Here is a 144,179-nt window from a genome sequence, read left to right on the forward strand (position 1 = left end):
GAATTGAGTTCTAAAATTAACTAATTGCAACAGAGTTGTAAAAAGTCATAAAAGTCTCAAGGAACAAAGAACCTGTCATTTACAGCTCCCTTACTAGGGAGGGGGCGAGGGGGAAACATAAAAACTAAAGAAAGAAAAAAAAAGGAGTCTTTTCACTTTTAAACAGAGAAGCAGGAGGTTTCTGGCTACCAGCCTAGCAGAATAAAATTGCTGGACATCAAAGAAAAAGAAGTCCAACTAGTGTTATTATAATTGTCTACTTATAGGCCGTGCTGACACTGGTTATATGCCTTGTTTGGCTTGTTGTTTTCAGTTGTTTATTAGGATCCTCCTAGAACAATGGTCATCGGCAAACTCATTATTCAACAGAGCCAAATATCAACAGTACAATGATTGAAATTTCTTTTGAGAGCCAAATTTTTAAAACTTAAACTATATAGGTAGGTACATTATTATTAACTTAATTTGGGTACTCCTAAGCTGGCCTTTGCTAAAAACTTCCTCAATCTGATTGAGGTACGTTCGCTGAGGTCGACCCCTTCCAACTCTCCCATCCACATTCGTCTTGTATACTTGTTTCATCTATCTCCTTTCGCTCATCCTCTCTATATGTCCAAACCATCTCAACACACCTTTCTCAGTCCTTGACACTACATCTTCTTTCACTCCACAACGTTCCCTAAAATTAACTTAATAAACTTTAGTTAAAGTTTTAAGTCTTAGTTAAACTGTAGGTACGTTGAATAAAACTTGATATCATACTTAATAACGATATTATTTATTGATAAAATTAAATTCCTTACAATTTACCTTACAATACCCATAAAATTAAATCATGACAATGCCTGACAAACACTAATGTGAACAATGGCCTTGCATCTCCTTGGAAAGTTTGGGTAAGTCAGGTTTGTATGTTGTTGTTTTAATTTTAGGCACGATTCCAGGTTCTCATCAATAAGATGACTTCTCAATTTACTCTTGATAAGGTTCATGCTTGAAAATGATTGTTCAAATAAATATGTAGACCCGAATAAGGAAAGAACAGCAAATGCTAGTTTTTTCAGTTGATTATATGAGTCAGGAATACTATTCCAGGTGTTAAAAAATCAACATATCTTCCTTCTCCAGGTCATTCAAAGCAGACCACTTGTGCTGTGAACTAAGTTCACATTTGTTTTTCTCCAATATTTCTATATCAGCACAAAGACGTTCAAATTTCGAGCTCCACAGTTCTTTGTTTTTTAAATCCAGCAGTTTGCATTTCAAAGTTGCCAATGTCAATATTAAAGGGAGAAATACTTAATTCTGTTACAGTAACATTGAGAGGTTTTTTAACAAAGGCTAACGTTGCTTTGCTATTTCTGAATTCCTGAAACCTGTTGAGAAAAGCTGTAGGATTTGCAGCTGGTAGAAAAAATACAGGTAACTTTATGCTTCGAGTAGGTACTTTTGTCACCCAAGCGCAATATATGGACGTGACTAGCACTAACCACTGCACTGAGACTGCTGACTGACTGGCTCACTCAACTCGTGCATGAATCGCGCACGCCTCCCCCCAGCTGCATATCCAGGGCCTGCCTGCTCCGCGTCTCCCATCGCCTGCCCGACCGACCGACACCCCCCACTTCTTCTAACACCACTTCTTCAAAATAGACTCGCCCAGGCCGAAAACCAACTTCTGCTCATGGGCCACAACATTTCAGTCACACTGTACGTGCACGCCCGCACGTGGTATTTTGTGGAAGAGCCACATTCAAGGGGCCAAAGAGCCACATGTGGCTCGCGAGCCACGGTTTGCAGACCACTATCCTAGAAGACGTAACCTGGTTTTTCCCTTCTTTGCTCATCCCTGATGGCATCTGTGACTAGATTGAAGATCTTTCCTATCAAGGGGCCCTCCAGGACTTCAGTCCTCTAGAAATTTCCCTGTATACCTTTCTCCTCCTGTCTTCTTTCTCTGCCTGACTAGAGTCATTTTTCTCCACAGGTCGCTCTCTGGTTTTCTCCGAAGGTCCTGTTTTTTTCTCTTCCTCCTCTCAGTGGGAATCATTTCCTTTTACTTCACAATGGGAGGGAGGCATTTCAGGGAAGGTTTCTCAGATGATGTGTATGGCATAAAATTCTCAAAGGGCAGGCTGAGGACCCTGTGTGAGTCAGAATGGCCTACGTTTGGAATAAGGTGGCCAAACACGGGGTCTCTCGATCCCAGGCTTGTAAAAGCTGTTTGGAATATGGTCACGGGGACCCCGGGAACCCGGATCAATTTCCCTACATAGATAAATGGTTAGACTTAGTTCAGAATCCCCCACCGGGGTTAAAAAATTGTGCTCTGCAGATTGAGGCCCGAATATTAGTACCTGGCCCCAGAGGGAGTGAGAAAGGGGGAGCCAGCCCCAGGGAAATCCTGAAAAGGGAGGCACCGGCCCCAAGGGAAGTGCCGGAGGGGAGACACCATCCAAGCCCCAGCTTCTTCCCCTTCTCCAGAGGAGGCAGATCTTCTTCCACCTTATAATTCCCAGGTTTCACAGCCTCCGCCACAACTTCCCCATCACAGAAGGAGGAAAATCCCCCAGCTCCACCACAGGGGGTGCGGTCTCCTTCATTCTCACCTCCTGCCACTCGGAGCCACACCCAGGCAAGAGAGGGCAGTGCGGGAGCCCCTCCACCCTCAGGGTCTCTCCTACCCTTAAGGGAGGCCCCCCCCCCCCCACAGAGGGGAATTTGGGAGAGCAACCCTTTTTGGTTTATGTCCCCTTCTCCACAAGCGACCTCTATAATTGGAAGACTCAAACCCCCCTTTTCCTGAGAAGCCTCAGGCCCTAATTGGCCTCCTAGAATCTATCTTTCATACCCACCCACCAACTGGGATGATTGCCAGCAACTTTTAGTCACTCTCTTCAATTTGGAAAGAGAGACAGAATTTGGCTTGAGGCTAAGAAAGCAGCCCTAGGGCCAGGGGGAGGTTCGCTAGAGGAGAATGGGGATCGGGTAGAGGAGATTTTCCCATCCCTCTGACCCCATGGGACCCCACCTAGGCGGGAAGGAGGGTTTCCTTGGACACTTTTCACCGTGTTCTCCTAGCAGGCATCAAGGCAGCAGCCTGGAAGCCTACAAAGTTATCAAAAGTTACTGAAGTCCTTCAAGGAGCCCAGGAATTGCCCGCGGCTTTTCTGGAGCACCTCCACGAGGCTTACAGAGCTTACACTCCCATTGACCCAGATGCTCCAGAAAACCAACAGGCTCTCAATTTAGCCTTTGTAAATCAGTCAGTTTAGACATAAGAAAAAAACCTCCAAAAACTAGAGGGATTCCAGGGCATGAATCTGTCTCAATTAATTGAGGTAGCCCAAAAGGTATTTAGCAACAAAGACTTCTCAGGGGGAAGCAGGACAAGAGATGAGCAAGGGCAGTTGTAGCAGCTGCAGCAGCTCTAAAAGAAACAAACCCCCAGAGGAAGAAGGGTTCACAAAAGACCAACAGCAGGGAAGCAGGAAAAAACCAGTGTGCCTATTGTAAAAAAGACGACACTGGAAGAGAGGCTGCCCTGACCAAGACCGATCCCACAGGGACAGGAAAAGACAGTCTCTGGCCCCGAGGGTCCTGAATCTAGAGGAGGATTGACTGGCCGGGGCTCCATCCCGCTCAGCCCCCAGGAGCCCAGGGTAACATTACAGATAGGGGCCAAGCCTGTTAGCTTTCTAGTAGATACTGGTGCTACTTATTCTGTCCTGAGTGAGCCTATGGGACCAATAACCACCAAGAGAACTTCAATACAGGGGGCCACGGGAAAGTCAACTCTCTGCCCATGGACTTCAAAAAGGGCAGTAGATCTTGGGGAAGGCACTGTAACCCATTCATTCCTAGTCATCCCGGAGTGCCCCTACCCCCTATTAGGATGAGACCTCCTACAAAAGCTACAGGCCACCATCTCATTCGAAGGGGACAAGGCCCACCTTACCGTGGGCCTTCCAGCCCAAGGTTCCTTTCCTACCAAAATCCTACTCACCTGCCCTCTGTCCAAAGACTATCTTTTACAGGAAGAGCCATCTCCGGAAGCTTCACCCTCCAGTGAGCCCTCTGGATACCTGAAAAGACTTCAGCAGCTTTTCCCACTGTATGGGCGGAGAACAACTTTCCAGGACTGGCAAGTCACCAAACCCTGATCGTAGTCCAGCTAATGGCCACCACAACACCGGCTCGGGCAAGACAATATTCTATGAGTCTAGAGCAACTGTGGGCAAACTATGGCCCCCCGTGGGCCGGATCCAGCCCATTCGGCTGTTCTATCCTCCGGCCTGGCCCGCGGAGCTGAAAGAGCGGAGGGTTCTCTTGCTCTCCCCTTCGCTCCTTCACCAGCAGCAGTGTTAACATGGCAACGTCGGGAAACACAGCCACAGCTCCTTCTTCTGTCCAGTTTAAGAACCCATTATGGCCCTCGAGTCAAAAAGTTTGCCCACCCCTGGTCTAGAGGCTAAGCAGGGTGTTGCTACACACATCCACAGACTACGAGAAGCAGGTATTCTTATTCCTTGCCAGTCCCCTGGAACACCCCCTTACTCCCAGTCCTGAAACCAGGGACAAAAGACTACCAGCCAGTGCAGGACCTAAGGGAAGTAAATAAGCAGGTTGAGACCATACACCCACAGTCCCTAACCCCTACACTCTCCTAAGCCTCCTCCCAACAGAGTGTAAATGTTACACTCTCTTAGACCTAAAGGAAGCCTTCTTTAGCATTCCTTTAGCCCCCATAGCCAACCCATTTTTGCATTTGAATGGATAGACCCTGAAGCTGGATTTTCAGGACAATTAACCTGGACCTGACTACTGCAGGGGTTCAAGAATTCCCCCACCTTATTTGATGAAGCCTTAAGCTCAGATCTGCTCACTTTTGGGCATACAAACCCCAAGTGTACTTTACCACAGTAAGTAGATGACCTCCTCCTTGCTATGGACTCTGAGGCTGAGTGTCGGAGAGCTACTGAAAGTCTCCTAAACACATTACAGACTCGAGGGTACAGAGTATCAGCCAAGAAAGCTCAACTCTGCACCCCCAAAGTTACACACCTAGGGTACAACATGTGTCAAGGCAAGCGGACTCTTTCCCTCAGTCGGATTGAGGCAATCTTACGAATCCCCACCCCCAAGACCCAGAGATGGTTACAGGAGTTCCTGGGGGCTGTTGGATACTGTTGCCTATGGATCCTGGGGTTTGCAGAGATGGCCAAGCCTTTATACTCCAGAATGGGGGGGGGGGGATCCGCAACCACTAGAGTGGTCCAAGTCAGAGCAGCAAGCCTTTGAAAAATTAAAAACTGCCCTAACATCAGCTCCTGCTTTAACACTGCCAGATGTAACCAAGCCCTTCCATCTCTATGTATGTGAGACAAGGGGCATAGCCAAGGGTCTTGCCCAGTCTTGGGCCTTGGAAAAGACCAGTAGCTTACCTGCCCCATTGCCTCCAGCTGGCCTGCTTGCCTCCGGGTGGTAGCAGCCACAGCTGTACTTGTCAAAGAAGCAGACAAGTTAACCCTAGGGCAAGAACTAATCCTAACTGCCCCACATGCAGTCAAGGCTTTACTCCAGAGCACCCCGGAGTGCTGGATGTCAAACACTCGAATCACCCAGTTTCAAGCTCTTCTACTCGACTAGCCCCACATCAGGTTCCACAAGGCTCTTGCCATCAACCCTGCCAGCCTCCTTCCAGACCATGACCCTGAATGATTGTTTAGAGGTCATTGACTTGGTACAGACAGCCGGCCCGGACCTCGCTGACACCCCACTGGCATCGCCGGAGTATACAGACCAGAGTAGTTTTGTCCAGGAAGGAATCAGGTATGCGGGGGCAGCAGAGTTACTCTAGACCAGCGGTTCTCAACCTGTGGGTCGCGACTCTTTTGGGGGTCGAAAGACCCTTTCACAGGGGTCGCCTAAGACTATTGGAAAACACATATATAATTACATATTGTTTTTGTGATGAATCACTATGCTTTAATTATGTTCAATTTGTAACAATGAAAGTACATTCTGCATATCAGATATTTACATTATGATTCATAACAGTAGCAAAATTACAGTTATGAAGTAGCAATGAAAATAATTTTATGGTTGGGGGTCATCACAACATGAGGAACTGTATTAAAGGGTCGCAGCTTTAGGAAGGTTGAGAACCACTGTTCTAGATGGAACCATCTTGTCTCAGGCACTCACTCACGGAACGTCGACCAGAAGGCCGAATTAATTGCTCTTATTCAGGCTCTCCGGTGAGCAAGAGGGAAATCAGTAATGATTTATACTGATAGCAGGTACGCATTTGCAACGGCTCACATACATAGTGCTATTAACAAGGAAAGGGGACTTTTAACTTCAGCCGGAAGGACATCAAAAATAAAGAGGAGATTCTGGCTCTACTAGAAGCCATCTGGCTAAAAAAGGTAGTGGCATTGGTCCACTGTAAGGGGCACCAGAAAGGGGACTCCTAGAAGCGAGAGGAAACCAGGCCGTGGACAAAGCGGCCCGGGAGGCTGCCCTAAAACCAGTGGGGCCCTTACAGATTCTAGTGACTCTTCCAGACCCTGACCTACCCACCTCACCAGCCTACACGGAGAAGGAGGAGAAACTAGCCACACAGAGGCAGGCCTCCAGGAGCCCGGAAGGATGGTGAACTTTACCAAACGGCCGACTTTTAGTTCCTGAGGCTCTAGGTCAGACAATATTTAACCAGCTACACTAGTCTACCCACTTGGCCATACCAAGCTTACTGAACTCCTGAGGCAGTGGTTCTCAACCTTCTGGCCCTTTAAATACAGTTCCTCATGTTGTGACCCAACCATAAAATTATTTTCATTGCTACTTCATAACTGTAATGTTGCTACTGTTATGAAACGTCATGTAAATATATGATATGCAGGATGGTCTTAGGTGACCCCTGTGAAAGGGTTGTTCGACTGCCAAAGGGGTCGCAACCCACAGGTTGAGAACCACTGTTCTAAGGGATAGAGACTACATACTCAGCCTCAGTAGTATAATAGTCAGCACTGTGTCCTGATGCATCACTTGCGCTCACGTGAATGCCAAACAGAGCAAAAGACCCCCGACAGGAATCCAGACTTGGGGAAATTCCCCGGGGGGGAACACTGGGAAATAGACTTCACGAAGTCAGGCCCATGGCGGCAGGGTATAAATATCTTAGTTTTCATAGACACCTTCTCAGATTGGGTTGAAGCTTACCCGACTAGGACAGAAACAGCCACCATTGTAGCTAAAAAGTTACTCCAGGAAATAGTACCCAGATTTGGCTTACCTGTAACTTTAGGATCAGACAATGGGCCCGCTTTTATAGCCAGAATGTCACAGGATATAGCAAAGGCATTAAATATTGATTGGAAACTACATTGCGTCTACTGGCCTCAAAGCTCTGGGCAGGTAGAACACGTGAATAGGACCTTGAAAGAGGTCCTCACCAAATTTACCTCAGAAACCGGTGAAAATTAGGCCACCTTACTCCCCTTCACCCTACTCAGGGCAAGGTGCACTCCATACCAAGTGGATTCTCCCACATGAAATTATGTTTGGGAGACCCCCTCCACTACTCTCAAAAACTTCAAGAAGAAATAAAAGCTGAAATCCATAACCAATCTTTACTCAAGTCCTTACAGGCTTTATAGTTCACCCAAAAAGCAGTCTAGGAGCATGTCCAAGACGCTCTGCCTGTACCAACTTCTGATCCGGCCCATCCCTTCCAACCTGGCGACTCTGTTTGGGTAAAGAAATTTACCAGCCAAGGACTGACTCCTACCTAGAGGGGACCACACACCGTCATCCTGACCACCCCCACAGCAGTCAAGGTAGATGGCATCCCAACATGGCTTCATCACACCTGGCTTAAGGCAGCACAGGCAGAATGGAGAACCCAGGACTCTTCGGACCCTCTAAAAATAAAACTCTCACATGTATCGCAATTTTAATTCTCTTTATAGGGTTTGGCAGGAGGAAAAAATAATAATTTTCCAGCTGAATGGGTTAACAATCCCGATAGGCCCCCCTAAAATGGACATGGGAACTCAGAAATGGAGTAACGGATGAAACCCTCGCAAATTCAACTGAGGGATGGGGAGGCATACAGTTCACTACAGATCTTTGCTCCCTTTTCCAGGATACCATCCCTGTACCCCATAGTCGCCCTTAAATAGGGGAGGGCAGGTGTCAGGGCATGGGGATGTGGAGTTCTAACACAGGAAAAGGCTTACAGAACATAGGCATCTGTATCTGCCAGGGAAGCGGGAACGTCAGCTATCAATGCCTACACTCAGCAGAGTTTTTGTCCCCATTAGGGCTGCAAAACCCTCTTCACTATAAATGACTTCCATAAGGATGGTGACTTCTAGCTCAAGTTTCAGAGGACCTCCAAGCCTACCTCCTGTACCTTAGGAAATTGCAACCCTGTAGAATTTAAAATAAAAAACTCCCAGGATTCTTCCTGGAAAACTGGAAGAACATGGGGAATAAGATTGTATGTAACAGGCTGGATGCAGGTACTCTATTCACCATCCAAGGATGGGCCCCAGACCTACCCAAAAGGCCCATAGGACCACTAGCTGAACTAGCTTCACCTATACCAGTCCAACCTGCCCCAACGAGACCTCCCATTATACATCACCTCCCTCTCACACCAACTAGCAATCTTCCCCACTCTAAACCACCTCCTCAACCTACCTTCCCTTCCGAACCATCTCTCCTAACCATGCTAGCAACTATGCACTGGTTCATTAATGCTTCCCAAGCCAAATCAGGGGCTGACTGCTGGTTATGTCTTAACTCCAAACCACCTTACTATATGGGAGTAGGAGTTATTGAGCCCCTAATCCCCTCCAAAGATAGTGAGGGCTGTGACTGGGGATGACCAATACTAACCCTAGGGGACCCTCAAGGGAAGGGTACTTGCCTCATATCCTCCACATACAACCTCCAGGCCTCCCCATATCCTGACCTCTGCAATGCCACCATTCTAATAAGTTCTGATGACACTGAAACCTTTTACCGTACCCCAAATCAGGCCTGGTTTGCCTGTACAGATGGCCTCACTCACTATACCTTCTCCTACAGGTTCCAGAACCAATCTGCACCCATCCTCTGTATTCTTGTATATGTCCTTCCCCAGATTTATATATATAACTAGAGGCCCGGTGCACAAAATTCATGCACTGGGAGTGGGGGGGGGGATGGGGAGAGGTGTCCCTCAGTCAAGCCTTCACCCTCTCCAATCTGGGATCCCTTTCCAATCTGGGACCCCCTTGGGGGATGTTTGCCGGTTTAGGCCCAATCCCTGTGGGATCGGACCTAAACCAGCAGTCGGACATCCCTCTCACAATCTGGGACTGCTGGCTCCCAACCACTAGATTGCCTGCCTGCCTGATTGCAGCTAACTGCTTCTGCCTGCCAGCCTGATCACCCCCTAACCCCTCCCCTGCCAACCTGATCAATACCTAACTGCTCCCCTACCAGCCCGATCGCCCCCAACTGCCCTCCCCTGCTGGCCCGGTCCCCCCCCAACTGCAGGACTGGTCCCCCCCAAGTGCCCTACCCTGTCAGCCCAATCACCCCCAACTGCCCTCCCCTGTCAGCCCAGTCTCCCCAACTGCCTTCTCCTGCTGGACCAGTTGCCCCCAACTGCCCTCCCCTGCCTGCCTGGTCACCCCAACTGCCGTCTCCTGCTGGCCTGGTCCCCCCCAATTGCCCTCCCCTGCTGTTCTGGTCACCCCTAACTGCCCTCCCCTGCAGGCCTGGCCCCCCCCAACTGCCCTTTCCTGCTGGCCTGGTCATCCCCAGCTGCCCTCCCCTGCTGGCCCGGTTGCCCCTAATTGCCTTCCCCTGCCAGCCTGGTCCCCCTCAACTGCCCTCCCCTGCAGGCCCAGTTGCCCCTAACTGCCCTCCCCTGCTTGCCTGGTTGCCCACAACTGCCCTCCCCTGCCGGCCATCTTGTGCCCACATAGGGGTGGCCATCTTGTGAAAGGGCATGATGGTCAATTTGCATATTACCTCTTTATTATATAGGAGAGTGATGAAGGAAGAACTCTAATTTACCCACCTCCATCTCTATCATGATGGAAGACAGCTCCAGTTCTCATCTCTATTCTCATAGGATTGGGAATAGTGGGGTCAACAGCAATAGGACCACAGCCTTAATCCAAGGGGATCTCAATATAAGACAACTAGCCAGTCAAATAAACCAGGATCTAAGGCACCTCGAGGACTCCATCTCCTGACTAGACCAACAGGTTGACTCCCTTGCCGAGATGGTTTTACAAGATTAGACCTCCTCCTCCTACAGCAAGGAGGACTTTGTGCTGCATTGGGAGAAACCTGTTTCTACACCAATAACACAGGAATCATACAGGAGAGCTTGGCCCTAGTCAGAAAAAAAATATTAAAAAATGAGAGCAGCAGCTAAGAAGCTCCAAGAATTGTTTCCAGAAACTATTCAATTGGTCCCCCTGGCTAACTACCCTCCTATCAGCTGCTATAGGACCCTTAACCATACCACTCCTTGCCCTCGTTCTAGGCCCCTGTCTTACAAACTAGTTAACTAGCTTTGTTCAACAAAGAATTAATTCTTCAAGCACATGGTCCTCAGGAGCCTGTACAACCCCCTCCCCAACAATGACCCACAAGAGTCAATGATTTTACTCATGTACATAAAACCAGTGGGGAGTAAAACATAGTAATCTCAATTTTGTAAAACTGCTGTTTGAAAATCTCTGCTATTTTAGATGGTCCCGTATTCTGTGAATTAACTCTGCTTATTAGCTTCTGTAAACATACACTTTTTAGCTTACTTGAATAATAGGGAAGATAAACTTAGCTGTCTGATCTTGTAGGCTAGGGACTGATACTCCCATACTCTCATGCCAGGTGTTTTAGTTACCTGAATAAAACTGTGTCGTACTCAAGGTTACAGGCTTCCTGCAAGATATCTACTAAGCATACATGGGGCTCTTTGAAAACTTGAAAAGATCCGGAAACTCCATATTTTGGAGACAAAGGGACTGGGGGTTATAGAGAGAGAACTTCCTCCATGTTGCTTTGCTCAGACTTCGGAAGCAGTCTGGGCCCACTGGTGTAATAAAACACTTCAAGTTAATTGGCTCCCTAAGGCGTCTTCTGTAAACCTCACTGATTTACAATATAAAAATTTATGGATGAGCAAAAAAAAAGTGGTTTCTTAAGATGAAATGTACTCTTGTGAAGGTGCTATGAAGAATGACAACAAAAGAGTTTAGAATGTGACATGAACTTGGTTAATAAAGCAACAGCAGGGTTTGAGAAAATTGACTGCAATTTTGAAATAATTTCTACTTCAAAAGTGGGTAACATGCTATCACACAGCATCAGGTGCTACAGAGAAATTGGTCATGAAAAGAAGAGTCAATCCATGTGGCGAACTTAATTGTCTTATTTTAAGAAATTGCCGCAGCCACCCTAACCTTCAGCAAACCCCATCCTGAGGCAAGAACTTCTGCCAGCAAAAAGATAACAGCTTGCTGAAGGCTCAGACTATGGTTAGCATTTTTTAGCAATAAAGTCTTTTAAAATTAAGGTATGTACATTGTTTCCTTAGGTGTAATGCCATTGCATACCTAACAGACTACAGTACAGTGTAAACATAACTTTTATGTGCACTGAGAAACCGAAGCATCCATGCTTTATTGCTATGGCCTGAAACTGACCCCACAATATCTTCAAGGTCTGCCTGTACCTGAAAACCACTGTCAGATAAGAAGTGACATCAAGCCTTCTTTATGTTGTGTCCATACAGGTGATAGGTTATAGTGTTCCAGAAATTGTGTGAAATTCCTGAAAGTCTGATATGTCCTGGCATAAAATGTTGTCTATCATCAAGACTGAGGCTCACACCAAAAAGCCGAAACCTGGAAAGGCAGCAACAGAATCTATAAAAGACTGTGGTGAAACAGGAATTTGGGGGGTGAAAAAGACAGGTTTTAGGAAATTTTGAAAATTAAGGGGACCATAGAGAAAGCACAGGGCTGCAGAGCAGCAGAAGGTATATTTCTATAGAATAGGGGAGCTGGAAAGCGGCAACAGGTACATTTCCAGAGAATGAGGGAGCTGGGAACAGGGGGTCTATATTTACAAAATAAAAAGAAGCCCTCCATCCAGAAGGAGAAGAAGAAAGCCCAAAGGGAATAGGAAAACAATAAGGAAGGAGGGAGGAGAACCTCACATGTCCCATGTGAGGTTCAACCTTTGAGCCCAGGAGTTACTATAGTAATCAGTCCAAGGGAATAGTGACCAATCAGAGGGGATATCAAGGCACCAGGATCTGCAGCCTTTATAAGCCACAGGGAAAAGGAACTCAGTGGGACCCTTTCCCCCTCCCCATGTGGGAGTCCATTCTGTGGGACTCTTTCCCTCTCCCCATGTGGGAGTCTGTACTTGTTTTTCAATAAGTTTCCACATTTTCTAGACCATCTTCTGTCCATGGATTTATTTTTTGACTCCGGGGGACAAAGAATCCAGGTTCCAGTCCAAAAATTCTGTTTCAGTGGCACATGTAGATGCCAGACTTTGTTGTCCTCATGTCTTTGTAACATGGCAACAGTCTACCCCTGGGTCAGAGAAATGAAGGTGGGTAAACAATGGCTATATATTAGGCAAACAGTCAGGGCTGTGGGACCTGGCAAACCCCATTTTTTGGTTTTGCATTTCTTCACCCACCACAGTGCATTTAAGATGACTCAGATTATGAATAGACATTGTGTTATATTGTAAATCAGAAGATGCCTTAATCAATAAGCCAAATTAATTTGGCATCTTTTATTATACGCTAGCACTAATGGGCTCAGAATAGAATGTTTCTGTCAAATTCTGGGCCCCAACATGGTAGAAGTCTTTCCTATTTATACTTTTTTCAGCTCTTTGTCTTCCAAATTTGGAATGAGACTTCCAGACCTTCTGAGAAAAAGTCCCGTTTGCTGGGACAGGGCCGTGAGACCATATCTCAAGGCCTGGCCTGGCGCCAGCACTGACAACTCTGTCTGGGGCATCGCTTATGGCCTCTCTGGAATGGGAGTAGTCTTATTTTCCTTATTATTTAAGCAAGCAAGTGTTTACAGAAGCCAGAATAGCAGGGTTAAAATTTCAAACAGCAGTTTTTACCCAAGATGGAGGTTACTGTGCTTCAATTGGTGGGGAGACTTGTACAGAAATGTTAAAGCAATGGTCCATCATCCTGGAAAAACGAACTTTGTCCTGAGGGGCCTCGGACATCCTCCCTGCGGACCTTTTGAACATGAGCAGCTTGATTTCATTCAACTGCCACCTCGCATGGGTCATCAGCATGTTGTTGTTGTATGTTTACTGGATGGGTTGAAGCTTCCCCTTCACAAGGCTGATGCCCTCAGGGTGGCAAAGAAACTGTCAGAGAATGTGTTTCCCACGTGGGGTCTGCTTCCAGTCTCCACATTGACGGCACTGAACAAACTATACGAGCCTTAATGAAGGCCTTGCAAACTTCTCAGAATTATCACTGTACCTGCCACCCTCAGGCATCAGGCAAGGTCTAGAGAACTAAAAATAATGAGATCCTCAAACTTAAAATTTATAAACTTGTCCAAACTACGGAAATCTCCTTTATGGCCTTTGGTTTTGCTGACTGTTCGTGGTACCCTCTTTGGGAAACACAAACACACTCCACTTGAGACAGTCACCGGACGACCAATGTCACTAGTGTACAATCTTCTGCTGGTTCCTGTCTCCTGCGAATAGGACCAGCTGCTGTGAGCCTCCAATGCCTTACACTCCAGCCTGCCATCAACCGGCCGAGAGGCCTTCCCAGATGCCAAGTCCTAGAGCCTGGTGCCTGGGTTTTCTGGAAATGTCATCAGAGGAAGACAGCCCCACTGAAAGGGACATAACAAGAACTCCTGGCCAGCGAAACAAGAAGGCACTGAGCCTCGGCTACACATCTCACTGCTAAAGTAGGCTCCGCCTGACATGTGCTTCCGTGCAGATGCTGGGGAACTTGGAATGACATGGACGAGGAAGAGATGTATCTGATGTAGAGGGAGACCCTTTGGCCCAAGATGACAGCTCAAGCTGCTCCTTTTCTTTCTGTTACTCTGGCACTGACTTGGGAAGATAGTGGCCTCTCTTCACCTCTACGTCCCCATGGTTATAGATCCGGTTTGTCCCCTCTCACTGAGAAACCTCTTCAGCCATACTCATCCTTGCCGGCATTTAGGATTACTACTGGGGCTAGGAGACCCTCTGCCCATATGTGCTAAAAGCTGAGTACGCCCTTACTTAAAGAAGTAAGCACAGCAGTCCCTGAAAATGACCTGCCTAACAGGTGATGCCCGCTCAGCACCCTGCTACGATCTCCAGCACCTGACTTTGGATAAGAACGCCTGGGCATTCAGCCTCCTACCCTCCCTTGTTACTCACACGTGGCCTCACGCTGCCTCTGGTCTGTGCAATTTCCCTCTGATGCGGGACATGACCCCCAGGAGAGGTCCTTCCTGGCACCTCGTCCCTTGAAAACCCTGACTCTTGGTCAGTGATGCTTTCAGAGACATATCTGGTCAAAAGGGAAGTTGTAAAACCTCAATAAAGGAAACCTCTTGAAGGCCTGGATAGGGGAGCTCACATCCTGCCGCTCATCAAGATCACCACCAACAGGAAAGCAACACACCTTGGCTCTCCAACCAGAAGGCAGTGCCCATCTTTAAAGATTTTCCTCTTGCCCAACAACAAGCCCAGCCAATGCAAACACCACAACTCAGCCAATGAGAAGCCATCGGCACCCTGAGCTCTTCCTTTATCTTTGACTTTCTTGCCTTCTTTCTATAAACACACACACACACACACACACACACCCTTTCATTTTGTACAACTCCTTAGAGTATCTCTCTGCTTGCCCGGTGAGATGCTGCCTGATTCCTGAATCATTTAATACAGCCAATTAGAGCTTCACATTTATTCAGCAGAATTTTGTTTTTTAACACAAGCAACATTCTGGTGTTTGTTTTTTTTAACACAACAGACTTTAAGGAAGTCTGTTGACAGCAAGGTGGTGAAGGTGCTGACAAGCGTTTAGAAGCCGAGTGGAAGCAGTCAGGATGTGAGAGAAGGTGGCCAAGGGCGACACAGGGCTTTGCCCTGTCCCAGGCTCCTGCCTCCTGAGCCTGGCCACACCCAGGGGAAGGCTGAGTGACCTTGAGCCATTACCCCTCTGCCTTGTGCCTCATATATGTAAACAAATTATAATTGTGACTCCCACGGGAGTGGTTGTGAAGTTGGCGATAGGCGTTAATACATGTCTGTGCTTAGCACAAGTCTTGACACAGACGAAACGCTCAGAAAATGTTACTTATTGTCATCAAACATGAGCTTAGGGGATAGACCGAGTCAGAGAGGGCGCTGCTTTCCTCACCCACACATTGCTCTGTTTAGCGGTAAAATTCTCCATACGTTTTCAATGACACTTCTTCCCGCGAAGTCTCACCAAAAAGGCTGTGAGACTGTGAGACCCGTGAGCCAGGACCGTCTCCGCTCTTTGGCTCGTTTCCGCCCCACCCGGTGACCCAGTCCGTTCTCCACATGAAGGACTTAGCCGTGGGCACACGATGGCTGAGATCACATGCTGTCTACGTTCCCCGGCCAGGACAAGCCCACGCAGACTGCTCACTGGGTCACGTACTGACTACGCTCAGAGGGCCCGTCGCCTCAGGCAGGGCTTGCTGCGGGAGCTCAGCAATGGCCGCAAGGCCTGTTTCTTTCCTGTCTCTGCTCTGCCTTCCCCGATGGTCGCCCTGTGGCTGTCAGCACCATGTGCTTCTTGTCCTCGGCCAGTCCAGTCTGGCCTGCTCTCCTTGGCCATGCTTCTAGGCCCCTGCCTTGCCAGTTGCCTGGCCTGTCTCTCCCACCAGAGGAGGCAATCTGAGGCCAGAACTTGGCTCTTAGGTTGCAAAATCCCCAACCCTTAACACAGAGCAAGGGACGTGGTAGATGCTTCGAGGTTTGTTGAAAAAAATGACCAAATGTGCACAATACTGCACAGTGACGTTCACTCCACCCACAGCCTAGAGAGCTGGCTCGTTGGCAGCACGTGGAGCCCCTGCTTCAGCGCTTGCTGCCTGCGGAAGTTTGCAATGAGAGAAAGCCTACGGTGGGTGGCTTACATGTCCGTGGGCTTTGAAAGATCACAAGAACCAGGGCCTAGATTGTCCCTTTGACTAACTTTCCCTGCAGGGGAGGTGCAGGGCCAGTAAATGCAACCCTGAGAACTTGTAGGCAAAGCACAGAGTCTGAGTGTAAATGTGTACCTGTAATTGTGTGAGACAGTGTGTGTGTGCATCCGAGTGTGTGCATGTGTGAGTGGAGTTTAACCTGGTTCTACCCCCTCCGCCATCCCATCCCAGCTCTCAGGAACACATTCTGGAATCAAAATAAAAATTAACAAGGATAACAGGGTTGAACATACCAATTTTCACCCAACATCAGAAACTAATATAGAAATGTAGAAATCTGGCCCAGCCAGCGTGGTTCAGTGATTGAGCATCGGCCTATGAACCAGAAGGTCATGGTTTGATTCCCGGCCAGGGCACATGCCCAGGTTGTTGGCTCGATCCCCAGCATGAGACTTGCAGGAGGCAATTGATCAATGATTCTCATCATTGATGTTTCTATCTATCTATCTCTCCTCTGAAATCAATAAAAATATATTTTTTAAAAAGAGGTAATGTAGAATCAGGCACACTGCAAAATGTTTGTAAAATAAATATCACACAGTCCCTACATGTGCATGGACATAACTTACCCTTACCCTGGAACCTTACCCTACCCTGCCTGCCACACACTCTCTGATACATTCCATCGGATTTTTGTTGTTGTAATGCTTGTCACAGCCCATGAAGTTGATTTTACTGCTCACCAATGGGTCCCCAGCTTGCTGTTTTATTTTTACTTTTATTTGTTTAGAGAGAGAGTGGTGAGGGGGAGAGAGAGACATTGATTTGTTGTTCTACTTATTTATGCACGCATTGGTTGATATGCTTGAATATATATGCCCTGACTGGGGATCGAACCTACAGCATTGGTGTGTCACAATGACACCCTAACCTACCCAGCAGAGCCTCCCGATGCTGTTTTAAAACCACCACCTTAGAGCCTCTCCCCGCTCTAGGGTTTTGCAGAGGCGATAGGCCTGTGCGCCTGGTGGAGAAATGGGGGCAGAGACAACAGAGCAGCTGCCTTGCAGGATGAGATGACTCGCGAGGCATGGGCTCCAGAGAGGAGACAACTGCTCCTACAAAGCCATCAGCAAAGGAAGGCCTCTGGGCCCTGGGCTCCTCCTAATAGCGTGAGGTCTATCATTTTAATATTCAAAACAAGCTTTCTTTGCATGGGCTGCCTCCAGAACAGGGCGGACTGGCCTTCCTGCCAGCGTGGGGGCTGCGGCTCATGGTCTCAGAAGTGTAGGGAGACCTTCCCCTTCCTCCCCCTTCAGCTCTCTTCCTTCCTCACTGGCTTCTCCTCCCCTCCCTCCGTCCCTCCCTTCGTCCTTCCCTCCCTCAGCTCAGTCACTGCCCGGACCTGGCTGAGCTGGCTGGCTGTCGGGGCCCTTCCCTGGCTCACAGCCTGGCTGAGCCCCGTCCTCCGTCCTCTGAGGCCTGTCCATTGGCAGCCGGGGCGGGGGGGTGGGGGTGCGCTGAGGGAGCTGTGTAGATGTTGGTGTTAGTTTTAATGCTAGAGCACAGCCCATCCCAGGCATATGATTTGCATTATGTGATATCAACATTTAGCTTCAGAAATGGAAATGTCAACTTCAATTATTTTCTCGGAGTCTTGATGGCTCTGGGAATACATCAATACACACAATGCTTCTATAAACTCGGACTCGTGCTCCTAGCAGCTTTAGAACTGCAGTTTCAATATTCAAAACAAGTTTTCTTTGCTTCTTAGCAATTAATTGTGGCCAAGGGCTCACTTTTCTGTTCCTCGTTGCTGTCAGCTCAGAGCAGGGGCGGGGGTGACACATGGAACCAAGGGCCACATCCCTGACTCCAGGACCATTCCTACTTCCATTGCCAAAGCGCCAGGGTTGGTATAACGTGTCTTTCCTCTCAGCCCATTTAGTTTGCTCACGCTTCTGGCCCACAGTCTCCAAGAAGCCGTCCTGGCCTCCAGGCCTGGCGGGGCGCCCCCCCCCCCCCGCCCTTACACTCTCATGCACTCACTGCTCCATCTACCTCTCCCAGGGCAGGCAGTGGGGCAGCTGGGGTGCACTGCCAGCTTGGGACGCGCCCAGGCTGTGCCACCCGCCAGAGGTGTGGTGCCGAGGGTCACGCTCAGGTCACGGAGAATGACACCCGTGGGTCTGAGCAGAAGTGGAATTTATTAAGGGCACCAGGAGGCTCAGCCTCTCAGGGGCCAGGGGATGCGGCCTGGACGCCATGGACCAGAGCAGCGTCTGAAGCTCCACGGGCTCCGCGGTGTCACAGCCGACAGACAGGCGCGGAGCTGGGGGGGGGGGGGCTGCCGGGTGCTCTTGGAAACCCAGCTGACTTTGGAAACTGGACATGGCCAGGCCACCACAGCCGCCAGAACGAGGCTTCTCCATCCCCAGCACCTGCGTGAGGCCAGGGGTGCTGTGAACCACAGCCAAGCAAAAGGGGGGTGGAGGACACCACATCGCTCACACTGGAGTTCGGTGGAGTTGACAGCCAGCCGCCCCTCTCTCTTTGCAGTTGCTGCTGCGGCCACCGCATGGGGAACGCAGCCAGAGCTCCTCAGAGAACTGTGGGCGGAGTAGCAGCCGCCATGCTATGGACTCTCCTTGCTGTCTTCCCTCAACTCTCCGAGGCGACCCTGGTATTCGGGACCTCATCAAACCTGATAGGAGCCTTCCAGGTGCTGAGGGCAAAGTGGCCCCATGGGGTCTTAAGGGGGTTACCTTAACAGACAACATGGGAAAGAGGATTGTCAAGTCTGTCTAATTGCTCATCTACCATCTTGTAAGGAAACCACAGCAAAACCCCCTGGAGCAGATAAAGAAGCGATTCAATGCAATGTTCTTGACCATCCGGCCAGGGGTCACCCCTGCAACTGCTGACATGGACACATCCCTGGGTCCAAGGGAAGCTGGCCCCTGGCTTGCAGGGAAAGGCATGGACGCTGTACACTCCACAGGCCAAGAGCTTGTGCACACGTCCCTGTGGGGCCCGCCGGCCGTGCGTTCATTGCTGAGATGACTCCGTATGTGACGGGAAGGCCTTCATCAAGGAAGGTCTGTCTCGTGTGAGTCTATTCCCTGGAATCGGCCACGAGATAAGCAAGTTGTGGAGATAGCACATAGTCTCCTGGGGAAACACGGTCCACCCATGGTCCCTTTTCTAAAGGCCTCGAGACTGGAGGGGCAGGGACGCCTCGCTCCTGTGAGCTTTCCAAACCCGGGCAAGGTTGCAAACTCAAGGAAAAGGAAAGCAGATCCAGCATTCCCCGACTACAAGTCAACCAAGAAGCAGAGCTCACGCCTCCCGGAGTGTGAAATAGACGCTGCTCTAACCAAACCGCCCATCAAGAGAAGCCACTGGATGCCAGAGATGCTGAAGGACTCAAGCCTGTGTTTAGGGTGACTGAGCAAGACATCAGTCTTGCTATGGCATCTAATGAGGCCCCACCTTCTGCAGATGCGATTAAACAGCTCCTTGCAGCTTAGTCCTAATGGCCGTCGTACTTGATTTAGAAAAAAAGAACAGAAAAGTAACAGGGAGAGGAGAGGAGAGGAGAGGGGAGGGGAGGGGAGGGGAAGGGAGGGGAGGAGAGGAGAGGAGAGGAGAGGAGAGGAGAGGAGAGGAGAGGGGAGGGGAGGGGAGGGGAAGGGAGGGGAGGAGAGGAGAGGAGAGGAGAGGAGAGGAGAGGAGAGGAGAGGAGAGGGGAGGGGAGGAGAGGAGAGGAGAGGAGAGGAGGAGAGGAGGGGGAGAGGGAGGGGAGGGGAGGGGAGGAGAGGAGAGGAGAGGAGACAGGAGGAGAGGGGAGGGGACGGGAGGAGAGAGTGTGGAAAGGTTTTGAGATGCTGTTAACTGTGCTCTTTCTTTGGTGGGTTTGAGGACAAAAGGCTGCATGATAAGGAAAGAATTGGAAATTGGTTGGGTGAAAGAGGAACAAGGGGTAAGCAGGGGAAAATAGGAACTTGGGCCATGGCCTCTAGGCCAAAAGGGGAGAGAGGTTATGGATTTATAAACAGAAGCAGGAGGAGGGTGTATGGCAGAAGTGAGAAGCAGTTTCTAAGATTAACGTGAAAAGAGGAAAATTTGAACAGAGTTGAGAGGGCAGAAGCTGAGTCTTCAGTGGTTCTCAACCTTCCTAATGCCGCGACCCTTTAATACAGTTCCTCATGTTGTGGTGACCCCCAACCATAAAATTATTTTCGTTGCTACTACATAACTGTAATTTTGCTACTGTTATGAATCATAATGTAAATATCAGATATGCAGGATATATTTAGTCGACCCCTGTGAAAGGGTTGTTCGACCCCCAAAGTCGTCGTGACCCACGGCTTGAGAACCGCTGGTCTGGGCTGTCCAGGAGAAATGTAAATGTCTCTTGTGGAGATTGGCCTTGTGTCTCATGACCACTAAATAAGCATTTCAGAAAACAGATTCAGGACACATTTCCTATGGGTTTGGGGTGCTTTATGCATATATGACTGTAGTTGGGGAAAGTGAGAACAAATCAGGGGAATCTACCACAGGAATGGCAAGTGCTTTGAGTTATCCTGGGGCACCTGATAACAGGGGCCTACAGAAGTGAATGTCTGCAGTAGGAGGCCCACCCAGGACAGGACGTGGGAAATAAGTTATCAGTGACTCCACACCTATGCCCAGGCCCACGAATATACAACTTCAGTTACCTTCACAACATGCAAGGCCAGTATCCCTGTGTCACTTTACCTGAGAGGTTCAGTAATGGGCTGAGGTCACACTGCATGCAGTAGAGTGAAGCCTCCATTGGAGGCCTGTCTCCGAAAGCTTCAGTATTTGCAAGTGGCCATAAGTCGCCAACCTGGCTTTCAGAACACAGCATCCAGAAGTTACCAGTGCATGAGATCAAACATCACATGAAGCCTAAACATTAACTTGAACGCCAAGCTAGGGCCCCTGCATGATCCCTGGCTGCACATGCCTCCTTGTCTAAACACCGACATCAACTGAGCAAAGCCCAAGGGAAAAATCCCGGGAAGCATCCATGCCCACTGGCAAGAGCAATAGGCACACTGGGTCGCAGGTGACCAGCCCCCTCACTGCAGTAGCTAGGGATTCCCATGATTCCATGGGGACACAGGAAAAGGAGACTGGTCGGGACAGCAGATATTTAGCTCAGAGGGTTAGTCTCATATCACAGATTAGTATCGGGAATTTGGCAATGCAATGCAGGATTCTGTGAGGAAAAGCCTTGAAAAAATATATAAGTTTAAGCCATACCTCTACACTGCAACACTTCTCACCATGTCTTCTCAGGTAAGAATGCACCATCTTTGGAAAAACTCTTATCTCATAAGAGGAAATGTTGGCCTATAAATGAAATATGTGTCTTTGGAGATTCCATCTATAGGAGCTATCTTCTTGTGGCCTCTTGGCCTCTTGGATCCCACACTTCATACACAATGGAAGTAAAAAGCCCAAGGTGGATTGATCCAGGCACCCTAAAAGCTTACCATAAAGGGAAACTATTATATCCTTAGACTTCCTCTCCCAAGCCAGCTTAATCCATAGACAGCATGGGGCAAAGTAGGGTTACAGTTGCAAGTATGGGAAACACAGACTTTATAGCTGTATGATTATTTATACAATAGAGAACTGTTGCATGAAGAGACTCCTGCAATAGGCTTTCCCTTCCCCTGGCTGCCAGCACCAGTTTTCCTCTGGCACCCGGCATCCAGACCTTCGCTCCAGCCGGAGCCGCCATTAGTTTTCGTGGCTCTGGCCGGAGCTGCCTTCGGTCATCACTCCGCCTCTTCATGCTTATGTATGCAAATAAACCACCATATTTGTTGGGTTAATTTGCATACTGTACTGGTTGGCTGGTTAGCATATCAAAGGTATGGTCAATTTACATGTTAGTCTATTATTAGGTAAGAAGATTGTATTATTTTCCAAACACAAAACTGTAAACCTAATTTGCCCCACATTGTAGAAGACTGGGTTAGCAACTCAGCTCTGTCTTCTAACAGTAAGAAGAGGGTTAGTGAGAAAAGCCTAACCAGGGGAAGAACAACAGAGGCACCCAGGCCACGTCCACATCGGGCTGAATGTGCACATCTGTTCCTTATGCTTGTGTGCACAGCACACCTCATCACAATGTCCTTTCTCACAGACCCCTTTTTAAGTTTATCCACAAAATCCATCAGAACAAGCTACTTCATGATACTTCAAGATAAACTCGCCAAGGGAGAAATATGCAATATGTCTTACCATGGTGGAATCTTGGAAAATAAGACTAGGGTGCTGCTGGGACTGCAGACTGGTGCAGCCACTGTGAAAACGCTAAAGAATTTCCTCAAAAAATAAAAGATAGAACTTTCATTTGACCTAGTGATCACAGTTTTAGGAATATATCTTAGGAATCCAGAAACACCAATCGGAAAGAATATATGCACCCCTATGTTCAAAGCAGCACAAATTAAAATAGCTAAGATTTGGAAAATAGCTCAAGTCCCCATGAGCTGATGAGTGGATAAAACAGCAGTGGTACATTTACACAATGAAATACTAAGCGGCTGTAAAAAACCAAAGAACTCTTACCATTTGCAAAGCATGGATAGACCTGGAGAGTATTATGCTAAGCTAAATAAGCCAGAGAAAGTCAAGTATTACATAATCTCGCTCATATGTGGAATCTATAGAACAAAATAAACTGATGAGCAAAGTAGACCTAGAGATATAGAAGCATGGGACAGATTGACACATTTCAGAGGAAAGGTGGAGTGTGGGTGCGGTGTGATGAACTGGGGAACTTGTATGCATATATGCATAGTCCATGGACACAGAAAATGGAGTGGTGAAGGTAGAAGGGGGAATGATAGGGGTGGGATGGAGGGGTTCAATGGGAAGAGAAAACAAAAACAGAAAATAGAAGGAACATCTCTAATACAAAAATAAAAATGAATAAATGAGTAAAAAGTACGACTAGGAAAGAAACAGCTGAACAAAACCAGAGCATTGACACACAGTATAAAACAATCTGTGTTCTGCAAACACACCAATGATTTATATGACTGAGGTAATATGACATAAAAGAAAGTGAAAATATATGAAAGATTATAATCTTTAGTTAGCAAAATTCCTTGCTTTTGCTGCACTAGATAAGTTGTGTATACATGTAAATTGTCTGTTCTCTTAACACAAAATGAGACCAAAATGGGTCATCGTATTTTCCCGGGAACATAAAATATACACATAAATGTCTTTTGTCCTGTACAATTTCACTTTGCCTGTCACCTAGTCTCCATGAATGTCCTTGTCTTTCTCTAACTAGTCTCCTCGTCACTTTTGCCTGGCCGTGCACCCAAGCATGGCAGACAGAGAATCCTGGAGGACCAAAGTTCTACAGCAGCTGTTTGCAAATGGGGAGGAGACTGCAGTAACTGCCACACTGGATGCACTTAATGAGAGAAGGAAAAGGGAAAACATCGTGAAGGCCTCTCACGTATGACAGAGCAGGAAGGCAGGATGCCTACATGGCCCAAGGAACCAGAGAGAGCAAATTACAGGCAGAAGAAGTGCAACCAAAGGCTGGAAGAGGAAAGGTTTGCCGTCAGCTGACACCTAGCCCTTGGTCGTTGCTTGTAATGGACAGAGCCCATTGGGGGAAGCATCAGACACTACAAAGAAGACCCTGCTGCTGGAAGTGGACAGGGAGTAACATCCAGGAGTGTCAGAATGCAAGATCAAAGCTTGTCTCAAACAGTGCCTACAATAAAGAAAGAGAAACAGTGAGAGTGGTGGAAGATGCAAGTCAACCTAGCCTGGCCCTGCCCAGCTCAGGGAAGGTAGGATTCAAGGAGAATAAACTACAAGAGAAGAGCCTTGGACCACATCATTCTGCACAAAATATACTCAAAAAACTTCATTTTACTGCTCAACCACCTGACAGAAAGAGCTCCTTAATCCTTTCCCTTGCTCCTCAAAAGCCACGGTAAATTCACTAATGACATGGACTGGTATGATTTAAGAACAACTGTAAGTGGGTAAACTAGATGTCCCTTTCCATTCTCACTAAGATAGAGGCAATATATATAATGATAAACATGTTATACAGTATAATATGGAGAATATAAGCAACTAGTAGTTAATTATATTCATGAATGTCTATAACAAACATTGAGATTATTTCCGAAATATAAGAGCCGGGGAAAAGTGAGACTACCACAGCTGTATTGTCATCTAGCCCATGTGTCCTGAGAGCTCAGCCATTCAGGTGTTGGTTTAGCTCCCCTACCACTCCCTCCATCCAATCCTGTCTTCTTGGGAACCTGACCTCCCGATTGGCTCTCTCATCCCTTTAAACTGCCTGCTTTGTGACATCATTCTCCCACCACACCTACCAACACCTGGTAGAATCTTGGGGTGCCCATGGAGTTGCCTGTAAATAAATTTGGATCATCGCAACTGACCAGTGACCAGTAACTGGTGACCAGTGGCCAGTGGCCAGTATGACCAGTGACCTTCGTACTGGATACATGTGCTCTTTGGCTTCAGCCACTGAGACATCCTCATCCCTTGCATCTAGAGTTGATATTTGCTCTTCTCTGACCATGTCAGGTAAGGAATGAACCTTTTTAAAGTTTCTCATTAGATGTTTGTTTGCCCCTAAGTTTAGCAATAGAGTCGAAAGAGCATAGAATAATTTGGGAAATACTGATCTAGAAGTCTGCAGACCTAATTTCAGTTGAGATTTTGGCATCTACTAGCAATGTGACTTTGGACAAGTCCTTGATTCTCTCACAAAATCTGTTTTTGCCTCACCTGCTACATTCGGATGTTAGATTGGCTCTGGACTCTAACCCCTTCCTTTTCTAACATGGAGTTTTACAGAACACTCCAGTTGACAATGAAATCAAGACTTCTGGATAGTGTTTCAACAGCAAGAGAAAGAAAACCTAAGTCATGTAGAAAACTATCAATACATACATATATATATGTATATATATATATCTACAGTATTAAAAGAGAAACATTGTAATTGCCATATGACCACTACCCTTCCCATTGGCTGATCAGGGCAATATGCAAGTTAACTGTCAGCCAGTTTGGTGGCCAGCAGCCAGGCAGCTTGAAACTACCATGAGGCTTGCTTGCTTCAGTGACTGCAGACTCCAACGTTCCCCACCTGCCTTGCAGGCCTCTGAGACTGCACTTATAAACATTATAACAAATACAGACGCTAAACAAAACTCCAGAAACCAGCTTTCAGCTGGCTGGGATCTCAGAGCTGGAGTTGATACAGAGTTGCGAGAACCGAAACAAACCAGATACCTGCTTTCAGGAGCGGAGGCCTAAGAGCTGGAGCCTCAGAGCTAAAGCTGGCCCAGATTAAAAAAGAAAAAAAGGAGCAGTTGGGAGCTTCAGTCCCAGCCTGTAAACAGCCCTCAGCCCCTCAGCCAGACTGGCCAGGCACCCCAGTGGGGATCCCTACCCTGAAGGGTCTGTGACCAGCTGCAAACAGCCATCATCCCCTCATCCAGGCTGGCCAGGAACCCCAGTGGGGACCCCCACCCTGATCCAGGAAACCGTTCGGGGCAATCCAGCCAGCCCCCACCAGTGCACCAGGCCTCTATTCTATATAGTAAAAGGGTAATATGCCTCCCAGCACTGGGATCAGCGTGACAGGGGGCAGCGCCCAAACACTCTGATTGCCCTGCAGCTCTGTGTGTGACAGGAGGTGGGGCCACAACTTCCCTACCTGCCCTGCTCTGTTTGTGACAGGGGAAGGTGCCCCAACCCCATGATCGGCCCTGCTCTGTGGGTGATAGAGGGCTGTGTCCCACCCCCTGAACCACCCTGCTCTGTGTATGACAGGGGGGGTGTTTGCCAACTCCGCTATCGGCCCTAATCTATGAGTGCCGGGGAGCTCCCCAACCCCCTGATGGGCCCTGCTCTGTGCGTGACAGGGGGGAGCTCCCCAACCCCCTGATCAGTCCTGCCCTGTGCGTGACAGGGGGCAGCGCCTCGACCCCCTGATTGGCCCTGCTCTGTGTGTGACAGGGGGTGGCGCCACAACCTCCCCATGGACTCTGCCTTGAGTGTGACAGGGGGCGGTGCCCCAACCCCCCAAACGTCCCTACCCTGAGCATGACTGAGTGTGGCATGGCAACCTCCCATTCCGCCCTGCTCTGTGCATGATAGGGGCGGCGCCCCAACTCCAAAAATTGGCCCTGCTCTGAGCCCAACCAGGAGCTGCACCTAGGGATTGGGCCTGCCCCCCTCTGCCACCTGGGAGCAGGCCTAAACCAGCAGGTGTTATCTCCCAACAGGTCCCAGACTGTGAGAGGGCACAGGCCGTGCTGAGGGAACCGCCCCTCCCCCCCCTCGCCAGAGTGCACAAATTCTTTTGCACAGGCCTCTAGTATATATATATATATAATGATAAACATGTTATACAAGATAGTATGGAGAATAAAAGTAACTAGTAGTTAATTATATTCATGAATGTCTGTAAACAACATTGAGATAATTTCCCTAACATAAGAGCCGGGGGAAAGTGAGACTACCACAGCTGTATTGTCATCTAGCCCATGTGTCCTGAGAGCTCAGCCATTCAGGTGTTGGTTTAGCTCCCCTACCACTCCCTCCATCCAATCCTGTCTTCTTGGGAACCTGACCTCCCGATTGGCTCTCTCATCCCTTTAAACTGCCTGCTTTGTGACATCATTCTCCCACCACACCTACCAACACCTGGTAGAATCTTGGGGTGCCCATGGAGTTGCCTGTAAATAAATTTGGATCATCGCAACTGACCAGTGACCAGTAACTGGTGACCAGTGGCCAGTGGCCAGTATGACCAGTGACCTTCGTACTGGATACATGTGCTCTTTGGCTTCAGCCACTGAGACATCCTCATCCCTTGCATCTAGAGTTGATATTTGCTCTTCTCTGACCATGTCAGGTAAGGAATGAACCTTTTTAAAGTTTCTCATTAGATGTTTGTTTGCCCCTAAGTTTAGCAATAGAGTCGAAAGAGCATAGAATAATTTGGGAAATACTGATCTAGAAGTCTGCAGACCTAATTTCAGTTGAGATTTTGGCATCTACTAGCAATGTGACTTTGGACAAGTCCTTGATTCTCTCACAAAATCTGTTTTTGCCTCACCTGCTACATTCGGATGTTAGATTGGCTCTGGACTCTAACCCCTTCCTTTTCTAACATGGAGTTTTACAGAACACTCCAGTTGACAATGAAATCAAGACTTCTGGATAGTGTTTCAACAGCAAGAGAAAGAAAACCTAAGTCATGTAGAAAACTATCAATACATACATATATATATGTATATATATATATCTACAGTATTAAAAGAGAAACATTGTAATTGCCATATGACCACTACCCTTCCCATTGGCTGATCAGGGCAATATGCAAGTTAACTGTCAGCCAGTTTGGTGGCCAGCAGCCAGGCAGCTTGAAACTACCATGAGGCTTGCTTGCTTCAGTGACTGCAGACTCCAACGTTCCCCACCTGCCTTGCAGGCCTCTGAGACTGCACTTATAAACATTATAACAAATACAGACGCTAAACAAAACTCCAGAAACCAGCTTTCAGCTGGCTGGGATCTCAGAGCTGGAGTTGATACAGAGTTGCGAGAACCGAAACAAACCAGATACCTGCTTTCAGGAGCGGAGGCCTAAGAGCTGGAGCCTCAGAGCTAAAGCTGGCCCAGATTAAAAAAGAAAAAAAGGAGCAGTTGGGAGCTTCAGTCCCAGCCTGTAAACAGCCCTCAGCCCCTCAGCCAGACTGGCCAGGCACCCCAGTGGGGATCCCTACCCTGAAGGGTCTGTGACCAGCTGCAAACAGCCATCATCCCCTCATCCAGGCTGGCCAGGAACCCCAGTGGGGACCCCCACCCTGATCCAGGAAACCGTTCGGGGCAATCCAGCCAGCCCCCACCAGTGCACCAGGCCTCTATTCTATATAGTAAAAGGGTAATATGCCTCCCAGCACTGGGATCAGCGTGACAGGGGGCAGCGCCCAAACACTCTGATTGCCCTGCAGCTCTGTGTGTGACAGGAGGTGGGGCCACAACTTCCCTACCTGCCCTGCTCTGTTTGTGACAGGGGAAGGTGCCCCAACCCCATGATCGGCCCTGCTCTGTGGGTGATAGAGGGCTGTGTCCCACCCCCTGAACCACCCTGCTCTGTGTATGACAGGGGGGGTGTTTGCCAACTCCGCTATCGGCCCTAATCTATGAGTGCCGGGGAGCTCCCCAACCCCCTGATGGGCCCTGCTCTGTGCGTGACAGGGGGGAGCTCCCCAACCCCCTGATCAGTCCTGCCCTGTGCGTGACAGGGGGCAGCGCCTCGACCCCCTGATTGGCCCTGCTCTGTGTGTGACAGGGGGTGGCGCCACAACCTCCCCATGGACTCTGCCTTGAGTGTGACAGGGGGCGGTGCCCCAACCCCCCAAACGTCCCTACCCTGAGCATGACTGAGTGTGGCATGGCAACCTCCCATTCCGCCCTGCTCTGTGCATGATAGGGGCGGCGCCCCAACTCCAAAAATTGGCCCTGCTCTGAGCCCAACCAGGAGCTGCACCTAGGGATTGGGCCTGCCCCCCTCTGCCACCTGGGAGCAGGCCTAAACCAGCAGGTGTTATCTCCCAACAGGTCCCAGACTGTGAGAGGGCACAGGCCGTGCTGAGGGAACCGCCCCTCCCCCCCCTCGCCAGAGTGCACAAATTCTTTTGCACAGGCCTCTAGTATATATATATATATAATGATAAACATGTTATACAAGATAGTATGGAGAATAAAAGTAACTAGTAGTTAATTATATTCATGAATGTCTGTAAACAACATTGAGATAATTTCCCTAACATAAGAGCCGGGGGAAAGTGAGACTACCACAGCTGTATTGTCATCTAGCCCATGTGTCCTGAGAGCTCAGCCATTCAGGTGTTGGTTTAGCTCCCCTACCACTCCCTCCATCCAATCCTGTCTTCTTGGGAACCTGACCTCCCGATTGGCTCTCTCATCCCTTTAAACTGCCTGCTTTGTGACATCATTCTCCCACCACACCTACCAACACCTGGTAGAATCTTGGGGTGCCCATGGAGTTGCCTGTAAATAAATTTGGATCATCGCAACTGACCAGTGACCAGTAACTGGTGACCAGTGGCCAGTGGCCAGTATGACCAGTGACCTTCGTACTGGATACATGTGCTCTTTGGCTTCAGCCACTGAGACATCCTCATCCCTTGCATCTAGAGTTGATATTTGCTCTTCTCTGACCATGTCAGGTAAGGAATGAACCTTTTTAAAGTTTCTCATTAGATGTTTGTTTGCCCCTAAGTTTAGCAATAGAGTCGAAAGAGCATAGAATAATTTGGGAAATACTGATCTAGAAGTCTGCAGACCTAATTTCAGTTGAGATTTTGGCATCTACTAGCAATGTGACTTTGGACAAGTCCTTGATTCTCTCACAAAATCTGTTTTTGCCTCACCTGCTACATTCGGATGTTAGATTGGCTGTGGACTCTAACCCCTTCCTTTTCTAACATGGAGTTTTACAGAACACTCCTGTTGACAATGAAATCAAGACTTCTGGATAGTGTTTCAACAGCAAGAGAAAGAAAACCTAAGTCATGTAGAAAACTATCAATACATACATATATATATGTATATATATATATCTACAGTATTAAAAGAGAAACATTGTAATTGCCATATGACCACTACCCTTCCCATTGGCTGATCAGGGCAATATGCAAGTTAACTGTCAGCCAGTTTGGTGGCCAGCAGCCAGGCAGCTTGAAACTACCATGAGGCTTGCTTGCTTCAGTGACTGCAGACTCCAACGTTCCCCACCTGCCTTGCAGGCCTCTGAGACTGCACTTATAAACATTATAACAAATACAGACGCTAAACAAAACTCCAGAAACCAGCTTTCAGCTGGCTGGGATCTCAGAGCTGGAGTTGATACAGAGTTGCGAGAACCGAAACAAACCAGATACCTGCTTTCAGGAGCGGAGGCCTAAGAGCTGGAGCCTCAGAGCTAAAGCTGGCCCAGATTAAAAAAGAAAAAAAGGAGCAGTTGGGAGCTTCAGTCCCAGCCTGTAAACAGCCCTCAGCCCCTCAGCCAGACTGGCCAGGCACCCCAGTGGGGATCCCTACCCTGAAGGGTCTGTGACCAGCTGCAAACAGCCATCATCCCCTCATCCAGGCTGGCCAGGAACCCCAGTGGGGACCCCCACCCTGATCCAGGAAACCGTTCGGGGCAATCCAGCCAGCCCCCACCAGTGCACCAGGCCTCTATTCTATATAGTAAAAGGGTAATATGCCTCCCAGCACTGGGATCAGCGTGACAGGGGGCAGCGCCCAAACACTCTGATTGCCCTGCAGCTCTGTGTGTGACAGGAGGTGGGGCCACAACTTCCCTACCTGCCCTGCTCTGTTTGTGACAGGGGAAGGTGCCCCAACCCCATGATCGGCCCTGCTCTGTGGGTGATAGAGGGCTGTGTCCCACCCCCTGAACCACCCTGCTCTGTGTATGACAGGGGGGGTGTTTGCCAACTCCGCTATCGGCCCTAATCTATGAGTGCCGGGGAGCTCCCCAACCCCCTGATGGGCCCTGCTCTGTGCGTGACAGGGGGGAGCTCCCCAACCCCCTGATCAGTCCTGCCCTGTGCGTGACAGGGGGCAGCGCCTCGACCCCCTGATTGGCCCTGCTCTGTGTGTGACAGGGGGTGGCGCCACAACCTCCCCATGGACTCTGCCTTGAGTGTGACAGGGGGCGGTGCCCCAACCCCCCAAACGTCCCTACCCTGAGCATGACTGAGTGTGGCATGGCAACCTCCCATTCCGCCCTGCTCTGTGCATGATAGGGGCGGCGCCCCAACTCCAAAAATTGGCCCTGCTCTGAGCCCAACCAGGAGCTGCACCTAGGGATTGGGCCTGCCCCCCTCTGCCACCTGGGAGCAGGCCTAAACCAGCAGGTGTTATCTCCCAACAGGTCCCAGACTGTGAGAGGGCACAGGCCGTGCTGAGGGAACCGCCCCTCCCCCCCCTCGCCAGAGTGCACAAATTCTTTTGCACAGGCCTCTAGTATATATATATATATAATGATAAACATGTTATACAAGATAGTATGGAGAATAAAAGTAACTAGTAGTTAATTATATTCATGAATGTCTGTAAACAACATTGAGATAATTTCCCTAACATAAGAGCCGGGGGAAAGTGAGACTACCACAGCTGTATTGTCATCTAGCCCATGTGTCCTGAGAGCTCAGCCATTCAGGTGTTGGTTTAGCTCCCCTACCACTCCCTCCATCCAATCCTGTCTTCTTGGGAACCTGACCTCCCGATTGGCTCTCTCATCCCTTTAAACTGCCTGCTTTGTGACATCATTCTCCAACCACACCTACCAACACCTGGTCGAATCTTGGGGTGCCCATGGAGTTGCCTGTAAATAAATTTGGATCATCGCAACTGACCAGTGACCAGTAACTGGTGACCAGTGGCCAGTGGCCAGTATGACCAGTGACCTTCGTACTGGATACATGTGCTCTTTGGCTTCAGCCACTGAGACATCCTCATCCCTTGCATCTAGAGTTGATATTTGCTCTTCTCTGACCATGTCAGGTAAGGAATGAACCTTTTTAAAGTTTCTCATTAGATGTTTGTTTGCCCCTAAGTTTAGCAATAGAGTCGAAAGAGCATAGAATAATTTGGGAAATACTGATCTAGAAGTCTGCAGACCTAATTTCAGTTGAGATTTTGGCATCTACTAGCAATGTGACTTTGGACAAGTCCTTGATTCTCTCACAAAATCTGTTTTTGCCTCACCTGCTACATTCGGATGTTAGATTGGCTCTGGACTCTAACCCCTTCCTTTTCTAACATGGAGTTTTACAGAACACTCCAGTTGACAATGAAATCAAGACTTCTGGATAGTGTTTCAACAGCAAGAGAAAGAAAACCTAAGTCATGTAGAAAACTATCAATACATACATATATATATGTATATATATATATCTACAGTATTAAAAGAGAAACATTGTAATTGCCATATGACCACTACCCTTCCCATTGGCTGATCAGGGCAATATGCAAGTTAACTGTCAGCCAGTTTGGTGGCCAGCAGCCAGGCAGCTTGAAACTACCATGAGGCTTGCTTGCTTCAGTGACTGCAGACTCCAACGTTCCCCACCTGCCTTGCAGGCCTCTGAGACTGCACTTATAAACATTATAACAAATACAGACGCTAAACAAAACTCCAGAAACCAGCTTTCAGCTGGCTGGGATCTCAGAGCTGGAGTTGATACAGAGTTGCGAGAACCGAAACAAACCAGATACCTGCTTTCAGGAGCGGAGGCCTAAGAGCTGGAGCCTCAGAGCTAAAGCTGGCCCAGATTAAAAAAGAAAAAAAGGAGCAGTTGGGAGCTTCAGTCCCAGCCTGTAAACAGCCCTCAGCCCCTCAGCCAGACTGGCCAGGCACCCCAGTGGGGATCCCTACCCTGAAGGGTCTGTGACCAGCTGCAAACAGCCATCATCCCCTCATCCAGGCTGGCCAGGAACCCCAGTGGGGACCCCCACCCTGATCCAGGAAACCGTTCGGGGCAATCCAGCCAGCCCCCACCAGTGCACCAGGCCTCTATTCTATATAGTAAAAGGGTAATATGCCTCCCAGCACTGGGATCAGCGTGACAGGGGGCAGCGCCCAAACACTCTGATTGCCCTGCAGCTCTGTGTGTGACAGGAGGTGGGGCCACAACTTCCCTACCTGCCCTGCTCTGTTTGTGACAGGGGAAGGTGCCCCAACCCCATGATCGGCCCTGCTCTGTGGGTGATAGAGGGCTGTGTCCCACCCCCTGAACCACCCTGCTCTGTGTATGACAGGGGGGGTGTTTGCCAACTCCGCTATCGGCCCTAATCTATGAGTGCCGGGGAGCTCCCCAACCCCCTGATGGGCCCTGCTCTGTGCGTGACAGGGGGGAGCTCCCCAACCCCCTGATCAGTCCTGCCCTGTGCGTGACAGGGGGCAGCGCCTCGACCCCCTGATTGGCCCTGCTCTGTGTGTGACAGGGGGTGGCGCCACAACCTCCCCATGGACTCTGCCTTGAGTGTGACAGGGGGCGGTGCCCCAACCCCCCAAACGTCCCTACCCTGAGCATGACTGAGTGTGGCATGGCAACCTCCCATTCCGCCCTGCTCTGTGCATGATAGGGGCGGCGCCCCAACTCCAAAAATTGGCCCTGCTCTGAGCCCAACCAGGAGCTGCACCTAGGGATTGGGCCTGCCCCCCTCTGCCACCTGGGAGCAGGCCTAAACCAGCAGGTGTTATCTCCCAACAGGTCCCAGACTGTGAGAGGGCACAGGCCGTGCTGAGGGAACCGCCCCTCCCCCCCCTCGCCAGAGTGCACAAATTCTTTTGCACAGGCCTCTAGTATATATATATATATAATGATAAACATGTTATACAAGATAGTATGGAGAATAAAAGTAACTAGTAGTTAATTATATTCATGAATGTCTGTAAACAACATTGAGATAATTTCCCTAACATAAGAGCCGGGGGAAAGTGAGACTACCACAGCTGTATTGTCATCTAGCCCATGTGTCCTGAGAGCTCAGCCATTCAGGTGTTGGTTTAGCTCCCCTACCACTCCCTCCATCCAATCCTGTCTTCTTGGGAACCTGACCTCCCGATTGGCTCTCTCATCCCTTTAAACTGCCTGCTTTGTGACATCATTCTCCCACCACACCTACCAACACCTGGTAGAATCTTGGGGTGCCCATGGAGTTGCCTGTAAATAAATTTGGATCATCGCAACTGACCAGTGACCAGTAACTGGTGACCAGTGGCCAGTGGCCAGTATGACCAGTGACCTTCGTACTGGATACATGTGCTCTTTGGCTTCAGCCACTGAGACATCCTCATCCCTTGCATCTAGAGTTGATATTTGCTCTTCTCTGACCATGTCAGGTAAGGAATGAACCTTTTTAAAGTTTCTCATTAGATGTTTGTTTGCCCCTAAGTTTAGCAATAGAGTCGAAAGAGCATAGAATAATTTGGGAAATACTGATCTAGAAGTCTGCAGACCTAATTTCAGTTGAGATTTTGGCATCTACTAGCAATGTGACTTTGGACAAGTCCTTGATTCTCTCACAAAATCTGTTTTTGCCTCACCTGCTACATTCGGATGTTAGATTGGCTCTGGACTCTAACCCCTTCCTTTTCTAACATGGAGTTTTACAGAACACTCCAGTTGACAATGAAATCAAGACTTCTGGATAGTGTTTCAACAGCAAGAGAAAGAAAACCTAAGTCATGTAGAAAACTATCAATACATACATATATATATGTATATATATATATCTACAGTATTAAAAGAGAAACATTGTAATTGCCATATGACCACTACCCTTCCCATTGGCTGATCAGGGCAATATGCAAGTTAACTGTCAGCCAGTTTGGTGGCCAGCAGCCAGGCAGCTTGAAACTACCATGAGGCTTGCTTGCTTCAGTGACTGCAGACTCCAACGTTCCCCACCTGCCTTGCAGGCCTCTGAGACTGCACTTATAAACATTATAACAAATACAGACGCTAAACAAAACTCCAGAAACCAGCTTTCAGCTGGCTGGGATCTCAGAGCTGGAGTTGATACAGAGTTGCGAGAACCGAAACAAACCAGATACCTGCTTTCAGGAGCGGAGGCCTAAGAGCTGGAGCCTCAGAGCTAAAGCTGGCCCAGATTAAAAAAGAAAAAAAGGAGCAGTTGGGAGCTTCAGTCCCAGCCTGTAAACAGCCCTCAGCCCCTCAGCCAGACTGGCCAGGCACCCCAGTGGGGATCCCTACCCTGAAGGGTCTGTGACCAGCTGCAAACAGCCATCATCCCCTCATCCAGGCTGGCCAGGAACCCCAGTGGGGACCCCCACCCTGATCCAGGAAACCGTTCGGGGCAATCCAGCCAGCCCCCACCAGTGCACCAGGCCTCTATTCTATATAGTAAAAGGGTAATATGCCTCCCAGCACTGGGATCAGCGTGACAGGGGGCAGCGCCCAAACACTCTGATTGCCCTGCAGCTCTGTGTGTGACAGGAGGTGGGGCCACAACTTCCCTACCTGCCCTGCTCTGTTTGTGACAGGGGAAGGTGCCCCAACCCCATGATCGGCCCTGCTCTGTGGGTGATAGAGGGCTGTGTCCCACCCCCTGAACCACCCTGCTCTGTGTATGACAGGGGGGGTGTTTGCCAACTCCGCTATCGGCCCTAATCTATGAGTGCCGGGGAGCTCCCCAACCCCCTGATGGGCCCTGCTCTGTGCGTGACAGGGGGGAGCTCCCCAACCCCCTGATCAGTCCTGCCCTGTGCGTGACAGGGGGCAGCGCCTCGACCCCCTGATTGGCCCTGCTCTGTGTGTGACAGGGGGTGGCGCCACAACCTCCCCATGGACTCTGCCTTGAGTGTGACAGGGGGCGGTGCCCCAACCCCCCAAACGTCCCTACCCTGAGCATGACTGAGTGTGGCATGGCAACCTCCCATTCCGCCCTGCTCTGTGCATGATAGGGGCGGCGCCCCAACTCCAAAAATTGGCCCTGCTCTGAGCCCAACCAGGAGCTGCACCTAGGGATTGGGCCTGCCCCCCTCTGCCACCTGGGAGCAGGCCTAAACCAGCAGGTGTTATCTCCCAACAGGTCCCAGACTGTGAGAGGGCACAGGCCGTGCTGAGGGAACCGCCCCTCCCCCCCCTCGCCAGAGTGCACAAATTCTTTTGCACAGGCCTCTAGTATATATATATATATAATGATAAACATGTTATACAAGATAGTATGGAGAATAAAAGTAACTAGTAGTTAATTATATTCATGAATGTCTGTAAACAACATTGAGATAATTTCCCTAACATAAGAGCCGGGGGAAAGTGAGACTACCACAGCTGTATTGTCATCTAGCCCATGTGTCCTGAGAGCTCAGCCATTCAGGTGTTGGTTTAGCTCCCCTACCACTCCCTCCATCCAATCCTGTCTTCTTGGGAACCTGACCTCCCGATTGGCTCTCTCATCCCTTTAAACTGCCTGCTTTGTGACATCATTCTCCCACCACACCTACCAACACCTGGTAGAATCTTGGGGTGCCCATGGAGTTGCCTGTAAATAAATTTGGATCATCGCAACTGACCAGTGACCAGTAACTGGTGACCAGTGGCCAGTGGCCAGTATGACCAGTGACCTTCGTACTGGATACATGTGCTCTTTGGCTTCAGCCACTGAGACATCCTCATCCCTTGCATCTAGAGTTGATATTTGCTCTTCTCTGACCATGTCAGGTAAGGAATGAACCTTTTTAAAGTTTCTCATTAGATGTTTGTTTGCCCCTAAGTTTAGCAATAGAGTCGAAAGAGCATAGAATAATTTGGGAAATACTGATCTAGAAGTCTGCAGACCTAATTTCAGTTGAGATTTTGGCATCTACTAGCAATGTGACTTTGGACAAGTCCTTGATTCTCTCACAAAATCTGTTTTTGCCTCACCTGCTACATTCGGATGTTAGATTGGCTGTGGACTCTAACCCCTTCCTTTTCTAACATGGAGTTTTACAGAACACTCCAGTTGACAATGAAATCAAGACTTCTGGATAGTGTTTCAACAGCAAGAGAAAGAAAACCTAAGTCATGTAGAAAACTATCAATACATACATATATATATGTATATATATATATCTACAGTATTAAAAGAGAAACATTGTAATTGCCATATGACCACTACCCTTCCCATTGGCTGATCAGGGCAATATGCAAGTTAACTGTCAGCCAGTTTGGTGGCCAGCAGCCAGGCAGCTTGAAACTACCATGAGGCTTGCTTGCTTCAGTGACTGCAGACTCCAACGTTCCCCACCTGCCTTGCAGGCCTCTGAGACTGCACTTATAAACATTATAACAAATACAGACGCTAAACAAAACTCCAGAAACCAGCTTTCAGCTGGCTGGGATCTCAGAGCTGGAGTTGATACAGAGTTGCGAGAACCGAAACAAACCAGATACCTGCTTTCAGGAGCGGAGGCCTAAGAGCTGGAGCCTCAGAGCTAAAGCTGGCCCAGATTAAAAAAGAAAAAAAGGAGCAGTTGGGAGCTTCAGTCCCAGCCTGTAAACAGCCCTCAGCCCCTCAGCCAGACTGGCCAGGCACCCCAGTGGGGATCCCTACCCTGAAGGGTCTGTGACCAGCTGCAAACAGCCATCATCCCCTCATCCAGGCTGGCCAGGAACCCCAGTGGGGACCCCCACCCTGATCCAGGAAACCGTTCGGGGCAATCCAGCCAGCCCCCACCAGTGCACCAGGCCTCTATTCTATATAGTAAAAGGGTAATATGCCTCCCAGCACTGGGATCAGCGTGACAGGGGGCAGCGCCCAAACACTCTGATTGCCCTGCAGCTCTGTGTGTGACAGGAGGTGGGGCCACAACTTCCCTACCTGCCCTGCTCTGTTTGTGACAGGGGAAGGTGCCCCAACCCCATGATCGGCCCTGCTCTGTGGGTGATAGAGGGCTGTGTCCCACCCCCTGAACCACCCTGCTCTGTGTATGACAGGGGGGGTGTTTGCCAACTCCGCTATCGGCCCTAATCTATGAGTGCCGGGGAGCTCCCCAACCCCCTGATGGGCCCTGCTCTGTGCGTGACAGGGGGGAGCTCCCCAACCCCCTGATCAGTCCTGCCCTGTGCGTGACAGGGGGCAGCGCCTCGACCCCCTGATTGGCCCTGCTCTGTGTGTGACAGGGGGTGGCGCCACAACCTCCCCATGGACTCTGCCTTGAGTGTGACAGGGGGCGGTGCCCCAACCCCCCAAACGTCCCTACCCTGAGCATGACTGAGTGTGGCATGGCAACCTCCCATTCCGCCCTGCTCTGTGCATGATAGGGGCGGCGCCCCAACTCCAAAAATTGGCCCTGCTCTGAGCCCAACCAGGAGCTGCACCTAGGGATTGGGCCTGCCCCCCTCTGCCACCTGGGAGCAGGCCTAAACCAGCAGGTGTTATCTCCCAACAGGTCCCAGACTGTGAGAGGGCACAGGCCGTGCTGAGGGAACCGCCCCTCCCCCCCCTCGCCAGAGTGCACAAATTCTTTTGCACAGGCCTCTAGTATATATATATATATAATGATAAACATGTTATACAAGATAGTATGGAGAATAAAAGTAACTAGTAGTTAATTATATTCATGAATGTCTGTAAACAACATTGAGATAATTTCCCTAACATAAGAGCCGGGGGAAAGTGAGACTACCACAGCTGTATTGTCATCTAGCCCATGTGTCCTGAGAGCTCAGCCATTCAGGTGTTGGTTTAGCTCCCCTACCACTCCCTCCATCCAATCCTGTCTTCTTGGGAACCTGACCTCCCGATTGGCTCTCTCATCCCTTTAAACTGCCTGCTTTGTGACATCATTCTCCCACCACACCTACCAACACCTGGTAGAATCTTGGGGTGCCCATGGAGTTGCCTGTAAATAAATTTGGATCATCGCAACTGACCAGTGACCAGTAACTGGTGACCAGTGGCCAGTGGCCAGTATGACCAGTGACCTTCGTACTGGATACATGTGCTCTTTGGCTTCAGCCACTGAGACATCCTCATCCCTTGCATCTAGAGTTGATATTTGCTCTTCTCTGACCATGTCAGGTAAGGAATGAACCTTTTTAAAGTTTCTCATTAGATGTTTGTTTGCCCCTAAGTTTAGCAATAGAGTCGAAAGAGCATAGAATAATTTGGGAAATACTGATCTAGAAGTCTGCAGACCTAATTTCAGTTGAGATTTTGGCATCTACTAGCAATGTGACTTTGGACAAGTCCTTGATTCTCTCACAAAATCTGTTTTTGCCTCACCTGCTACATTCGGATGTTAGATTGGCTCTGGACTCTAACCCCTTCCTTTTCTAACATGGAGTTTTACAGAACACTCCAGTTGACAATGAAATCAAGAGTTCTGGATGGTGTTTCAACAGGAAGAGAAAGAAAACCTAAGTCATGTAGAAAACTATCAATACATACATATATATCTACAGTAAAAAAAGAGAAACATCGTAATTGGCATATGACCACTACCCTTCCCATTGGCTGATCAGGGCAATATGCAAGTTAACTGTCAGCCAGGATGGCATCCGGCAGCCAGGCACCTTGAAACTACCATGAGGCTTGCTTGCTTCAGTGACTGCGGACTCCCACGTTTCCCGCCTGCCTTGCAGGCCTCTGAGACTGCAGTTTCAAACATTGTAACAAATACAGACGCTAAACAAAACTCCAGAAACCAGCTTTCAGCCGGCTGGGATCTCAGAGCTGGAGTTGATACAGAGTTGCGAGAACCCAAACAAACCAGATACCTGCTTTCAGGAGCGGAGGCCTAAGAGCTGGAGCCTCAGAGCTAAAGCTGGCCCAGAATACAAAAGAAAAAAAGGAGCAGTTGGGAGCTTCAGTCCCAGCCTGTAAACAGCCCTTAGCCCCTCAGCCAGACTGGCCAGGCACCCCAGTGGGGACCCCCACCCGGATCCAGGACACCCTTCTGGGCAAACCAGCCGGCCCCCTCCCGTGCACCAGGCCTCTATTCTATATAGTAAAAGGGTAATATGTCTCCCAGCCCTGGGATCAGCTTGACAGGGGGCAGCGCCCAAACACCCTGATCTCCCTGCGGCTCTGTGTGTGATAGGGGGTAGGGCGACAACCTCCCTACCTGCCCTGCTCTGTTTGTGTCAGGGGAAGGTGCCCCAACCCCATGATCGGCCCTGCTCTGTGGGTGATAGAGGTCTGCGCCCCAACCCCCTGATCCACCCTGCTGTGTGTATGAAGGGGGGGGGGGGAGGGGGTTGTGCCAACTCCCCTATCGGCCCTACTCTATGAGTGACGGGGGAGCTCCCCAACCCCCTGATCGGCCCTGCCCTGTGCGTGACATGGGGCAGCACCTCGACCCCCTGATTGGCCCTGCTCTGTGTGTGACAGGGGGTGGCGCCACAACCTCCCCATCGACTCTGCCTTGAGTGTAACAGGGGGCGGTGCCCCAACCCCCCAATCGTTTACCCTGAGCGTGACTGAGTGTGGCATGGAAACCTCCCAATCCGCCCTGCTCTGTGCATGATAGGGGCGGCGCCCCAACTCCAAAAATTGGCCCTGCTCTGAGCCCAACCAGGGGCTGCACCTAGGGATTGGGCCTGCCCCCCTCTGCCACCTGGGAGCAGGCCTAAACCAGCAGGTGTTATCTCCCAAGAGGTCCCAGACTGCGAGAGGGCACAGGCCGTGCTGAGGAACCCCCCCCGCCCAGGCACCCCAACCCGCCAGAGTGCACAAATTCTTTTTCACCGGGCCTCTAGTATATATATATAATGATAAACATGTTATACAATATTGTATGGAGAATATAAGTAACTAGTAGTTAATTATATTCATGAATGTCTGTAAACAACATTGAGATAATTTCCCTAACATAAGAGCGGGGGAAAGTGAGACTACCACAGCTGTATTGTCATCTAGCCCATGTGTCCTGAGAGCTCAGCCATTCAGGTGTTGGTTTAGCTCCCCTACCACTCCCTCCATCCAATCCTGTCTTCTTGGGAACCTGACCTCCCGATTGGCTCTCTCATCCCTTTAAACTGCCTGCTTTGTGACATCATTCTCCAACCACACCTACCAACACCTGGTAGAATCTTGGGGTGCCCATGGAGTTGCCTGTAAATAAATTTGGATCATCGCAACTGACCAGTGACCAGTAACTGGTGACCAGTGGCCAGTGGCCAGTATGACCAGGGACCTTCATACTGGATACATGTGCTCTTTGGCTTCAGCCACTGAGACATCCTCATCCCTTGCATCTAGAGTTGATATTTGCTCTTCTCTGACCATGTCAGGTAAGGAATGAACCTTTTTAAAGTTTCTCATTAGATGTTTGTTTGCCCCTAAGTTTAGCAATAGAGTCAAAAGAGCATAGAATAATTTGGGAAATACTGATCTAGAAGTCCGCAAACCTAATTTCAGTTGAGATTTTGGCATCTACTAGCAATGTGACTTTGGACAAGTCCTTGATTCTCTCACAAAATCTGTTTTTGCCTCACCTGCTACATTCGGATGTTAGATTGGCTGTGGACTCTAACCCCTTCCTTTTCTAACATGGAGTTTTACAGAACACTCCAGTTGACAATGAAATCAAGACTTCTGGATAGTGTTTCAACAGGAAGAGAAAGAAAACCTAAGTCATGTAGAAAACTATCAATACATACATATATATCTACAGTATTAAAAGAGAAACATCGTAATTGGCATATGACCACTACCCTTCCCATTGGCTGATCAGGGCAATATGCAAGTTAACTGTCAGCCAGGATGGCAGCCGGCAGCCAGGCACCTTGAAACTACCATGAGGCTTGCTTGCTTCAGTGACTGCGGACTCCCACGTTCCCCGCCTGCCTTGCAGGCCTCTGAGACTGCACTTTCAAACATTGTAACAAATACAGACGCTAAACAAAACTCCAGAAACCAGCTTTCAGCCGGCTGGGATCTCAGAGCTGGAGTTGATACAGAGTTGCGAGAACCCAAACAAACCAGATACCTGCTTTCAGGAGCGGAGGCCTAAGAGCTGGAGCCTCAGAGCTAAAGCTGGCCCAGATTAAAAAAGAAAAAAAGGAGCAGTTGGGAGCTTCAGTCCCAGCCTGTAAACAGCCCTTAGCCCCTCAGCCAGACTGGCCAGGCACCCCAGTGGGGACCCCCACCCGGATCCAGGACACCCTTCTGGGCAAACCAGCCGGCCCCCTCCTGTGCACCAGGCCTCTATTCTATATAGTAAAAGGGTAATATGTCTCCCAGCCCTGGGATCAGCTTGACAGGGGCAGCGCCCAAACACCCTGATCTCCCTGCGGCTCTGTGTGTGATAGGGGGTAGGGCCACAACCTCCCTACCTGCCCTGCTCTGTTTGTGTCAGGTGAAGGTGCCCCAACCCCATGATCGGCCCTGCTCTGTGGATGATAGAGGTCTGCGCCCCAACCCCCTGATCCACCCTGCTGTGTGTATGACGGGGTGGGGGGGTTGTGCCAACTCCCCTATCGGCCCTACTCTATGAGTGACGGGGGAGCTCCCCAACCCCCTGATCGGCCCTGCCCTGTGCGTGACATGGGGCAGTGCCTCGACCCCCTGATTGGCCCTGCTCTGTGTGTGACAGGGGGTGGCGCCACAACCTCCCCATGGACTCTGCCTTGAGTGTGACAAGGGGCGGTTTCCCAACACCCCAATCGGCCCTACCCTGAGCATGACTGAGTGTGGCATGGCAACCTCCCAATCCGCCCTGCTCTGTGCATGATAGGGGGCGGCGCCCCAATTCCAAAAATTGGCCCTGCTCTGAGCCCCATCAGGGGCTGCACCTAGGGATTGGGCCTGCCCCCCTCTGCCACCTGGGAGCAGGCCTAAACCAGCAGGTGTTATCTCCCAAGAGGTCCCAGACTGCGAGAGGGCACAGGCCGTGCTGAGGAACCCCCCCCCCCCCCGCACCCTCCCCCGCAAGAGTGCACAAATTCTTTTGCACTGGGCCTCTAGTATATATATATAATGATAAACATGTTATACAATATAGTGTGGAGAGTATAAGTAACTAGTAGTTAATTATATTCATGAATGTCTGTAAACAACATTGAGATAATTTCCCTAACATAAGAGCCGGGGGAAAGTGAGACTACCACAGCTGTATTGTCATCTAGCCCATGTGTCCTGAGAGCTCAGCCATTCAGGTGTTGGTTTAGCTCCCCTACCACTCCCTCCATCCAATCCTGTCTTCTTGGGAACCTGACCTCCCCATTGGCTCTCTCATCCCTTTAAACTGCCTGCTTTGTGACATCATTCTCCCACCACACCTACCAACACCTGGTAGAATCTTGGGGTGCCCATGGAGTTGCCTGTAAATAAATTTGGATCATCGCAACTGACCAGTGACCAGTAACTGGTGACCAGTGGCCAGTGGCCAGTATGACCAGTGACCTTCGTACTGGATACATGTGCTCTTTGGCTTTAGCCACTGAGACATCCTCATCCCTTGCATCTAGAGTTGATATTTGCTCTTCTCTGACCATGTCAGGTAAGGAATGAACCTTTTTAAAGTTTCTCATTAGATGTTTGTTTGCCCCTAAGTTTAGCAATAGAGTCAAAAGAGCATAGAATAATTTGGGAAATACTGATCTAGAAGTCTGCAGACCTAATTTCAGTTGAGATTTTGGCATCTACTAGCAATGTGACTTTGGACAAGTCCTTGATTCTCTCACAAAATCTGCTTTTGCCTCATCTGCTACATTCGGATGTTAGATTGGCTGTGGACTCTAACCCCTTCCTTTTCTAACATGGAGTTTTACAGAACACTCCAGTTGACAATGAAATCAAGACTTCTGGATAGTGTTTCAACAGGAAGAGAAAGAAAACCTAAGTCATGTAGAAAACTATCAATACATACATATATATCTACAGTAAAAAAAGAGAAACATCGTAATTGGCATATGACCACTACCCTTCCCATTGGCTGATCAGGGCAATATGCAAGTTAACTGTCAGCCAGGATGGCAGCTGGCAGCCAGGCACCTTGAAACTACCATGAGGCTTGCTGGCTTCAGTGACTGCGGACTCCCACGTTCCCCGCCTGCCTTGCAGGCCTCTGAGACTGCACTTTCAAACATTGTAACAAATACAGACGCTAAACAAAACTCCAGAAACCAGCTTTCAGCCGGCTGGGATCTCAGAGCTGGAGTTGATACAGAGTTGCGAGAACCCAAACAAACCAGATACCTGCTTTCAGGAGCGGAGGCCTAAGAGCTGGAGCCTCAGAGCTAAAGCTGGCCCAGAATACAAAAGAAAAAAAGGAGCAGTTGGGAGCTTCAGTCCCAGCCTGTAAACAGCCCTTAGCCCCTCAGCCAGACTGGCCAGGCACCCCAGTGGGGACCCCCACCCGGATCCAGGACACCCTTCGGGGCAAACCAGCTGGCCCCCTCCCGTGCACCAGGCCTCTATTCTATATAGTAAAAGGGTAATATGTCTCCCAGCCCTGGGATCAGCTTGACAGGGGGCAGCGACAAACACCCTGATCTCCCTGCGGCTCTGTGTGTGATAGGGGGTAGGGCCACAACCTCCCTACCTGCCCTGCTCTGTTTGTGTCAGGGGAAGGTGCCCCAACCCCATGATCGGCCCTGCTCCGTGGGTGATAGAGGTCTGCGCCCCAACCCCCTGATCCACCCTGCTGTGTGTATGACGGGGGGTGGGGGTGGGGGAGGGGGTTGTGCCAACTCCCCTATCGGCCCTACTCTATGAGTGACGGGGGAGCTCCCCAACCCCCTGATCGGCCCTGCCCTGTGCGTGACATGGGGCAGCACCTCGACCCCCTGATTGGCCCTGCTCTGTGTGTGACAGGGGGTGGCGCCAAAACCTCCCCATCGACTCTGCCTTGAGTGTAACAGGGGGCGGTGCCCCAACCCCCCAATCGGCCCTACCATGAGCGTGACTGAGTGTGGCATGGAAACCTCCCAATCCGCCCTGCTCTGTGCATGATAGGGGGCGGCGCCCCAACTCCAAAAATTGGCCCTGCTCTGAGCCCAACCAGGGGCTGCACCTAGGGATTGGGCCTGCCCCCCTCTGCCACCTGGGAGCAGGCCTAAACCAGCAGGTGTTATCTCCCAATAGGTCCCAGACTGCGAGAGGGCACAGGCCGTGCTGAGGAACCCCCCCCCCCGCCCAGGCACCCCAACCCGCCAGAGTGCACAAATTCTTTTGCACCGGGACTCTAGTATATATATATAATGATAAACATGTTATACAATATTGTATGGAGAATATAAGTAACTAGTAGTTAATTATATTCATGAATGTCTGTAAACAACATTGAGATAATTTCCCTAACATAAGAGCCGGGGGAAAGTGAGACTACCACAGCTGTATTGTCATCTAGCCCATGTGTCCTGAGAGCTCAGCCATTCAGGTGTTGGTTTAGCTCCCCTACCACTCCCTCCATCCAATCCTGTCTTCTTGGGAACCTGACCTCCCGATTGGCTCTCTCATCCCTTTAAACTGCCTGCTTTGTGACATCATTCTCCCACCACACCTACCAACACCTGGTAGAATCTTGGGGTGCCCATGGAGTTGCCTGTAAATAAATTTGGATCATCGCAACTGACCAGTGACCAGTAACTGGTGACCAGTGGCCAGTGGCCAGTATGACCAGTGACCTTCATACTGGATACATGTGCTCTTTGGCTTCAGCCACTGAGACATCCTCATCCCTTGCATCTAGAGTTGATATTTGCTCTTCTCTGACCATGTCAGGTAAGGAATGAACCTTTTTAAAGTTTCTCATTAGATGTTTGTTTGCCCCTAAGTTTAGCAATAGAGTCAAAAGAGCATAGAATAATTTGGGAAATACTGATCTAGAAGTCCGCAAACCTAATTTCAGTTGAGATTTTGGCATCTACTAGCAATGTGACTTTGGACAAGTCCTTGATTCTCTCACAAAATCTGTTTTTGCCTCACCTGCTACATTCGGATGTTAGATTGGCTGTGGACTCTAACCCCTTCCTTTTCTAACATGGAGTTTTACAGAACACTCCAGTTGACAATGAAATCAAGACTTCTGGATAGTGTTTCAACAGGAAGAGAAAGAAAACCTAAGTCATGTAGAAAACTATCAATACATACATATATATATGTATATATATATATATCTACAGTAAAAAAAGAGAAACATCGTAATTGGCATATGACCACTACCCTTCCCATTGGCTGATCAGGGCAATATGCAAGTTAACTGTCAGCCAGGATGGCATCCGGCAGCCAGGCACCTTGAAACTACCATGAGGCTTGCTTGCTTCAGTGACTGTGGACTCCAACGTTCCCCGCCTGCCTTGCAGGCCTCTGAGACTGCAGTTTCAAACATTGTAACAAATACAGACGCTAAACAAAACTCCAGAAACCAGCTTTCAGCCGGCTGGGATCTCAGAGCTGGAGTTGATACAGAGTTGCGAGAACCCAAACAAACCAGATACCTGCTTTCAGGAGCGGAGGCCTAAGAGCTGGAGCCTCAGAGCTAAAGCTGGCCCAGAATACAAAAGAAAAAAAGGAGCAGTTGGGAGCTTCAGTCCCAGCCTGTAAACAGCCCTTAGCCCCTCAGCCAGACTGGCCAGGCACCCCAGTGGGGACCCCCACCCGGATCCAGGACACCCTTCTGGGCAAACCAGCCGGCCCCCTCCTGTGCACCAGGCCTCTATTCTATATAGTAAAAGGGTAATATGTCTCCCAGCCCTGGGATCAGCTTGACAGGGGGCAGCGCCCAAACACCCTGATCTCCCTGCGGCTCTGTGTGTGATAGGGGGTAGGGCCACAACCTCCCTACCTGCCCTGCTCTGTTTGTGTCAGGGGAAGGTGCCCCAACCCCATGATCGGCCCTGCTCTGTGGGTGATAGAGGTCTGCGCCCCAACCCCCTGATCCACCCTGCTGTGTGTATGACGGGGTGGGGGGGTTGTGCCAACTCCCCTATCGGCCCTACTCTATGAGTGACGGGGGAGCTCCCCAACCCCCTGATCGGCCCTGCCCTGTGCGTGACATGGGGCAGTGCCTCGACCCCCTGATTGGCCCTGCTCTGTGTGTGACAGGGGGTGGCGCCACAACCTCCCCATGGACTCTGCCTTGAGTGTGACAGGGGGCGGTGCCCCAACCCCCCAATCGGCCCTACCCTGAGCATGACTGAGTGTGGCATGGCAACCTCCCAATCCGCCCTGCTCTGTGCATGATAGGGGGCGGCGCCCCAACTCCAAAAATTGGCCCTGCTCTGAGCCCAACCAGGGGCTGCACCTAGGGATTGGGCCTGCCCCCCTCTGCCACCTGGGAGCAGGCCTAAACCAGCAGGTGTTATCTCCCAACAGGTCCCAGACTGCGAGAGGGCACAGGCCGTGCTGAGGAACCCCCCCCCCCCGCACCCTCCCCCGCCAGAGTGCACAAATTCTTTTGCACCGGGCCTCTAGTATATATATATAATGATAAACATGTTATACAATATAGTGTGGAGAGTATAAGTAACTAGTAGTTAATTATATTCATGAATGTCTGTAAACAACATTGAGATAATTTCCCTTACATAAGAGCCGGGGGAAAGTGAGACTACCACAGCTGTATTGTCATCTAGCCCATGTGTCCTGAGAGCTCAGCCATTCAGGTGTTGGTTTAGCTCCCCTACCACTCCCTCCATCCAATCCCGTCTTCTTGGGAACCTGACCTCCCCATTGGCTCTCTCATCCCTTTAAACTGCCTGCTTTGTGACATCATTCTCCCACCACACCTACCAACACCTGGTAGAATCTTGGGGTGCCCATGGAGTTGCCTGTAAATAAATTTGGATCATCGCAACTGACCAGTGACCAGTAACTGGTGACCAGTGGCCAGTGGCCAGTATGACCAGTGACCTTCGTACTGGATACATGTGGTCTTTGGCTTCAGCCACTGGGACATCCTCATCCCTTGCATCTAGAGTTGATATTTGCTCTTCTCTGACCATGTCAGGTAAGGAATGAACCTTTTTAAAGTTTCTCATTAGATGTTTGTTTGCCCCTAAGTTTAGCAATAGAGTATAAAGAGCATAGAATAATTTGGGAAATACTGATATAGAAGTCTGCAGACCTAATTTCAGTTGAGATTTTGGCATCTACTAGCAATGTGACTTTGGACAAGTCCTTGATTCTCTCACAAAATCTGTTTTTGCCTCACCTGCTACATTCGGATGTTAGATTGGCTGTGGACTCTAACCCCTTCCTTTTCTAACATGGAGTTTTACAGAACACTCCAGTTGACAATGAAATCAAGACTTCTGGATAGTGTTTCAACAGGAAGAGAAAGAAAACCTAAGTCATGTAGAAAACTATCAATACATACATATATATATGTATATATATATCTACAGTATTAAAAGAGAAACATCGTAATTGGCATATGACCACTACCCTTCCCATTGGCTGATCAGGGCAATATGCAAGTTAACTGTCAGCCAGGATGGTAGCCGGCAGCCAGGCACCTTGAAACTACCATGAGGCTTGCTTGCTTCTGTGACTGCGGACTCCAACGTTCCCCACCTGCCTTGCAGGCCTCTGAGACTGCACTTTCAAACATTGTAACAAATACAGACGCTAAACAAAACTCCAGAAACCAGCATTCAGCTGGCTGGGATCTCAGAGCTGGAGTTGATACAGAGTTGCGAGAACCCAAACAAACCAGATACCTGCTTTCAGGAGCGGAGGCCTAAGAGCTGGAGCCTCAGAGCTAAAGCTGGCCCAGATTAAAAAAGAAAAAAAGGAGCAGTTGGGAGCTTCAGTCCCAGCCTGTAAACAGCCCTTAGCCCCTCAGCCAGACTGGCCAGGCACCCCAGTGGGGACCCCCACCCGGATCCAGGACACCCTTCGGGGCAAACCAGCTGGCCCCCTCCCGTGCACCAGGCCTCTATTCTATATAGTAAAAGGGTAATATGTCTCCCAGCCCTGGGATCAGCTTGACAGGGGGCAGCGACAAACACCCTGATCTCCCTGCGGCTCTGTGTGTGATAGGGGGTAGGGCCACAACCTCCCTACCTGCCCTGCTCTGTTTGTGTCAGGGGAAGGTGCCCCAACCCCATGATCGGCCCTGCTCCGTGGGTGATAGAGGTCTGCGCCCCAACCCCCTGATCCACCCTGCTGTGTGTATGACGGGGGGGGGGGTGGGGGAGGGGGTTGTGCCAACTCCCCTATCGGCCCTACTCTATGAGTGACGGGGGAGCTCCCCAACCCCCTGATCGGCCCTGCCCTGTGCGTGACATGGGGCAGCACCTCGACCCCCTGATTGGCCCTGCTCTGTGTGTGACAGGGGGTGGCGCCACAACCTCCCCATCGACTCTGCCTTGAGTGTAACAGGGGGCGGTCCCCCAACCCCCCAATCGGCCCTACCATGAGCGTGACTGAGTGTGGCATGGAAACCTCCCAATCCGCCCTGCTCTGTGCATGATAGGGGGCGGTGCCCCAACTCCAAAAATTGGCCCTGCTCTGAGCCCAACCAGGGGCTGCACCTAGGGATTGGGCCTGCCCCCCTCTGCCACCTGGGAGCAGGCCTAAACCAGCAGGTGTTATCTCCCAATAGGTCCCAGACTGCGAGAGGGCACAGGCCGTGCTGAGGAACCCCCCCCCGCCCAGGCACCCCAACCCGCCAGAGTGCACAAATTCTTTTGCACCGGGACTCTAGTATATATATATAATGATAAACATGTTATACAATATTGTATGGAGAATATAAGTAACTAGTAGTTAATTATATTCATGAATGTCTGTAAACAACATTGAGATAATTTCCCTAACATAAGAGCCGGGGGAAAGTGAGACTACCACAGCTGTATTGTCATCTAGCCCATGTGTCCTGAGAGCTCAGCCATTCAGGTGTTGGTTTAGCTCCCCTACCACTCCCTCCATCCAATCCTGTCTTCTTGGGAACCTGACCTCCCGATTGGCTCTCTCATCCCTTTAAACTGCCTGCTTTGTGACATCATTCTCCCACCACACCTACCAACACCTGGTAGAATCTTGGGGTGCCCATGGAGTTGCCTGTAAATAAATTTGGATCATCGCAACTGACCAGTGACCAGTAACTGGTGACCAGTGGCCAGTGGCCAGTATGACCAGTGACCTTCATACTGGATACATGTGCTCTTTGGCTTCAGCCACTGAGACATCCTCATCCCTTGCATCTAGAGTTGATATTTGCTCTTCTCTGACCATGTCAGGTAAGGAATGAACCTTTTTAAAGTTTCTCATTAGATGTTTGTTTGCCCCTAAGTTTAGCAATAGAGTCAAAAGAGCATAGAATAATTTGGGAAATACTGATCTAGAAGTCCGCAAACCTAATTTCAGTTGAGATTTTGGCATCTACTAGCAATGTGACTTTGGACAAGTCCTTGATTCTCTCACAAAATCTGTTTTTGCCTCACCTGCTACATTCGGATGTTAGATTGGCTGTGGACTCTAACCCCTTCCTTTTCTAACATGGAGTTTTACAGAACACTCCAGTTGACAATGAAATCAAGACTTCTGGATAGTGTTTCAACAGGAAGAGAAAGAAAACCTAAGTCATGTAGAAAACTATCAATACATACATATATATATGTATATATATATATATATCTACAGTAAAAAAAGAGAAACATCGTAATTGGCATATGACCACTACCCTTCCCATTGGCTGATCAGGGCAATATGCAAGTTAACTGTCAGCCAGGATGGCATCCGGCAGCCAGGCACCTTGAAACTACCATGAGGCTTGCTTGCTTCAGTGACTGTGGACTCCAACGTTCCCCGCCTGCCTTGCAGGCCTCTGAGACTGCAGTTTCAAACATTGTAACAAATACAGACGCTAAACAAAACTCCAGAAACCAGCTTTCAGCCGGCTGGGATCTCAGAGCTGGAGTTGATACAGAGTTGCGAGAACCCAAACAAACCAGATACCTGCTTTCAGGAGCGGAGGCCTAAGAGCTGGAGCCTCAGAGCTAAAGCTGGCCCAGAATACAAAAGAAAAAAAGGAGCAGTTGGGAGCTTCAGTCCCAGCCTGTAAACAGCCCTTAGCCCCTCAGCCAGACTGGCCAGGCACCCCAGTGGGGACCCCCACCCGGATCCAGGACACCCTTCTGGGCAAACCAGCCGGCCCCCTCCTGTGCACCAGGCCTCTATTCTATATAGTAAAAGGGTAATATGTCTCCCAGCCCTGGGATCAGCTTGACAGGGGGCAGCGCCCAAACACCCTGATCTCCCTGCGGCTCTGTGTGTGATAGGGGGTAGGGCCACAACCTCCCTACCTGCCCTGCTCTGTTTGTGTCAGGGGAAGGTGCCCCAACCCCATGATCGGCCCTGCTCTGTGGGTGATAGAGGTCTGCGCCCCAACCCCCTGATCCACCCTGCTGTGTGTATGACGGGGTGGGGGGGTTGTGCCAACTCCCCTATCGGCCCTACTCTATGAGTGACGGGGGAGCTCCCCAACCCCCTGATCGGCCCTGCCCTGTGCGTGACATGGGGCAGTGCCTCGACCCCCTGATTGGCCCTGCTCTGTGTGTGACAGGGGGTGGCGCCACAACCTCCCCATGGACTCTGCCTTGAGTGTGACAGGGGGCGGTGCCCCAACCCCCCAATCGGCCCTACCCTGAGCATGACTGAGTGTGGCATGGCAACCTCCCAATCCGCCCTGCTCTGTGCATGATAGGGGGCGGCGCCCCAACTCCAAAAATTGGCCCTGCTCTGAGCCCAACCAGGGGCTGCACCTAGGGATTGGGCCTGCCCCCCTCTGCCACCTGGGAGCAGGCCTAAACCAGCAGGTGTTATCTCCCAACAGGTCCCAGACTGCGAGAGGGCACAGGCCGTGCTGAGGAACCCCCCCCCCCGCACCCTCCCCCGCCAGAGTGCACAAATTCTTTTGCACCGGGCCTCTAGTATATATATATAATGATAAACATGTTATACAATATAGTTTGGAGAGTATAAGTAACTAGTAGTTAATTATATTCATGAATGTCTGTAAACAACATTGAGATAATTTCCCTTACATAAGAGCCGGGGGAAAGTGAGACTACCACAGCTGTATTGTCATCTAGCCCATGTGTCCTGAGAGCTCAGCCATTCAGGTGTTGGTTTAGCTCCCCTACCACTCCCTCCATCCAATCCCGTCTTCTTGGGAACCTGACCTCCCCATTGGCTCTCTCATCCCTTTAAACTGCCTGCTTTGTGACATCATTCTCCCACCACACCTACCAACACCTGGTAGAATCTTGGGGTGCCCATGGAGTTGCCTGTAAATAAATTTGGATCATCGCAACTGACCAGTGACCAGTAACTGGTGACCAGTGGCCAGTGGCCAGTATGACCAGTGACCTTCGTACTGGATACATGTGGTCTTTGGCTTCAGCCACTGGGACATCCTCATCCCTTGCATCTAGAGTTGATATTTGCTCTTCTCTGACCATGTCAGGTAAGGAATGAACCTTTTTAAAGTTTCTCATTAGATGTTTGTTTGCCCCTAAGTTTAGCAATAGAGTCGAAAGAGCATAGAATAATTTGGGAAATACTGATCTAGAAGTCTGCAGACCTAATTTCAGTTGAGATTTTGGCATCTACTAGCAATGTGACTTTGGACAAGTCCTTGATTCTCTCACAAAATCTGTTTTTGCCTCACCTGCTACATTCGGATGTTAGATTGGCTGTGGACTCTAACCCCTTCCTTTTCTAACATGGAGTTTTACAGAACACTCCAGTTGACAATGAAATCAAGACTTCTGGATAGTGTTTCAACAGGAAGAGAAAGAAAACCTAAGTCATGTAGAAAACTATCAATACATACATATATATATGTATATATATATCTACAGTATTAAAACAGAAACATCGTAATTGGCATATGACCACTACCCTTCCCATTGGCTGATCAGGGCAATATGCAAGTTAACTGTCAGCCAGGATGGTAGCCGGCAGCCAGGCACCTTGAAACTACCATGAGGCTTGCTTGCTTCTGTGACTGCGGACTCCAACGTTCCCCACCTGCCTTGCAGGCCTCTGAGACTGCACTTTCAAACATTGTAACAAATACAGACGCTAAACAAAACTCCAGAAACCAGCATTCAGCTGGCTGGGATCTCAGAGCTGGAGTTGATACAGAGTTGCGAGAACCCAAACAAACCAGATACCTGCTTTCAGGAGCGGAGGCCTAAGAGCTGGAGCCTCAGAGCTAAAGCTGGCCCAGATTAAAAAAGAAAAAAAGGAGCAGTTGGGAGCTTAAGTCCCAGCCTGTAAACAGCCCTCAGCCCCTCAGCCAGACTGGCCAGGCACTCCAGTGTGGATCCCCACCCTGAAGGGTCTGTGACCAGCTGCAAACAGCCATCATCCCCTCATCCAGGCTGGGCCGGCACCCCAGTGGGGCCCCACACCCTGATCCAGGAAACCGTTCGGGGCAATCCAGCCGGCCCCCACCCGTGCACCAGGCCTCTATTCTATATAGTAAAAGGGTAATATGCCTCCCAGCACTGGGATCAGCGTGACAGGGGGCAGCGCCCAAACACTCTGATTGCCCTGCAGCTCTGTGTGTGACAGGAGGTGGGGCCACAACTTCCCTACCTGCCCTGCTCTGTTTGTGACAGGGGAAGGTGCCCCAACCCCATGATCGGCCCTGCTCTGTGGGTGATAGAGTGCTGTGCCCCAACCCCCTGATCCACCCTGCTCTGTGTATGACAGGGTGGGGTGTTTGCCAACTCCGCTATCGGCCCTAATCTATGAGTGCCGGGGAGCTCCCCAACCCCCTGATGGGCCCTGCTCTGTGCATGACAGGGGGGAGCTCCCCAACCCCCTGATCAGCCCTGCCCAGTGCGTGACAGGGGGCAGCGCCTCAACCCCCTGATTGGCCCTGCTCTGTGTGTGACAGGGGGTGGCGCCACAACCTCCCCATCGACTCTGCCTTGAGTGTGACAGGGGGCGGTGCCCCAACCCCCCAAATGTCCCTACCCTGAGCATGACTGAGTGTGGCATGGCCACCTCCCATTCCGCCCTGCTCTGTGCATGATAGGGGCGGCGCCCCAACTCCAAAAATTGGCCCTGCTCTGAGCCCAACCAGGGGCTGCACCTAGGGATTGGGCCTTCCCCCCTCTGCCACCTGGGAGCAGGCCTAAACCAGCAGGTGTTATCTCCCAACAGGTCCCAGACTGTGAGAGGGCACAGGCCGTGCTGAGGGAACCGCCCCTCCCCCCCCTCGCCAGAGTGCACAAATTCTTTTGCACAGGCCTCTAGTATATATATATATATAATGATAAACATGTTATACAAGATAGTATGGAGAATAAAAGTAACTAGTAGTTAATTATATTCATGAATGTCTGTAAACAACATTGAGATAATTTCCCTTACATAAGAGCCGGGGGAAAGTGAGACTACCACAGCTGTATTGTCATCTAGCCCATGTGTCCTGAGAGCTCAGCCATTCAGGTGTTGGTTTAGCTCCCCTACCACTCCCTCCATCCAATCCTGTCTTCTTGGGAACCTGACCTCCCGATTGGCTCTCTCATCCCTTTAAACTGCCTGCTTTGTGACATCATTCTCCCACCACACCTACCAATACCTGGTAGAATCCTGGGGTGCCCATGGAGTTGCCTGTAAATAAATTTGGATCATCGCAACTGACCAGTGACCAGTAACTGGTGACCAGTGGCCAGTGGCCAGTATGACCAGTGACCTTCGTACTGGATACATGTGCTCTTTGGCTTCAGCCACTGAGACATCCTCATCCCTTGCATCTAGAGTTGATATTTGCTCTTCTCTGACCATGTCAGGTAAGGAATGAACCTTTTTAAAGTTTCTCATTAGATGTTTGTTTGCCCCTAAGTTTAGCAATAGAGTCAAAAGAGCATAGAATAATTTGGGAAATACTGATCTAGAAGTCTGCAGACCTAATTTCAGTTGAGATTTTGGCATCTACTAGCAATGTGACTTTGGACAAGTACTTGATTCTCTCACAAAATCTGTTTTTGCCTCACCTGCTACATTCGGATGTTAGATTGGCTCTGGACTCTAACCCCTTCCTTTTCTAACATGGAGTTTTACAGAACACTCCAGTTGACAATGAAATCAAGACTTCTGGATAGTGTTTCAACAGCAAGAGAAAGAAAACCTAAGTCATGTAGAAAACTATCAATACATACATATATATCTACAGTAAAAAAAGAGAAACATCGTAATTGGCATATGACCACTACCCTTCCCATTGGCTGATCAGGGCAATATGCCAGTTAACTGTCAGCCAGGATGGCAGCCGGCAGCCAGGCACCTTGAAACTACCATTAGGCTTGCTTGCTTCAGTGACTGTGGACTCCAACGTTCCCCGCCTGCCTTGCAGGCCTCTGAGACTGCACTTTCAAACATTCTAACAAATACAGACGCTAAACAAAACTCCAGAAACCAGCTTTCAGCCGGCTGGGATCTCAGAGCTGGAGTTGATACAGAGTTGCGAGAACCCAAACAAACCAGATACCTGCTTTCAGGAGCGGAGGCCTAAGAGCTGGAGCCTCAGAGCTAAAGCCTGCCCAGAATAAAAAAGAAAAAAAGGAGCAGTTGGGAGCTTCAGTCCCAACCTGTAAACAGCCCTCAGCCCCTCAGCCAGACTGGACAGGCACCCCAGTGGGGACCCCCACCCGGATCCAGGACACCCTTCGGGGCAAACCAGCCGGCCCCCTCCCGTGCACCAGGCCTCTATTCTATATAGTAAAAGGGTAATATGTCTCCCAGCCCTGGGATCAGCTTGACAGGGGGCAGCGCCCAAACACCCTGATCTCCCAGCGGCTCTGTGTGTGATAGGGGGTAGGGCCACAACCTCCCTACCTGCCCTGCTCTGTTTGTGTCAGGGGAAGGTGCCCCAACCCCATGATCGGCCCTGCTCTGTGGGTGATAGAGGTCTGCGCCCCAACCCCCTGATCCACCCTGCTCTGTGTTTGACGGGGGGGTGGGGGGGGTTGTGCCAACTCCCCTATCGGCCCTACTCTATGAGTGACGGGGGAGCTCCCCAACCCCCTGATCGGCCCTGCCCTGTGCATGACATGGGGCAGCGCCTCGACCCCCTGATTGGCCCTGCTCTGTGTGTGACAGGGGGTGGCGCCACAACCTCCCTATCGACTCTGCCTTGAGTGTAACAGGGGGCGGTGCCCCAACCCCCCAATCGGCCCTACCCTGAGCGTGACTGAGTGTGGCATGGCAACCTCCCAATCCGCCCTGCTCTGTGCATGATAGGGGGCGGCGCCCCAACTCCAAAAATTGGCCCTGCTCTGAGCTCAACCAGGGGCTGCACCTAGGGATTGGGCCTGCCCCCCTCTGCCACCTGGGAGCAGGCCTAAACCAGCAGGTGTTATCTCCCAACAGGTCCCAGACTGCGAGAGGGCACAGGCCGTGCTGAGGAACCCCCCCCCCCCGCCCCGCACCCTCCCCCGCCAGAGTGCACAAATTCTTTTGCACCGGGCCTCTAGTATATATATATAATCATAAACATGTTATACAATATAGTGTGGAGAGTATAAGTAACTAGTAGTTAATTATATTCATGAATGTCTGTAAACAACATTGAGATAATTTCCCTAACATAAGAGCCAGGGGAAAGTGAGACTACCACAGCTGTATTGTCATTTAGCCCATGTGTCCTCAGAGCTCAGCCATTCAGGTGTTGGTTTAGCTCCCCTACCACTCCCTCCATCCAATCCCGTCTTCTTGGGAACCTGACCTCCCGATTGGCTCTCTCATCCCTTTAAGCTGCCTGCTTTGTGACATCATTCTCCAACCACACCTACCAACACCTGGTCGAATCTTGGGGTGCCCATGGTGTTGTCTGTAAATAAATTTGGATCATCGCAACTGACCAGTGACCAGTAACTGGTGACCAGTGGCCAGTGGCCAGTATGACCAGTGAACTTCATACTGGATACATGTGCTCTTTGGCTTCAGCCACTGAGACATCCATACCCTGATCATCTAAAGTTGATATTTGCTCTCCTTCTCTGACCATGTCAGGTAAGGAATGAACCTTTTTAAAGTTTCTCATTAGATGTTTGTTTGCCCCTAAATTTACCAATAGAGTCAAATGAGCATAGAATAATTTGGGGAAATACTGATCTAGAATTCAACAGACCTAATTTCAGTTTAGATTTTGGCATCTACTAGCAATGTGACTTTGGACAAGTACTTGATTCTCTCACAAAATCTGTTTTTGCCTCATCTGCTACATTTGGATGTTAGATTGGCTGTGGACTCTAACCCCTTCCTTCTCTAATATGGAGTTTTAAAGAACACTCCTGTTGACAGTGAAATCAAGACTTCTGGATAGTGTTTCAACAGCAAGAGAAAGAAAACCTAAGTTATTTAGAAAACTTGCTCTCTCTCTCTCTCTCTCTCTCTCTCTCTCTCTCTCTATATATATATATATATATATATATATTTATATATATTTATATTTATATATATATATATATAATGTTTCATGTGTAATGATCTCCCACCACCAAGTTTTCAGCTTTAGTATGTTAAATTGAGTGCTGTTCCAAAAGCGATATTCATGTGGTTTTGGAGTTATCTATCCAAAGTAGGATAGCAGAGGAAATATGGAGAGAGGATGTTGGGTACTGAGCTATAGGAATGCAAGTATTTCAATGTAAAAGAACTAGAACATTTTTCATCAGCACAGACCAACAGCAAGCAAGAGGGAGGGAAAACCACAAGCAAAGAGGAGGGGAAAGTATAAAAATTAACAAGGAGAGCGTGAAAGAGCTCATGAGAACAAAATGGCAGTTTGGAATGGAATATTGGAGGGAACCAAAGATTTTAAATGAAAGCAGAAAGAGCATAGAGTGAAATCAGCTGGGACCAGGGCAAAATAATGTGGATCTCAGCAAATGCTTACATTGATAGAATAGGAAAGAAAGTAAGGCTGGAGTTGGTACTCCTATCCAAAGCTGTGTATCAAAACAATCCTATTTAGTTGCCTGTGCTTTTTTATTGCCTCTCTGAACACAGATGGCATGTGGCAGTTTGCAATATAAACTTTTAAAAATGTATTTCAGAAATGACGTTTCTTTTATGCAAGAAACTAAGAATGGTGATTTTCTAGGTCATTGGAAATAACAGACTTTTCAGTGTTTCAATTCATTCTTATTTTTAAACGATGACAATGTTTTGACTAGTAAAAAAATTTAAGACTTTAAAAGAAAGATATATCCTAAATGGAATCAGAAAGAATCAGTCCTTTGTGTGATTAGTATGTTCGAAGTCAAAGATGCTTTTCATCTTCAAAGTTATTTTCTTCCTAACACAGAGAGCACACTGATACACAGCCATTGCCTCATTTCAGGTTATAGCTACTTAAGGAAAAAAAGAGAGCATAAGCCCCACATCTCTAATTTCTCAAAAAACAATTTTGGGGATTCCTACATTAATATCATTTTAAATTAATATCTAGTGGTAATGTTTTTAAGACTTTGGATACGACCCCTTTCCTGGATTTTGAAGATGATGATAATCTAGGCGTTATGATAAATATGAAAACCTTCATGATACTTTTCAACTGTTCTTTTCCCTTTGTTATGAGGTTTTATTAATTGAAATATATATATCTAATACAGTAAGTATTTATTACTTACTAGGGAATAGTCAGAGAAACACGAATGAATACAATAATGGAATTCCTTTCCACTTTCTTTGCTCTCTGCTTTAAAATAGTATTTACTGAAATATAGGTCTGCATATATTGGAGGCACATATACACCAACAGTGATTGCAGTGTGCTGCTTGTTAATGCAATTTTTACTGATATATCTCCTCGGCCCACATGTACTGGCTAAGAAATTACTCAAAATCACCTATTGTAGGTTGTTTCTGGTTAACGGTATTCACTAAAATAGAATAGGCAATAGTTACTTTTATGATACTACATGTATAAAGCAGAACTTCATATTGTAGTAAATTTATTAGGCTTTGACATTTGCTACATGCCTCACTTCTTGAGAAACTCACTCTTACATAGTCATTCTGAGGTATCATCAGAAATCAGGCACGAAGACAGTAAGAAAGACCCTTAAATTTACCAACTGCTTTGAGCTATATGAAAATTATAGGAAGAGCATGGGAAGGGCACAGGGAAAATGAGACGCTGAAGATTGTCATGATGATAGATGTACTGTCTTCTCCTGGACAAACAAACATCTGCATCAGAAGTTCTATTGCTCCTAGATGTTGGCAGTGTAATAGGCAGAGCTCTGGCAAGGAAGTCGGGATGCTTAGGTTGTGGAAGCAGGTACTCAAACTGACATAGGGAGAGAACCGAGCCATGCTTCCCTCACTCATGAATGAGAATGTTACAACAGGAATTCTCGAAGGACTCCTGGTTCTAAAATTCGTTAATTCTAAGAAAGAGCATACAAATCAATACTATTGCAGATTCAAGGGTGAGATAGGTCAGGGAGTGGTTGCGTCTAGCCTAGAGAACATTGTATGAACGACACCACTTGGGTCTTGTGTACATTTTTGCTCAAGTTTTTATATGATATATAATAGCCTAAGAGACTGATGGGATGGCTGCAAATTAGACAGATGTGTCCCAGGTCTTGTCCCGGAGCAGATGGAGTAAGCAGCTGAAACTAATAACACCCACCCCCAATTTGCGAAATTACTCAGCTGGGGAGACAGTTTGCAGTCAGGAAGGTCAGAGCTCCCCTGGAAAGTGCCTGGCACGTTGTGCCTTGTTGTGTTGTATTAAGTGCACTTAAATCAACGCAGCAGATCCAAGCAACAGCAGCCTCATGAGCACGACACCCTCTGTCTGAGGAACAGCAGCTGGACCTGAAGCCTCCCCAGACCAGACAGAAGAGCCACCAAAGCTGTGAACAGCACCCACCAGAGGAGCTGCTGCCAACTGAGGAGCATCTGCTACCGCAACTGCCCGAAGAGCAACCCCAGGCCAATGAGCCACTGCCACCCAGGGAGCAGCCACTGAATGACTCAATGTCTAGATATGTCAGTGAGATCAAACATGGGTAGACAAAGAAACCCCCAAAGGAAAGAAAAGGAGGACTTGCCAGAAGAGCAGATAAGTGATACAGATATGAAACATGACAGAAAAAGAATTCAGACTAGGGGTCCTAGAGTGCATAAACTGGATGGAGGAAAAAATCAACAACATATACGAGAAGCAAGAAGAAACAGATGAAAAACTCAACTACCTATGCAAGAAGCAATATGAAACAGATGAAAAAATCAATAACTTATGCAAGAAGTAAGAAGAAACAGATGAAAATATCAATAAATTATGTAAGACTCAAGAAGAAATGAAGAGCAATAGAGCTGCAATAAAAAACACCATTGAAAGTATCAACAGTAGACTAGGAGAAGCGGAGGACCGAATTAATGAATTAGAAGACAAGGAAGCAAAACACACCCACACTGTACTGCAATTAGAGAAAAAATTTAAAAGGCAGGAGTAGAGCCTAAGGGAGCTTTGGGACAACATGAAACGAAACAACGTACGAATGATAGGGGTGCCAGAACAACAGAAAGAGGAACAAGGATTAGAAAACCTATTCAAAGAAATAATATCAGAAAACTTCCCTAAGGTGGGGAAGAAAAAAGTCACACAAGCCCAGAGAGTCCCAAACAAGGTGAACCCGAAAAGACCCACACCAAGACACATCATAATTACCATGGCAAATGTTCAGGACAAAGAGAGAATCTTACAGGCTGCAAGAGAGAAATAGAAAGTTACATACAGGGGATCTCCCATTAGATTATCAAATGATTTCTCAACAGAAACACATCAGGCCAGAAAAGAATGGACGGAAATTTACAAAGTGATGCAAAGCAAAGGACTGAATCCAAGAATACTCTATCCAGCCAGGCTATCATTCAAAATTGAAGGGGAAATAAGAAGCTTCACAGACAAAAGAAGGCTAAGGGAGTTTATCACCACCAAGCCAGCAATGCAAGAAATGGTAAAGGGACTGGTGTAAAAAGAAGAAATAAAAAGCTCAGAAAGAAAACAACCACACACAAAAAGAAATGGCTACAAAAAAGTACCTTACAATAATAACTTTAAATGTAAATGGACTAAATGCTCCAACCAAAGACATCGAGTGGCTGAATGGATAAAAAATCATGACCCATACATTTGCTGTCTACAAGAGACCCACCTCATTAGAAGGGACTCACACAGACTGAAAGTGAAGGGATGGAAAAATATCTTTCAGGCAAACAGAAAGGAAAAGAAAGCTGGGTAGCAATACTAATATCGGACAAAATAGACCTCAAAGTGAAGGCCATAACAAGAGATAAGGAAGGCCACTTCACTATACTAAAGGGATCAATACAACAAAAAGATATAATCCTGGTAAACATATATGCACCCCATGCAGGAGCACCCAAATTCATAAAAAATCTCCTGGAAGATAACAAAGGAGAGATCAACAACAATACAATCATAGTAGGGGACTTTAATACACCACTGACATCACTGGATAAATCCTCTAGACAAACAATCAGCAAAAAAATAGGAATCCTAAATGGCTCACTAGATCAGATGGACTTAATTGACATCTTCAGAACACTTTACCCCAAAGCCACGGAATATACATTCTACTTAAGTGCTCATGGGACAGATTCAAAAATAGACCACATATGGGGTCACAAACAAAGTCTCCCAAAATTCAAGAAGACTGAAATCATACCAATCAGCATCTCAGACCACGATAGCATAATATTAGAAATAAATTACAATAAAACAACCCAAAATACTCAAACACTTTGAAGCTGAATAGCATGTTACTAAATATTGATTGGGTTACCAATGAGATCAAAGAAGAAATTAAAAACATCCTGGAAACTAATGACAATGAAAACACAACAATCCAAACTTATGGGACGCAATGAAAGCAGTCCTGAGAGGGAAGTTTATAGCTCTACAGGTCTATCTCAAAAAACAAGAAAAAATGGTAGTAAATCATCTAACTCTACAACTCAAAGAATTAGAAAGAGATCAACAAGAAAACCCCAGAGTGAGCAGAAGGAAGGAGATAATAAAGATTAGAGCAGAAATAAATGACATAGAGACCAAAAAAACAATACAGAAAATCAATGAAACCAAGAGCTGGTTTTTTGAAAGGATAAACAAGATTGACAAACCTCAAGCCAGACTCGCAAGAAGCAAAGAGAGAGGACAAACATAAAATCGGAAACGAGAGGGGTGAAATAACAACAGACCCCACAGAAATACAAATGATTCTTAATAAATACTGTGGACAACTCTACTCCAACAAACTAGACAACCTGGAGGAAAAGGACAAATTTCTAGAAAAATACATTCCAAAACTCAATCAGGAAGAATCTAAAAATCTCAACAGGCCAATAACTATGGAAGAAATTGAAGCAGTCATCAAAAAGCTTCCATCAAACAAGAGCCCAGGACCAGACAGCTTCACAGGGGAGTTTTACCAAACATTCAAGGAAGAACTAAAACCTATCCTTCTCAGACTATTCCAAAAAATTCAAGAGGAAGGAACACTTTCAAGCTCATTCTATGAAGCCAGCATCACCCTAATACCAAAACCAGGTAAAGACAACACAATGAAAGAGAATTACAGGCCAATATCCCTCATGAACATAGATGCCAAAATCCTCAACAAAATCTTAGCAAATTGGATCCAGCAGTACATCAGAAAGATCATACACCATTACCAAGTAGGATTTATCCCAGGGATGCAAGGATGGTACAATATCCACAAATCAATAAACGTGATACATCACATAAACAAATTGAAAGAAAAAAACCACATGGTCATATCAATTGATGCAGAAAAAGCATTTGACAAAATCCAACACCCATTTTTGATAAAAACTCTCAACAAGGCGGGAGTAGAAGGATCATACCTCAACATAATAAAAGCCATATGACAAGCACACAGCCAATATCATACTCAATGGACAAAAACTACCACCATTTCCCCTAAGAACAGGAACAAGACAGGGATGCCCACTCTCACCACTCCTGTTCAACATAGTACTGGAAATATTAGCCATTGCAATTAGGCAAGAAGAAGAAATAAAAGGCATCCAAATTGGAAAAGAGGAAGTAAAACTGTCCTTATTTGCAGATGACACGACATTATACATACAAAACCCTAGAGACTCCATCAAAAAGCTATGAATTTGGCAATGTAGCAGGATACAAAATTAACCCCAAGAAATCTGAGACATTTCTATACACCAATAGTGAACTTTCAGAGAGAGAGATTATAAAAACAATCCCATTTACCATCGCACCAAAAAAATTAAGCTACCTAGGAATAAACTTAACTAAAGAGGTAAAAGACCTCTACTCAGAAAACTACAGGACCTTGAAAAAAGAGATAGAGGAAGACATAAACAGATGGAAAAACATACCGTGTTCATGGATTGGTAGAATCAACATCATTAAAATGTCCATACTACCCAAAGCAATCTATAAATTCAATGCACTCCCCATTAAAATACCAATGGCATACTTCACAGATGTAGAACGAACTCTCTAAAAATTCATCTGGAATAAAAAAAGACCCCAAATAGCTGCAGCAATTCTGAGAAAGAACAAAGTAGTTGGGATCTCAATACCAGATATCAAGTTGTATTACAAAGCCACTGTTCTCAAAACTGCCTGGTGCTGGCACAAGAACAGACATATAGATCAATGGAATAGAATAGAGAGCCCAGAAATTGGCCCGAATCAATATGCTCAATTAATATTTGACAAAGGAGGCAAGAACATACAATGGAGTCAAGATAGTCTCTTCAATAAATGGTGTTGGGAAAATTGGACAGATATATGCAAGAAAATGAAACTAGACCATCAACTTACACCATACACAAAAATAAACTCAAAATGGATAAAGGACTTAAATGTATGACAGGAAACCATAAAAATTCTAGAAGAATCCAAAGGCAACAAAATCTCAGACATATGCCGAAGCAATTTCTTCACTGATACAGCTCCTAGGGCACTTGAAACTAAAGAGAACATGAACAAATGGGACTACATCAAATAAAAAGCTTCTGCACAGCAAAAGAAACCATCAACAAAACAACAAGAAAACCCACTGCGTGGGAAAACATATTTGCCAATGTCATATCTGATAAGGGCCTAATATCAAAATTTATAGGGAACTCATACAACTTAACAAAAGAAAGATAAACAATCCAATCAAAAAATGGGCAAAGGATCTAAATAGACACCTTTCAAAAGAGGACATTCAGAAAGCCAAGAGACATATGAAAACATGCCCAAAGTCACTAATCATCCCAGAGATGCAAATCAAAACAACAATGAGGTACCATCTCACACCTGTCAGACTAGTGGCTATCATCAAAAAATCAACAAATGACAAGTGCTGGAGAGGATGTGGAGAAAAGGGAACACTCGTGCACTGCTGGTGGGAATGCAGACTGGTGCAACCACTATGGAAGACAGTATGGAGTTTCCTCAAAAAACTAAAAATGGAACTCCCATTTGACCCTGTGATCCCTCTTCTAGAAATATATCCCAAAAAACCAGAAACACCAATCAGAGAGGATATATGCACCCATATGTTCATAGCAGCACAATTCACCATAGCTAAGATCTGGAAACAGCCTAAGTGCCCATCAGTAGATGAATGGATTAGAAAACTGTGGTACATCTACACGATGGAATACTATGCTGCTGTAAAAAAGAAGGAACTCTTACCAGTTGCAACGGCATGGATCGAACTGGAGAGCATTATGCTAAGTGAAATAAGCCAGTCAATGAAGGAAAAATACCAACATGATCTCACTCATTCATGGATAATAAAAACCATTATAAACTTTTGAACAATAACAGAAAGAGAGGCAGAGCTGCCTCAAACAGATTGTCAAATGGCAGTGGGAAGGCAGGGGAGGGTGGGGAGCAGGAGGGAGGGGAGTAAGAGATCAACTGAAGGACTTGTATGCATGCATATAGTCAAAACCAATGGACATAAGACACTGGGGAGTAGGGGAGGCCAGGGGATTGTCAAGGGCAGGGGGAAAAAAAGGACAGATATGTAATACCCTTTGTAATACTTAAAGTAATAAAAAATAAAATAAAAAAAATAGCCTAAGCAACCGAATGACCAAATGAATGAATGACAATTTGATCAGCCGCTATGACATGCACTGACCACCAGGTGCAAACGCTCAACTCAGGAGCTTCCCCCTGGTGGTCAATGCACTCCCACAGTGGAAACACCACTCAGCTGACTGATGGGCACCAGACACCTGGGCTCATGACTGGAGAGAGCAGCTGCAGCGGAAAGAGTCCAAGTCCCCATGAGCAAATGAGTGGATAAAACAGCAGTCTTACATTTACAAATGAAATTCTATATGGCTGTAAAAAAAAAGAACTCTTACCATTTGTAAAGCATAGATAGACCTGGAGAGTATTATGCTAAGCTAAATAAGCCAGAGAAAGCCAGTGCCCTTCATACTGGATACATGTGCTCTTTGGCTTCACCACTAAGACCTCCTCAATACTTGAATCTAGAGTTGATATTTGTTCCTCTTCTCTGACCATGTCAGGTAAGGAAAGAACCTTTTTAAAGTTTTTCATTAGATGTTTGTTTGCCCCTAAATTTAGCAATAGAGTCAAAAGAGCATAGAATAATTTGGGGAAATACTGAACTAGAAGTCTGCAGACCTAATTTAAGTTTAGATTTTGGCATCTGCTAACAATGTGACTTTGGACAAGTCCTTGATTCTCTCACAAAATCTGTTTTTGCCTCATCTGCTACATTCGGATGTTAGATTGGCTATGGACTCTAACCCCTTCCTTTTCTAACATGGAGTTTTAAAGAACACTCCAGGTGACAATGTGCTGTTCCAATAGTAAAATTCATGTGGTTTTGGAGCTTTCTATCCAAAGTAGGATAACAGAGGAAATAGGGAGAGAGGATGGAGAGTACTGGGCTATAGGAAGGCAAGTATTTCAATGTAAAAAAAAGTAGAACATTGTTCATCAGCACAGGCAAACAGCAACCAAGAGGGAGGGAAACCACAAGCAAGAAGGAGGGGAAAGTATAAAAATTAACAAGGAGGCGGGAAAGAGCTCATGAGAACAAAAGGTAGTTTGGAATGGAATATTGGAGGGAACCAAAGATTTTAAATAAAAGCAGAAAGAGCAGAGGGTGAAATCAGCTCGGACTAGGGCAAAGTAATGTGGATCTCAGCAAATGCTTGCATTGGTAGAATAGGAAAGGAAGTAAGGCTGGAGTAGGGCACCACTAGCCAAAGCCATGTATCAAACAATCCTATTCAGTTGCCTGTGTTTTTTTGTTGCCTCTCTGAACACAGATGGCATGTGACAGTTAGCAATATAAACATTTAAAAATGTATTTCAGAAATGATGTTTCTTATATACAAGAAAATAAGAAAGGTGATTATTCAGGGCATTGGAAATAACAGAATTTTCAGTGTTTCAATTCATTCTGATTTTTAAACTATGGCAATGTTTTGTCTAGTAAAAAGAAAAATTAAGATTTTAGAAGAAAGATATATCCTAAATGGAATCAGAAAGAACACATCCTTTGTGTGATTAGTATGTTCGAAGTCAAAGATGCTCTTCAAATTCAAAGTTATTTTCTTCCTAACACGGAGAGCACATTGATACACAGCCATTGCCTCATTTCAGGTCCTAGCTACTTAAGGAAAAAAAGAGAGCATCAAGCCCCACATCTCTAATTTCTCTTTGTTTGTTTGTTTTGTTTGCTTGTTTGTTTTTAATTAAATCTTTATTGTTCAGATTATTACATTTATTCCTCTTTCCCCCCCCCCATAACTCCCCTCCTCCCAGTTCCCGCCCCACCCTCCGCCCTCACTCCCCACCCACTGTCCTCATCCATAGGTGCACGATTTTTGTCCAGTCTCTTCCCGCATCTCCCACACCCCTTCCCCCCCGCCCCCAGAATAGTCCGTCCATTCCCTTTCTATGTCTCTGATTCTATTATAATCACCAGTTCATTCTGTTCATCAGATTATTTATTCACTTGATTCTTAGATTCACTTGTTGATAGATGCATATTTGTTGTTCATAATTTGTATCTTTACCTTTTTCTTCTTCTTCCTCTTTTTAAAGGATACCTTTCAGCATTTCATATAATCCTGGTTTGGTGGTGATGAACTCCTTTAGCTTTTCCTTATCTGTGACGCTCTTTATCTGACCTTCAATTCTGAATGATAGCTTTCCTGGATAAAGTAATCTTGGTTGTAGGTTCTTGGTATTCATCACTTTGAATATTTCTTGCCACTGCCTTCTGGCCTGCAAAGTTTCTGTTGAGAAATCAGCTGACAGTCGTATGGGTATTTCCTTGTAGGTAACTGAGTTTCTTTCTCTTGCTGTTTTTAAGATTCTCTCTTTATCTTTTGCTCTTGGCATTTTAATTATGATGTGTCTTGGTGTGGTCCTCTTTGGATTCCTTTTGTTTGGGGTTCTCTGCGCTTCTTGGACCTGTAAGTCCATTTCTTTCACCAGGTGGGGGAAGTTTTCTGTCATTATTTCTTCAAATAGGTTTTCAATATCTTGCTCTCTCTCATCTTCTGGCACCCCTGTAATTCTGATGTTGGTACGCTTGAAGCTGTCCCAGAGACTCCTTACACTATCCTCGCATTTTTGGATTCTTTTTTCATTTTGCTTTTCCGGTTGGGTGTTTTTTGCTTCCTCGCATTTCAAATCGTTGACTTGATTCTTGCGCTCCTCTGGTCTGCTGTCGGGAGTCTGTATAATATTCGTTATTTCAGTCCGTGTATGCTTAATTTCTAGTTGGTTCCCCAATATAACATCAAGGGTCTCATTAGTTTTCTTGTAGATCTCATTAAGTTTATCGGAGGCTTCTAAACAGTTCTTGAGAGACCTTAAAAGTGTGGTTCTGAACTCTATATCTTCCATTGACAATTTTGTCCTGTTTCTTTGTCTCTGCATTTTGTTATGCTTCCTTGGTGCACCCCCTAGTGGTCTTTGTGCGCAGTCTTATAGTTAAACCTTGATTGTTGTAGCTAATACCAGGGAGGGTTTGACCTCCAGGCCAAGTGGCTAATAGAATCAGCTGTGTCTGCAGTGAGAGAACTTCTGTCCTCTAGGGAGGTGCTAATCTAGCCTTTGCCTGAGGCTATCCAGCAAATGCCTCTGTGCAGGGCTTGGGCAGGGCGGGTCGCAGAGGATCAACAGGGTGGGCTGGAGAGAGCAGTTATGGCGGCTCTCAGTCCTGTCCCCAGGGGCTCTGCCTCTCTGAGACCCAGCACCCGCTGCAAAACTTGGAGAGAAAGCTGCACTCGCTCTGACCGAAGCCAGACAGTCCCGCTTCTCCCGTTTGAGTCTGGGTCCCTAAGGACTCGCCTGTATCTGGAGCTCAGAGTCTGCGACTCCCTCCCGATTGAAAACGCCAACTGCGCCCTCGGCCGCCAGCCCGCTCCGCGCACTCCGCACCTCAGAATTTGACTCCGCACCTCAGCACTGCACCTCCTCTGAGTGTCCATATGCGTTTCTCTTTCCTCCTAGTTGTAGGACTTCCACTCAGCCAGCGTTCCTGTGGTTCTGGGTGATGTCCGTTCCATTTTTTAGTTTCACTTTTGAAGTAGTTGTTCAAGGAAGCAAACTCCAGCGTTAACCAATGTCGCCATCTTGGTTCTCCCTCTAATTTCTCAAAAAACAATTTTCTGGATTCTCTTGGGGATTCCTACATTAATTTTATTTTAAATTAAAATCTATGGTAATGGTTTCAAGATTTGGATACGGCCCCTTACCTGGATGTTGAAGATGATGATAATCTAGGTTTTATGATAAATATAAAAACCTTCATGATACATTTCAACTGTTCTTTTCTCTTTGTTCTGAGGTTATATTAATTAAAATATGTATATCTAATACACTAAGTATTTATTACTTACTAGGGAATAGTCAGAGAAACATGTAAGAATACAATAATGGAATTCCTTTACACTTACTCTGCTCTCTGCTTTAACCCAGTATTTACTGAAATATTGGTCTGCATATATTGGAGGCACATTTACATCAACAGCGATTGCAGTGCACTGTTTGTTATGCAATTTTTACTGATATATCTCCTCTGTCCATATGTACTGGCTAAGAATTTACTCAAAATCAACTATTGTGGGTTGTTTCTTTTAAGAGTATTCACTAAAATAGAATAGGCAATATTTACTTTTATGATACTGCATATATGAAGCACAACTTCATATTGTAGTAAATTTATTAGGCTTTGACATTCGCTACATGCCTCACTTCTTGAGAAACTCACTCTTATATACTCATTCTGAGGTAGGATCAGAAATCAGGCATGAAGACAGTAAGAAAGATCCTTTAAGTTTACCAACTGCAATGAGCTATATGAAAATTAGAGGAAGAGCATGTGAAGAGCACAGGCAAAATGAGACGCTGAAGATTGTCATGACGATAGATGTCCTGTCTTCTCCTGGACAAACAAACATCTGCATCAGAAGTTCTATTGCTCCTAGATGTTGGCAATGTAATGCACAGAGCTCTGGCAAGGAAGTCAGGATGCTTAGGTTATGGAAGCAGGTACTCAAACAAACATAGGGAGAGAACCGAGCCATAATTCTCTCATGAAATGAGAATGTGAGAACAGGGATCCTCGAAGGACTCCTGGTTCTAAAATGTATTAATTCTAAGAAAGAGCATGCAAATCAATACTACTGCAGGTTCAAGGGTGAGATAGGTCAGGGAGTGGTTGCTTCTAGCCTAGAGAACAATGTATGAACCACACCACTTGGGTCTTGTGTGTATTTTGCTCAATTTTTTATCCTATCTTATAATAGACAAACATGGTAATTAACCATACCTCCGACACTCTTCCCATTGGCTAATCAGGGCGATATTCAAATTAACTGCCAACCAAGATGGCGGCCGGCAGCCAGGCAGCTGAAACGAACAGGAGGCTTGCTTGCTCCAGTGACAGAGGAAGCCAAGGTTCCCCACCTGCCACTGCCGTCCTCTGAGCTGCAGTTTAAGAAACATTGTTGCAAATATAGAAGCTAAACAAACTCCAGAAACCTGTTTTCAGCCATCAGAGCTGAAGCAAACAGGACCGAAACAATGTTACAGTTATAGAACCTAAACAAACCCAGATCCCTGCTTTCAGCAGCCAAGGTCTCAGAGCTGGAGCCGAGCCTCAGAGGGAAAGCTGGCTCTCAGCTCCAGTGACAATTATAAAAGGTAAATAAATCCCAGAATAAAAAAAGAAAAGAAAAAAAGGAGTTGTTGGGAGCTTCAGTCGCCCGCCTGCCTGAAAATGGTCCTCAGCCCCTCACCCAGACTGGCCAGGCAGCCCATTAGGAACCCCCACCCTGAAGGGGGTGTGACCAGCTGCAAACAGCCATCATCCCCTCATCCAGGCTGGCCAGGCACCCCAGCGGGACCCCCACCCTGAAGGGGGTGTGACCAGCTGGAAACAGCCATCATCCCCTCATCCAGGCTGGCCAGTATCCCAGCGGGACCCCCACCTTGAAGCAACAAGATGGGGGCTAATTTGCAAACCGAAGGTGGGCGGCAGTGGGCAAGGCTGTCCGTGATCCAGGACCCGGATCTGTGACCCTGCCCGGTGGGGGGCAGCACTTGAGGCTGTCCAAGGTCTGGACCCAGATCCGTGACTTGGCGGGCGGGGGGGATCGCTTGAGGCTGCCTGCGGTCTTGGGACCCAGATCTGTGACCCTGCCGGGCAGGGGGCAGTACTTGAGGCTGTCCACGGTCTGGACCCGGATCCGTGACCCTGCTGGGCGGGGGCAGTGCTTGAGGCTCTCCGTAGTCTGGGACCCGGATACATGACCTGCCGGATGGTGGGCTCCACGGGAGGCTGTTCACGGGACCAAGACAAGGATCTGTGACCCTGCCGGGCGGGGAGCAATGCTTGAGGCTGTCCGTGGTCCCGGGACCCAGATCCGTGACCCTTCCCGGTGGGGCAGCAGCTTGCACAGGGACAGATCGGCTGGGGTTGGGCTGGGCAGGATGCCTGGCTTCCGCCCACCCCCAGTCAATCTGGGCAGGTGAACAGTGCAGAGAGCCTCTGGACAGGGGAGGCAGGCCGGCAGAGGGCAGCCTGTACTCCCCACATGGTGGTGGTGACAGCTGTGAGCGTGCCAAGCAGACCCTACAGGCTGAGCTGAAGTAGTGCCTGCAGGCCATCAGCGCCCAGGAGTGGCTGCACAAGATCCGCCTCTTGGCCCAGAAGGTGCAGGATCGCAGGGACAGCCACCATGGCGGGCCACACTGACGTCCTCCTGGCCGCACCACGGGGGTTTGCGGATCTGCAAAGCCAGAGGCCTCCGGTGTGCACATCCCCCCCTGGCTTGCGAACATCCCCCAGCACACTGCCACCCTCCCATGCATGCAACAGTTGCAAACCAAGGCGTGCACAAGTTCCCCCCGCCTCTCCACCGCACTTCCATCAACCCAGCATGCCTAACACCCCCACAGGATGTGCACACGTCCCCTCTGATGTGCTCACATCCTTTGGGGAGTGTCTGGGTGTTCTGGGTGCTGAAGGTGGGCGCAAGTGAGATGACAGTGAGAGGGCCAAGTGGTGATGCCCTGTTCCCATGGAGGCCAGTGCAGCTATGAGATCAACTCGGGGGGGGGGGGGGAAGAGGGGTAATGCAGGTGCTGAGGCAGGAGCAGGTGCAGACAGACACAGCTGGTGGGCACGGGCGGCCCTCGCTGAGGTGCCTTCGGTCAGCGTTCAAGATCAAGAACCCAGAGGTGGAGAGGAATTCTGTCCTCTCAGTGAAACAGTGGGATAGTTGGGGTGACTATAGAGGAGGAATGTGCACTTTGGGTGCCAGCACCCATGAGCGAAGGCTGCCCTGACTGAGTTTCACTTGCTTGGGGCCTAGCGCACTCCTGCCGGGCAGCGGGTGACAGGACGTGCTTTTCCGAATTAATGAGAGAAAACGTTGATTCTCCTGCTGCCCACGAAGGTGGAAAGTGAAGTGGGGAGACATGTGGGGAGTGAGCGAGGTTCACTGTCTGGAGGTTCCAAATCTGCTGTTGGTTTCTTTCACTGCTGACTAGAGATATACAGGTTGGCCCCCCAAAATGTATGCACACTTTGAACACCTACTAATTCCAATGGTTTTAAGCATAAGAAAGAAACAACAATGGAGCTGTTATCTGTGAAAAGTGTGGGCATAAACAGGCAGTTGGACATTCCCTGAGGGGTCTCAGATTGGAGAGGGTGAAGGCCAGACTGAGGTGCCCCTTTTGGCCCCTACCCCAGTGCACAAATTTCGTGCCCCGGGCTACTAGTCCTATCTAATAAAAGAGAAACATGGTAATTGGCTTACGACTGCTACCCTTCCCATTGGCTAATCAGGGTGATATGCAAATTAACTGCCAGCCAAGATGGCGGCCTGCAGCCAGGCAGCTTAAACTGAACATGAGGCTTGCTTGCTTCAGTGACGGAGGACTGCAACGTTCCCCACCTGCCTTGCCGACCTCTGAGCTTGCAGTTTAAGAAACATTGTAACAAATATAGAACCTAAACAAAACCCCAGAAACCAGCATTCAGTGAGCCGGGATCTCGGAGCTGGAGTTGATACAGAGTTTCGATTATAGAACCTAAACAAACCAGATACCTACTTTCAGCAGCTGAGGCCTCAGAGCTGGAGCCAAGCCTCAGAGCTAAAGCTGGCCCAGAATAAAAAAAAAAAAAAAAGGAAAAAAAGGAGCAGTTGGGAGTTTCAGTCCCAGCCTGAAAACAGCCCACAGCTCCTCACCCAGACTGGCCAGGCACCCCAGTGGGGACCCCCACCCTGAAGGGTGTGTGACCAGCTGCAAACAGCCATCATCCCCTCACCCAGGCTGGCCAGGCACCCCAGTTGGGACCCCCATCCTGATCCAGTACACCCTTCAGGGCAAACCAGCCAGCCCCACCCATGAACCAGGCCTCTATTCTATATAGTAAAAGGGTAATATGCCTCCCAGCACCAGGATCAGCGGAGCTGAGAGGCCTCCTGGCACCAGGATCAGTGTGACAAGGGGCAGCGCCGAAACCCCCTGATCACCCTGCGGCTCTGTGTGTGACAGGGTGCGGGGACACAACCTACCTAAATGCCCTGCTCTGTTCGTGACAGGGGAAGGCGCCCCAACCCCTTGATCAGGCCTGCTCTGTGCCTGATAGGGGGGAGCTCCCCAACCCCCTGATCACCCTGCGGCTCTGTGTGTGACAGGGTGCGGCGCCCGAACCCCCCCACCCCACGGGCCTTGCTCTGTGTGTGACAGGGTAGAGACATAACCTCTCCATCGGCCCTGCCCTGAGTGTGAGAGTGGTGCCACCCTAATCACCTGATCGACCCTGCTCTGTGGGTGATAGAGGGCAGTGCCCCAACCCTCCCCCCAACGGGCCCTGCTCTGTGCGTGACAGGGTATGGAGCCCCAACCCCCTGATGGGCCCTGCTCTGTGCATGACAGGGGGCAGCGCCCCAACCCCGTGATGGGCCCTGATCTGTGCATGACAAGGGGTGGCATGGCAACCTCCCCATTGACCCTGCCTTGAGTGTGACAGGGGGCGGTGCCCCAACCCCCCAATCGGCCCTACCCTGAGTGTGACTGAGGGTGGCATCGAAACCTCCCATTCCGCCCTGCTCTGTGCTTGACAGGGGGTGGGGCCCCAACTCCCCAATCAGCCCTGCTCTTAGTCTGACCCTGGGCTGCACCTAGGGATTGGGCCTGCCCTCTGCCACCCGGGAGCAGGCCTAAGCCAGCAGGTCTTTATCTCCTGAGGGGTCCCAGACTGCGAGAGGGCACAGGCCGGGCTGAGGGACCCCCCGCCTTCCCCCCGAGTGCACAAATTTTTGTGCACCGGGCCTCTACTATTACATATTAGTATCGGGAATTTGGCAATGCAATGCAGGATTCCGTGAGGAAAAGCCTTGAAAAAATATATCAGTTTAAGCCATACCTCTACACTGCTACACTTCTCACCATTTCTTCTCAGGTAAGAATGCACCATCTTTGAAAAAACTCTTATCTCATAAGAGGAAATGTTAGCCTATAAATGAAATATGTGTCTTTGGAGATTCCATCTATAGGAGCTATCTTCGTGTGGACTCTCAGCCTCTTGGATCACACACTTCATACACAATGGAAGTAAAAAGCCCCAGGTAGATTGATCCAGGCAGCCTAAAAGCTTACCATCAAGAGAAACTACTAGATCCTTAGACGTCCTCCCCCACCAGCATAATCCATAGACAGCAGGGAGCAAAGTAGGTTTACAGTTGTGGGTATGGGAAACACAGACTTTATAGTTGTATGATTGTTTATACATGACTAGAGGCCTGGTGCACAAAAATTTGTGCACTGGGGGGGGGGGGGCTCCTCAGCCTGGCCTGTACCCTCTCGCACAGGGACCCCTCAAGAGATAACAATTGCTGGCTTAGGCCTGCTCCCAGGTGGCAGAGGGCAGGCCCAATCCCTAGGTGCAGCCCCTGGTTGGGCTCAGAGCAGGGCCGATTAGGGAGTTGGGGCCCCGCCCTTTGTCATGCACAGAACAGGGCGGATCAGGAGGTTGCCATGCCACCCTAAGTCACACTCAGGGTAGGGCCAATTGGGGGGTTGGAGCACCGCCCCCTGTCACACTCAAGGCAGGGTCGATGGGGAGGTTGCGGCGCCACCACCTGTCATGCACAGAGCAGGGCCAATAGGGGGATGGGGCACTGCCCCCTGTCACGCACAGAGCAGGGTCAATCAGGGGGTTGGGGAGCTCCCCCCGTCACACACAGAGCAGGGCCGATCAGGGGGTTGGGGCACTGCCACTGTCACACTCAGGGCAGGGCCTATGGGGTGGTTATGGCTCTACCCCATCACACACAGAGCAGGGCCTGGGGGGGGGGGTCGTTGAGGCGCTGCCATATATCACCCACAGAGCAGGGCTGATCAGGGGGTTGGGGCGCCGCCACTCTAACACTCAGGGCAGGGCTGGTGGGGAGGTTATGGCTCTACCCCGTCACACACAAAGCAGGGCCCATGTGTGTGTGTGTGGGGGGGGGGGAGGGTTGGGGCACTGTACCCTGTCACACACAGAGCAGGGCCGATCAGGGTGTTGGGGCACCGCACCTTGTCACACACTGAGCAGGGCCGAGCAGGGGGTTGGGGCGCTGCCCCCTGTCACGCTGATCCCGGTGCTGGGAAGCATATTACCCTTTTACTATATAGGATAGAGGCCTGGTGCATGGGTGGGAACTGGCTTGTTTGCCCTGAAGTGTGTCCTGGATCAGGGTAGGGGTCCCCACTGGGGTGCCTGGCCAGCCTGCTTAGGGGATGATGGCTGTTTGCAGCTGGTCACACACCCTTCAGGGTGAGGGTCATCAATGGGGTGCCTGGCCAGTCTGGGTGAGGGGCTGAGGGGTGTTTTCAGACTGGCGGGTGACTGAAGTTCCCAACTGCTCCTTTTTTTCTTTTTCTTTTTTTATTCTGGGCCAGCTTTAGCTCCTGCTCCAGCTCTTAGGCCTCTGCTGCTGAAAGCAGGTATCTGGTTTGTTTGGGTTCTATAATTGAAACAATGTTTCAATTCCACCTCTGAGATCCGGGCTGACTGGAAGCAGGTTTCTTGTGTTTTGTTTAGCTTCTATATTTGTAACAATGTTTCAAACTGCAAGCTCAGATGCCGGCAAGGCAGGCGGGGAACGTTGGATTCCTCCATCACTGAAGCAAGCAAGCCTCATGTTAGCTTCAAGCTGCCTGGCTGCCGGCCACCATTTTGGCTGGCAGTTAATTTTCATATAGCCTAGATTAGCCAATGGGAAGGGTAGTGGATGTATGGCTAATTACCATGCTCTCTTTCATTAGATAGGATTGTACTATTTTCCATATCCACAACTGTAAACCTACTTTTGCCCCACCCTGTAGAAGACTGGGTTAGAAACTCAGCACTGTCTTCTCATAGTCACAAGAGGGTTAGTGAGAAACACTAACCAGGGGAAAAAACACAGAGGCACCCAGGCCACGGCCACGTCGGGCAGACTGTCACATCTGTTCCTTATATGCAATATGTCTTACCATGGTGGAATCTTGCAAATAAACTAGGGTGCTGCTGGGAATGCAGACTGGTGCAGCCACTGTGAAAAACACTAAAGAGTTTCCTCAAAAAATAAAAGATAGAACTTTCATTTGACCTAATGATCCTACTTCTAGGAATATATCGTAAGAAACCAGAAACACCAATCAAAAAGAATATATGCCCACCTATGTTCAAAGCAGCACAAATTAAAGTAGCTAAGATTTGGAAAACAGCCCAAGTCCGCACGAGCAGATGAGTGGATAAAACAGCAATGGTACATTTACAAAATGAAATACTAAGTGGCTGTAAAAAAAAGAAAGAACTCTTACCATTTGCAAAGCATGGATAGACCTGAGAGTATTATGCTAAGCTAAATAAGCCAGAGAAAGACTAGTATTATATAATCTCACTCATATGTGGAATCTAAGGAACAAAATAATCTGATGGGCAAAGTAGAATAGAGATATAGAAGCATGGAACAGATTGACAAAATTCAGAGGGAAGGTGGGGTGTGGGGGCGGTGTGATGAACTGGGGAATATGTGTGCATATATGCATAGCCCATGGACAAAGAAAATGAAGTGGTGAAGGTAGAAGGGGGGATGGTAGTGGTGGGATAGAGGGGTTCAATGGGAAGGAAAAACAAAAACAGAAAATAAAGAGGACATCTCTAATACAACAATAAAAATGAATAAATCAATAAAAAGTACGACTAGGAAAGAAACATCTGAACAAAACCAGAGCATTGACACACAGTATAAAACAATCTGTGTTCTGCAACACACCAATGACCTATATAAATAAGGTAATAAGACATAAAAGAAAGTGAAAATATATTGAAGATTATAATCTCTAGTGAGCAAAATTCCTTGCATTTGCTGCACTAGATAAATTGTGTATACAGGTCAATTGTCTGTTGTCTTAATACAAAATGAGACCAAAATGTGTCAACATCTTTTCCACTGAACCTAAAATATCCACAAGAATGTCTTTTGTCCTGTACAATTTCACTTTGCCTGTCACCTAGTCTCCAAGAATGTCCTTGTCTTTCTCTAACTAGTCTCCTCGTCACTTTTGCCTGGCCGTGCACCCAAGCATGGCAGACAGAGAATCCTGGAGGCCCAAAGTTCTACAGCGGCTGTTTGCAAAGGGGGAGGAGACTGCAGTAACTGCCACACTGGATCCACTTTATGAGAGAAGGAAAACGGAAAACATCGTGAAGGCCTCTCACATATGACAGAGCAGGAAGGCAGGATGCCTACATGGCCCAAGGAACCAGAGAGAGCAAATTACAGGCAGAAGAAGTGTAACCCAAGTCTGGAAGAGGAAAGGTTTGCCGTCAGCTGACACCTAGCTCTGTGGTCGTTGCTTGTAATGGACATAGCCCATTGGAGGAAGCATCAGACACTACAAAGAAGACCCTGCTGCTGGAAGTGGACAGGGAGTAACATCCAGGAGTGTCAGAATGCAAGATCAAAGCTTCTCTACAAACAATGCCTACAATGAAGAAGGAGAAAAAATGAGAGTGGTAGGAGATGCAAGTCAACCTAGCCTGGCCCTGCCCAGCTCTGGGGAGGTAGGATTCAAGGAGAAGAAACTACAAAAAAAGAGCCCTGGACCACATCATTCTGCACAAAATACACTCAAGAAACTTCATTTTACTACTCAACCACCGGACAGAAAGAGCTCTTTAATCCCTTCCCTTGCTCCTCAAAAGCCACAGTAAATTCACTAATGACATGGATCGGTATGATTTCAGAACAACTGTTAAGTGTGCAACCTAGATTCCCCTTTCCATTCTCTCTAAGATAGTAGCAATATAGATAATGGTAAACATGTTATACAATATAATATGGGGAATATAAGCATCTAGTAGTTAATTATATTCATGAATGTCTGTAACAAACATTGAGATTATTTCCCTAGCATAAGAGCCTGGGGAAAGTGAGACTACCACAGCTGTATTGTCATCTCGCCCGTCTGTCCTGAGAGCTCAGCCATGCAGGTGTTGGTTTAGCTCCGCTACCACTCCCTCCATCCAATCCTGTCTTCTTGGGAACCTGACCTCCCGATTGGCTCTCTCATCCCTTTAAACTGCCTGCTTTGTGACATCATTTTCCCACCAAACCTACCACCACCTGGTAGAATCCTGGGGTGTCCATGGAGTTGTCTGTAAATAAATTTGGATCATCGCAACTGACCAGTGACCGGTAACTGGTGACCAGTGGCCAGTGGCCAGTATAACCAGTGACCTTCGTACTGGACACACGTGCTCTTTGGCTTCAGCCACTGAGACATCCTCATCCCTTGCATCTAAAGTTGATATTTGCTCTTCTTCTCTGACCATGTCAGGTAAGGAGAGAACCTTTTTAAAGTTTTTCATTAGATGTTTGCCCCTAAATTTAGCAATAGAGTCAAAAGAGCAGAGAATAATTTGGGGAAATAGTGATTGAGAAGTCTGCAGACCTAATTTCAGTTGAGATTTTGGCATCTACTAGCAATGTGACTTTGGACAAGTCCTTGATTCTCTCACAAAATCTGTTTTTGCCTCACCTGCTACATTCGGATGTTAGATTGGCTGTGGACTCTAACCCCTTCCTTTTCTAATATGGAGTTTTAAAGAACACTCCTGTTGACAATGAAATCAAGACTTCTTGATAGTGTTTCAACAGCAATAGGAAGAAAACCTAAGTCATGGAGAAAACTAGCAATACATACATATATAGATGTATGATGTCTCATGTGTAATGATCTCCCACCACCAAGGTTTCAAGTTTAGTATTTTAAATTGAGTGCTGTTCCAAAGGTAATATTCATGTGGTTTTGGAGTTTGCTATCCAAAGTAGGATAACAGAGGAAATAGGGAGAGAGGATGGAGAGTACTGGGCTCTAAGAAGGCAAGTATTTCAATGTAAAAAAATTAGAACATTTTTCATCAGCACAGGCCTACTAGAGCCAAGAGGGAGGGAAAACCACAAGCAAGAAGGAGGGGAAAGCATAAAAATTAACAAGGAGAGCGTGAAAGAGCTCATGAGAGCAAAATGGCAGTTTGGAATGGAATATTGGAGGGAACCAAAGATTTTAAATGAAAGCAGAAAGAGCATAGAGTGAAATCAGCTCGGACTATGGCAAAGTAATGTGGATCTCAGCAAATGCTTGCATTGATAGAATAGGAAAGAAAGTAAGGCTGGGGTAGGGTACCACTAGCCAAAGCAGTGTATCAAAACAATCCTATTCAGTTGCCTGTTTTCTTATTGCCTCTCTGAACACAGATGGCATGTGACAGTTTGCAATATAAACATTTAAAAATGTATTTCAGAAATGATGTTTCTTATATACAAGAAACTAAGAAAGGCGATTATCTAGGGCCGTGGTCGGCAAACTGCGGCTGGCGAGCCACATGCGGCTCTTTGGCCCCTTGAATGTGGCTCTTCCTTAGCCTTAGGAGTACCCTAATTAAGTTAATAGCAATGTACCTTCCTATATAGTTTAAGTTTAAAATATTTGTCTCTCAAAAGAAATTTCAATCGTGGTACTGTTGATATTTGGATCTGTTGACTAATGAGTTTGCCGACCACTGATTTAGGGCATTGGAAATAACAGAATTTTCAGTGTTTCAATTCATTCTGATTTTTAAACTATGACAATATTTCGTCTAGTAAACGAAATAATTTAAGACCTAACAGAAAGATATGTCCTAAATAGAATCAGAAAGAATACACCCTTTGTGTGATTAGTATGTTCGAAGTCAAAGATGCTCTTCATCTTCAAAGTTATTTTCTTCCTAACGCAGACAGCACGCTGATACACAGCCATTGCCTCATTTCAGGTCAGAGCTGCTTAAGGAAAACAAGAGAGCATCAAGCCCCGCTTCGCTAATTTCATAGTTCTCACAAAACAATTGTTTAGATTCTCTTGGGGATTCCTATATTAATGTGTGTTTTTTAAATTGAAATCTATTGATGATGGTTTTAAGACTTTGGGTACGACATCCTTTCCTGGATTGAAGATGATGACAATCTAGGCTTTAAGATAAATATAAAAACCTTCATGATACATTTCAACTGTTCTCTTCTCTTTGTTTTAAGGCTATTTTAATTGAAATAAAAATATCTAATATACTAAGTATTTCTTATTTACTGGGGTATAGTCAGAGAAACACAAATGATTACAATAATGGAATTCCTTTACATTTACTTTGCTCTCCGCTTTAAACTAGTATTTACTGAACTATTGGTCTGCATTTATGGGAGGCACATATACATCAACAGTGGTTGCAGTGTGCTGCTTGTTATGCATTTTCTACTGATATATCGCCTCTGACCATATGTACTGGCTAAGAACTTACTCAAAATCACCTATTGTGTGTTGTTTCTGGTTAACAGTATTCACTACAATAGAATAGGCAATATTTACTTTTATGATACTGATGTATGAAACAGAACTTCATTCTGTAGTAAATTTATTAGGCTTTGACGTTTGCCACGTGCCTCACTTCTTGAGAAACTCACCGTCAGATAGCCATTTTGAGGTAGGATCAAAAATCAGGCATAAAGACAGTAAGAAAGACCCTTTAAGTTTACCAACTGCATTGAGCTTCTATGAGAATTATAGGAAGAGCACGTGAAGGGCACAGGCAAAATGAGACGCTGAAGATTGTTATGACAATTGATGTGCTGTCTTCCCATGGACAAACAAACATCTGCATCAGAAGTTCTATTGCTCTTACATGTTGGCAGTGTAATGCGCAGAGCTCTGGCAAGGAAGTGGGGATGCTTAGGTGATGGAAGCAGGTACTAATACTAACATAGGGAGAGAACCGAACCGTAGTTTCCTCACTCGTGAAATGAGAATGCTAGAACAGGGATTCTCCAAGGACTTCTGGTTCTAACATGCTTAAATTCTAGGAAAGAGCATACAAATCAATACTACTGTAGGTTCAAGAGCGAGATAGGTCAGGGAGTGGTTGCTTCTAGCCTAGAGAACAATGTATGAACCACACCACTTGGGTCTTGTGTACATTTTTGCTCAAGTGTTTATATTATATATAAACGCCTAAGCGACTGAATGATCAAAAAAGTGAATGACCAGTTGACTGGCCGCTATGATATGCACTGACCACCAGGGGCAAACGCTCAACGCAGGAGCTGGCCCCTGGTGGTCAGTGTGCTCCCACAGTGGGAGCACCGCTCAGCTGACTGATGGGCACCAGACACCTGGGCTCATGACTGGAGCAGCTGCAGTGGAAGGAGCCTCTCCCACCTCTGCGGGAGTGCTGCCACTACCTCCAAGCTGGAGCTGCCCAGCGCCTGGCCCTGGCTCGGGCTCCTTCCCGGTCCACCTGCTGCTTCGTGCACTACTACATCCCTCAGGCCAAAACCAGCAGTCCAATATCGTCCCAGGGGCCCCGGATTGTGAGAGGGCACAGGCAGGCTGAGGGACCCCACCAGTACATGATATCTCTATTTTATTGACTTCAGAGAGGAAGGGGGAGGGAGGGAGAGAGAGAGAAACATCAATGATGAGAGAGAATCATTGATTGGCTGCCTTCTGCAGGCCCCTTACTGGGGAATTGAGCCCGCAACCTGGGCTTGTGCCCTTGACTGGAATTGAACCCAGACTCGCTGGCCAGTGCTCTATCCAACTGAACCAAAAGAGCTAGGGCTGAAAGCAACAATCTTAAAATAATGCTGCTTTTTTCACACATATTGTTTATCAATCTCTCTGATGTTTTTCATCACCCTCTTGTTCCCTACAGAGAATTCCAAAAATCCACCTTTCCTTGGAATTTCAACCTCTCTGCAACGCTCTCTTCCTGTGGAGAGCAATGCAGGAAGTGTCTGCAATTTCTACAGTGCCTCTGCTCCAGCCAACAGTTCACCATGGCTCCTGCCATCAGCCTCTGGCGCCTCTTTCCAACCTCTCATGGGTGGTGCCCACTTTTACCAACATTCTTGCACAACCATGTTGTCTCAAATTCCTGGCCAGAGCCCAATCTCCATTCCAGCTGCTTCCAATCCGAAAGTTTTTGAGTGGGCTCTTACAGGAGACACTGAAAAGAAGTCATCATCACTCAGAAACTTCACTGTGACTGTCACTGACCAGGACACAACTGTCTCCTCTATGTCTCTGGCGTCCCAGTGTGATAAACACTCAGATGCCTATAATATGGCCCCTCAGTATCCATCACTTTCTGTCAACCTTGTTCAGGGGGCACCCATTCAGGGACAGAGCCTGTCACATCCCTACCAGGTGGGAAATCATGTGTGTTACTACAATCAAGGCACAATGGACCCTCTGCTCTCTGAAGAGGGTGGTCCCTACCTGCAGTCCTATGGCTCTGTGTCTTACACAGAGAGCAGGGCCTCTGTCCCTGACCCAGGGATGGTCATGGTGCTAAAGGAGGCTCAGTCCACAAGTATGATACCACCAGCCTCCACCTGTGGAATCTGCTACTCCGTGCCTCCTCATCCCATCACACAGACAGGTTTTCAAGGTGAGTCCAAACAGTCACAAGGAAGAGGAATAAGGTCAGCATTCAAAACTAGGGTCAATCTGCAGCTGTGAAGTGGTGAGTCCTCAGACAGGTAGAATGTAAGTCCTGCGACTTTCACCACTACCACCCTCAGTCAATGCCCCCCATTGTCAGACTCCTTATGAGGAAACCTGACAGAGGTGGGAAGGTGGGAAACTAACAGCCATGGATGCTCCATGTAGGAGAACTCCAAGAGCATACCAAGGGACACCACACTTTCCACTGCCCTGCCTGATGAGTCCTCCTGTACTACAATGCCGCAAGAAACTCCCTTGATTTATTGTTTTAGTCTCTTTCTGAGGCCTTTCAGTACACTATTGTGATAGTGCCCATTGAACGTTCCATCACTTCCTGAGTTGACACCTGGATTTAGGATCATGTGTTCCAACATCTTGCCCAAAGCAAACAAGCCATTATCTCCCCTTGCTTATAGACTTGGTCAGGAAGAGCTCCATTCCCTGTCTTAGTCCTTGGTATGAAGTGTTTTCATTCACTCAGGAAAGTAGAGAGAATTACAAGGGTTCCATATAAGAATGAGAACCATTTCTTAAAAATCACTTTTATTTTTTATTTGACTTATAACAACCCTGTGAAATGCAAAGAAAATCCTTTAAAAAAATGACATCAAATGGTCACCATGAAGAACCAGAACAGTTGCCTTTTATCTCCTAGCACACGATGCTGTTCATGATCCTGCAAAAGAGCTTGTAGGGATGCCTTTCCCACTGTTGGAAGGCACATGATTGTTGCAATGCTGGTGCTGAGGGAACATCTTATTGCCAGGGACTGACCGACTTCCCCTTGATTCCATTGTAGTGATGGAGACTTCCCTGGCATTGCAACTTCCAGGCCAACTATTTTATTTACCACCTACTCAAGAATTCCTCAAGTCCGGCAGTAACAGACATATCCAGGTACTTGAGAGTTATCCACCACCTCAGAGTGGGGACATGTCAATGTCACCCCTCGTCCAGAGTCCTAGTCACCTCCTGGCACTGCCTCCAGCTCCAAACCAGGAACAGAAAGAGAATAAGAATGTGAAGAATATTAAAACCAAGCTTCCCAAGCACCTGAATGGGTACCAGTTCCCAACAGAAAACGAAGCTGCTCCACTGCTCCCTTTAGAAGCCCCTGACATTCCGCAGGTGCTGGCCTGCACTGATCCCATTGGCCAAGAGGAGCAGCCTGGTTGTGACAACTCTGGTTTGGGAAAGAACAGCCTGAGTCTTAAGGACCAAGGGACACTTGAAATGGGACTGAATCTAATGACAGTTTTGCAGACATCGACACCCTGGTGGAGGGTATTCACCTTCCACAGGTCTTAACTTCCTTGGATGACCTTGATCAGCCCCAAGGACCCAAGGTGATCAAAACCAAAGACACCAGGGGCCTCACGTTGCACGAAGTGCAGAAAAAGTCAAGTGTCAGAAAGACGCGCTCTGATCAAGGCAGGAAGATCAAACACAAAGCCTCTGAGTCTATCAGTGATGCTCCCAAGGCCAAGATCAAGCCCGAGAGCCCAGATTGTGTGTTTGTGGGAGAACTGGTTCCTTGCAATGCTGCAGCTGGTGGCAGGGCTCCTTCGAACATGGCCAAGCATTCTAACAGCAAACCTCAGAAAGCTGCAGCCAGCAGGACCAGCAATACGAGGAGACATGGGCAGGAACACGCCAAAAGAAACAAGGAACACTACTCCAAGAGAGCTGAGGAGAGGAAGCAGTCAGGGAACAAAGTCAAGGCAGAGGAGAAGCCAGCCATTCCCAAGATGAAGAGGAAGAAAAGTCATCCTGAGTTGCCACAAGAGGCCATCAAAAAGCCTCGCAGCAGCCTCGGTATGCACATGCTGGAGTCTGTGCAGGTTCTCCATGCACTGGGCAAGAAGAGGGATGAGAAAGCTGACCTGTCTTCCTTGCGGGCCCTGGGAAACTCAAGCAACCCCAAAGGCCCCCAGCCACGCCCAGCTACCAAACCATGGCTGGTTTCTCCCCGCGAGGGCAAAGGTCCTGTGAAAACTCAAGTCAATCCCCAAAAACCATATGCAAGTGCTGACAAAGGGGCTCCACCTCCATCCCAGGACAAGCTGCCTTCTCCCGGGAAGGTCAAGCTGGTGCCATTGGTTTTTCCAACCATGGACAAGCCTCAAGCTCCACCTGTTCCTCGCAGGCCACAGTCTCTGGCATCATGTCGGCCTGCTGTGACCAACCCTGCCAAGCCTGCTGCAGTCAATGCATCCCTGCCAACTCCTGCATCTTTGATAGGCCCTGCCAAATCAGCTCAGCCAGTATCATCCAACTCAGCTGGAGCAGGTTTGAACAACCGCGACTGCCCTAGTGTCCCTCCGCCTCCTGCTTCTAGGCCTGGGACCTACAAAGCCTCATCTTGTGCTTCTTTCCAGCGGGAGCCTGTTCACTCTGCTGTGAGCCAGCCCCGGGCTCCGCTCAAGCCTCACAACCACTATCTACTCCAGGATTTCGCCCTCCAACCAATTCCGTGGAGGAAATCTGAGGTTCGGGGGCCAGTCATGTCAACACCCATCACCAATGAGCAGAGGCCAGATCGAGAGGCCATGAAGAGGAAGGCTCAACTAGAGCGTGAGAATGCTGCCAAATTGGGGGAAATGCAGCATTTCATTGACAGGGAAAAAGAAATGGACATTTCTCTGTACTATGGCTATGTGATGTAGGAGATGCTGGGAGTACTGGTGCATTTGTGTACCTGCTGTTTTTCCATAGATAGATAGATAGATAGATAGATAGATAGACAATAGAGAGATAGATAGATCATACATAGATAGATAGGTAGATGGATAGATAGATAGATAGATAGATAGATAGATAGATAGAAATTTCTCAATCTTGGTATATTTTATAACTTAATAAAATTGAATAAGTATTATAAATTAGCATTTAATAATAAAGAAGTATTTTGTGTTTTGAGATGCTGTTAACTGTGCTCTTTCTTTGGTGGGTATGAGGATCAAAGGCTGCACGATAAGGAAAGAACTGGGAGTTGGATCGGTGAATGAGGGTCAGGGGGTAAGCACCGTGGGAAGAAAGGAACTTGGGCCATGGCCAGAAAGGCCAAAAGCGGGGAGAGGTTATGGATCTATAAAGAGAAGCAGGAGGTGGGTGTATGGCAGAAGTGAGAAGCAGGATCTGAGATGAGTGCTAAAAGAGGAAAATTTGAATAGAGTTGAGAGGGCAGAAGCTGAGTCTAGGTTGACCAGGAGCAATGTAAAAAGTCTCTTGGGAAGTTGGCCTTATGTCTCATGACCACTAGATAAGTATTTCAGAAAACAGATTCAGGACACATTTCCTATGGTTTGGATTGCCTTATGCATATATGATTGCAGTTGGGGAAAGTGAGAACAAATTAGGGGAATCTACCAGATGAGTGGCAAGGGCTTAGAGTTATCCTGGGGAAGCTGATAACAGGGGCCTACAGAAGTGAATGTCTGCAGTAGGAGGCCCACCCAGGACAGGACGTGGGAAATAAATGATCATTGACTGCACACCTAGGTCCAGGCCCATGAGTACACCACTTCAGTTAACCTTCACAACATGCAAGGCCAGTATCCCTGTGTCACTTTACCGGAGAGGTTCAGTAATGGGCTGAGGTCACACTGCATGCAGTAGAGTGAAGCCTCCATTGGAGGCCTGTCTCTGAAGGCTTCAGTATTTGTAAGTGGCCATAGGTCGCCCACCTGGTTTTCAGAACACAGCATCCAGAGCTTACTGGTGCATGAGATCAAACGTCAGATGAAGCCTAAACATTAACTTGAAGGGCAAGCTAGGGCCTGCTGCATGATCCCAGGCTGCACATGCCGCCTTGTCTAAACACCACCATCAACTGAGCAAAGCCCAAGAGAAAAATCCCGGGAAGCATCCATGTCCACTGGCAAGAGCAATAGGCACACTGGGTCTCAGGTGAGAGCCCCCTCACTGCAGTAGCTGGGGATTCCCATGATTTCCATGGGAATACTGAAAAGGAGAGACTGGTCTGGACTGCAGATATTTAGCTCGTAGTGTTAGTCTCATATTACATATTAGCATCAGGAATTTGGCAATGTAATGCAGGATTCCAAGAGGGAAAGCCTTGAAAAAATTTATAATTTTAAGCCATATCTCTACACTGCAACACTTCCCACAATTTCTTCTCAGGTAAGAATGCACCATCTTTGAAAAAACTCTTCTTATCTAATAATATACAAACATGGTAATTGACCATACCTCCGCTCTACTTCCCATTGGCTAATCAGGGCGATATGCAAATTATCTGCCAACAAAGATAGCGGCTGGCAGCCAGGCAGCTGAAGGGAACATGAGGCTTGCTTGCTCCAGTGATGGAGCTAGCCAAGGTTCCCAGGCTGCTGCAGCCGGGCTCTGAGCTCCAGTCTAAGCAACAATGTTGCACTTATAGAAGCTAAACAAACCCCAGGTACCTGCTTTCAGCCAGCTGGCCTAGGAGCTGGAGCCGCAACAAAGTTTCAATTACAGAAGGTAAATAAATCCCAGAATAAACAGAAAAAAAGAAAAAAAGGAGTGACTGGGAGCTTCAGTTGCAGGCTTGGCCCGCCTGAAAACAGCCCTCAGCCCCTCATCCAGGCTGGCCAGGCACACCAGTGGGGACCCCCACATTAAAGGGGGTGCAGGCAGCCTGAAAACAGCCCTCAGCCCCTCATCCAAGCTGGCCAGGCACCCAAATGGAAACCCCCACCCTGAAGGGGGTGCGGGCAGTCTGAAAACAGCCATCAGCCACTCATCCAGGCTGGCCAGGCACCCCAGTGGGGACCCCCACTCAAAAGGGGGTGCGAACAACCTGAAAACAGCCATCAGCCCCTCACCCAGTCTGGCCAGGCACCCAAGCTGGACCCCCACCCTGATCCGGGACACCAGTTAGGGCAAACCAGCCGGCCCCCACCCATGCACCAGGCCTCTATCCTATATAGCAGGGGTCCTCAAACTTTTTCAACAGGGGGCTAGTTCACTGTCCCTCAGACCATTGGAGGGCCAGAGTGTAGTTTAAAAAAAACACTATGAGCAAATTCCTATGCACACTGCACATATCTTATTTTGAAGTAAAAGAATGAAGCGGGAACAATTACAATATTTGTATTTGCATGTGGCCCGCAGGCCGTGGTTTGAGGACCCCTGCTATATAGTAAAAGGGTAATATGCAAACTGACCCTTACAGCAGAAGGACTGGGAATGACTGGTCACTATGACACACACTGACCACCAGGGGGCAGACTCTCAACGCAGGAGCTGCCCGCTGGTGGTCAGTGCGCTCTCCCAGGGGGAGCTCTGCTCAGCCACAAGCCAGGCTGATGGCTGCCAGCACAGCGGTGGTGGTGGGAGCCTCTCCTGCCTCCTCAGCAGCGCTAAGGATGTCCGACTGCAGCTTAGGTCTGCTTCCCGCTGGCAAGTGGACATCTCCCGAGGGCTGCCAGGCTGCCAGAGGGATGTCTGATTGCCATCTTAGTCCCAATCCCCCAGGGAGCAGGCCTCAGCCAGCAGGTGGTCATCGCCCAAGGGGTCCCAGACTGAGAGAGGGCACTGGCCGGGCTGAGGGGACCGCCCACCCAAGTGCACAAATTTTTGTGCACCGGGCCTCTAGTATCTCATAAGATGAAATGTTGGCCTATAAATGAAAAATGTGGCTTTGGAGATTCCATCTGTAGGAGCTATCTTCTTCTGGCTTCTTGGCCTCTTGGGTCACACACTTCATACACAATGGAAGTAAAAAGCCCAAGGTGGATTGATCCAGGCACCCTAAAAGCTTACCATCAAGAGAAACTACTAGATCCATTGACTTCCTCCCCCAAGCCAGCTTAATCCATAGATAGCATGGGGTAAAGTAGGTTTACAGTTGAGTATGGGAAACACAGACTTTATGGTTGTATGATTATTTATACATAATTGTACTATTTTCCACACACACAACTGTAAACCTACTTTTGCCCACCCTGTGGAAGCCTGGGTTAGCAACACAGCACTGTCTTCTCACAGTCACAAGAGGGCTAGTGAGAAAAGCACTAACCAGGGGAAGAACAACAGAGGCACCCAGGCCACACTGGGCTGACTGTACACATCTGTCCCTTTTGTTTGTGTGCACAGCATAACTCACCACAGTGTCCTTTTTCACAGGCCCCTTTTTAAGTTTCTCCACAAAATCCATCAGATCAAGCTAGTTCATGATGCTTCAAGATAAACGCCTCAAGGGAGAAATATGCAATATGTCTTACCATGGTGGAATCTTTGAAAATAAGACTAGGGTGCTGCTGGGAATGCAGACTGGTGCAATCACTGTGAAAAACACTAAAGACTTTCCTCAAAAAATAAAAAGATAGAACTTTCATTTGACCTAGTGATCCCATTTCTAGGAATAAATCCTAAGAAACCAGAAACACCAATCAAAAAGAATATATGCCCACCTATGTTCAAAGCAGCACAAATTAAAGTAGCTAAGATCTGGAAAACAGCCCAAGTCCCCATGAGCAGATGAGTGGATAAAACAGCAGTGGTACATTTACACAATGAAATACTATGCGGCTGTAAAAAAAGAAAGAACTCTTACCATTTGCAAAGCATGGATAGACCTGGAGAGTATTATGCTAAGCTCAATAAGCCAGAGAAAGAAAGGCATTACATAATCTCACTCATATGTGGAATCTAATGAACTAAATAAACTGATGAGCAAAGTAGACCTAGAGATATAGAAGCATGGAACGGATTGACAAAATTTAGAGGGAAGGTGGGGGTGTGGGTGCGGTGTGATGAACTGGGGAACTTGTATGCATGTATGCATAGCCCATGGACACAGAAAATGGAGTGCTGAAGGTAGAAGGCGGGATGGCAAGAGTGCGGTGGGTGGAGGGGTTCCATGGAGGGAAAGACAAAATAGAAAATAAAGGTGACATCTCTAATACAACAATAAAGATGAATAAATAAATAAAAAGTACGACTAGGAAAAAAACAAATGAACAAAACCAGAGCATTGACACACAGCATAACGACAATCTCTGTTCTGCAAACACACCAATGATTTATATAATTGAGCTAATATGACATAAAAGAAAATGAAAATATATTGAAGATTACACCTGTAGTGAGCAAAATGCCTTGCATTTGTTGCACTAGATAAGTTGTGTATACATGTAAATTGTCTGTTGTCTTAATACAAAATGAGACCAAAATGTGTCAACATCTTTTCCACTGAACCTAAAATATCCACATGAATGTTTTTGTCCTGTACAATTTCACTTTGCCTGTCACCTAGTCTCCAAGAATGTCCTTGTCTTTCTCTAACTAGTCTCCTCCTCACTTTTGCCTGGCCGTGCACCCAAGCATGGCAGACAGAGAATCCTGGAGGCCCAAAGTTCTACAGCGCCTGTTGCAAAGGGGGAGGAGACTGCAGTAACTGCCACACTGGATCCACTTTATGAGAGAAGGAGAAGGGAAAACATCGTGAAGGCCTCTCGCGTATAATACAGTAGGATGCCTACATGGCCCAAGGAACCAGAGAGAGCAAATTACGGGCAGAAGAAGTGCAACCAAAGGCTGGAAGAGGAAAGGTTTGCAGTCAGCTGACACCTAGCTCTGTGGTCGTTGCTTGTAATGGACAGAGCCCATTGGGGGAAGCGTCAGACACTACAAAGAAGACCCTGCTGCTGGAAGTGGACAGGGAGTAACATCCAGGAGTGTCAGAATGCAAGATCAAAGCTTCTCTACAAACAATGCCTACAATGAAGAAGGAGAAAAAATGAGAGTGGTAGGAGATGCTAGTCAACCTAGCCTGGCCCTGCCCAGCTCTGGGGAGGTAGGATTCAAGGAGAAGAAACTACAAAAAAAGAGCCCTGGACCACATCATTCTGCACAAAATACACTCAAGAAACTTCATTTTACTGGTCAACCAACGGACAGAGAGAGCTCCTTAATCCCTCCCCTTGCTCCTCAAAAGCCACAGTAAATTCACTTATGACATGGACTGGTATGATTTCAGAACAACTGTAAGTGTGCAACCTAGATGCCCCTTTCCATTCTCTCTAAGATAGTAGCAATATAGATAATGGTAAACATGTTATACAATATAATATGGAGAATATAAGCAACTAGTAGTTAATTATATTCATGCATGTCTATAACAAACATTGAGATTATTTCCCTAGCGTAAGAGCCTGGGGAAAGTGAGACTACCACAGCTGTATTGTCATCTCGCCCATCTGTCCTGAGAGCTCAGCCATGCAGGTGTTGGTTTAGCTCCGCTACCACTCCCTCCATCCAATCCTGTCTTCTTGGGAACCTGACCTCCCGATTGGCTCTCTCATCCCTTTAAACTGCCTGCTTTGTGACATCATTCTCCCACCAAACCTACCACCACCTGGTAGAATCCTGGGGTGTCCATGGAGTTGTCTGTAAATAAATTTGGATCATCGCAACTGACCAGTGACCAGTAACTGGTGACCAGTGACCAGTGGCCAGTATGACCAGTGACCTTCGTACTGGACACACGTGCTCTTTGGCTTCAGCCACTGAGACATCCTCATCCCTTGCATCTAAAGTTGATATTTGCTCTTCTTCTCTGACCATGTCAGGTAAGGAGAGAACCTTTTTAAAGTTTTTCATTAGATGTTTGCCCCTAAATTTAGCAATAGAGTCAAAAGAGCAGAGAATAATTTGGGGAAATAGTGATTGAGAAGTCTGCAGACCTAATTTCAGTTGAGATTTTGACATCTACTAGCAATGTGACTTTGGACAAGTCATTGACTCTCTCACAAAATCTGTTTTGTCGTCATCTGCTACATTCGGATGTTAGATTGGCTGTGGACTCTAACCCCTTCCTTTTCTAATATGGAGTTTTAAAGAACACTCCTGTTGACAATGAAATCAAGACTTCTTGATAGTGTTTCAACAGCAATAGGAAGAAAACCTAAGTCATGGAGAAAACTAGCAATACATACATATATAGATGTATGATGTCTCATGTGTAATGATCTCCCACCACCAAGGTTTCAAGTTTAGTATTTTAAATTGAGTGCTGTTCCAAAGGTAATATTCATGTGGTTTTGGAGTTTGCTATCCAAAGTAGGATAACAGAGGAAATAGGGAGAGAGGATGGAGAGTACTGGGCTCTAAGAAGGCAAGTATTTCAATGTAAAAAAATTAGAACATTTTTCATCAGCACAGGCCTACGGGAACCAAGAGGGAGGAAAAAACACAACCGAGAAGGAGGGAAAAGTATAAAAATTAACAAGGAGAGCGTGAAAGAGCTCATGAGAACAAAAGGTAGTTTGGAATGGAATATTGGAGGGAACCAAAGATTTTAAATAAAAGCAGAAAGAGTAGAGGGTGAAATCAGCTCGGACTAGGGCAAAGTAATGTGGATCTCAGCAAATGCTTGCATTGATAGAATAGGAAAGAAAGTAAGGCTGGGGTAGGGTACCACTAGCCAAAGCCGTGTATCAACACAATCCTATTCAGTTGCCTGTTTTCTTATTGCCTCTCTGAACACAGATGGCATGTGACAGTTTGCAATATAAACATTTAAAAACGTGTTTCAGAAATGATGTTTCTTATATACAAGAAACTAAGAAAGGCGATTATCTAGAGCCGTGGTCGGCAAACTGCGCCTGGCGAGCCACATGCGGCTCTTTGGCCCCTTGAGTGTGGCTCTTCCTTAGCCTTAGGAGTACCCTAATTAAGTTAATAACAATGTACCTACCTATATAGTTTAAGTTTAAAATATTTGTCTCTCAAAAGAAATTTCAATCGTGGTACTGTTGATATTTGGATCTGTTGACTAATGAGTTTGCCGACCACTGATTTAGGGCATTGGAAATAACAGAATTTTCAGTGTTTCAATTCATTCTGATTTTTAAACTATGACAATGTTTCGTCTAGTAAACGAAATAATTTAAGACCTAACAGAAAGATATGTCCTAAATAGAATCAGAAAGAATACACCCTTTGTGTGATTAGTATGTTCGAAGTCAAAGATGCTCTTCATCTTCAAAGTTATTTTCTTCCTAACGCAGACAGCACGCTGATACACAGCCATTGCCTCATTTCAGGTCAGAGCTGCTTAAGGAAAACAAGAGAGCATCAAGCCCCGCTTCGCTAATTTCATAGTTCTCACAAAACAATTGTTTAGATTCTCTTGGGGATTCCTATATTAATGTGTGTTTTTTAAATTGAAATCTATTGATGATGGTTTTAAGACTTTGGGTACGACATCCTTTCCTGGATTGAAGATGATGACAATCTAGGTTTTAAGATAAATATAAAAACCTTCATGATACATTTCAACTGTTCTCTTCTCTTTGTTTTAAGGCTATTTTAATTGAAATACAAATATCTAATATACTAAGTATTTCTTATTTACTGGGGTATAGTCAGAGAAACACAAATGATTACAATAATGGAATTCCTTTACATTTACTTTGCTCTCCGCTTTAAAGTAGTATTTACTGAACTATTGGTCTGCATTTATGGGAGGCACATATACATCAACAGTGGTTGCAGTGTGCTGCTTGTTATGCATTTTCTACTGATAGATCTCCTCTGTCCATATGTACTGGCTAAGAACTTACTCAAAATCACCTATTGTGGGTTGTTTCTGGTTAACAGTATTCACTACAATAGAATAGGCAATATTTACTTTTATGATACTGATGTATGAAACAGAACTTCATTCTCTAGTAAATTTATTAGGCTTTGACGTTTGCCACGTGCCTCACTTCTTGAGAAACTCACCGTCAGATAGCCATTTTGAGGTAGGATCAAAAATCAGGCATAAAGACAGTAAGAAACACCCTTTAAGTTTACCAACTGCATTGAGCTTCTATGAGAATTATAGGAAGAGCACGTGAAGGGCACAGGCAAAATGAGACGCTGAAGATTGTTATGACAATTGATGTGCTGTCTTCCCATGGACAAACAAACATCTGCATCAGAAGTTCTATTGCTCTTACATGTTGGCAGTGTAATGCGCAGAGCTCTGGCAAGGAAGTGGGGATGTTTAGGTGATGGAAGCAGGTACTAATACTAACATAGGGAGAGAACCGATCCGTAGTTTCCTCACTCGTGAAATGAGAATGCTAGAACAGGGTTTCTCCAAGGACTTCTGGTTCGAAAATGCTTTAATTCTAGGAAAGAGCATACAAATCAATACTGCTGTAAGTTCAAGAGCGAGATAGGTCAGGGAGTGGTTGCTTCTAGCCTGGAGAACAATGTATAAACCACACCACTTGGGTCTTGTGTACATTTTTGCTCAAGTTTTTATATTATATATAAACGCCTAAGCGACTGAATGATCAAAAGAGTGAATGACCAGTTGACTGGCCGCTATGACATGCACTGACCACCAGGGGCAAACGCTCAACGCAGGAGCTGCCCCCTGGTGGTCAGTGTGCTCCCACAGTGGGAGCACCGCTCAGCTGACTGATGGGCACCAGACACCTGGGCTCATGACTGGAGCAGCTGCAGTGGAAGGAGCCTCTCCCACCTCTGCGGCAGTGCTGCCACTACCACCAAGCTGGAGCTGCCCAGCGCCGGGCCCTGGCTCGGGCTCCTTCCCGGTCCACCTGCTGCTTCCTGCACTACTACATCCCTCAGGTCAAAACCAGCAGTCCAATATCGCCCCAGGGGCCCCGGATTGTGAGAGGGCACAGGCAGGCTGAGGGACCCCACCAGTACATGATATCTCTATTTTATTGACTTCAGAGAGGAAGGGGAAGGGAGGGAGAGAGAGAGAAACATCAATGATGAGAGAGAATCATTGATTGGCTGCCTTCTGCAGGCCCCTTACTGGGGAATTGAGCCCGCAACCTGGGCTTGTGCCCTTGACTGGAATTGAACCCAGACTCGCTGGCCAGTGCTCTATCCAACTGAACCAAAAGAGCTAGGGCTGAAAGCAACAATCTTAAAATAATGCTGCTTTTTCACACATATTGTTTATCAATCTCTCTGATGTTTTTCATCACCCTCTTGTTCCCTACAGAGAATTCCAAAAATCCACCTTTCCTTGGAATTTCAACCTCTCTGCAACGCTCTCTTCCTGTGGAGAGCAATGCAGGAAGTGTCTGCAATTTCTATAGTGCCTCTGCTCCAGCCAACAGTTCACCATGGCTCCTGCCATCAGCCTCTGGCGCCTCTTTCCAACCTCTCATGGGTGGTGCCCACTTTTACCAACATTCTTGCACAACCATGTTGTCTCAAATTCCTGGCCAGAGCCCAATCTCCATTCCAGCTGCTTCCAATCCGAAAGTTTTTGAGTGGGCTCTTACAGGAGACACTGAAAAGAAGTCATCATCACTCAGAAACTTCACTGTGACTGTCACTGACCAGGACACAACTGTCTCCTCTATGTCTCTGGCGTCCCAGTGTGATAAACACTCAGATGCCTATAATATGGCCCCTCAGTATCCATCACTTTCTGTCAACCTTGTTCAGGGGGCACCCATTCAGGGACAGAGCCTGTCACATCCCTACCAGGTGGGAAATCATGTGTGTTACTACAATCAAGGCACAATGGACCCTCTGCTCTCTGAAGAGGGTGGTCCCTACCTGCAGTCCTATGGCTCTGTGTCTTACACAGAGAGCAGGGCCTCTGTCCCTGACCCAGGGATGGTCATGGTGCTAAAGGAGGCTCAGTCCACAAGTATGATACCACCAGCCTCCACCTGTGGAATCTGCTACTCTGTGCCTCCTCATCCCATCACAAAGACAGGTTTTCAAGGTGAGTCCAAGCAGTCACAAGGAAGAGGAATAAGGTCAGCATTCAAAACTAGGGTCAATCTGCAGCTGTGAAGTGGTGAGTCCTCAGACAGGTAGAATGTAAGTCCTGCGACTTTCACCACTACCACCCTCAGTCAATGCCCCCCATTGTCAGACTCCTTATGAGGACACCTGACAGAGGTGGGAAGGTGGGAAACTAACAGCCATGGATGCTCCATGTAGGAGAACTCCAAGAGCATACCAAGGGACACCACACTTTCCACTGCCCTTCCTGATGAGTCCTCCTGTACTACAATGACGCAAGAAACTCCCTTGATTTATTGTTTTAGTCTCTTTCTGAGGCCTTTCAGTACATTATTGTGATAGTGCCCATTGAACGTTCCATCACTTCCTGAGTTGACACCTGGATTTAGGATCATGTGTTCCAACATCTTGTCCAAAGCAAACAAGCCATTATCTCCCCTTGCTTATAGACTTGGTCAGGAAGAGCTCCATTCCCTGTCTTAGTCCTTGGTATGAAGTGTTTTCATTCACTCAGGAAAGTAGAGAGAATTACAAGGGTTCCATATGAGAATGAGAAACATTTCTTAAAAATCACTTTTATTTTTTATTTGACTTATAACAACCCTGTGAAATGCAAAGAAAATCCTTTAAAAAAATGACATCAAATGGTCACCATGAAGAACCAGAACAGTTGCCTTTTATCTCCTAGCACACGATGCTGTTCATGATCCTGCAAAAGAGCTTGTAGGGATGCCTTTCCCACTGTTGGAAGGCACATGATTGTTGCAATGGTGGTGCTGAGGGAGCATCTTATTGCCAGGGACTGACCGACTTCCCCTTGATTCCATTGTAGTGATGGAGACTTCCCTGGCATTGCAACTTCCAGGCCAACTATTTTATTTACCACCTACTCAAGAATTCCTCAAGTCCGGCAGTAACAGACATATCCAGGTACTTGAGAGTTATCCACCACCTCAGAGTGGGGACATGTCAATGGCACCCCTCGTCCAGAGTCCTAGTCACCTCCTGGCACTGCCTCCAGCTCCAAACCAGGAACAGAAAGAGAATAAGAATGTGAAGAATATTAAAACCAAGCTTCCCAAGCACCTGAATGGGTACCAGTTCCCAACAGAAAACGAAGCTGCTCCACTGCTCCCTTTAGAAGCCCCTGACATTCCACAGGTGCTGGCCTGCATTGATTGCCTTGGCCAAGAGGAGCAGCCTGGTTGTGACAACTCTGGTTTGGGAAAGAACAGCCTGAGTCTTAAGGACCAAGGGACACTTGAAAATGGGACTGAATCTAATGACAGTTTTGCAGACATCGACACCCTGGTGGAGGGTATTCACCTTCCACAGGTCTTAACTTCCTTGGATGACCTTGATCAGCCCCAAGGACCCAAGGTGATCAAAACCAAAGACACCAGGGGCCTCACGTTGCACGAAGTGCAGAAAAAGTCAAGTGTCAGAAAGACGTGCTCTGATCAAGGCAGGAAGATCAAACACAAAGCCTCTGAGTCTATCAGTGATGCTCCCAAGGCCAAGATCAAGCCCGAGAGCCCAGATTGTGTGTTTGTGGGAGAACTGGTTCCTTGCAATGCTGCAGCTGGTGGCAGGGCTCCTTCGAACATGGCCAAGCATTCTAACAGCAAACCTCAGAAAGCTGCAGCCAGCAGGACCAGCAATACGAGGAGAAATGGGCAGGAAAACGCCAAAAGAAACAAGGAACACTACTCCAAGAGAGCTGAGGAGAGGAAGCAGTCAGGGAACAAAGTCAAGGCCGAGGAGAAGCCAGCCATTCCCAAGATGAAGAGGAAGAAAAGTCATCCTGAGCTGCCACAAGAGGCCATCAAAAAGCCTCGCAGCAGCCTCGGTATGCACATGCTGGAGTCTGTGCAGGTTCTCCATGCACTGGGCAAGAAGAGGGATGAGAAAGCTGACCTGTCTTCCTTGCGGGCCCTGGGAAACTCACGCAACCCCAAAGGCCCCCAGCCACGCCCAGCTACCAAACCATGGCTGGTTTCTCCCCGCGAGGGCAAAGGTCCTGTGAAAACTCAAGTCAATCCCCAAAAACCATATGCAAGTGCTGACAAAGGGGCTCCACCTCCATCCCAGGACAAGCTGCCTTCTCCCGGGAAGGTCAAGCTGGTGCCATTGGTTTTTCCAACCATGGACAAGCCTCAAGCTCCACCTGTTCCTCGCAGGCCACAGTCTCTGGCATCATGTCGGCCTGCTGTGACCAACCCTGCCAAGCCTGCTGCAGTCAATGCATCCCTGCCAACTCCTGCATCTTTGATAGGCCCTGCCAAATCAGCTCAGCCAGTATCATCCAACTCAGCTGGAGCAGGTTTGAACAACCGCGACTGCCCTAGTGTCCCTCCGCCTCCTGCTTCTAGGCCTGGGACCTACAAAGCCTCATCTTGTGCTTCTTTCCAGCGGGAGCCTGTTCACTCTGCTGTGAGCCAGCCCCGGGCTCCGCTCAAGCCTCACAACCACTATCTACTCCAGGATTTCGCCCTCCAACCAATTCCGTGGAGGAAATCTGAGGTTCGGGGGCCAGTCATGTCAACACCCATCACCAATGAGCAGAGGCCAGATCGAGAGGCCATGAAGAGGAAGGCTCAACTAGAGCGTGAGAATGCTGCCAAATTGGGGGAAATGCAGCATTTCATTGACAGGGAAAAAGAAATGGACATTTCTCTGTACTATGGCTATGTGATGTAGGAGATGCTGGGAGTACTGGTGCTTTTGTGTACCTGCTGTTTTTCCATAGATAGATAGATAGATAGATAGATAGATAGATAGATAGACAATAGAGAGATAGATAGATCATACATAGATAGATAGGTAGATGGATAGATGGATAGATAGATAGATAGATAGATAGATAGAAATTTCTCAATCTTGGTATATTTTATAACGTAATAAAATTGAATAAGTATTATAAATTAGCATTTAATAATAAAGAAGTATTTTGTGTTTTGAGATGCTGTTAACTGTGCTCTTTCTTTGGTGGGTATGAGGATCAAAGGCTGCACGATAAGGAAAGAACTGGAAGTTGGATCGGTGAATGAGGGTCGGGGGTAAGCACCGTGGGAAGAAAGGAACTTGGGCCATGGCCCGAAAGGCCAAAAGCGGGGAGAGGTTATGGATCTATAAAGAGAAGCAGGAGGTGGGTGTATGGCAGAAGTGAGAAGCAGGATCTGAGATGAGTGCTAAAAGAGGAAAATTTGAATAGAGTTGAGAGGGCAGAAGCTGAGTCTAGGTTGACCAGGAGCAATGTAAAAAGTCTCTTGGGAAGTTGGCCTTATGTCTCATGACCACTAGATAAGTATTTCAGAAAACAGATTCAGGACACATTTCCTATGGGTTGGGTTGCCTTATGCATATATGATTGCAGTTGGGGAAAGTGAGAACAAATTAGGGGAATCTACCAGATGAGTGGCAAGGGCTTAGAGTTATCCTGGGGAAGCTGATAACAGGGGCCTACAGAAGTGAATGTCTGCAGTAGGAGGCCCACCCAGGACAGGACGTGGGAAATAAATGATCATTGACTGCACACCTAGGTCCAGGCCCATGAGTACACCACTTCAGTTAACCTTCACAACATGCAAGGCCAGTATCCCTGTGTCACTTTACCGGAGAGGTTCAGTAATGGGCTGAGGTCACACTGCATGCAGTAGAGTGAAGCCTCCATTGGAGGCCTGTCTCTGAAGGCTTCAGTATTTGTAAGTGGCCATAGGTCGCCCACCTGGTTTTCAGAACACAGCATCCAGAGCTTACTGGTGCATGAGATCAAACGTCAGATGAAGCCTAAACATTAACTTGAAGGGCAAGCTAGGGCCTGCTGCATGATCCCAGGCTGCACATGCCGCCTTGTCTAAACACCACCATCAACTGAGCAAAGCCCAAGAGAAAAATCCCGGGAAGCATCCATGTCCACTGGCAAGAGCAATAGGCACACTGGGTCTCAGGTGAGAGCCCCCTCACTGCAGTAGCTGGGGATTCCCATGATTTCCATGGGAATACTGAAAAGGAGAGACTGGTCTGGACTGCAGATATTTAGCTCGTAGTGTTAGTCTCATATTACATATTAGCATCAGAAATTTGGCAATGTAATGCAGGATTCCAAGAGGGAAAGCCTTGAAAAAATTTATAATTTTAAGCCATATCTCTACACTGCAACACTTCCCACAATTTCTTTTCAGGTAAGAATGCACCATCTTTGAAAAAACTCTTCTTATCTAATAATATACAAACATGGTAATTGACCATACCTCCGCTCTACTTCCCATTGGCTAATCAGGGCGATATGCAAATTATCTGCCAACAAAGATAGCGGCTGGCAGCCAGGCAGCTGAAGGGAACATGAGGCTTGCTTGCTCCAGTGATGGAGCTAGCCAAGGTTCCCAGGCTGCTGCAGCCGGGCTCTGAGCTCCAGTCTAAGCAACAATGTTGCACTTATAGAAGCTAAACAAACCCCAGGTACCTGCTTTCAGCCAGCCGGCCTAGGAGCTGGAGCCGCAACAAAGTTTCAATTACAGAAGGTAAATAAATCCCAGAATAAACAGAAAAAAAGAAAAAAAGGAGTGACTGGGAGCTTCAGGTGCAGGCTTGGCCCACCTGAAAACAGCCCTCAGCCCCTCATCCAGGCTGGCCAGGCACACCAGTGGGGACCCCCACATTAAAGGGGGTTCAGGCAGCCTGAAAACAGCCCTCAGCCCTTCATCCAAGCTGGCCAGGCACCCAAATGGAAACCCCCACCCTGAAGGGTGTGCGGGCAGTCTGAAAACAGCCATCAGCCACTCATCCAGGCTGGCCAGGCACCCCAGTGGGGACCCCCACTCAAAAGGGGGTGCGAACAACCTGAAAACAGCCATCAGCCCCTCACCCAGTCTGGCCAGGCACCCAAGCTGGACCCCCACCCTGATCCGGGACACCAGTTAGGGCAAACCAGCCGGCCCCCACCCATGCACCAGGCCTCTATCCTATATAGCAGGGGTCCTCAAACTTTTTCAACAGGGGGCTAGTTCACTGTCCCTCAGACCATTGGAGGGCCAGAGTATAGTTTAAAAAAAACACTATGAGCAAATTCCTATGCACACTGCACATATCTTATTTTGAAGTAAATAATGAAGCGGGAACAATTACAATATTTGTATTTGCATGTGGCCTGCAGGCCGTGGTTTGAGGACCCCTGCTATATAGTAAAAGGGTAATATGCAAACTGACCCTTACAGCAGAAGGACTGGGAATGACTGGTCACTATGACACACACTGACCACCAGGGGGCAGACGCTCAACGCAGGAGCTGCCCGCTGGTGGTCAGTGCGCTCTCCCAGGGGGAGCTCTGCTCAGCCACAAGCCAGGCTGATGGCTGCCAGCACAGCGGTGGTGGTGGGAGCCTCTCCTGCCTCCTCAGCAGCGCTAAGGATGTCCGACTGCAGCTTAGGTCTGCTTCCCGCTGGCAAGTGGACATCTCCCGAGGGCTGCCAGGCTGCCAGAGGGATGTCTGATTGCCATCTTAGTCCCAATCCCCCAGGGAGCAGGCCTCAGCCAGCAGGTGGTCATCGCCCAAGGGGTCCCAGACTGAGAGAGGGCACTGGCCGGGCTGAGGGGACCGCCCACCCGAGTGCACAAATTTTTGTGCACCGGGCCTCTAGTATCTCATAAGATGAAATGTTGGCCTATAAATGAAAAATGTGGCTTTGGAGATTCCATCTGTAGGAGCTATCTTCTTCTGGCTTCTTGGCCTCTTGGGTCACACACTTCATACACAATGGAAGTAAAAAGCCCAAGGTGGATTGATCCAGGCACCCTAAAAGCTTACCATCAAGAGAAACTACTAGATCCATTGACTTCCTCCCCCAAGCCAGCTTAATCCATAGATAGCATGGGGTAAAGTAGGTTTACAGTTGAGTATGGGAAACACAGACTTTATGGTTGTATGATTATTTATACATAATTGTACTATTTTCCACACACACAACTGTAAACCTACTTTTCCCCACCCTGTGGAAGCCTGGGTTAGCAACACAGCACTGTCTTCTCACAGTCACAAGAGGGCTAGTGAGAAAAGCACTAACCAGGGGAAGAACAACAGAGGCACCCAGGCCACACTGGGCTGACTGTGCACATCTGTCCCTTTTGTTTGTGTGCACAGCATAACTCACCACAGTGTCCTTTTTCACAGGCCCCTTTTTAAGTTTCTCCACAAAATCCATCAGATCAAGCTAGTTCATGATGCTTCAAGATAAACGCCTCAAGGGAGAAATATGCAATATGTCTTACCATGGTGGAATCTTTGAAAATAAGACTAGGGTGCTGCTGGGAATGCAGACTGGTGCAATCACTGTGAAAAACACTAAAGATATTCCTCAAAAAATAAAAGGATAGAACTTTCATTTGACCTAGTGATCCCATTTCTAGGAATAAATCCTAAGAAACCAGAAACACCAATCAAAAAGAATATATGCCCACCTATGTTCAAAGCAGCACAAATTAAAGTAGCTAAGATTTGGAAAACAGCCCAAGTCCCCATGAGCAGATGAGGGGATAAAACAGCAGTGGTACATTTACACAATGAAATACTATGCGGCTGTAAAAAAAGAAAGAACTCTTACCATTTGCAAAGCATGGATAGACCTGAGAGTATTATGCTAAGCTCAATAAGCCAGAGAAAGAAAGGCATTACATAATCTCACTCATATGTGGAATCTAATGAACTAAATAAACTGATGAGCAAAGTAGACCTAGAGATATAGAAGCATGGAACGGATTGACAAAATTTAGAGGGAAGGTGGGGGTGTGGGTGCGGTGTGATGAACTGGGGAACTTGTATGCATGTATGCATAGCCCATGGACACAGAAAATGGAGTGGTGAAGGTAGAAGGCGGGATGGCAAGAGTGCGGTGGGTGGAGGGGTTCCATGGAGGGAAAGACAAAATAGAAAATAAAGGTGACATCTCTAATACAACAATAAAGATGAATAAATAAATAAAAAGTACGACTAGGAAAAAAACAAATGAACAAAACCAGAGCATTGACACACAGCATAACGACAATCTCTGTTCTGCAAACACACCAATGATTTATATAATTGAGCTAATATGACATAAAAGAAAATGAAAATATATTGAAGATTATACCTGTAGTGAGCAAAATGCCTTGCATTTGTTGCACTAGGTAAGTTGTGTATACATGTAAATTGTCTGTTGTCTTAATACAAAATGAGACCAAAATGTGTCAACATCTTTTCCACTGAACCTAAAATATCCACATGAATGTTTTTGTCCTGTACAATTTCACTTTGCCTGTCACCTAGTCTCCAAGAATGTCCTTGTCTTTCTCTAACTAGTCTCCTCCTCACTTTTGCCTGGCCGTGCACCCAAGCATGGCAGACAGAGAATCCTGGAGGCCCAAAGTTCTACAGCGCCTGTTGCAAAGGGGGAGGAGACTGCAGTAACTGCCACACTGGATCCACTTTATGAGAGAAGGAGAAGGGAAAACATCGTGAAGGCCTCTCGCGTATAATACAGCAGGATGCCTACATGGCCCAAGGAACCAGAGAGAGCAAATTACGTGGCAGAAGAAGTGCAACCAAAGGCTGGAAGAGGAAAGGTTTGCAGTCAGCTGACACCTAGCTCTGTGGTCGTTGCTTGTAATGGACAGAGCCCATTGGGGGAAGCGTCAGACACTACAAAGAAGACCCTGCTGCTGGAAGTGGACAGGGAGTAACATTCAGGAGTGTCAGAATGCAAGATCAAAGCTTCTCTACAAACAATGCCTACAATGAAGAAGGAGAAAAAATGAGAGTGGTAGGAGATGCTAGTCAACATAGCCTGGCCCTGCCCAGCCCTGGGGAGGTAGGATTCAAGGAGAAGAAACTACAAAAAAAGAGCCCTGGACCACATCATTCTGCACAAAATACACTCAAGAAACTTCATTTTACTGGTCAACCAACTGACAGAGAGAGCTCCTTAATCCCTCCCCTTGCTCCTCAAAAGCCACAGTAAATTCACTTATGACATGGACTGGTATGATTTCAGAACAACTGTAAGTGTGCAACCTAGATGTCCCTTTCCATTCTCTCTAAGATAGTAGCAATATATATAATGGTAAACATGTTATACAATATAATATGGAGAATATAAGCAACTAGTAGTTAATTATATTCATGAAAGTCTATAACAAACATTGAGATTATTTCCCTAGCATAAGAGCCTGGGAAAAGTGAGACTATCGCAGCTGTATTGTCATCTAGCCCATCTGTCCTGAGAGCTCAGCCATGCAGGTGTTGGTTTAGCTCCCCTACCACTCCCTCCATCCAATCCTGTCTTCTTGGGAACCTGACCTCCCGATTGGCTCTCTCATCCCTTTAAACTGCCTGCTTTGTGACATCATTCTCCCACCAAACCTACCACCACCTGGTAGAATCTTGGGGTGTCCATGGAGTTGTCTGTAAATAAATTTGGATCATCGCAACTGACCAGTGACCAGTAACTGGTGACCAGTGACCAGTGGCCAGTATGACCAGTGACCTTCGTACTGGACACACGTGCTCTTTGGCTTCAGCCACTGAGACATCCTCATCCCTTGCATCTAAAGTTGATATTTGCTCTTCTTCTCTGACCATGTCAGGTAAGGAGAGAACCTTTTTAAAGTTTTTCATTAGATGTTTGCCCCTAAATTTAGCAATAGAGTCAAAAGAGCAGAGAATAATTTGGGGAAATAGTGATTGAGAAGTCTGCAGACCTAATTTCAGTTGAGATTTTGACATCTACTAGCAATGTGACTTTGGACAAGTCATTGACTCTCTCACAAAATCTGTTTTGTCGTCATCTGCTACATTCGGATGTTAGATTGGCTGTGGACTCTAACCCCTTCCTTTTCTAATATGGAGTTTTAAAGAACACTCCTGTTGACAATGAAATCAAGACTTCTTGATAGTGTTTCAACAGCAATAGGAAGAAAACCTAAGTCATGGAGAAAACTAGCAATACATACATATATAGATGTATGATGTCTCATGTGTAATGATCTCCCACCACCAAGGTTTCAAGTTTAGTATTTTAAATTGAGTGCTGTTCCAAAGGTAATATTCATGTGGTTTTGGAGTTTGCTATCCAAAGTAGGATAACAGAGGAAATAGGGAGAGAGGATGGAGAGTACTGGGCTCTAAGAAGGCAAGTATTTCAATGTAAAAAAATTAGAACATTTTTCATCAGCACAGGCCTACAGGAACCAAGAGGGAGGAAAAAACACAACCGAGAAGGAGGGAAAAGTATAAAAATTAACAAGGAGAGCGTGAAAGAGCTCATGAGAACAAAAGGTAGTTTGGAATGGAATATTGGAGGGAACCAAAGATTTTAAATAAAAGCAGAAAGAGTAGAGGGTGAAATCAGCTCGAACTAGGGCAAAGTAATGTGGATCTCAGCAAATGCTTGCATTGATAGAATAGGAAAGAAAGTAAGGCTGGGGTAGGGTACCACTAGCCAAAGCCGTGTATCAACACAATCCTATTCAGTTGCCTGTTTTCTTATTGCCTCTCTGAACACAGATGGCATGTGACAGTTTGCAATATAAACATTTAAAAACGTGTTTCAGAAATGATGTTTCTTATATACAAGAAACTAAGAAAGGCGATTATCTAGAGCCGTGGTCGGCAAACTGCGCCTGGCGAGCCACATGCGGCTCTTTGGCCCCTTGAGTGTGGCTCTTCCTTAGCCTTAGGAGTACCCTAATTAAGTTAATAACAATGTACCTACCTATATAGTTTAAGTTTAAAATATTTGTCTCTCAAAAGAAATTTCAATCGTGGTACTGTTGATATTTGGATCTGTTGACTAATGAGTTTGCCGACCACTGATTTAGGGCATTGGAAATAACAGAATTTTCAGTGTTTCAATTCATTCTGATTTTTAAACTATGACAATGTTTCGTCTAGTAAACGAAATAATTTAAGACCTAACAGAAAGATATGTCCTAAATAGAATCAGAAAGAATACACCCTTTGTGTGATTAGTATGTTCGAAGTCAAAGATGCTCTTCATCTTCAAAGTTATTTTCTTCCTAACGCAGACAGCACGCTGATACACAGCCATTGCCTCATTTCAGGTCAGAGCTGCTTAAGGAAAACAAGAGAGCATCAAGCCCCGCTTCGCTAATTTCATAGTTCTCACAAAACAATTGTTTAGATTCTCTTGGGGATTCCTATATTAATGTGTGTTTTTTAAATTGAAATCTATTGATGATGGTTTTAAGACTTTGGGTACGACATCCTTTCCTGGATTGAAGATGATGACAATCTAGGCTTTAAGATAAATATAAAAACCTTCATGATACATTTCAACTGTTCTCTTCTCTTTGTTTTAAGGCTATTTTAATTGAAATACAAATATCTAATATACTAAGTATTTCTTATTTACTGGGGTATAGTCAGAGAAACACAAATGATTACAATAATGGAATTCCTTTACATTTACTTTGCTCTCCGCTTTAAACTAGTATTTACTGAACTATTGGTCTGCATTTATGGGAGGCACATATACATCAACAGTGGTTGCAGTGTGCTGCTTGTTATGCATTTTCTACTGATAGATCTCCTCTGTCCATATGTACTGGCTAAGAACTTACTCAAAATCACCTATTGTGGGTTGTTTCTGGTTAACAGTATTCACTACAATAGAATAGGCAATATTTACTTTTATGATACTGATGTATGAAACAGAACTTCATTCTGTAGTAAATTTATTAGGCTTTGACGTTTGCCACGTGCCTCACTTATGAGAAACTCACCGTCAGATAGCCATTTTGAGGTAGGATCAAAAATCAGGCATAAAGACAGTAAGAAAGACCCTTTAAGTTTACCAACTGCATTGAGCTTCTATGAGAATTATAGGAAGAGCACGTGAAGGGCACAGGCAAAATGAGACGCTGAAGATTGTTATGACAATTGATGTGCTGTCTTCCCATGGACAAACAAACACCTGCATCAGAAGTTCTATTGCTCTTACATGTTGGCAGTGTAATGCGCAGAGCTCTGGCAAGGAAGTGGGGATGTTTAGGTGATGGAAGCAGGTACTAATACTAACATAGGGAGAGAACCGATCCGTAGTTTCCTCACTCGTGAAATGAGAATGCTAGAACAGGGATTCTCCAAGGACTTCTGGTTCGAAAATGCTTTAATTCTACGAAAGAGCATACAAATCAATACTACTGTAGGTTCAAGAGCGAGATAGGTCAGGGAGTGGTTGCTTCTAGCCTGGAGAACAATGTATGAACCACACCACTTGGGTCTTGTGTACATTTTTGCTCAAGTGTTTATATTATATATAAACGCCTAAGCGACTGAATGATCAAAAGAGTGAATGACCAGTTGACTGGCCGCTATGACATGCACTGACCAGCAGGGGCAAACGCTCAACGCAGGAGCTGCCCCCTGGTGGTCAGTGTGCTCCCACAGTGGGAGCACCGCTCAGCTGACTGATGGGCACCAGACACCTGGGCTCATGACTGGAGCAGCTGCAGTGGAAGGAGCCTCTCCCACCTCTGCGGCAGTGCTGCCACTACCACCAAGCTGGAGCTGCCCAGCGCCTGGCCCTGGCTCGGGCTCCTTCCCGGTCCACCTGCTGCTTCCTGCACTACTACATCCCTCAGGTCAAAACCAGCAGTCCAATATCGCCCCAGGGGCCCCGGATTGTGAGAGGGCACAGGCAGGCTGAGGGACCCCACCAGTACATGATATCTCTATTTTATTGACTTCAGAGAGGAAGGGGGAGGGAGGGAGAGAGAGAGAAACATCAAGAGAGAATCATTGATTGGCTGCCTTCTGCAGGCCCCTTACTGGGGAATTGAGCCCGCAACCTGAGCTTGTGCCCTTGACTGGAATTGAACCCAGACTTGCTGGCCAGTGCTCTATCCAACTGAACCAAAAGAGCTAGGGCTGAAAGCAACAATCTTAAAATAATGCTGCTTTTTCACACATATTGTTTATCAATCTCTCTGATGTTTTTCATCACCCTCTTGTTCCCTACAGAGAATTCCAAAAATCCACCTTTCCTTGGAATTTCAACCTCTCTGCAACGCTCTCTTCCTGTGGAGAGCAATGCAGGAAGTGTCTGCAATTTCTACAGTGCCTCTGCTCCAGCCAACAGTTCACCATGGCTCCTGCCATCAGCCTCTGGCGCCTCTTTCCAACCTCTCATGGGTGGTGCCCACTTTTACCAACATTCTTGCACAACCATGTTGTCTCAAATTCCTGGCCAGAGCCCAATCTCCATTCCAGCTGCTTCCAATCCGAAAGTTTTTGAGTGGGCTCTTACAGGAGACACTGAAAAGAAGTCATCATCACTCAGAAACTTCACTGTGACTGTCACTGACCAGGACACAACTGTCTCCTCTATGTCTCTGGCGTCCCAGTGTGATAAACACTCAGATGCCTATAATATGGCCCCTCAGTATCCATCACTTTCTGTCAACCTTGTTCAGGGGGCACCCATTCAGGGACAGAGCCTGTCACATCCCTACCAGGTGGGAAATCATGTGTGTTACTACAATCAAGGCACAATGGACCCTCTGCTCTCTGAAGAGGGTGGTCCCTACCTGCAGTCCTATGGCTCTGTGTCTTACACAGAGAGCAGGGCCTCTGTCCCTGACCCAGGGATGGTCATGGTGCTAAAGGAGGCTCAGTCCACAAGTATGATACCACCAGCCTCCACCTGTGGAATCTGCTACTCTGTGCCTCCTCATCCCATCACACAGACAGGTTTTCAAGGTGAGTCCAAGCAGTCACAAGGAAGAGGAATAAGGTCAGCATTCAAAACTAGGGTCAATCTGCAGCTGTGAAGTGGTGAGTCCTCAGACAGGTAGAATGTAAGTCCTGTGACTTTCACCACTACCACCCTCAGTCAATGCCCCCCATTGTCAGACTCCTTATGAGGACACCTGACAGAGGTGGGAAGGTGGGAAACTAACAGCCATGGATGCTCCATGTAGGAGAACTCCAAGAGCATACCAAGGGACACCACACTTTCCACTGCCCTGCCTGATGAGTCCTCCTGTACTACAATGCCGCAAGAAACTCCCTTGATTTATTGTTTTAGTCTCTTTCTGAGGCCTTTCAGTACATTATTGTGATAGTGCCCATTGAACGTTCCATCACTTCCTGAGTTGACACCTGGATTTAGGATCATGTGTTCCAACATCTTGTCCAAAGCAAACAAGCCATTATCTCCCCTTGCTTATAGGCTTCATCAGGAAGAGCTCCATTCCCTGTCTTAGTCCTTGTTATGAAGTGTTTTCATTCACTCAGGAAAGTAGAGAGAATTACAAGGGTTCCATATGAGAATGAGAAACATTTCTTAAAAATCACTTTTATTTTTTATTTGACTTATAACAACCCTGTGAAATGCAAAGAAAATCCTTTAAAAAAATGACATCAAATGGTCACCATGAAGAACCAGAACAGTTGCCTTTTATCTCCTAGCACACGATGCTGTTCATGATCCTGCAAAAGAGCTTGTAGGGATGCCTTTCCCACTGTTGGAAGGCACATGATTGTTGCAATGGTGGTGCTGAGGGAGCATCTTATTGCCAGGGACTGACCGACTTCCCCTTGATTCCATTGTAGTGATGGAGACTTCCCTGGCATTGCAACTTCCAGGCCAACTATTTTATTTACCACCTACTCAAGAATTCCTCAAGTCCGGCAGTAACAGACATATCCAGGTACTTGAGAGTTATCCACCACCTCAGAGTGGGGACATGTCAATGTCACCCCTCGTCCAGAGTCCTAGTCACCTCCTGGCACTGCCTCCAGCTCAAGCCAGGAACAGAAAGAGAATAAGAATGTGGAGAATATTAAAACCAAGCTTCCCAAGCACCTGAATGAGTACCAGTTCCCAACAGAAAACGAAGCTGCTCCACTGCTCCCTTTAGAAGCCCCTGACATTCCACAGGTGCTGGCCTGCATTGATTGCCTTGGCCAAGAGGAGCAGCCTGGTTGTGACAACTCTGGTTTGGGAAAGAACAGCCTGAGTCTTAAGGACCAAGGGACACTTGAAAATGGGACTGAATCTAATGACAGTTTTGCAGACATCGACACCCTGGTGGAGGGTATTCACCTTCCACAGGTCTTAACTTCCTTGGATGACCTTGATCAGCCCCAAGGACCCAAGGTGATCAAAACCAAAGACACCAGGGGCCTCACGTTGCACGAAGTGCAGAAAAAGTCAAGTGTCAGAAAGACGTGCTCTGATCAAGGCAGGAAGATCAAACACAAAGCCTCTGAGTCTATCAGTGATGCTCCCAAGGCCAAGATCAAGCCCGAGAGCCCAGATTGTGTGTTTGTGGGAGAACTGGTTCCTTGCAATGCTGCAGCTGGTGGCAGGGCTCCTTCGAACATGGCCAAGCATTCTAACAGCAAACCTCAGAAAGCTGCAGCCAGCAGGACCAGCAATACGAAGAGACATGGGCAGGAAAACGCCAAAAGAAACAAGGAACACTACTCCAAGAGAGCTGAGGAGAGGAAGCAGTCAGGGAACAAAGTCAAGGCCGAGGAGAAGCCAGCCATTCCCAAGATGAAGAGGAAGAAAAGTCATCCTGAGTTGCCACAAGAGGCCATCAAAAAGCCTCGCAGCAGCCTCGGTATGCACATGCTGGAGTCTGTGCAGGTTTTCCATGCACTGGGCAAGAAGAGGGATGAGAAAGCTGACCTGTCTTCCTTGCGGGCCCTGGGAAACTCAAGCAACCCCAAAGGCCCCCAGCCACGCCCAGCTACCAAACCATGGCTGGTTTCTCCCCGCGAGGGCAAAGGTCCTGTGAAAACTCAAGTCAATCCCCAAAAACCATATGCAAGTGCTGACAAAGGGGCTCCACCTCCATCCCAGGACAAGCTGCCTTCTCCCGGGAAGGTCAAGCTGGTGCCATTGGTTTTTCCAACCATGGACAAGCCTCAAGCTCCACCTGTTCCTCGCAGGCCACAGTCTCTGGCATCATGTCGGCCTGCTGTGACCAACCCTGCCAAGCCTGCTGCAGTCAATGCATCCCTGCCAACTCCTGCATCTTTGATAGGCCCTGCCAAATCAGCTCAGCCAGTATCATCCAACTCAGCTGGAGCAGGTTTGAACAACCGCGACTGCCCTAGTGTCCCTCCGCCTCCTGCTTCTAGGCCTGGGACCTACAAAGCCTCATCTTGTGCTTCTTTCCAGCGGGAGCCTGTTCACTCTGCTGTGAGCCAGCCCCGGGCTCCGCTCAAGCCTCACAACCACTATCTACTCCAGGATTTCGCCCTCCAACCAATTCCGTGGAGGAAATCTGAGGTTCGGGGGCCAGTCATGTCAACACCCATCACCAATGAGCAGAGGCCAGATCGAGAGGCCATGAAGAGGAAGGCTCAACTAGAGCGTGAGAATGCTGCCAAATTGGGGGAAATGCAGCATTTCATTGACAGGGAAAAAGAAATGGACATTTCTCTGTACTATGGCTATGTGATGTAGGAGATGCTGGGAGTACTGGTGCTTTTGTGTACCTGCTGTTTTTCCATAGATAGATAGATAGATAGATAGATAGATAGATAGATAGACAATAGAGAGATAGATAGATCATACATAGATAGATAGGTAGATGGATAGATGGATAGATAGATAGATAGATAGATAGATAGAAATTTCTCAATCTTGGTATATTTTATAACGTAATAAAATTGAATAAGTATTATAAATTAGCATTTAATAATAAAGAAGTATTTTGTGTTTTGAGATGCTGTTAACTGTGCTCTTTCTTTGGTGGGTATGAGGATCAAAGGCTGCACGATAAGGAAAGAACTGGAAGTTGGATCGGTGAATGAGGGTCAGGGGGTAAGCACCGTGGGAAGAAAGGAACTTGGGCCATGGCCAGAAAGGCCAAAAGCGGGGAGAGGTTATGGATCTATAAAGAGAAGCAGGAGGTGGGTGTATGGCAGAAGTGAGAAGCAGGATCTGAGATGAGTGCTAAAAGAGGAAAATTTGAATAGAGTTGAGAGGGCAGAAGCTGAGTCTAGGTTGACCAGGAGCAATGTAAAAAGTCTCTTGGGAAGTTGGCCTTATGTCTCATGACCACTAGATAAGTATTTCAGAAAACAGATTCAGGACACATTTCCTATGGGTTGGGTTGCCTTATGCATATATGATTGCAGTTGGGGAAAGTGAGAACAAATTAGGGGACTCTACCAGATGAGTGGCAAGGGCTTAGAGTTATCCTGGGGAAGCTGATAACAGGGGCCTACAGAAGTGAATGTCTGCAGTAGGAGGCCCACCCAGGACAGGACGTGGGAAATAAATGATCATTGACTGCACACCTAGGTCCAGGCCCATGAGTACACCACTTCAGTTAACCTTCACAACATGCAAGGCCAGTATCCCTGTGTCACTTTACCGGAGAGGTTCAGTAATGGGCTGAGGTCACACTGCATGCAGTAGAGTGAAGCCTCCATTGGAGGCCTGTCTCTGAAGGCTTCAGTATTTGTAAGTGGCCATAGGTCGCCCACCTGGCTTTCAGAACACAGCATCCAGAGCTTACTGGTGCATGAGATCAAACGTCAGATGAAGCCTAAACATTAACTTGAAGGGCAAGCTAGGGCCTGCTGCATGATCCCAGGCTGCACATGCCGCCTTGTCTAAACACCACCATCAACTGAGCAAAGCCCAAGAGAAAAATCCCGGGAAGCATCCATGTCCACTGGCAAGAGCAATAGGCACACTGGGTCTCAGGTGAGAGCCCCCTCACTGCAGTAGCTGGGGATTCCCATGATTTCCATGGGAATACTGAAAAGGAGAGACTGGTCTGGACTGCAGATATTTAGCTCGTAGTGTTAGTCTCATATTACATATTAGCATCAGAAATTTGGCAATGTAATGCAGGATTCCAAGAGGGAAAGCCTTGAAAAAATTTATAATTTTAAGCCATATCTCTACACTGCAACACTTCCCACAATTTCTTCTCAGGTAAGAATGCACCATCTTTGAAAAAACTCTTCTTATCTAATAATAGACAAACATGGTAATTGACCATACCTCCGCTCTACTTCCCATTGGCTAATCAGGGCGATATGCAAATTATCTGCCAACAAAGATAGCGGCTGGCAGCCAGGCAGCTGAAGGGAACATGAGGCTTGCTTGCTCCAGTGATGGAGCTAGCCAAGGTTCCCAGGCTGCTGCAGCCGGGCTCTGAGCTCCAGTCTAAGCAACAATGTTGCACTTATAGAAGCTAAACAAACCCCAGGTACCTGCTTTCAGCCAGCTGGCCTAGGAGCTGGAGCCGCAACAAAGTTTCAATTACAGAAGGTAAATAAATCCCAGAATAAACAGAAAAAAAGAAAAAAAGGAGTGACTGGGAGCTTCAGTTGCAGGCTTGGCCCGCCTGAAAACAGCCCTCAGCCCCTCATCCAGGCTGGCCAGGCACACCAGTGGGGACCCCCACATTAAAGGGGGTGCAGGCAGCCTGAAAACAGCCCTCAGCCCCTCATCCAAGCTGGCCAGGCACCCAAATGGAAACCCCCACCCTGAAGGGGGTGCGGGCAGTCTGAAAACAGCCATCAGCCACTCATCCAGGCTGGCCAGGCACCCCAGTGGGGACCCCCACTCAAAAGGGGGTGCGAACAACCTGAAAACAGCCATCAGCCCCTCACCCAGTCTGGCCAGGCACCCAAGCTGGACCCCCACCCTGATCCGGGACACCAGTTAGGGCAAACCAGCCGGCCCCCACCCATGCACCAGGCCTCTATCCTATATAGCAGGGGTCCTCAAACTTTTTCAACAGGGGGCTAGTTCACTGTCCCTCAGACCATTGGAGGGCCAGAGTGTAGTTTAAAAAAAACACTATGAGCAAATTCCTATGCACACTGCACATATCTTATTTTGAAGTAAAAGAATGAAGCGGGAACAATTACAATATTTGTATTTGCATGTGGCCCGCAGGCCGTGGTTTGAGGACCCCTGCTATATAGTAAAAGGGTAATATGCAAACTGACCCTTACAGCAGAAGGACTGGGAATGACTGGTCACTATGACACACACTGACCACCAGGGGGCAGACTCTCAACGCAGGAGCTGCCCGCTGGTGGTCAGTGCGCTCTCCCAGGGGGAGCTCTGCTCAGCCACAAGCCAGGCTGATGGCTGCCAGCACAGCGGTGGTGGTGGGAGCCTCTCCTGCCTCCTCAGCAGCGCTAAGGATGTCCGACTGCAGCTTAGGTCTGCTTCCCGCTGGCAAGTGGACATCTCCCGAGGGCTGCCAGGCTGCCAGAGGGATGTCTGATTGCCATCTTAGTCCCAGTCCCCCAGGGAGCAGGCCTCAGCCAGCAGGTGGTCATCCGCCAAGGGGTCCCAGACTGAGAGAGGGCACTGGCCGGGCTGAGGGGACCGCCCACCCAAGTGCACAAATTTTTGTGCACTGGGCCTCTAGTATCTCATAAGATGAAATGTTGGCCTATAAATGAAAAATGTGGCTTTGGAGATTCCATCTGTAGGAGCTATCTTCTTCTGGCTTCTTGGCCTCTTGGGTCACACACTTCATACACAATGGAAGTAAAAAGCCCAAGGTGGATTGATCCAGGCACCCTAAAAGCTTACCATCAAGAGAAACTACTAGATTCATTGACTTCCTCCCCCAAGCCAGCTTAATCCATAGATAGCATGGGGTAAAGTAGGTTTACAGTTGAGTATGGGAAACACAGACTTTATGGTTGTATGATTATTTATACATAATTGTACTATTTTCCACACACACAACTGTAAACCTACTTTTCCCCACCCTGTGGAAGCCTGGGTTAGCAACACAGCACTGTCTTCTCACAGTCACAAGAGGGCTAGTGAGAAAAGCACTAACCAGGGGAAGAACAACAGAGGCACCCAGGCCACACTGGGCTGACTGTACACATCTGTCCCTTTTGTTTGTGTGCACAGCATAACTCACCACAGTGTCCTTTTTCACAGGCCCCTTTTTAAGTTTCTCCACAAAATCCATCAGATCAAGCTAGTTCATGATGCTTCAAGATAAACGCCTCAAGGGAGAAATATGCAATATGTCTTACCATGGTGGAATCTTTGAAAATAAGACTAGGGTGCTGCTGGGAATGCAGACTGGTGCAATCACTGTGAAAAACACTAAAGATATTCCTCAAAAAATAAAAGGATAGAACTTTCATTTGACCTAGTGATCCCATTTCTAGGAATAAATCCTAAGAAACCAGAAACACCAATCAAAAAGAATATATGCCCACCTATGTTCAAAGCAGCACAAATTAAAGTAGCTAAGATTTGGAAAACAGCCCAAGTCCCCATGAGCAGATGAGTGGATAAAACAGCAGTGGTACATTTACACAATGAAATACTATGCGGCTGTAAAAAAAGAAAGAACTCTTACCATTTGCAAAGCATGGATAGACCTGGAGAGTATTATGCTAAGCTCAATAAGCCAGAGAAAGAAAGGCATTACATAATCTCACTCATATGTGGAATCTAATGAACTAAATAAACTGATGAGCAAAGTAGACCTAGAGATATAGAAGCATGGAACGGATTGACAAAATTTAGAGGGAAGGTGGGGGTGTGGGTGCGGTGTGATGAACTGGGGAACTTGTATGCATGTATGCATAGCCCATGGACACAGAAAATGGAGTGGTGAAGGTAGAAGGCGGGATGGCAAGAGTGGGGTGGGTGGAGGGGTTCCATGGAGGGAAAGACAAAATAGAAAATAAAGGTGACATCTCTAATACAACAATAAAGATGAATAAATAAATAAAAAGTACGACTAGGAAAAAAACAAATGAACAAAACCAGAGCATTGACACACAGCATAACGACAATCTCTGTTCTGCAAACACACCAATGATTTATATAATTGAGCTAATATGACATAAAAGAAAATGAAAATATATTGAAGATTATACCTGTAGTGAGCAAAATGCCTTGCATTTGTTGCACTAGATAAGTTGTGTATACATGTAAATTGTCTGTTGTCTTAATACAAAATGAGACCAAAATGTGTCAACATCTTTTCCACTGAACCTAAAATATCCACATGAATGTTTTTGTCCTGTACAATTTCACTTTGCCTGTCACCTAGTCTCCAAGAATGTCCTTGTCTTTCTCTAACTAGTCTCCTCCTCACTTTTGCCTGGCCGTGCACCCAAGCATGGCAGACAGAGAATCCTGGAGGCCCAAAGTTCTACAGCGCCTGTTGCAAAGGGGGAGGAGACTGCAGTAACTGCCACACTGGATCCACTTTATGAGAGAAGGAAAACGGAAAACATCGTGAAGGCCTCTCCCGTATAATACAGCAGGATGCCTACATGGCCCAAGGAACCAGAGAGAGCAAATTACGGGCAGAAGAAGTGCAACCAAAGGCTGGAAGAGGAAAGGTTTGCAGTCAGCTGACACCTAGCTCTGTGGTCGTTGCTTGTAATGGACAGAGCCCATTGGGGGAAGCGTCAGACACTACAAAGAAGACCCTGCTGCTGGAAGTGGACAGGGAGTAACATTCAGGAGTGTCAGAATGCAAGATCAAAGCTTCTCTACAAACAATGCCTACAATGAAGAAGGAGAAAAAATGAGAGTGGTAGGAGATGCTAGTCAACCTAGCCTGGCCCTGCCCAGCCCTGGGGAGGTAGGATTCAAGGAGAAGAAACTACAAAAAAAGAGCCCTGGACCACATCATTCTGCACAAAATACACTCAAGAAACTTCATTTTACTGGTCAACCAACGGACAGAGAGAGCTCCTTAATCCCTCCCCTTGCTCCTCAAAAGCCACAGTAAATTCACTTATGACATGGACTGGTATGATTTCAGAACAACTGTAAGTGTGCAACCTAGATGCCCCTTTCCATTCTCTCTAAGATAGTAGCAATATAGATAATGGTAAACATGTTATACAATATAATATGGAGAATATAAGCAACTAGTAGTTAATTATATTCATGAAAGTCTATAACAAACATTGAGATTATTTCCCTAGCATAAGAGCCTGGGGAAAGTGAGACTATCACAGCTGTATTGTCATCTCGCCCATCTGTCCTGAGAGCTCAGCCATGCAGGTGTTGGTTTAGCTCCGCTACCACTCCCTCCATCCAATCCTGTCTTCTTGGGAACCTGACTTCCCGATTGGCTCTCTCATCCCTTTAAACTGCCTGCTTTGTGACATCATTCTCCCACCAAACCTACCACCACCTGGTAGAATCTTGGGGTGTCCATGGAGTTGTCTGTAAATAAATTTGGATCATCGCAACTGACCAGTGACCAGTAACTGGTGACCAGTGACCAGTGGCCAGTATGACCAGTGACCTTCGTACTGGACACACGTGTTCTTTGGCTTCAGCCACTGAGACATCCTCATCCCTTGCATCTAAAGTTGATATTTGCTCTTCTTCTCTGACCATGTCAGGTAAGGAGAGAACCTTTTTAAAGTTTTTCATTAGATGTTTGCCCCTAAATTTAGCAATAGAGTCAAAAGAGCAGAGAATAATTTGGGGAAATAGTGATTGAGAAGTCTGCAGACCTAATTTCAGTTGAGATTTTGACATCTACTAGCAATGTGACTTTGGACAAGTCATTGACTCTCTCACAAAATCTGTTTTGTCGTCATCTGCTACATTCGGATGTTAGATTGGCTGTGGACTCTAACCCCTTCCTTTTCTAATATGGAGTTTTAAAGAACACTCCTGTTGACAATGAAATCAAGACTTCTTGATAGTGTTTCAACAGCAATAGGAAGAAAACCTAAGTCATGGAGAAAACTAGCAATACATACATATATAGATATATGATGTCTCATGTGTAATGATCTCCCACCACCAAGGTTTCAAGTTTAGTATTTTAAATTGAGTGCTGTTCCAAAGGTAATATTCATGTGGTTTTGGAGTTTGCTATCCAAAGTAGGATAACAGAGGAAATAGGGAGAGAGGATGGAGAGTACTGGGCTCTAAGAAGGCAAGTATTTCAATGTAAAAAAATTAGAACATTTTTCATCAGCACAGGCCTACAGGAACCAAGAGGGAGGAAAAAACACAACCGAGAAGGAGGGAAAAGTATAAAAATTAACAAGGAGAGCGTGAAAGAGCTCATGAGAACAAAAGGTAGTTTGGAATGGAATATTGGAGGGAACCAAAGATTTTAAATAAAAGCAGAAAGAGTAGAGGGTGAAATCAGCTCGGACTAGGGCAAAGTAATGTGGATCTCAGCAAATGCTTGCATTGATAGAATAGGAAAGAAAGTAAGGCTGGGGTAGGGTACCACTAGCCAAAGCCGTGTATCAACACAATCCTATTCAGTTGCCTGTTTTCTTATTGCCTCTCTGAACACAGATGGCATGTGACAGTTTGCAATATAAACATTTAAAAACGTGTTTCAGAAATGATGTTTCTTATATACAAGAAACTAAGAAAGGCGATTATCTAGAGCCGTGGTCGGCAAACTGCGCCTGGCGAGCCACATGCGGCTCTTTGGCCCCTTGAGTGTGGCTCTTCCTTAGCCTTAGGAGTACCCTAATTAAGTTAATAACAATGTACCTACCTATATAGTTTAAGTTTAAAATATTTGTCTCTCAAAAGAAATTTCAATCGTGGTACTGTTGATATTTGGATCTGTTGACTAATGAGTTTGCCGACCACTGATTTAGGGCATTGGAAATAACAGAATTTTCAGTGTTTCAATTCATTCTGATTTTTAAACTATGACAATGTTTCGTCTAGTAAACGAAATAATTTAAGACCTAACAGAAAGATATGTCCTAAATAGAATCAGAAAGAATACACCCTTTGTGTGATTAGTATGTTCGAAGTCAAAGATGCTCTTCATCTTCAAAGTTATTTTCTTCCTAACGCAGACAGCACGCTGATACACAGCCATTGCCTCATTTCAGGTCAGAGCTGCTTAAGGAAAACAAGAGAGCATCAAGCCCCGCTTCGCTAATTTCATATTTCTCACAAAACAATTGTTTAGATTCTCTTGGGGATTCCTATATTAATGTGTGTTTTTTAAATTGAAATCTATTGATGATGGTTTTAAGACTTTGGGTACGACATCCTTTCCTGGATTGAAGATGATGACAATCTAGGTTTTAAGATAAATATAAAAACCTTCATGATACATTTCAACTGTTCTCTTCTCTTTGTTTTAAGGCTATTTTAATTGAAATACAAATATCTAATATACTAAGTATTTCTTATTTACTGGGGTATAGTCAGAGAAACACAAATGATTACAATAATGGAATTCCTTTACATTTACTTTGCTCTCCGCTTTAAACTAGTATTTACTGAACTATTGGTCTGCATTTATGGGAGGCACATATACATCAACAGTGGTTGCAGTGTGCTGCTTGTTATGCATTTTCTACTGATAGATCTCCTCTGTCCATATGTACTGGCTAAGAACTTACTCAAAATCACCTATTGTGGGTTGTTTCTGGTTAACAGTATTCACTACAATAGAATAGGCAATATTTACTTTTATGATACTGATGTATGAAACAGAACTTCATTCTGCAGTAAATTTATTAGACTTTGACATTTGCCACGTGCCTCACTTATGAGAAACTCACCGTCAGATAGCCATTTTGAGGTAGGATCAAAAATCAGGCATAAAGACAGTAAGAAACACCCTTTAAGTTTACCAACTGCATTGAGCTTCTATGAGAATTATAGGAAGAGCACGTGAAGGGCACAGGCAAAATGAGACGCTGAAGATTGTTATGACAATTGATGTGCTGTCTTCCCATGGACAAACAAACATCTGCATCAGAAGTTCTATTGCTCTTACATGTTGGCAGTGTAATGCGCAGAGCTCTGGCAAGGAAGTGGGGATGTTTAGGTGATGGAAGCAGGTACTAATACTAACATAGGGAGAGAACCGATCCGTAGTTTCCTCACTCGTGAAATGAGAATGCTAGAACAGGGATTCTCCAAGGACTTCTGGTTCGAAAATGCTTTAATTCTAGGAAAGAGCATACAAATCAATACTGCTGTAGGTTCAAGAGCGAGATAGGTCAGGGAGTGGTTGCTTCTAGCCTGGAGAACAATGTATGAACCACACCACTTGGGTCTTGTGTACATTTTTGCTCAAGTTTTTATATTATATATAAACGCCTAAGCGACTGAATGATCAAAAGAGTGAATGACCAGTTGACTGGCCGCTATGACATGCACTGACCACCAGGGGCAAACGCTCAACGCAGGAGCTGCCCCCTGGTGGTCAGTGTGCTCCCACAGTGGGAGCACCGCTCAGCTGACTGATGGGCACCAGACACCTGGGCTCATGACTGGAGCAGCTGCAGTGGAAGGAGCCTCTCCCACCTCTGCGGCAGTGCTGCCACTACCACCAAGCTGGAGCTGCCCAGCGCCTGGCCCTGGCTCGGGCTCCTTCCCGGTCCACCTGCTGCTTCCTGCACTACTACATCCCTCAGGTCAAAACCAGCAGTCCAATATCGCCCCAGGGGCCCCGGATTGTGAGAGGGCACAGGCAGGCTGAGGGACCCCACCAGTACATGATATCTCTATTTTATTGACTTCAGAGAGGAAGGGGGAGGGAGGGAGAGAGAGAGAAACATCAATGATGAGAGAGAATCATTGATTGGCTGCCTTCTGCAGGCCCCTTACTGGGGAATTGAGCCCGCAACCTGGGCTTGTGCCCTTGACTGGAATTGAACCCAGACTCGCTGGCCAGTGCTCTATCCAACTGAACCAAAAGAGCTAGGGCTGAAAGCAACAATCTTAAAATAATGCTGCTTTTTCACACATATTGTTTATCAATCTCTCTGATGTTTTTCATCACCCTCTTGTTCCCTACAGAGAATTCCAAAAATCCACCTTTCCTTGGAATTTCAACCTCTCTGCAACGCTCTCTTCCTGTGGAGAGCAATGCAGGAAGTGTCTGCAATTTCTACAGTGCCTCTGCTCCAGCCAACAGTTCACCATGGCTCCTGCCATCAGCCTCTGGCGCCTCTTTCCAACCTCTCATGGGTGGTGCCCACTTTTACCAACATTCTTGCACAACCATGTTGTCTCAAATTCCTGGCCAGAGCCCAATCTCCATTCCAGCTGCTTCCAATCCGAAAGTTTTTGAGTGGGCTCTTACAGGAGACACTGAAAAGAAGTCATCATCACTCAGAAACTTCACTGTGACTGTCACTGACCAGGACACAACTGTCTCCTCTATGTCTCTGGCGTCCCAGTGTGATAAACACTCAGATGCCTATAATATGGCCCCTCAGTATCCATCACTTTCTGTCAACCTTGTTCAGGGGGCACCCATTCAGGGACAGAGCCTGTCACATCCCTACCAGGTGGGAAATCATGTGTGTTACTACAATCAAGGCACAATGGACCCTCTGCTCTCTGAAGAGGGTGGTCCCTACCTGCAGTCCTATGGCTCTGTGTCTTACACAGAGAGCAGGGCCTCTGTCCCTGACCCAGGGATGGTCATGGTGCTAAAGGAGGCTCAGTCCACAAGTATGATACCACCAGCCTCCACCTGTGGAATCTGCTACTCTGTGCCTCCTCATCCCATCACACAGACAGGTTTTCAAGGTGAGTCCAAACAGTCACAAGGAAGAGGAATAAGGTCAGCATTCAAAACTAGGGTCAATCTGCAGCTGTGAAGTGGTGAGTCCTCAGACAGGTAGAATGTAAGTCCTGTGACTTTCACCACTACCACCCTCAGTCAATGCCCCCCATTGTCAGACTCCTTATGAGGACACCTGACAGAGGTGGGAAGGTGGGAAACTAACAGCCATGGATGCTCCATGTAGGAGAACTCCAAGAGCATACCAAGGGACACCACACTTTCCACTGCCCTGCCTGATGAGTCCTCCTGTACTACAATGCCGCAAGAAACTCCCTTGATTTATTGTTTTAGTCTCTTTCTGAGGCCTTTCAGTACATTATTGTGATAGTGCCCATTGAACGTTCCATCACTTCCTGAGTTGACACCTGGATTTAGGATCATGTGTTCCAACATCTTGTCCAAAGCAAACAGGCCATTATCTCCCCTTGCTTATAGACTTGGTCAGGAAGAGCTCCATTCCCTGTCTTAGTCCTTGGTATGAAGTGTTTTCATTCACTCAGGAAAGTAGAGAGAATTACAAGGGTTCCATATGAGAATGAGAAACATTTCTTAAAAATCACTTTTATTTTTTATTTGACTTATAACAACCCTGTGAAATGCAAAGAAAATCCTTTAAAAAAATGACATCAAATGGTCACCATGAAGAACCAGAACAGTTGCCTTTTATCTCCTAGCACACGATGCTGTTCATGATCCTGCAAAAGAGCTTGTAGGGATGCCTTTCCCACTGTTGGAAGGCACATGATTGTTGCAATGGTGGTGCTGAGGGAGCATCTTATTGCCAGGGACTGACCGACTTCCCCTTGATTCCATTGTAGTGATGGAGACTTCCCTGGCATTGCAACTTCCAGGCCAACTATTTTATTTACCACCTACTCAAGAATTCCTCAAGTCCGGCAGTAACAGACATATCCAGGTACTTGAGAGTTATCCACCACCTCAGAGTGGGGACATGTCAATGGCACCCCTCGTCCAGAGTCCTAGTCACCTCCTGGCACTGCCTCCAGCTCCAAGCCAGGAACAGAAAGAGAATAAGAATGTGGAGAATATTAAAACCAAGCTTCCCAAGCACCTGAATGGGTACCAGTTCCCAACAGAAAGCGAAGCTGCTCCACTGCTCCCTTTAGAAGCCCCTGACATTCCACAGGTGCTGGCCTGCACTGATCCCATTGGCCAAGAGGAGCAGCCTGGTTGTGACAACTCTGGTTTGGGAAAGAACAGCCTGAGTCTTAAGGACCAAGGGACACTTGAAAATGGGACTGAATCTAATGACAGTTTTGCAGACATCGACACCCTGGTGGAGGGTATTCACCTTCCACAGGTCTTAACTTCCTTGGATGACCTTGATCAGCCCCAAGGACCCAAGGTGATCAAAACCAAAGACACCAGGGGCCTCACGTTGCACGAAGTGCAGAAAAAGTCAAGTGTCAGAAAGACGCGCTCTGATCAAGGCAGGAAGATCAAACACAAAGCCTCTGAGTCTATCAGTGATGCTCCCAAGGCCAAGATCAAGCCCGAGAGCCCAGATTGTGTGTTTGTGGGAGAACTGGTTCCTTGCAATGCTGCAGCTGGTGGCAGGGCTCCTTCGAACATGGCCAAGCATTCTAACAGCAAACCTCAGAAAGCTGCAGCCAGCAGGACCAGCAATACGAAGAGACATGGGCAGGAAAACGCCAAAAGAAACAAGGAACACTACTCCAAGAGAGCTGAGGAGAGGAAGCAGTCAGGGAACAAAGTCAAGGCCGAGGAGAAGCCAGCCATTCCCAAGATGAAGAGGAAGAAAAGTCATCCTGAGTTGCCACAAGAGGCCATCAAAAAGCCTCGCAGCAGCCTCGGTATGCACATGCTGGAGTCTGTGCAGGTTTTCCATGCACTGGGCAAGAAGAGGGATGAGAAAGCTGACCTGTCTTCCTTGCGGGCCCTGGGAAACTCAAGCAACCCCAAAGGCCCCCAGCCACGCCCAGCTACCAAACCATGGCTGGTTTCTCCCCGCGAGGGCAAAGGTCCTGTGAAAACTCAAGTCAATCCCCAAAAACCATATGCAAGTGCTGACAAAGGGGCTCCACCTCCATCCCAGGACAAGCTGCCTTCTCCCGGGAAGGTCAAGCTGGTGCCATTGGTTTTTCCAACCATGGACAAGCCTCAAGCTCGACCTGTTCCTCGCAGGCCACAGTCTCTGGCATCATGTCGGCCTGCTGTGACCAACCCTGCCAAGCCTGCTGCAGTCAATGCATCCCTGCCAACTCCTGCATCTTTGATAGGCCCTGCCAAATCAGCTCAGCCAGTATCATCCAACTCAGCTGGAGCAGGTTTGAACAACCGCGACTGCCCTAGTGTCCCTCCGCCTCCTGCTTCTAGGCCTGGGACCTACAAAGCCTCATCTTGTGCTTCTTTCCAGCGGGAGCCTGTTCACTCTGCTGTGAGCCAGCCCCGGGCTCCGCTCAAGCCTCACAACCACTATCTACTCCAGGATTTCGCCCTCCAACCAATTCCGTGGAGGAAATCTGAGGTTCGGGGGCCAGTCATGTCAACACCCATCACCAATGAGCAGAGGCCAGATCGAGAGGCCATGAAGAGGAAGGCTCAACTAGAGCGTGAGAATGCTGCCAAATTGGGGGAAATGCAGCATTTCATTGACAGGGAAAAAGAAATGGACATTTCTCTGTACTATGGCTATGTGATGTAGGAGATGCTGGGAGTACTGGTGCTTTTGTGTACCTGCTGTTTTTCCATAGATAGATAGATAGATAGATAGATAGATAGATAGATAGACAATAGAGAGATAGATAGATCATACATAGATAGATAGGTAGATGGATAGATGGATAGATAGATAGATAGATAGATAGATAGATTTCTCAATCTTGGTATATTTTATAACGTAATAAAATTGAATAAGTATTATAAATTAGCATTTAATAATAAAGAAGTATTTTGTGTTTTGAGATGCTGTTAACTGTGCTCTTTCTTTGGTGGGTATGAGGATCAAAGGCTGCACGATAAGGAAAGAACTGGAAGTTGGATCGGTGAATGAGGGTCAGGGGGTAAGCACCGTGGGAAGAAAGGAACTTGGGCCATGGCCAGAAAGGCCAAAAGCGGGGAGAGGTTATGGATCTATAAAGAGAAGCAGGAGGTGGGTGTATGGCAGAAGTGAGAAGCAGGATCTGAGATGAGTGCTAAAAGAGGAAAATTTGAATAGAGTTGAGAGGGCAGAAGCTGAGTCTAGGTTGACCAGGAGCAATGTAAAAAGTCTCTTGGGAAGTTGGCCTTATGTCTCATGACCACTAGATAAGTATTTCAGAAAACAGATTCGGGACACATTTCCTATGGGTTGGGTTGCCTTATGCATATATGATTGCAGTTGGGGAAAGTGAGAACAAATTAGGGGAATCTACCAGATGAGTGGCAAGGGCTTAGAGTTATCCTGGGGAAGCTGATAACAGGGGCCTACAGAAGTGAATGTCTGCAGTAGGAGGCCCACCCAGGACAGGACGTGGGAAATAAATGATCATTGACTGCACACCTAGGTCCAGGCCCATGAGTACACCACTTCAGTTAACCTTCACAACATGCAAGGCCAGTATCCCTGTGTCACTTTACCGGAGAGGTTCAGTAATGGGCTGAGGTCACACTGCATGCAGTAGAGTGAAGCCTCCATTGGAGGCCTGTCTCTGAAGGCTTCAGTATTTGTAAGTGGCCATAGGTCGCCCACCTGGCTTTCAGAACACAGCATCCAGAGCTTACTGGTGCATGAGATCAAACGTCAGATGAAGCCTAAACATTAACTTGAAGGGCAAGCTAGGGCCTGCTGCATGAGCCCAGGCTGCACATGCCGCCTTGTCTAAACACCACCATCAACTGAGCAAAGCCCAAGAGAAAAATCCCGGGAAGCATCCATGTCCACTGGCAAGAGCAATAGGCACACTGGGTCTCAGGTGAGAGCCCCCTCACTGCAGTAGCTGGGGATTCCCATGATTTCCATGGGAATACTGAAAAGAAGAGACTGGTCTGGACTGCAGATATTTAGCTCGTAGTGTTAGTCTCATATTACATATTAGCATCAGAAATTTGGCAATGTAATTCAGGATTCCAAGAGGGAAAGCCTTGAAAAAATTTATAATTTTAAGCCATATCTCTACACTGCAACACTTCCCACAATTTCTTCTCAGGTAAGAATGCACCATCTTTGAAAAAACTCTTCTTATCTAATAATAGACAAACATGGTAATTGACCATACCTCCGCTCTACTTCCCATTGGCTAATCAGGGCGATATGCAAATTATCTGCCAACAAAGATAGCGGCTGGCAGCCAGGCAGCTGAAGGGAACATGAGGCTTGCTTGCTCCAGTGATGGAGCTAGCCAAGGTTCCCAGGCTGCTGCAGCCGGGCTCTGAGCTCCAGTCTAAGCAACAATGTTGCACTTATAGAAGCTAAACAAACCCCAGGTACCTGCTTTCAGCCAGCTGGCCTAGGAGCTGGAGCCGCAACAAAGTTTCAATTACAGAAGGTAAATAAATCCCAGAATAAACAGAAAAAAAGAAAAAAAGGAGTGACTGGGAGCTTCAGTTGCAGGCTTGGCCCGCCTGAAAACAGCCCTCAGCCCCTCATCCAGGCTGGCCAGGCACACCAGTGGGGACCCCCACATTAAAGGGGGTGCAGGCAGCCTGAAAACAGCCCTCAGCCCCTCATCCAAGCTGGCCAGGCACCCAAATGGAAACCCCCACCCTGAAGGGGGTGCGGGCAGTCTGAAAACAGCCATCAGCCACTCATCCAGGCTGGCCAGGCACCCCAGTGGGGACCCCCACTCAAAAGGGGGTGCGAACAACCTGAAAACAGCCATCAGCCCCTCACCCAGTCTGGCCAGGCACCCAAGCTGGACCCCCACCCTGATCCGGGACACCAGTTAGGGCAAACCAGCCGGCCCCCACCCATGCACCAGGCCTCTATCCTATATAGCAGGGGTCCTCAAACTTTTTCAACAGGGGGCTAGTTCACTGTCCCTCAGACCATTGGAGGGCCAGAGTGTAGTTTAAAAAAAACACTATGAGCAAATTCCTATGCACACTGCACATATCTTATTTTGAAGTAAAAGAATGAAGCGGGAACAATTACAATATTTGTATTTGCATGTGGCCCACAGGCCGTGGTTTGAGGACCCCTGCTATATAGTAAAAGGGTAATATGCAAACTGACCCTTACAGCAGAAGGACTGGGAATGACTGGTCACTATGACACACACTGACCACCAGGGGGCAGACGCTCAACGCAGGAGCTGCCCGCTGGTGGTCAGTGCGCTCTCCCAGGGGGAGCTCTGCTCAGCCACAAGCCAGGCTGATGGCTGCCAGCACAGCGGTGGTGGTGGGAGCCTCTCCTGCCTCCTCAGCAGCGCTAAGGATGTCCGACTGCAGCTTAGGTCTGCTTCCCGCTGGCAAGTGGACATCTCCCGAGGGCTGCCAGGCTGCCAGAGGGATGTCTGATTGCCATCTTAGTCCCAGTCCCCCAGGGAGCAGGCCTCAGCCAGCAGGTGGTCATCCGCCAAGGGGTCCCAGACTGAGAGAGGGCACTGGCCGGGCTGAGGGGACCGCCCACCCAAGTGCACAAATTTTTGTGCACCGGGCCTCTAGTATCTCATAAGATGAAATGTTGGCCTATAAATGAAAAATGTGGCTTTGGAGATTCCATCTGTAGGAGCTATCTTCTTCTGGCTTCTTGGCCTCTTGGGTCACACACTTCATACACAATGGAAGTAAAAAGCCCAAGGTGGATTGATCCAGGCACCCTAAAAGCTTACCATCAAGAGAAACTACTAGATTCATTGACTTCCTCCCCCAAGCCAGCTTAATCCATAGATAGCATGGGGTAAAGTAGGTTTACAGTTGAGTATGGGAAACACAGACTTTATGGTTGTATGATTATTTATACATAATTGTACTATTTTCCACACACACAACTGTAAACCTACTTTTCCCCACCCTGTGGAAGCCTGGGTTAGCAACACAGCACTGTCTTCTCACAGTCACAAGAGGGCTAGTGAGAAAAGCACTAACCAGGGGAAGAACAACAGAGGCACCCAGGCCACACTGGGCTGACTGTACACATCTGTCCCTTTTGTTTGTGTGCACAGCATAACTCACCACAGTGTCCTTTTTCACAGGCCCCTTTTTAAGTTTCTCCACAAAATCCATCAGATCAAGCTAGTTCATGATGCTTCAAGATAAACGCCTCAAGGGAGAAATATGCAATATGTCTTACCATGGTGGAATCTTTGAAAATAAGACTAGGGTGCTGCTGGGAATGCAGACTGGTGCAATCACTGTGAAAAACACTAAAGATATTCCTCAAAAAATAAAAGGATAGAACTTTCATTTGACCTAGTGATCCCATTTCTAGGAATAAATCCTAAGAAACCAGAAACACCAATCAAAAAGAATATATGCCCACCTATGTTCAAAGCAGCACAAATTAAAGTAGCTAAGATTTGGAAAACAGCCCAAGTCCCCATGAGCAGATGAGTGGATAAAACAGCAGTGGTACATTTACACAATGAAATACTATGCGGCTGTAAAAAAAGAAAGAACTCTTACCATTTGCAAAGCATGGATAGACCTGGAGAGTATTATGCTAAGCTCAATAAGCCAGAGAAAGAAAGGCATTACATAATCTCACTCATATGTGGAATCTAATGAACTAAATAAACTGATGAGCAAAGTAGACCTAGAGATATAGAAGCATGGAACGGATTGACAAAATTTAGAGGGAAGGTGGGGGTGTGGGTGCGGTGTGATGAACTGGGGAACTTGTATGCATGTATGCATAGCCCATGGACACAGAAAATGGAGTGGTGAAGGTAGAAGGCGGGATGGCAAGAGTGGGGTGGGTGGAGGGGTTCCATGGAGGGAAAGACAAAATAGAAAATAAAGGTGACATCTCTAATACAACAATAAAGATGAATAAATAAATAAAAAGTACGACTAGGAAAAAAACAAATGAACAAAACCAGAGCATTGACACACAGCATAACGACAATCTCTGTTCTGCAAACACACCAATGATTTATATAATTGAGCTAATATGACATAAAAGAAAATGAAAATATATTGAAGATTATACCTGTAGTGAGCAAAATGCCTTGCATTTGTTGCACTAGATAAGTTGTGTATACATGTAAATTGTCTGTTGTCTTAATACAAAATGAGACCAAAATGTGTCAACATCTTTTCCACTGAACCTAAAATATCCACATGAATGTTTTTGTCCTGTACAATTTCACTTTGCCTGTCACCTAGTCTCCAAGAATGTCCTTGTCTTTCTCTAACTAGTCTCCTCCTCACTTTTGCCTGGCCGTGCACCCAAGCATGGCAGACAGAGAATCCTGGAGGCCCAAAGTTCTACAGCGCCTGTTGCAAAGGGGGAGGAGACTGCAGTAACTGCCACACTGGATCCACTTTATGAGAGAAGGAAAACGGAAAACATCGTGAAGGCCTCTCCCGTATAATACAGCAGGATGCCTACATGGCCCAAGGAACCAGAGAGAGCAAATTACGGGCAGAAGAAGTGCAACCAAAGGCTGGAAGAGGAAAGGTTTGCAGTCAGCTGACACCTAGCTCTGTGGTCGTTGCTTGTAATGGACAGAGCCCATTGGGGGAAGCGTCAGACACTACAAAGAAGACCCTGCTGCTGGAAGTGGACAGGGAGTAACATTCAGGAGTGTCAGAATGCAAGATCAAAGCTTCTCTACAAACAATGCCTACAATGAAGAAGGAGAAAAAATGAGAGTGGTAGGAGATGCTAGTCAACCTAGCCTGGCCCTGCCCAGCCCTGGGGAGGTAGGATTCAAGGAGAAGAAACTACAAAAAAAGAGCCCTGGACCACATCATTCTGCACAAAATACACTCAAGAAACTTCATTTTACTGGTCAACCAACGGACAGAGAGAGCTCCTTAATCCCTCCCCTTGCTCCTCAAAAGCCACAGTAAATTCACTTATGACATGGACTGGTATGATTTCAGAACAACTGTAAGTGTGCAACCTAGATGCCCCTTTCCATTCTCTCTAAGATAGTAGCAATATAGATAATGGTAAACATGTTATACAATATAATATGGAGAATATAAGCAACTAGTAGTTAATTATATTCATGAAAGTCTATAACAAACATTGAGATTATTTCCCTAGCATAAGAGCCTGGGGAAAGTGAGACTATCACAGCTGTATTGTCATCTCGCCCATCTGTCCTGAGAGCTCAGCCATGCAGGTGTTGGTTTAGCTCCGCTACCACTCCCTCCATCCAATCCTGTCTTCTTGGGAACCTGACTTCCCGATTGGCTCTCTCATCCCTTTAAACTGCCTGCTTTGTGACATCATTCTCCCACCAAACCTACCACCACCTGGTAGAATCTTGGGGTGTCCATGGAGTTGTCTGTAAATAAATTTGGATCATCGCAACTGACCAGTGACCAGTAACTGGTGACCAGTGACCAATGGCCAGTATGACCAGTGACCTTCGTACTGGACACACGTGTTCTTTGGCTTCAGCCACTGAGACATCCTCATCCCTTGCATCTAAAGTTGATATTTGCTCTTCTTCTCTGACCATGTCAGGTAAGGAGAGAACCTTTTTAAAGTTTTTCATTAGATGTTTGCCCCTAAATTTAGCAATAGAGTCAAAAGAGCAGAGAATAATTTGGGGAAATAGTGATTGAGAAGTCTGCAGACCTAATTTCAGTTGAGATTTTGACATCTACTAGCAATGTGACTTTGGACAAGTCATTGACTCTCTCACAAAATCTGTTTTGTCGTCATCTGCTACATTCGGATGTTAGATTGGCTGTGGACTCTAACCCCTTCCTTTTCTAATATGGAGTTTTAAAGAACACTCCTGTTGACAATGAAATCAAGACTTCTTGATAGTGTTTCAACAGCAATAGGAAGAAAACCTAAGTCATGGAGAAAACTAGCAATACATACATATATAGATATATGATGTCTCATGTGTAATGATCTCCCACCACCAAGGTTTCAAGTTTAGTATTTTAAATTGAGTGCTGTTCCAAAGGTAATATTCATGTGGTTTTGGAGTTTGCTATCCAAAGTAGGATAACAGAGGAAATAGGGAGAGAGGATGGAGAGTACTGGGCTCTAAGAAGGCAAGTATTTCAATGTAAAAAAATTAGAACATTTTTCATCAGCACAGGCCTACAGGAACCAAGAGGGAGGAAAAAACACAACCGAGAAGGAGGGAAAAGTATAAAAATTAACAAGGAGAGCGTGAAAGAGCTCATGAGAACAAAAGGTAGTTTGGAATGGAATATTGGAGGGAACCAAAGATTTTAAATAAAAGCAGAAAGAGTAGAGGGTGAAATCAGCTCGGACTAGGGCAAAGTAATGTGGATCTCAGCAAATGCTTGCATTGATAGAATAGGAAAGAAAGTAAGGCTGGGGTAGGGTACCACTAGCCAAAGCCGTGTATCAACACAATCCTATTCAGTTGCCTGTTTTCTTATTGCCTCTCTGAACACAGATGGCATGTGACAGTTTGCAATATAAACATTTAAAAACGTGTTTCAGAAATGATGTTTCTTATATACAAGAAACTAAGAAAGGCGATTATCTAGAGCCGTGGTCGGCAAACTGCGCCTGGCGAGCCACATGCGGCTCTTTGGCCCCTTGAGTGTGGCTCTTCCTTAGCCTTAGGAGTACCCTAATTAAGTTAATAACAATGTACCTACCTATATAGTTTAAGTTTAAAATATTTGTCTCTCAAAAGAAATTTCAATCGTGGTACTGTTGATATTTGGATCTGTTGACTAATGAGTTTGCCGACCACTGATTTAGGGCATTGGAAATAACAGAATTTTCAGTGTTTCAATTCATTCTGATTTTTAAACTATGACAATGTTTCGTCTAGTAAACGAAATAATTTAAGACCTAACAGAAAGATATGTCCTAAATAGAATCAGAAAGAATACACCCTTTGTGTGATTAGTATGTTCGAAGTCAAAGATGCTCTTCATCTTCAAAGTTATTTTCTTCCTAACGCAGACAGCACGCTGATACACAGCCATTGCCTCATTTCAGGTCAGAGCTGCTTAAGGAAAACAAGAGAGCATCAAGCCCCGCTTCGCTAATTTCATATTTCTCACAAAACAATTGTTTAGATTCTCTTGGGGATTCCTATATTAATGTGTGTTTTTTAAATTGAAATCTATTGATGATGGTTTTAAGACTTTGGGTACGACATCCTTTCCTGGATTGAAGATGATGACAATCTAGGTTTTAAGATAAATATAAAAACCTTCATGATACATTTCAACTGTTCTCTTCTCTTTGTTTTAAGGCTATTTTAATTGAAATACAAATATCTAATATACTAAGTATTTCTTATTTACTGGGGTATAGTCAGAGAAACACAAATGATTACAATAATGGAATTCCTTTACATTTACTTTGCTCTCCGCTTTAAACTAGTATTTACTGAACTATTGGTCTGCATTTATGGGAGGCACATATACATCAACAGTGGTTGCAGTGTGCTGCTTGTTATGCATTTTCTACTGATAGATCTCCTCTGTCCATATGTACTGGCTAAGAACTTACTCAAAATCACCTATTGTGGGTTGTTTCTGGTTAACAGTATTCACTACAATAGAATAGGCAATATTTACTTTTATGATACTGATGTATGAAACAGAACTTCATTCTGCAGTAAATTTATTAGACTTTGACATTTGCCACGTGCCTCACTTATGAGAAACTCACCGTCAGATAGCCATTTTGAGGTAGGATCAAAAATCAGGCATAAAGACAGTAAGAAACACCCTTTAAGTTTACCAACTGCATTGAGCTTCTATGAGAATTATAGGAAGAGCACGTGAAGGGCACAGGCAAAATGAGACGCTGAAGATTGTTATGACAATTGATGTGCTGTCTTCCCATGGACAAACAAACATCTGCATCAGAAGTTCTATTGCTCTTACATGTTGGCAGTGTAATGCGCAGAGCTCTGGCAAGGAAGTGGGGATGTTTAGGTGATGGAAGCAGGTACTAATACTAACATAGGGAGAGAACCGATCCGTAGTTTCCTCACTCGTGAAATGAGAATGCTAGAACAGGGATTCTCCAAGGACTTCTGGTTCGAAAATGCTTTAATTCTAGGAAAGAGCATACAAATCAATACTGCTGTAGGTTCAAGAGCGAGATAGGTCAGGGAGTGGTTGCTTCTAGCCTGGAGAACAATGTATGAACCACACCACTTGGGTCTTGTGTACATTTTTGCTCAAGTTTTTATATTATATATAAACGCCTAAGCGACTGAATGATCAAAAGAGTGAATGACCAGTTGACTGGCCGCTATGACATGCACTGACCACCAGGGGCAAACGCTCAACGCAGGAGCTGCCCCCTGGTGGTCAGTGTGCTCCCACAGTGGGAGCACCGCTCAGCTGACTGATGGGCACCAGACACCTGGGCTCATGACTGGAGCAGCTGCAGTGGAAGGAGCCTCTCCCACCTCTGCGGCAGTGCTGCCACTACCACCAAGCTGGAGCTGCCCAGCGCCGGGCCCTGGCTCGGGCTCCTTCCCGGTCCACCTGCTGCTTCCTGCACTACTACATCCCTCAGGTCAAAACCAGCAGTCCAATATCGCCCCAGGGGCCCCGGATTGTGAGAGGGCACAGGCAGGCTGAGGGACCCCACCAGTACATGATATCTCTATTTTATTGACTTCAGAGAGGAAGGGGGAGGGAGGGAGAGAGAGAGAAACATCAATGATGAGAGAGAATCATTGATTGGCTGCCTTCTGCAGGCCCCTTACTGGGGAATTGAGCCCGCAACCTGGGCTTGTGCCCTTGACTGGAATTGAACCCAGACTCGCTGGCCAGTGCTCTATCCAACTGAACCAAAAGAGCTAGGGCTGAAAGCAACAATCTTAAAATAATGCTGCTTTTTCACACATATTGTTTATCAATCTCTCTGATGTTTTTCATCACCCTCTTGTTCCCTACAGAGAATTCCAAAAATCCACCTTTCCTTGGAATTTCAACCTCTCTGCAACGCTCTCTTCCTGTGGAGAGCAATGCAGGAAGTGTCTGCAATTTCTACAGTGCCTCTGCTCCAGCCAACAGTTCACCATGGCTCCTGCCATCAGCCTCTGGCGCCTCTTTCCAACCTCTCATGGGTGGTGCCCACTTTTACCAACATTCTTGCACAACCATGTTGTCTCAAATTCCTGGCCAGAGCCCAATCTCCATTCCAGCTGCTTCCAATCCGAAAGTTTTTGAGTGGGCTCTTACAGGAGACACTGAAAAGAAGTCATCATCACTCAGAAACTTCACTGTGACTGTCACTGACCAGGACACAACTGTCTCCTCTATGTCTCTGGCGTCCCAGTGTGATAAACACTCAGATGCCTATAATATGGCCCCTCAGTATCCATCACTTTCTGTCAACCTTGTTCAGGGGGCACCCATTCAGGGACAGAGCCTGTCACATCCCTACCAGGTGGGAAATCATGTGTGTTACTACAATCAAGGCACAATGGACCCTCTGCTCTCTGAAGAGGGTGGTCCCTACCTGCAGTCCTATGGCTCTGTGTCTTACACAGAGAGCAGGGCCTCTGCCCCTGACCCAGGGATGGTCATGGTGCTAAAGGAGGCTCAGTCCACAAGTATGATACCACCAGCCTCCACCTGTGGAATCTGCTACTCTGTGCCTCCTCATCCCATCACACAGACAGGTTTTCAAGGTGAGTCCAAACAGTCACAAGGAAGAGGAATAAGGTCAGCATTCAAAACTAGGGTCAATCTGCAGCTGTGAAGTGGTGAGTCCTCAGACAGGTAGAATGTAAGTCCTGTGACTTTCACCACTACCACCCTCAGTCAATGCCCCCCATTGTCAGACTCCTTATGAGGACACCTGACAGAGGTGGGAAGGTGGGAAACTAACAGCCATGGATGCTCCATGTAGGAGAACTCCAAGAGCATACCAAGGGACACCACACTTTCCACTGCCCTGCCTGATGAGTCCTCCTGTACTACAATGCCGCAAGAAACTCCCTTGATTTATTGTTTTAGTCTCTTTCTGAGGCCTTTCAGTACATTATTGTGATAGTGCCCATTGAACGTTCCATCACTTCCTGAGTTGACACCTGGATTTAGGATCATGTGTTCCAACATCTTGTCCAAAGCAAACAGGCCATTATCTCCCCTTGCTTATAGACTTGGTCAGGAAGAGCTCCATTCCCTGTCTTAGTCCTTGGTATGAAGTGTTTTCATTCACTCAGGAAAGTAGAGAGAATTACAAGGGTTCCATATGAGAATGAGAAACATTTCTTAAAAATCACTTTTATTTTTTATTTGACTTATAACAACCCTGTGAAATGCAAAGAAAATCCTTTAAAAAAATGACATCAAATGGTCACCATGAAGAACCAGAACAGTTGCCTTTTATCTCCTAGCACACGATGCTGTTCATGATCCTGCAAAAGAGCTTGTAGGGATGCCTTTCCCACTGTTGGAAGGCACATGATTGTTGCAATGGTGGTGCTGAGGGAGCATCTTATTGCCAGGGACTGACCGACTTCCCCTTGATTCCATTGTAGTGATGGAGACTTCCCTGGCATTGCAACTTCCAGGCCAACTATTTTATTTACCACCTACTCAAGAATTCCTCAAGTCCGGCAGTAACAGACATATCCAGGTACTTGAGAGTTATCCACCACCTCAGAGTGGGGACATGTCAATGGCACCCCTCGTCCAGAGTCCTAGTCACCTCCTGGCACTGCCTCCAGCTCCAAGCCAGGAACAGAAAGAGAATAAGAATGTGGAGAATATTAAAACCAAGCTTCCCAAGCACCTGAATGGGTACCAGTTCCCAACAGAAAGCGAAGCTGCTCCACTGCTCCCTTTAGAAGCCCCTGACATTCCACAGGTGCTGGCCTGCACTGATCCCATTGGCCAAGAGGAGCAGCCTGGTTGTGACAACTCTGGTTTGGGAAAGAACAGCCTGAGTCTTAAGGACCAAGGGACACTTGAAAATGGGACTGAATCTAATGACAGTTTTGCAGACATCGACACCCTGGTGGAGGGTATTCACCTTCCACAGGTCTTAACTTCCTTGGATGACCTTGATCAGCCCCAAGGACCCAAGGTGATCAAAACCAAAGACACCAGGGGCCTCACGTTGCACGAAGTGCAGAAAAAGTCAAGTGTCAGAAAGACGTGCTCTGATCAAGGCAGGAAGATCAAACACAAAGCCTCTGAGTCTATCAGTGATGCTCCCAAGGCCAAGATCAAGCCCGAGAGCCCAGATTGTGTGTTTGTGGGAGAACTGGTTCCTTGCAATGCTGCAGCTGGTGGCAGGGCTCCTTCGAACATGGCCAAGCATTCTAACAGCAAACCTCAGAAAGCTGCAGCCAGCAGGACCAGCAATACGAAGAGACATGGGCAGGAAAACGCCAAAAGAAACAAGGAACACTACTCCAAGAGAGCTGAGGAGAGGAAGCAGTCAGGGAACAAAGTCAAGGCCGAGGAGAAGCCAGCCATTCCCAAGATGAAGAGGAAGAAAAGTCATCCTGAGTTGCCACAAGAGGCCATCAAAAAGCCTCGCAGCAGCCTCGGTATGCACATGCTGGAGTCTGTGCAGGTTTTCCATGCACTGGGCAAGAAGAGGGATGAGAAAGCTGACCTGTCTTCCTTGCGGGCCCTGGGAAACTCAAGCAACCCCAAAGGCCCCCAGCCACGCCCAGCTACCAAACCATGGCTGGTTTCTCCCCGCGAGGGCAAAGGTCCTGTGAAAACTCAAGTCAATCCCCAAAAACCATATGCAAGTGCTGACAAAGGGGCTCCACCTCCATCCCAGGACAAGCTGCCTTCTCCCGGGAAGGTCAAGCTGGTGCCATTGGTTTTTCCAACCATGGACAAGCCTCAAGCTCCACCTGTTCCTCGCAGGCCACAGTCTCTGGCATCATGTCGGCCTGCTGTGACCAACCCTGCCAAGCCTGCTGCAGTCAATGCATCCCTGCCAACTCCTGCATCTTTGATAGGCCCTGCCAAATCAGCTCAGCCAGTATCATCCAACTCAGCTGGAGCAGGTTTGAACAACCGCGACTGCCCTAGTGTCCCTCCGCCTCCTGCTTCTAGGCCTGGGACCTACAAAGCCTCATCTTGTGCTTCTTTCCAGCGGGAGCCTGTTCACTCTGCTGTGAGCCAGCCCCGGGCTCCGCTCAAGCCTCACAACCACTATCTACTCCAGGATTTCGCCCTCCAACCAATTCCGTGGAGGAAATCTGAGGTTCGGGGGCCAGTCATGTCAACACCCATCACCAATGAGCAGAGGCCAGATCGAGAGGCCATGAAGAGGAAGGCTCAACTAGAGCGTGAGAATGCTGCCAAATTGGGGGAAATGCAGCATTTCATTGACAGGGAAAAAGAAATGGACATTTCTCTGTACTATGGCTATGTGATGTAGGAGATGCTGGGAGTACTGGTGCTTTTGTGTACCTGCTGTTTTTCCATAGATAGATAGATAGATAGATAGATAGATAGATAGATAGATAGACAATAGAGAGATAGATAGATCATACATAGATAGATAGGTAGATGGATAGATGGATAGATAGATAGATAGATAGATAGATAGAAATTTCTCAATCTTGGTATATTTTATAACGTAATAAAATTGAATAAGTATTATAAATTAGCATTTAATAATAAAGAAGTATTTTGTGTTTTGAGATGCTGTTAACTGTGCTCTTTCTTTGGTGGGTATGAGGATCAAAGGCTGCACGATAAGGAAAGAACTGGAAGTTGGATCGGTGAATGAGGGTCAGGGGGTAAGCACCGTGGGAAGAAAGGAACTTGGGCCATGGCCAGAAAGGCCAAAAGCGGGGAGAGGTTATGGATCTATAAAGAGAAGCAGGAGGTGGGTGTATGGCAGAAGTGAGAAGCAGGATCTGAGATGAGTGCTAAAAGAGGAAAATTTGAATAGAGTTGAGAGGGCAGAAGCTGAGTCTAGGTTGACCAGGAGCAATGTAAAAAGTCTCTTGGGAAGTTGGCCTTATGTCTCATGACCACTAGATAAGTATTTCAGAAAACAGATTCAGGACACATTTCCTATGGGTTGGGTTGCCTTATGCATATATGATTGCAGTTGGGGAAAGTGAGAACAAATTAGGGGAATCTACCAGATGAGTGGCAAGGGCTTAGAGTTATCCTGGGGAAGCTGATAACAGGGGCCTACAGAAGTGAATGTCTGCAGTAGGAGGCCCACCCAGGACAGGACGTGGGAAATAAATGATCATTGACTGCACACCTAGGTCCAGGCCCATGAGTACACCACTTCAGTTAACCTTCACAACATGCAAGGCCAGTATCCCTGTGTCACTTTACCGGAGAGGTTCAGTAATGGGCTGAGGTCACACTGCATGCAGTAGAGTGAAGCCTCCATTGGAGGCCTGTCTCTGAAGGCTTCAGTATTTGTAAGTGGCCATAGGTCGCCCACCTGGCTTTCAGAACACAGCATCCAGAGCTTACTGGTGCATGAGATCAAACGTCAGATGAAGCCTAAACATTAACTTGAAGGGCAAGCTAGGGCCTGCTGCATGAGCCCAGGCTGCACATGCCGCCTTGTCTAAACACCACCATCAACTGAGCAAAGCCCAAGAGAAAAATCCCGGGAAGCATCCATGTCCACTGGCAAGAGCAATAGGCACACTGGGTCTCAGGTGAGAGCCCCCTCACTGCAGTAGCTGGGGATTCCCATGATTTCCATGGGAATACTGAAAAGGAGAGACTGGTCTGGACTGCAGATATTTAGCTCGTAGTGTTAGTCTCATATTACATATTAGCATCAGAAATTTGGCAATGTAATGCAGGATTCCAAGAGGGAAAGCCTTGAAAAAATTTATAATTTTAAGCCATATCTCTACACTGCAACACTTCCCACAATTTCTTCTCAGGTAAGAATGCACCATCTTTGAAAAAACTCTTCTTATCTAATAATAGACAAACATGGTAATTGACCATACCTCCGCTCTACTTCCCATTGGCTAATCAGGGCGATATGCAAATTATCTGCCAACAAAGATAGCGGCTGGCAGCCAGGCAGCTGAAGGGAACATGAGGCTTGCTTGCTCCAGTGATGGAGCTAGCCAAGGTTCCCAGGCTGCTGCAGCCGGGCTCTGAGCTCCAGTCTAAGCAACAATGTTGCACTTATAGAAGCTAAACAAACCCCAGGTACCTGCTTTCAGCCAGCTGGCCTAGGAGCTGGAGCCGCAACAAAGTTTCAATTACAGAAGGTAAATAAATCCCAGAATAAACAGAAAAAAAGAAAAAAAGGAGTGACTGGGAGCTTCAGTTGCAGGCTTGGCCCGCCTGAAAACAGCCCTCAGCCCCTCATCCAGGCTGGCCAGGCACACCAGTGGGGACCCCCACATTAAAGGGGGTGCAGGCAGCCTGAAAACAGCCCTCAGCCCCTCATCCAAGCTGGCCAGGCACCCAAATGGAAACCCCCACCCTGAAGGGGGTGCGGGCAGTCTGAAAACAGCCATCAGCCACTCATCCAGGCTGGCCAGGCACCCCAGTGGGGACCCCCACTCAAAAGGGGGTGCGAACAACCTGAAAACAGCCATCAGCCCCTCACCCAGTCTGGCCAGGCACCCAAGCTGGACCCCCACCCTGATCCGGGACACCAGTTAGGGCAAACCAGCCGGCCCCCACCCATGCACCAGGCCTCTATCCTATATAGCAGGGGTCCTCAAACTTTTTCAACAGGGGGCTAGTTCACTGTCCCTCAGACCATTGGAGGGCCAGAGTATAGTTTAAAAAAAACACTATGAGCAAATTCCTATGCACACTGCACATATCTTATTTTGAAGTAAAAGAATGAAGCGGGAACAATTACAATATTTGTATTTGCATGTGGCCCGCAGGCCGTGGTTTGAGGACCCCTGCTATATAGTAAAAGGGTAATATGCAAACTGACCCTTACTGCAGAAGGACTGGGAATGACTGGTCACTATGACACACACTGACCACCAGGGGGCAGACGCTCAACGCAGGAGCTGCCCACTGGTGGTCAGTGCGCTCTCCCAGGGGGAGCTCTGCTCAGCCACAAGCCAGGCTGATGGCTGCCAGCACAGCGGTGGTGGTGGGAGCCTCTCCTGCCTCCTCAGCAGCGCTAAGGATGTCCGACTGCAGCTTAGGTCTGCTTCCCGCTGGCAAGTGGACATCTCCCGAGGGCTGCCAGGCTGCCAGAGGGATGTCTGATTGCCATCTTAGTCCCAGTCCCCCAGGGAGCAGGCCTCAGCCAGCAGGTGGTCATCCGCCAAGGGGTCCCAGACTGAGAGAGGGCACTGGCCGGGCTGAGGGGACCGCCCACCCAAGTGCACAAATTTTTGTGCACCGGGCCTCTAGTATCTCATAAGATGAAATGTTGGCCTATAAATGAAAAATGTGGCTTTGGAGATTCCATCTGTAGGAGCTATCTTCTTCTGGCTTCTTGGCCTCTTGGGTCACACACTTCATACACAATGGAAGTAAAAAGCCCAAGGTGGATTGATCCAGGCACCCTAAAAGCTTACCATCAAGAGAAACTACTAGATTCATTGACTTCCTCCCCCAAGCCAGCTTAATCCATAGATAGCATGGGGTAAAGTAGGTTTACAGTTGAGTATGGGAAACACAGACTTTATGGTTGTATGATTATTTATACATAATTGTACTATTTTCCACACACACAACTGTAAACCTACTTTTCCCCACCCTGTGGAAGCCTGGGTTAGCAACACAGCACTGTCTTCTCACAGTCACAAGAGGGCTAGTGAGAAAAGCACTAACCAGGGGAAGAACAACAGAGGCACCCAGGCCACACTGGGCTGACTGTACACATCTGTCCCTTTTGTTTGTGTGCACAGCATAACTCACCACAGTGTCCTTTTTCACAGGCCCCTTTTTAAGTTTCTCCACAAAATCCATCAGATCAAGCTAGTTCATGATGCTTCAAGATAAACGCCTCAAGGGAGAAATATGCAATATGTCTTACCATGGTGGAATCTTTGAAAATAAGACTAGGGTGCTGCTGGGAATGCAGACTGGTGCAATCACTGTGAAAAACACTAAAGATATTCCTCAAAAAATAAAAGGATAGAACTTTCATTTGACCTAGTGATCCCATTTCTAGGAATAAATCCTAAGAAACCAGAAACACCAATCAAAAAGAATATATGCCCACCTATGTTCAAAGCAGCACAAATTAAAGTAGCTAAGATTTGGAAAACAGCCCAAGTTCCCATGAGCAGATGAGTGGATAAAACAGCAGTGGTACATTTACACAATGAAATACTATGCGGCTGTAAAAAAAGAAAGAACTCTTACCATTTGCAAAGCATGGATAGACCTGGAGAGTATTATGCTAAGCTCAATAAGCCAGAGAAAGAAAGGCATTACATAATCTCACTCATATGTGGAATCTAATGAACTAAATAAACTGATGAGCAAAGTAGACCTAGAGATATAGAAGCATGGAACGGATTGACAAAATTTAGAGGGAAGGTGGGGGTGTGGGTGCGGTGTGATGAACTGGGGAACTTGTATGCATGTATGCATAGCCCATGGACACAGAAAATGGAGTGGTGAAGGTAGAAGGCGGGATGGCAAGAGTGGGGTGGGTGGAGGGGTTCCATGGAGGGAAAGACAAAATAGAAAATAAAGGTGACATCTCTAATACAACAATAAAGATGAATAAATAAATAAAAAGTACGACTAGGAAAAAAACAAATGAACAAAACCAGAGCATTGACACACAGCATAACGACAATCTCTGTTCTGCAAACACACCAATGATTTATATAATTGAGCTAATATGACATAAAAGAAAATGAAAATATATTGAAGATTATACCTGTAGTGAGCAAAATGCCTTGCATTTGTTGCACTAGATAAGTTGTGTATACATGTAAATTGTCTGTTGTCTTAATACAAAATGAGACCAAAATGTGTCAACATCTTTTCCACTGAACCTAAAATATCCACATGAATGTTTTTGTCCTGTACAATTTCACTTTGCCTGTCACCTAGTCTCCAAGAATGTCCTTGTCTTTCTCTAACTAGTCTCCTCCTCACTTTTGCCTGGCCGTGCACCCAAGCATGGCAGACAGAGAATCCTGGAGGCCCAAAGTTCTACAGCGCCTGTTGCAAAGGGGGAGGAGACTGCAGTAACTGCCACACTGGATCCACTTTATGAGAGAAGGAGAAGGGAAAACATCGTGAAGGCCTCTCCCGTATAATACAGCAGGATGCCTACATGGCCCAAGGAACCAGAGAGAGCAAATTACGGGCAGAAGAAGTGCAACCAAAGGCTGGAAGAGGAAAGGTTTGCAGTCAGCTGACACCTAGCTCTGTGGTCGTTGCTTGTAATGGACAGAGCCCATTGGGGGAAGCGTCAGACACTACAAAGAAGACCCTGCTGCTGGAAGTGGACAGGGAGTAACATTCAGGAGTGTCAGAATGCAAGATCAAAGCTTCTCTACAAACAATGCCTACAATGAAGAAGGAGAAAAAATGAGAGTGGTAGGAGATGCTAGTCAACCTAGCCTGGCCCTGCCCAGCCCTGGGGAGGTAGGATTCAAGGAGAAGAAACTACAAAAAAAGAGCCCTGGACCACATCATTCTGCACAAAATACACTCAAGAAACTTCATTTTACTGGTCAACCAACGGACAGAGAGAGCTCCTTAATCCCTCCCCTTGCTCCTCAAAAGCCACAGTAAATTCACTTATGACATGGACTGGTATGATTTCAGAACAACTGTAAGTGTGCAACCTAGATGCCCCTTTCCATTCTCTCTAAGATAGTAGCAATATAGATAATGGTAAACATGTTATACAATATAATATGGAGAATATAAGCAACTAGTAGTTAATTATATTCATGAAAGTCTATAACAAACATTGAGATTATTTCCCTAGCATAAGAGCCTGGGGAAAGTGAGACTATCACAGCTGTATTGTCATCTCGCCCATCTGTCCTGAGAGCTCAGCCATGCAGGTGTTGGTTTAGCTCCGCTACCACTCCCTCCATCCAATCCTGTCTTCTTGGGAACCTGACCTCCCGATTGGCTCTCTCATCCCTTTAAACTGCCTGCTTTGTGACATCATTCTCCCACCAAACCTACCACCACCTGGTAGAATCTTGGGGTGTCCATGGAGTTGTCTGTAAATAAATTTGGATCATCGCAACTGACCAGTGACCAGTAACTGGTGACCAGTGACCAGTGGCCAGTATGACCAGTGACCTTCGTACTGGACACACGTGCTCTTTGGCTTCAGCCACTGAGACATCCTCATCCCTTGCATCTAAAGTTGATATTTGCTCTTCTTCTCTGACCATGTCAGGTAAGGAGAGAACCTTTTTAAAGTTTTTCATTAGATGTTTGCCCCTAAATTTAGCAATAGAGTCAAAAGAGCAGAGAATAATTTGGGGAAATAGTGATTGAGAAGTCTGCAGACCTAATTTCAGTTGAGATTTTGACATCTACTAGCAATGTGACTTTGGACAAGTCATTGACTCTCTCACAAAATCTGTTTTGTCGTCATCTGCTACATTCGGATGTTAGATTGGCTGTGGACTCTAACCCCTTCCTTTTCTAATATGGAGTTTTAAAGAACACTCCTGTTGACAATGAAATCAAGACTTCTTGATAGTGTTTCAACAGCAATAGGAAGAAAACCTAAGTCATGGAGAAAACTAGCAATACATACATATATAGATGTATGATGTCTCATGTGTAATGATCTCCCACCACCAAGGTTTCAAGTTTAGTATTTTAAATTGAGTGCTGTTCCAAAGGTAATATTCATGTGGTTTTGGAGTTTGCTATCCAAAGTAGGATAACAGAGGAAATAGGGAGAGAGGATGGAGAGTACTGGGCTCTAAGAAGGCAAGTATTTCAATGTAAAAAAATTAGAACATTTTTCATCAGCACAGGCCTACAGGAACCAAGAGGGAGGAAAAAACACAACCGAGAAGGAGGGAAAAGTATAAAAATTAACAAGGAGAGCGTGAAAGAGCTCATGAGAACAAAAGGTAGTTTGGAATGGAATATTGGAGGGAACCAAAGATTTTAAATAAAAGCAGAAAGAGTAGAGGGTGAAATCAGCTCGAACTAGGGCAAAGTAATGTGGATCTCAGCAAATGCTTGCATTGATAGAATAGGAAAGAAAGTAAGGCTGGGGTAGGGTACCACTAGCCAAAGCCGTGTATCAACACAATCCTATTCAGTTGCCTGTTTTCTTATTGCCTCTCTGAACACAGATGGCATGTGACAGTTTGCAATATAAACATTTAAAAACGTGTTTCAGAAATGATGTTTCTTATATATAAGAAACTAAGAAAGGCGATTATCTAGAGCCGTGGTCGGCAAACTGCGCCTGGCGAGCCACATGCGGCTCTTTGGCCCCTTGAGTGTGGCTCTTCCTTAGCCTTAGGAGTACCCTAATTAAGTTAATAACAATGTACCTACCTATATAGTTTAAGTTTAAAATATTTGTCTCTCAAAAGAAATTTCAATCGTGGTACTGTTGATATTTGGATCTGTTGACTAATGAGTTTGCCGACCACTGATTTAGGGCATTGGAAATAACAGAATTTTCAGTGTTTCAATTCATTCTGATTTTTAAACTATGACAATGTTTCGTCTAGTAAACGAAATAATTTAAGACCTAACAGAAAGATATGTCCTAAATAGAATCAGAAAGAATACACCCTTTGTGTGATTAGTATGTTCGAAGTCAAAGATGCTCTTCATCTTCAAAGTTATTTTCTTCCTAACGCAGACAGCACGCTGATACACAGCCATTGCCTCATTTCAGGTCAGAGCTGCTTAAGGAAAACAAGAGAGCATCAAGCCCCGCTTCGCTAATTTCATAGTTCTCACAAAACAATTGTTTAGATTCTCTTGGGGATTCCTATATTAATGTGTGTTTTTTAAATTGAAATCTATTGATGATGGTTTTAAGACTTTGGGTACGACATCCTTTCCTGGATTGAAGATGATGACAATCTAGGCTTTAAGATAAATATAAAAACCTTCATGATACATTTCAACTGTTCTCTTCTCTTTGTTTTAAGGCTATTTTAATTGAAATACAAATATCTAATATACTAAGTATTTCTTATTTACTGGGGTATAGTCAGAGAAACACAAATGATTACAATAATGGAATTCCTTTACATTTACTTTGCTCTCCGCTTTAAACTAGTATTTACTGAACTATTGGTCTGCATTTATGGGAGGCACATATACATCAACAGTGGTTGCAGTGTGCTGCTTGTTATGCATTTTCTACTGATAGATCTCCTCTGTCCATATGTACTGGCTAAGAACTTACTCAAAATCACCTATTGTGGGTTGTTTCTGGTTAACAGTATTCACTACAATAG

General features: G+C 47.0%; 11 protein-coding genes across 11 annotated transcripts in view; all 11 read left to right on the forward strand.

The window, feature by feature from the left end:
* Positions 1-18,596: 18,596 nt before the first annotated feature.
* Positions 18,597-82,542, forward strand: LOC308521534 (uncharacterized protein C2orf78-like; the record flags this gene model as incomplete). The annotated part of the gene is made up of 4 exons (XM_081094607.1): positions 18,597-18,650; positions 18,765-18,927; positions 81,641-82,378; positions 82,532-82,542. The coding sequence occupies 4 exons, from the start codon at positions 18,597-18,599 to the stop codon at positions 82,540-82,542; spliced, it is 966 nt and encodes a 321-aa protein (XP_080950733.1).
* An 825-nt stretch (positions 82,543-83,367) lies between these two features.
* On the forward strand, positions 83,368-85,100 carry LOC308521535 (uncharacterized protein C2orf78-like; the record flags this gene model as incomplete). Its single annotated transcript, XM_081094608.1, has 2 exons — positions 83,368-83,605; positions 83,698-85,100. The coding sequence occupies 2 exons, from the start codon at positions 83,368-83,370 to the stop codon at positions 85,098-85,100; spliced, it is 1,641 nt and encodes a 546-aa protein (XP_080950734.1).
* Positions 85,101-91,003: 5,903 nt separating this feature from the next.
* On the forward strand, positions 91,004-95,316 carry LOC308521536 (uncharacterized protein C2orf78-like; the record flags this gene model as incomplete). Its single annotated transcript, XM_081094609.1, has 3 exons — positions 91,004-91,010; positions 94,415-95,152; positions 95,306-95,316. 3 exons carry the CDS (start codon positions 91,004-91,006, stop codon positions 95,314-95,316), a joined length of 756 nt encoding a protein of 251 aa, XP_080950735.1.
* A 693-nt stretch (positions 95,317-96,009) lies between these two features.
* On the forward strand, positions 96,010-97,875 carry LOC308521537 (uncharacterized protein C2orf78-like; the record flags this gene model as incomplete). Its single annotated transcript, XM_081094610.1, has 1 exon — positions 96,010-97,875. The coding sequence occupies one exon, from the start codon at positions 96,010-96,012 to the stop codon at positions 97,873-97,875; it is 1,866 nt and encodes a 621-aa protein (XP_080950736.1).
* A 5,909-nt stretch (positions 97,876-103,784) lies between these two features.
* LOC308521538 (uncharacterized protein C2orf78-like) lies at positions 103,785-108,090 on the forward strand (the record flags this gene model as incomplete). The annotated part of the gene is made up of 3 exons (XM_081094611.1): positions 103,785-103,791; positions 107,189-107,926; positions 108,080-108,090. 3 exons carry the CDS (start codon positions 103,785-103,787, stop codon positions 108,088-108,090), a joined length of 756 nt encoding a protein of 251 aa, XP_080950737.1.
* A 693-nt stretch (positions 108,091-108,783) lies between these two features.
* Positions 108,784-110,648, forward strand: LOC308521539 (uncharacterized protein C2orf78-like; the record flags this gene model as incomplete). The annotated part of the gene is given in 2 exon segments (XM_081094612.1): positions 108,784-108,970; positions 108,973-110,648. Coding segments are annotated over 2 exon segments (1,863 nt in total).
* Positions 110,649-116,559: 5,911 nt separating this feature from the next.
* Positions 116,560-120,871, forward strand: LOC308521540 (uncharacterized protein C2orf78-like; the record flags this gene model as incomplete). The annotated part of the gene is made up of 3 exons (XM_081094613.1): positions 116,560-116,566; positions 119,970-120,707; positions 120,861-120,871. 3 exons carry the CDS (start codon positions 116,560-116,562, stop codon positions 120,869-120,871), a joined length of 756 nt encoding a protein of 251 aa, XP_080950739.1.
* A 693-nt stretch (positions 120,872-121,564) lies between these two features.
* On the forward strand, positions 121,565-123,430 carry LOC308521541 (uncharacterized protein C2orf78-like; the record flags this gene model as incomplete). The annotated part of the gene is made up of 1 exon (XM_081094614.1): positions 121,565-123,430. The coding sequence occupies one exon, from the start codon at positions 121,565-121,567 to the stop codon at positions 123,428-123,430; it is 1,866 nt and encodes a 621-aa protein (XP_080950740.1).
* Positions 123,431-129,339: 5,909 nt separating this feature from the next.
* LOC308521542 (uncharacterized protein C2orf78-like) lies at positions 129,340-133,651 on the forward strand (the record flags this gene model as incomplete). Its single annotated transcript, XM_081094615.1, has 3 exons — positions 129,340-129,346; positions 132,750-133,487; positions 133,641-133,651. 3 exons carry the CDS (start codon positions 129,340-129,342, stop codon positions 133,649-133,651), a joined length of 756 nt encoding a protein of 251 aa, XP_080950741.1.
* A 693-nt stretch (positions 133,652-134,344) lies between these two features.
* LOC308521543 (uncharacterized protein C2orf78-like) lies at positions 134,345-136,210 on the forward strand (the record flags this gene model as incomplete). Its single annotated transcript, XM_081094616.1, has 1 exon — positions 134,345-136,210. One exon carries the CDS (start codon positions 134,345-134,347, stop codon positions 136,208-136,210), a length of 1,866 nt encoding a protein of 621 aa, XP_080950742.1.
* Positions 136,211-142,125: 5,915 nt separating this feature from the next.
* LOC308521544 (uncharacterized protein C2orf78-like) overlaps positions 142,126-144,179 on the forward strand; it is a gene marked incomplete at both ends in the record, with an annotated part of 4,306 nt that continues 2,252 nt past the window's right edge. The window contains one exon of the mRNA XM_081094617.1: positions 142,126-142,132. Within this exon, the coding sequence (XP_080950743.1) occupies positions 142,126-142,132 (7 nt within the window). The remainder of the gene's footprint in view (positions 142,133-144,179) is intronic.

This window comes from Myotis nattereri, assembly GCF_964212035.1.
Source record: "Myotis nattereri genome assembly, chromosome: 6".
In the NCBI taxonomy this organism is placed as follows: Eukaryota; Metazoa; Chordata; class Mammalia; order Chiroptera; family Vespertilionidae; genus Myotis; species Myotis nattereri.